Source organism: Labrus mixtus, chromosome 1, assembly GCF_963584025.1.
Source record: "Labrus mixtus chromosome 1, fLabMix1.1, whole genome shotgun sequence".
NCBI lineage: Eukaryota > Metazoa > Chordata > Actinopteri > Labriformes > Labridae > Labrus > Labrus mixtus.
Genome location: NC_083612.1, coordinates 33,193,401 through 33,337,579, shown reverse-complemented (window position 1 = coordinate 33,337,579; position 144,179 = coordinate 33,193,401). Strand labels below are relative to the sequence as shown.

Below are 144,179 nucleotides of genomic sequence, written 5' to 3'. Positions count from 1 at the left end.
ATACATACACTATATATCGAGTGTTATTGGTCATTCTTTTATTTTCTTCTATCGCCCCACCCTTGCACAAAAATCTGAATGTATTTTTATTGCCAAGCACACTTACACTTACAAGGAATTTGACTTGGTGTTTGGAGCAAAACGATTAACAAAGGACTGAGTTTGCCTACATTTTCATGATTTCATTTATTCAACATGGTGTGACAATTATTAATGCTCATTCATTCACCCGTTATTTCATGATCTATTTGTAATGAATATTCACATTAAGCACTTTGTATTTTTGTGAAATGAAGACCCTGAAGACGAACTCTCTGACTTCAGAAATTGAGATTGAAAAAACACCTCTGTAGTTTACGTGTGCTTAGTTTTCATCTAGTATCCCATCGTTGTTAACAACATATATCAACTGGTGCCCCAACTGTAAATACGTGGACCATTCTGGTTAAATCCACAACTGATCAAATGTAAACGCTACAATAGGGAGAGGAAACGGAAAATACAAACAATAAAAATACCAGAGGGATGAAGATGTAGAAGAAGGCCTGTCTATACTGACAGTTTTTCAGAAGGTACTAAAACACTCCTTTGAAGCCAATCTGGTGATGCTACCAGAGGAGAAAACCTTCTTGGATGTCTGCTTCACCTTAGGGAGAATTGGGCTCGAGCCTCATTATTGTCAGGATTTACTCTTGTTTAGCTTTGGTTTTGATTTCCTGTTTTATTTTGTCATTTGTATCCTCGTGTTTCTCTGTGTCTTGTGTACTTTTCTGTTGATAATCATGTATTCAGTGTTTCCTCTTTTATTTTGTAGTTTTTTTCCCTGTGTATCATGTCTAGTCTTCTTCCTGCCTCTTCCTTTGTTTCCCTCCAGTTTTGATTACCTTGATTGTCACCACCTGTGTCATTAGTCTCACCTGTGTCACTTCATATGTCTTACCTCCCCTTAGTGTGTTTCTGCTGTTTTCTCATGGCTTTTATCTGTTTCTCCTGTTGGACTGTCAATTGACTTTATGTTGAACATAAAAAAAGGTAAGCTTTGTTTTGGCCTGTTAAATTCATTCTTTAGTTCCGTATCCTTCACTTGGCTCCTCTCTATCACGCACTTGCTGTGAAGTGTGTTCCCTCTAATACACACAGAAACACACACAGAGGCTCACACACTCACAGGCCCTCACTCAACATAGAGTAAGATTTATCATAGCCTTCAAACACAAATGCCTGGCACTGACGAGCCAGCAGATCTGAATTCAGACAGTCTAGTGTCCATTCCATGCTGTAGAGAAAAACACAATTGATTCCAGCAGCAGAAATGAATAAATGTATGTTCATAGCCTACCTTTGTTTGTGAGCACACAGGAGGTTGGTTTTCATATAATACTGTCGACATGTCTGGTTAATAATGAATGAAGTGATGCTGTTTGCCTCTTGCCTTAACTTGTACAGTGTCTCTGTTAATGTAGAAAAGCACTGATTGTTCTGATGTGGGAATGTTTGAACAAATAAAACTTCAATCTGTGCATACACACATATTACATTCAGTGTCCTGTAGTTGTTCTGTATGTTACAGACACAATGGAAGGAGAAATGCTACATTTGCTTGTTACAGCCTGGTCTATCGAAGAGTGAAAGCTGAATCTGCCATTTATGTAGTAATGCACCTGCCTGCATGCTCAGAACCAAGCTGCAACCTTTGGTCTTGAAAAATGAAGCCAATGTTGAAGTGCAAAATCCTACAGTTCATTGAGTGTCCGCGTGAGGCTGTTCATCAAGAGGCTTAAAAACCACCTCTGAGCCTGTCGTTAGGCAGATTATCAACATGGCGGCTGCTGCTGATGAGCCTCCGGAGCCCCCTGCTGTAACTGATGGCTGACGTCACTCAGGCTTCAGCTCAGAACTTAGACTGATGGGTTTGATTAATTTTACGCAGGAAACAACCCTACGTACTATCAAGGGACTTAATCCAACCACAGATTGTGCGCTGCCTAACCAGAAATATGTATTCTCACACGAGCCACTAGCTGTAGACCATAGGCTTAAAAGGGCCCTTTATCTAATAACACCTAAGAGATGCTGTTCTGTCATGTGTTGCAATGGCACCACCTGTTGGCCTGCAAAAAACTCATACAGGAAGTGTGCACTCTATAAAAGGAACAGGAAGTTGGAGGGTCTTCCTTTTGTCATCGTCAGAGCACACATGTGACAACTCTGAGAGAAGCTCAACAACAAACTGACTTGTGTCGCTTAAGACCGCAACGCCTGTAAGTCATTTATGTATGATTGCGAGGTGGCTAGCCTTTAGTTGTTTTGACAGAATGTGGTTGCAGAATCTGTATTTTTGACTTGCTTATCGTAGCATGTAGCTTACTTTAGCCCATAGCTTAGCATTTAGCTGAGCTTAGCATAATTAGCTTAGCATGAATGTTATAATTGTATTACCAGTGAAATTGATTCTTTAATTATTTGAAGTTATTTATAGCACCTTGCTAATCTGTGCATTTTCTTTGTTATAGTTTTCACTCTGAATTCAACCTTGATGAATAAACTAGATCAACTGAGAACCTGACTCACTCATCATTTGAATCGAGTTTGGCTGACTGTCGAACTGCGTACCCACACACGTAGGGAGGACTGTTACAGATGCCTAACTACAATGTATTGCATGTATGAAATGTTCATTTTGTTGTGTTCACCAAATGCATTTACAAGCTAGTCAGCAAAATACTAAAAAGAGGCTCGAATTGAAAACCCTGTTATTGATAACCTTCTTTGTGCTAGCATTACACTTTCATTTTAAAGCATTATCACATATTTGGGGAGATAAATCTGCCACAGTTTTAAGTGTAAACTGCAATGCACCGTGCAGAAAAATGAGCTAAGTGGGCTTAGCCAGGAAGTGGTTAAGTGGGGGCTTAATTACCAGTTTTATATACTGAAACAAAAGCAGAGTTAAATTAGCATTCTCTCCACTTTGAACAATTCAAGCCTGATTTCTTTCTTCACCTACTCCAGCTTGATGAAACATTAAACTTTTTCGCAATCAGAAGTAAGGCCCTTCTTTGTTTTAACACGCTTTGACTAGAAGGAAAAAATAATGACAAGTTAGGAAGGGTGCTTTGGGAGCAGATAGTGAGAGCCGCATCATTTTAACACTGAGAACATCAGGCGCTTCCTCAAAACTGCCAGAAGCACATAAACGTAAGCTGCCTGTGGCACATCCAGCATGCTATGCTTCAAACTCATTAAAAACAATTACAGGAAAAGAGTGCAATCTTGCAGTTTAAAATGTCTCCTGTGGGATCATGTCAGACACTTAAAACATAGTGCAACATATAGCACTTACAGGAAGGGTTGAATAATGGAAGCAGTGAAATGATTTGTGTTGTTTCTGAGCGAGCAGGTAAACACTGTATGGGAGAGGAGTAGGTGTCTTCAGTATTGAGCTCAGGGCATCTCATTGACCCGAGGGTGTCGAGCCTCACAAACACAGCAGAGCCCAATGCAACCTTCCCAGAGCTGGGCTTATTTCCTACTTATTGCAGTTTGTGTATACATCTCTCTCCTCTGTCAGAATGAATGGAGAACTTCTGCAAAACACAAGGATTCCCATCCAAGACATTTTCTGCCAATTACATCATTTATTTCTCCCAATTCTGAGTTTGAAAGGGAGTTGCCTTTTTTTTTCCTTCCTGATATTCCCTAATGCCTCTCAGACTGAGCATCGAGTCTCAGCCTAAATTTTTCCAACAGACACTGAAATATACATTACAGCTTTGTTTAGGATTTTACCTCCCTGGCAATTACACACATGATGTGCCTCACCACTATGTTTTATTGATGCATCAACCAGGCTTGTTTCCGTTCATTCCTGCTGAGTTTGCAGCACAATTAGAGGTAAAATGTAAAAATGATTTAGACTGACTTGCAGCTAATGATGTATATAAACCACAGGTTTGTTTTTCTAATCTTAGAGTCTGTTTCTGCCGTCCTTGTGGGAGTAACCACCTGCAAATGCAGGAATATAAAGTAGGTTAGAATTGCTGCAGGTTCATCAAATCGTACTCCTTTTGTTGACTTAACACTTGAAATCATTTGCTTGAAGTCAAAGTCTTCACCAGAAACCTTCACAGACCTTTGGCAACAATGGAATATTTTACTTTCACAATTACTTGCCAAAATAGATCAGCCTTTGTTGTGCTCAATTTTCTTCCAACTAAGACTTTTCCCTCCTCAAAGTGAATTTTCTACTCCTCAGTGAGCAGCCCTTTTTGCTATAAAAGTATGATAGAAATTGTCTGTGACAACCGCCACTCAAACTGAGCGGCCCATAACGACAAGAGAGCCAAGAACAGGCTTAATACTATTTATAAATCTCTGAAACGGCAGGGTTTGCAGTAAAGTGTGAAGGAATAAGGGGGTGGAGGGGAAGGAGGTGGTGTCGGTTTTTTTCTCACCCCAAAGCTTCTTATGACCTTATTGGTTCTCTGGTCTAAACATAGTTGCACTCCAAACACAATGGCGCTATCCAACCCAGTTCATCCCCTAAACAAGCATGCATTTTTAATAGCCTTCATGCTTCAACGCTTTATGTTTAATGCGAAGAAGTTCTCTGATACGATTTCAGTGTATTATTAGTCTTGATTTAGTATGTACGCATGAAAGTCCTCTGTTTCTGCAGAGTGTGTTCATTAATTTCCAAATGAAATATTTCTAATCCCAGAAATAGTTTTTATCCTGCACACTATAAATTCAACTCTTGACTCTAAGGCTCTCTACTTTTCCAAGAGCACAGCAAGTGTTCAGCGCTACAACATGCAGTGCTAAGAAGTCCCTAAGGATTAGCCAGATTATTGAATCATGGTTTTAGATAATACCATCAGTTACAGTTTGCTTCTGAGAACAGATGCAAGCAGGGGCAATGTGGCAATGTTGTGCATGTGCTAATGATAGCAACAGACTTTTCCTCCAAAGAAGCAGATGCGGTGAAGTTTGAACAGCTGTCAAACGTGATGAGCGTGACACAAGCGCCTGCAGTGGAAACTGTGGGACTTTTCCTATGATATAGCGGCCTACACACCAGCAGAACATACCAGATGACAAATCGCACTATCTGCAGAACACCTGGCGCGTCTCTTTGTGACGAGATTCAGGGTGCAGAGGAATTATAATTCAATCAAATGCGGCACACGCAGGTAGAGTAAGTCCTTCAACTCAAGGATTACTAAAAATGACAAAGCGATCACACAGAGAGGTTTATGTCGGTTTAGATGTACAGTAGACTAGAAATGCTGTAAAATCCCCAAATGTACAATACAGGCTTAACATGACATGATTTAGTCATGGTGCCCTCAATTGTCACAAATTTAGTCCATTACCGCTTGCAAGAAAAATGTTAATATGAGGTACTGATGTGCAATGAAAGAGCCTTCTCTTACTTCAAGAACAGAAAAGTTGACTCTCTTACCCTTTTGTGTTCTCTCCCTGTGTAGATTATTATGGTTTTGTTTACCTAGGTTTTGTCTCTGACATTTACTCCTCCAACAGCAAACACAACAGAGATCAGGGTGCATCAGTTTTGTTTTGTTGTACTAAAGTAAATTAAAATTACATCTGAAAAAGGCAACAAAAGGTTGTCTTTCAAGACAATGTTCCAGTTACTCTCCACAGAGTTCGCATTCCACAGATTTACTAGAGATGAATTTTTCAAGGAAGAAATGGTACCTTCTACCATCCCATTAGCCTTTAAATTCCATCATCTGCAACCATTTTTGACTCCAGATTAAATATTTTATATAGTATGTACCATAAGTGAATCTTACAAGTATTCTGTTCTGCAGTTGGTTTACAGGAAATCATCATACTGAAGGGTTTTATTCTAACAGGAGGGATATGTAAATGATTTTTAGATTTTAGAAATTCAACTTTGAAATGTCCCTGTCAATCAAACTGAAAAAAACCCAGCTTGTTTTTGTTGAAATACTGTACTTTTTTTACGAGTCCATTTTCCAAAATCTGCTTTGAAGGTACCACACACAGTTACTCTCAATGTTGTCCTGTTGGACAAAAATGCTCACTCAATAGTCGGCATCAAAAACACTGTAAAAATCATTTGATATTATGTTGCTTCATAACTTTTTAAAGATTAATCAATTTGTAATTTGATTATTGTGGAAGATACCCAACACCTTAAGAATTAGGGTGGAGTGTGTTCACAGCAATTTTTTAACCTTAAAAACTGTGGCTGACATATTGCCTTTACGCATAACATGTTTTCAAAGATCTGGTTTCAACAGATGTTGGAAATGATGTCTCAAAATACAGTTTGGTCAGCAAGCAACAGTCAAAGAGCTGGAGCTGAGGCAGGCCTCCTGGTGAAAGGCTAAAACACTATTAGGCCAACACGTTTAGGCATATGGCCTTCATCAGCATCATCCATGGTCACTGGACCCTAATAAAGTTCTTCTTTAAACTACATTCAAGATTCAAGTGTTGCTGGAGCTTTATGACTTCTCCAAGCCTTTTATTCTCCATTCCCCTTGGTAATTGGTGAGGTTCAAGAAGACAGCTACCTTGCATCTACCCATCAGTCAGATCAGCCCCTGACTATAAATAGCTAAAAATATTCATCCCCATACAGTGTGTGCCAATACGGAAATTCAGACCAAATTTTTTTTTTTTTTTAACCAGGTAACCAAGTTTTTTCTGCTCTCAAATTGGGCATTTTAGAATAGGTGTGTATGTGACCTCTGGGGCTTTTGAAGCCAGCCTCAAGTGGAAACCAGAGGAACTGCAGTTTATTGCACTTCCACATTTGCTTCATTATTCAACAGTGGAGGTTGCCATTTGGATTAGAGACATAAATAGTGTAAAATATTGCTTCGGTAATTGTTTTGTTATTTAGCTATCATTGTGATAATCCCTTTATCAGATACAATTCAATGTAGACCCTCAAATTGGCATCTATAAGCACAACTAAAAACATGCTGCTTGTTGAAAGGACAATCCTTTGCACAAACCATCATATCATATTTCATAGCTTTTAAAAAATTACTTGAAATGAAAAGATCTAAATCTTTTGATGAATGTGATATATTAATCTTAAACATGTACAATACGTATCATTCTTTTATTCATCGCCATACAGCAGCAAGTTCAACCTCCAGCTGGTAGCTCATGAAAAACATGTAGCAGAGTAAAGATATATTTTTGACAAACTGCAATTTCCAAGGTCAGAAGTGAACCTTCAACATGCAGCAAGGCTGTTTATCACACTGATTTAAACATGTGCATAAACAGTACACTTTGTATGGTTTTATGTACTGCATACTGAATGGAAGGGGGGATGGGGGGGTAATGAATTAAACATGGTGAAGACCTGTTTTCATCATCTCCATCATGAGAACTTACAGACTCACTATCTTATAAGTGACTCTACATGTTTTAGAGTGGGAAATTAGTAATGGCTGTAAACTCTATGTGCAGCACATCAGTATCATGCCCTGTATTGTAACTATGTTAAAGTTCATCTTCCAACCAAAGCACAATCAGTACTACTAATTTCAAACAGTTATAAGATATTAAAGCATTTTCAACACAGAATATGTCAAAATGGAGGCTTGAATTAGCATCTATAAATGACCTTGGTCTTTTAGAAGTGGTGTCCTGTCACAGTCTTGGACTTAAAGCCAACAACTCTCTGCCTCAAAGTTTGACCTGAGTATTTTCCAACTAAAAGCAGCAGCACAACAACACCTAGCTGTAAAAGACAGAAAAAATACTGTAAAAATATGAAAATCTATTCTCGCATATGGTTTGATTTTAATCTTTTTTTGGATTCAACATTTGGCATTGATTTTTTAAAACATGTTATGAATAATAAAGGCCCCATTTGACATATTTAAAGTCTATTCATGATAAAATGCCAAAAGCGGCAGAGAAGATTTGGAAAGTTTTTCATGGGCGCAACCCACATACTCAGGTCTGCTGCTCATCCCACAAATACATTTTCCTTAAAAATCTGGCACCATAATATTTGTTGCCAAGAAGCATTGTTACAACAAAGAAATAATCTACCAAACACAAATTTCCTTACTTTTTGTTTTAGTTAAATCATTGATGATTAAAGATATGAATTGGTTTAGGCCCCCCTATCAATGTATTACAAAATGTTTATTTATAAACCTAATTTCATTTACTTCTGTGTGTTCCACATAAAAATATAAACTGTGTGGATTAACTCAAACCATTAAAGAAAGCTGTGTGATGACTCGATCTCCTTCACCTCACTCTCCCCACCTGACAAGCTGCCACCATCGACTCTCTGCTGCCTTCTCATACAATTACAAGATTAATGGACAGGGTGGATTTTGGTCCACATCAATTAATTGCGTCTCATTTTACTTCCATGCCCCGACAGATGAAACAATCAGGGCAGTAAACCTGGTGCTGATTCATGTCAACAGGAGAGCAGATGCAAATTAATAGATGCTCAACAGGCCATAACTTCCCACAGCAGAGTGAGCAGGTTCAGGATATAGTGGATATGCATAAAGCTTTGTGAGAGTTACAGCTATTAGTGCTTTGTTGGTTTCTCCTTCACTACTTCTCACACTTAATGGTTGACATGTTGTGTAGAGAGCATGAATCTTAATGTTACTCCAGCTGGACAATGCGTTAGCATGCAAAAGTCCTCCAATTAACACGAGGCACAATTGTCTCCTTATTTTGCTTTTATCAGCAAAACTTAAACATCATAAAGCTAATTAAAATAAGTTAGATAATTGTAACTCTGCATAAGTATAAAGCAAACTGCTACAATTTACAAAGGCAGTTAGGGAACACAGCTAGCTGCTGCTGCTGAAATAGCAAGCAAGCAGAGCTCATGTTTTACCAAAAAATAAAGTTTCAAACAAATTCCAGATCTTCAAAAAGCTAAGTGTTTGATTAACATGGATGTGTTACTTACAAATGTCCAGGCCAGATGAGCATATAAGATATACAGGACATATGGTAGCAGGATTAACCCAGCACTGTCAAGTAAAACAAATGTCATCTTCACTGACTAACTTCCCCTGACCAGTAGATGGAGGCACACAGAAAGAAAGGATGGAAATAATTCAATGTTTGAAATGTCTTATCTGTAACAAATTGAGTAAGTGGCTCTGTCAGAAACCATATACTTTGATACTATTCATACTAAATATGATTTAGTAATTGGTATGTAGCATGTTCCAAAATCATAGCATGTTATTTTGTATATGCAAGAAATGCTTTAGAGTAATGCATGTGAGAAATGCCTGGACGTATTGTTTTGATAGTTAAGCTAGCTTGGTGCTAGCTTATCTAACATAGCTCGGACTGGAAATACATCACATGATCCCTAGTTTGGTATGTTGCTATTGATATACAAACGGTCAGGTTATTAGTCAGTATAACTGTTTGAGTATTTAGTATGCAGTATGTTACTAACAGGTTACAGCCATGTGTAAACTGACTTTAAAGCTCCTGAAGAAACTTCCTGGTTGTGTCACTGGTGACACCTTCTTAGCGCTAAATATCAGCCTGAAAAATCAAGTGATTCACATAATCGAGAGTAAAACAGCCAAAGCAAGATATTTACCCAAGGAATGGGTAGAGACCAAAACAGAGCTTAAAGTAGAGCAAATATTTGACAAACATTCATCACTCAAAATAGATTTCAATGGTTGAAAGTGAAACCTATAACTGGAAAAATTTGAGATCCCTGGCAGCAAAAATGTCACATTCTCAGTCATGATAAATTGTACAATGATTTTTGTTTTATCTTTGCTCAATGCTTTGACTTGAAATACATAGGATTACAGCTTATACAGTTCTTACATCGATTACAAATTCTGAAGAAACAATTACAGAATGTTTTGGATGGAAAATAACAATGTAAACTGACTGAAGTGAAAAGTTGTCATTAAAATAGTTGATATTTTTTTGTTATGTCTTCCATTGCTAGTTTAACAAAGCACAATTAATCTGTAGATAGAATGCAGCTATAGAGGCTACTGTAATAATAAAGTGTATTAGGATAAAAGTTCCTTGTAGTTTTGCTCACATGCTAAAGAAAAAGAGACCTTGGTTACACCTCTGCTAAGAATAGTGTGCAGCTTTAATTCAACGTGGAGTCCAAACATTTCCTCCACAGTCGAATCTTCTAGCTCACCAGCTCCTGCAGTGTTGGGGAATGTCAAGAATCCTCTGAGCCATTTTGAGTTTCCAGCGTTGGATATTGGCAAACAGCTTGCCTCTGTGAGTAAGGATAACCTTCCATTTGATCAATCTTGCACCCGTCTCTAAGACTATACCCTCCAATAAATCAATAGCCTAGATGTGTTTGTCCTGGTGCTTTCTATTCTCCTCCAGCCCTTTCCATTCCGCCTGTCCTCACATACCTTTCTTTCCTCCTGCTACTCTACACACGTCTTCTTCAATATCCATCTCCTTTGTTCCCTACTTTACATCTTGTTTTTTAGCTTGTTTGTGAAACATGATCTAAAAGCTGTTGCAAATTGCGTCCTTTGATTATTCGTCATGATACAGTATTTCAGAGTAATTCCCTGTGTTTGTCATCAAACAGTGCTTCACACTCCGCTGTCTGTTTTGTTTAATTTTGGTAAGAACAAAGGAAACTTTGAGTCTAGAGCATCGAGGGAAAAAACCTTTTTGGACTATGAAAGCTACAAGATATGGAATAACAAACACAGAGGGAATTCGACTGAGAGTCAGGACAAGTGGCAATTTACCATCAAACAATGAAGCAAGTCAAAGAGAACAACAGGACTTAGGGTGTTAGCTTTAATATTTTTCCATTAAGATTATTCCAGCCTGGAGAAGAAAAAAACCTTTTCCCTTTTAATTTCATGTTAGAACAGAGTCATTATTTTGTAATACTCACAGGAACAAGTTTCTAGATGCTGCAATTAAATTTCCTGAACAAAACACTTTTGGTGCGGCTGTGCAATCCCTGCAGGATCCCTGGTCGCCTTCTTTCTTTCTCAGATTCAGTGGATGGGGGTGTTTTCTAATGACTTCAAATAATCTCACAGAGCGTCAGCAGCGTTTACCAATTATTAATTAGAAACCGTAAATCCCTCTGAGATGTTGTCTCGGCGCAAGGAAAAAAAGGGTTTGGTTGTCCCATAGTTGCCAAGCTGCAAGCCATTTCAGGAACATCTTTAAATGCTGAATGCAAATGAATACTTGGCATCCACAAGAAATGAATGGAAAGAAAAATCAAAGAACATTTATTCAGATTATCTTGTGTAGGCTATATATACACAGGGACACAGTCACATGAACACAACTGCTCTGTTGTTGTTGCACATGCTGCCACTAACCTGCTGTCAAGAATCTGATTACATAATTATAGTACATATTGTGTCCAAACTGGATGAAATCACCTTACTCTAAATAAAATGAATTGTTTCCAGTCAGACAGGGACAGTGAAGAGATTATGTTCTTCCAGTGCATGCGTGGGTTCTCCCACTGTTGATTGGTCACTTAGCCCTGTGATTGACTTACGACCGGTCCAGGGTGTACCCGGCCTCTGGCCCAATGACAGATGGGATCGGCTCCAGCACGCCAGGGACCTTGAACGTGATAAGGGGTATAGGTAATAGAAGGAAGGATGTTTCCAGTATGAATCACAGTTTGAAAAGAGCAGAAAATAATCGAAGAGTTAAGCAACAACTGTCATTTTTGACGACTTGATGGCAGAGGAGACAACTTGTAAATACAGTATTAACACATCAACCTAATCTAGCATGATGGAGCATTTATACATCCATCCGTCTTACTGTCGGTCCCAATCCATTGAATATGGCGGCTTAGTCAGTGGCCCATCATGTCAAATATTATACTGCAAGAACCCCTATAGAGTCATTTCTCAATACTGTCCTCTATGTTAGTAGAGTCTAGCAGTAGTCTTGGGTTAGAAACTGGAGGGTTTCAAGCTCCGGTACTGACCCAAAGAAGTATGGAAGTTGGTGTGGTTGCCAGGTCACTTCCCGAGTACTGCTGAGGTGCCCTTGGATAAGGCAGCAAACGCCCATCCTGTTTTTTTCATGTGAATATTTTGGGTCCTATTTGTGAGAGTTGTTATGTAGCATGTCAGATGAGGTATTATGCTGAGTCCAAATGTCCACTGAGTGTTGATCTGGATGTAATGCCACAAACACAGGACTTTCATCGGCGTCACCGAGGGTTAACCCACATGTTAGGGTCATCTTAAGTATCTCACCATGTTTACCAAACTTATGTTACGTTACTTGCCTTGATACAAAGGTGCTTGTTTAAACCAAAACCATGGTACTTTTCTCAACCCAACAAAGTTGTGTGACATTGAGGAAAAACCAAACTGCAGGCTTGAAAGCATGCAAATGAACATGAAATTGCAAAAATAAAATTTCTAGAAATTAGTTTATTGCGCTAATCCAACAAGATGTTACTAACTTATTCCTGCTAATTTAGCAGAGTCATTTTGAAAGTCAGTTGGCATGTTGCATAAGTATTATTGTTAACTTTATTGCAGAGTCATGCACATGCCAAACTAACCAAAGACTGGAACCCAGACTGGCAAATTGTATATCCTAAGAAGTTAGAAGTGAAAATATCTTTCATTGTAATTCATTTGTTGTCAGTTTCAGAACAGCTGGCAAAGGCAAGTCCAGTTTCCGCCGGGCTTATTTTCTATTCTTTTTATTTGTCTTTTTATTTCTCCTGAGGGAAATATCTGTCTCCTGAGCTGCCCAATGCTCCTCTATGTTCAGCAGCTAGTTGAAATATATGAGCAGAGAGTGATCCCATACAGTACAGTTTCTGGAGGAACTTGTTATAAAGCATCGTTAAGTTGAGTGAAGCTGCTGGTACTTTGAGGCTAACCACTGCTGGCAAACTTTTTTTTACATAATTTCTAATGGAAAATACTTATAATAGCTTTTGGGATTAAGGTTTCCTCTTATTTGTGGGAAGACATAGCTCCGAAGCTCCGGCTATGTTTAAAACAAGGAATAAACTAAAACATGTGTGATTTGTTCTAATTTGGGCATAGTTTTCAGAGGCATGCAGTTTTCAAAGGCATGCACACACACAATTTACTTTCACGTTGGGGAAAAATTGTAAAGATCCACCAAAATGTAACTTTCATTTGGCTTGTTAAATTCTGAAAGAGCTGTATTTGATCATACTGATGTTATATTATTGCAATCAAGGAAGCATGGTCAAAATGTGAACAAATAGGGCCTCATTGTACACCATGCGCAAAGTGGCCTTCCCATTGTCCACCTGAGACAGTTTTCACTGTCTAATAGCAGGTGAACTTGCACCCAATTTAGCGCCCATAGGTGTGTCAGTGTTTAAACGAGTTGTGGTCAGACATACATGGTGGTGTGTTCCTGTCTTGAGGAAGCAGACATGCACCTGAGAGACCACCTTAAACCTGGTCAGAAGAGTACAGTCCATTGTAGAGGATTTTCCTGCTTCTTAGAGGAAAAAATGGGCATACATAATTGAGTACACAACAGACTTGTATTCTGGTATTAGACAGTGGAAAGCACAGCAGGGCTCCCACTGCTCATTTAAAAAATATTTTGTATTTGCTGATACAGTCAAATTGAGTGTTAATAGGACCGAGGGCTGAGAGCAAAAAACGTTTGTTTTCCCTCAACATGAGGCAGCTTTGGTTATTTCAGAGTACGAGGAAACATTACCTCTTCAATGCCTGCTTGAGCTGCACATGGCCTTGAACTCCAGTTGAAACAGACACCAAGCTCTTCATGGTGCGCGCTTACTCAAATGCGCGTTCAGTCTACTGCACGCAGAAGCACACACACTCTCATGCAACAGAGGGATGGATTTTTATTCATTCTTATACATGACTTTGAGTGCCACCGACATTTGAGCCTACAGATGTAGATACAGACTGTCCAATGTCAACATGAAGGAGAAGATATACTTTATTAATTGAGCAAGGGAAAATTCAATTTCCTATACTCTGTCATTGAGAATTGCCACACACTGATGGGCTAAATGCACAAACAGGATCCTATGGACATGCATTAAAGGAGAGTTGTCAGAGAAAGGGGGCTGCTCACAGCGGGCGCTTCTGAGGTGATGGGGGAGATTCGGTGCCTTGCTCAAGGGCACCTCAGCAGTGCTCAGGAAGTGATCTGGCACCTCTCCAGCTACCAGACCAAATTTCCACATTTGGTCCAAGCCGGTACTTCAACTGGCGACCCTTCGGTTCCCAACCCAAGTCCTTATAGACGGAGATACTGCCAGCACAATGAAGGAGAGAAATAAAATGAACCGTCCTGAGTTAGGTCTATTCAAGAATATAATGCATAAATAGGGCCATTTATCTATAACTCGGTCTAAGAAACAAGGAGATTTGTTCAGATTGAACTGAAGATGTAATTGCCTCAGTATGTTTCTGCCCTGTTTCCACTGAGGTTGTTTCAGTGTTTCTAAAAGTCTGAATCTGGTAAAAAAGGGAAAAAAATAACTATAACCTTCCACTGACAAAACATTTTGGGGTTACATATTGTTGTGTTTTCTGCAAGAGCAATTTAACGGTTAACATACGTTCATTGCAAACAACCAGCACCTTAAAGGACATCATCAATTTCCAGTTGTGACCTTATTAAAATGTTGAATGGTGCAAAGGACATCGCTGATAGTCGAGATGGCAGAAGAACCTCTTTGCTGCATGCAGCTCCTCACTGAGCTCACTTGTTAGTGCACTGACAGTGCCAATGAGTTACCTATAGAAAACAGAACAAAATGTTAGTAATACTGGTGCTGACAATCAGTTTTGCTCAGTCTTAATGTCTGAGATCACAAGTTAAAGTTGTTTGTTAAATGATTTGAATGCAGAATAAGTAAATACCTAGAATTTAATAAGTTGTTTCTGTTGTCTTTGTCCTGTGCTGATTTAACAATTCAACTATTAATCATAAGGTTAACTGCTCTCTTTATGCAGGGCTTTCATTTGAAAGAAAGTTACTATAATTTTGAGTTTGATGTTGCCCTCCATTCTCTGGAGGTTGCGCTCCAATCTGGTGCCCCATTCAAACATTTCTATAGCCTCTCCAGGTTTACACTTGACTATAAGAACCTTCCGGCTTCTATTATGTTTTATTCCTCATCAGCGAGGAAATTCATACGACCCTTTCTTTATCTCTGGCCTTTCGACAAATGGCAGTGCTCATCTCTCATCCTCGTTAACCAAGTGGCTAGTCTTCTTAATGAGCACTATTAAAGGTAAAGTGTCATTACAGCAGCACTCTGTCTATTCATTACAACCATCAATGTCTATTGATGTCGGTCTTCATCTATTCCTAGAACTCTTCTGTTCACACTTGTCTTCATCTATAACCTCCCTCTCACATTACACGACATCAATGTCAGATTGCTTCCTTTTTGCCACATCCAGTTTTTGCTGTGTATCCCTGATGCTCATAAAGACTCACAGCTGTCGGAGAGGCAGGCAGAGATGAAGAGGTTTTAAGATATAGAGAAAGTCCGTGTGAAGCTTTTTTTTTTAGTGTAACTTTCTTTTGAGTGCCAGTTTCCATAAGGAGCTACTTTAAAAACTCTATGGAGTTTAGAGAAACAGACTCACCTTTAATCAAATCAATGTCTACAAATGGGTTTGTCCATTTCAACCTACAGGGGCTGTCTGGATGTCGACTTTAGCTGTTGAAGTTTGGAGTTGGACACCTGAGTTGGCAATAGAGTATAGAGTATACTGTTATATCAGAACAAATGGGCCTTCTCCAATAAATATTAAGAGCGGAAAATCACAAAATCAGATATAATGTGTTTACTCCCAAAATAAATTCTGGTGCCAGGTTGTTTTTAAAGTTGTCAGAGTAGACTTTTAACCAAAACTGTGTTTTCTCTGCTGAACCTCCAAGGTGACTCAAAGGTCACAAAGTTTAAATAGATCTCAGAGCTCACCAGTCTTTGATGTTACTTGCCAAATATCCACTCCAATCCTGTATCTTATCATGCCTATAAACCCCTCAATTTCTGCCCTGCTCAGAACAGGAGGTTTCTGTGTCTGTACCTTTAAACGCAAATGTGTTTGACCACGTCCCCCTGGAAAGGGATGTGGCTTGGGCTTTCACACTCCATGCCCTATTGTTCCTGCTTGAAAGGCAGACTCAGGACATATCAAGCACATACCTATAGAAGTGTCACCCACCTGCGGGAGGGATTACTACCCTTTGTGATGTCACAAAATCTCCAAATGACCTCTTTGCACGCATTTTCTCAAAAGTAGAGCAGATATAAAGATGGACTTTTCTCATAAATGGGAGGTTTGAAGACAGGTTAGGGACACATATTAGTGTGTATGTGATCACACACACAAATGAAAGCCATTAATTGACCATATCGTCTACTAACCATATCTACTCTAACCACTAATATTGTACCACCGATGTTGTATTCCCATGCAGACCCAACAGAATATCTACATATACATCTTGTAATTCTTAAAGAACTGAAGAAGCTTGTGCACAGTAAAAATGTGATATTCCAGGAGTTTGCAGCGCTAACGCTGTGGCATAGCAGAAAGACTGATGAAGTCCATTTGGGGTTGATGATGATTCAGACAGCACTGGAGGACCTTCATCCAGAGGGACTGGATTAAAGTCCCATGTGAAACAAAAATTTAATTAATTCTTGTTTTAATCTACTTTATGAGGTTTCCTACACACTAAAGTTTGGGGAAACAAAGTTTTTTTTTATTGTAAACTACATATTAGATGGGCAGTCAAACTTTGCATGTAAATGGCACACATGAGTGTGGTAAAGCACCAAAGCTTATTGACCTGGCAAGAGAACACGTTGGGATAGCCAAGCAATTTGGTTTCCGAAATTATTGGTCTTCATCTTATTCTATCATATTATTATATATTTCATATTGATTGGTTTCATTTACTCTGGCTTTTATAGAACTATGTTGTCAAGATGTGATTCATAACAACCCATGGAGCCAATACTGGTCCCACTGGTACATTCCCTGTAGCACTGAAGCAGTTGAATAAATAACTTGGCGGTCTCCTGAGCAACATGTTTTTTTATTATTTGAATAATTTAGGATGTTAAAATTACATGTTTAATCCAAACTAAAAAAAAAACCCAGCTTGTCTAATTCAAAGAATGAATTTTCCAGCCGTCTTACAGTTATTTTACAGCACTGCTTTAATTCTTGCCTCTGAACGTTACATGGAACAGCAGAAAGTTTGAAGATTGCAGCTGCTGTTTTCTGTTCTCAACAGAAGGGAAACATTTCATTTAAATGTTGTTAATAAGTTCAGTCAATCAACGCATCCGATATTTTCACATCTGCTCATCGTTCTTGTTAGCTGTTTTTGTCTCAACATAATAACAACTGCTACCTTCTTGCAGTCGTAGAGCATCAGACAAACTTGTTTTTTATCATCCGTGGGCAGTTTGGGAGTTAAGCCATGTGTGTAACTAGAGATGCGAGTTGAGGCTCCTCATCACACATTTCATTACCCCTACAGTAGACCCGGTATATATATAAATACACGAGTGTTAAGAAAGTCTAATCATGATTTCTGATGCTGTGTGTTGTTTGTGGCTGCAGCTCTTTAACATTGTGTACTCATTTGTCCCTTCATCCCCTCAGCGTCTTATTACACGCCGCCCTAATGAAGCAGGAATGGAATTACTGTTTGTTATATCAGCGGGGGTCTGAGGACTGTCCTGCATAATTGGGCAGTAAGTGGAATAGATATGTGAATGTGAATAAATAAGTCCAATGTAATTAATGAGGACCACTGATTGGACTGGTGATAATTAAATCTGCCGTGTTTTTCAATTTGCATGATTAAGATGTTTAGTTAACGCGATGTTGTGCCCACACGTTACAGGTTGTTCATCCTCAAAATGTCAAACATATCAGAATTCTCAACACTGCACTTAATTATCTTCAGGAGCTTTAAAAACTATCAGCTAAATCAATTAACTTCAATCTGCAAGCAATTAAAGTGTGACTTTTAGGAATGCTAATGCGCCACATGCTGCACTTATACCTCAACCTGCTCCAACACAGACGCGTCCCCAAAAGTTCTCGGCAGCTTAACGCGTAGGTGGGGGGGTGGGGTTCGGTTTGAGCACTTAGCATTTTGTCTGAACAGGAATATTCAAAGTGTTTAAGCAGGTGGAGTTTTTTTTTTTTTTTTCCCCCCCCTCATACTCCGCAAGAATATAACTTTGATTTGATGCTTTGTTTTATGATTCAAAAGAGGTCAGGTGAGATTTGCATATTTTGACATTTTAAACAATTTTTTAGTAACTGGAAAAAGGATTCTGAAATTCTGCCCTAAAATCTGCCGTGTGTGTTTTTTTTTCTTTTTAAGGAGCCAGGTGGAAGGGAACCAGCTGCCTGGGTACTCGATAGTGCTGTTAATATTATGCTGTCAAATTGAGAGGGCAACACTTGACGATGGAGAACAATGAGTATTTCCAAGCCTTTCATGTCCGCATGCCTGTCGAGGAGGGCACTTATACTGATATTCTTTTTTTAAAAAAGGTTTTATTGACTGAGACAAGGCGAGGAGGGAGGGAGAAGACGAGAATTTGGTCAGTTCAAACACAGAGTTATTCACCTCAACTACACTGTAACCTATTGGTATTGCCATTTCAACCTTTCTATTGCACTGATTGTGTTGGCAAGAGCCCAAACATTAGTGAGACACGTTTGTAACCGGAGGGGGAACTACAATAGTTTCACTCTCTGGATCACCAGGGAAATCCTGGCAAGAGAAAGTAAATTAACATTGGTCCCAACAGTCACACTTCCTTTAAAGCTGCAGTGAGATTTTTTTTTTTTTTTACTACAGCAAAGTGCGTACCAGATAATTTAGATTTATTACACAGGTACAGTTGAAATGTGATCAGTTCTTTGTGTTTATGCCCCAAATAAGTCGATAAATAGTTCTCAAATGTGTTTCACTTCCAAATTAACTCATGAAAAGTCATAGCATTAGCAATATTAATTTTCTTTAAAAAGTACATTTCATCACAGTTAAGTTAATCAGCTTTACATTAAAGGTCACATATTTTATATAATACACTTCACCATGTTTTCCTAACACTAATATGTATCTCTAGTCCATCTATAAACCCCCCCAATTATGAGAAAAGGACCTCCTCTTCGCCTTTCGCCTGCTCCACTTTTCAGAAAACATGTGCTAAAACTGGCTGTTTTCATCAATTAATCAATCAATCATTATTTGATATAGCGCCATTTAAAAAAAACAAATGTAATCTCGAGACGCTTTACAAAATAGCAGACACAGCTCATTTGCATATTTAAAGCTACAGACACAAAAACAGTCTGTTCTGAGCAGGGCTGAAATAGAGGGGTTTATAGACACTTCACAGACATGTTGATGGGATCTCTGAGACTTATTTAAACTTGTTGAAAATGAGGATAATATGTGACCCTTTGACCCATTCTGTACAAACATTAACCACACAACTGATCACATATGCACACAAACACACAAAGAGTAAATATCTGTATGCTTCGGAGAATAGAGAATAGGTTTTGATTTTAGCTTAAAAAGTAGAGACAGTTGTGATGGACGTCAGGTCAGCTGGTAGTTTTCTACAGAAGACAGGACCATGGTAACTAAAGGCCCCCTCTCTCAGGACGTGGGGGTACAGATCAAAGACCTCCAACTGATGACCTGAGGGTCATATGACGGATGTCTGATTGTCCATTTTTTAAAGATTGAGAATAATTTCAATTAAGGGTGCATTAAAAGTAGGCTAATCATTTCAAATCATTTCCATGATAACACTGAGAGTCCAAGAAGATTGAAAACCTCGAGATCAGGGTATTTTATGAAAAGAGGTACAATAGGTACAATAACGTTTGAGAAAGAGAAGAAATAAAGATCGAAGAAGGTAAAATAGTAGTTGTCTGAAAAGAGTCATCATAAGCATGACCACAAAGGGGAGCTGTTCAAAAAGCGTAGACATGCAGCTGATGACGGATTTTCCCCTGTGGGCATATTTCCAAAAAGGGAAAACATTTTTGAGCCTCGGCCAGTCTGGAGGCAGGGTATCTATCAGAATGAGGTTGGTGGTCACACAGCGGGGGGTTAAGCAGCAGAGACAGCAGCGAAATCAAAGTTAAGAAAGCAACAGCAGGCTAAAAGCAGACTTTTACAGCTGCTGGTTATCTCCACCTCAGGCTGGATTTCGAGGTAGACGGCTCATCAGGATGAGAGATAATACATGTTGAGTCGGAAACTTTGCCAAATGAATGCACGCGGGGGGGGGGGGGGGGGGGGGGGTAGTGGTGTTTGTGGGGTTATATTTGCAAAGACAAAGTGTCTCTGATGACATTTACACCTTCCTTAACAGGCTCAAACACTCACAACTGAAGGAGCCCCTGCTGTGAATCTACATAAGAGTGGGCAAGTTTGTTCTCCTAACAGATTGGTCAGCACAGGAATAACATAAGAGAAGATCTAAATCTAAAGCAGCAGAACCTTTGTATAGTAACAGGCCCCTTGCGGCTGCGGCTTGTTGTGCAGAGCTTCAGATGTGGGAGTGTGTGGCTCACGCTGCAACAGCTCTGTGATTAATACCTCTGACAAAGCAGTAACTAATGATCGATTGAGGATGCCTGGGTTCTAAAGACCATTTCCCCTTCACTTACTTTGCCTTTTTTCAAAGCCATCTAATATTTTGATCACTGGCAAGGGGCCATGTCGGTGGAATTAATCACTAATTTAAAGCTGGGAACCTTCTCATTTGCGACCAAACTCGACACATAAACAAGGAGATTTTGAATGATTAGTTATTCCCAGGTTCTCTTATAAGTCAATGGAGCCTTTACCCTCTACCTTTAAGAGAGCATGGCATGAATAACATCAGTGTTTCACAGTTTCACAGCGCTCTTTTAGTGTTGTATTTAGCATGAATTAGAGCTGCCGCTTTGAAGTTTGACACTTTTACTGTGTTGTGTCGGGCATTATGTGACAGCTTCTAAAAATAATTACAGCATGCAACAAGGTCCAGATACCGCCTCGTGCTTTCAGGCTGTTTATTCACTTAAACATTGAGTGTAATTTTTTTTAAAACGTTCAGCACCGCCCAGGCAGCCGTCTTCATATATTTAACTCCAGTCCACACATATCTGATGTGCTCCGAGTGTCCGCCTGTGAAAATCTTCATTCACATCGAGTGAGAGAAACATGGCTCAACATTTACAGTCTAATGTATTATGCAGCAGAGGCCTTTAAATAAGATGATTGGAGAATTCCCATCTGAAACACAGCTGCAACATCAAAGTGCGAGTGGGAGGGAAATTAAACGGTACAGAAATAAATAATGGTAGACTTGATGTCTTTGCTAATTGGGATCTCTGGCATGTAGGTCAAAAGGCCTCCAACCGGGCGAGCCTGAGAGGAGCAGCTCTGTTGTGTTGAGGGGGTAAAGAACAATAACATTTTGTTCTTGCAAACTTACTCTTTCACTCTCTCACACGAGCAGAGATTGTAAGTGATGAATTACAAATACTTTGTCACATGAGTGGAGTTTTCAGGTATTTTGTAGCCAACACTGTAGTATTTATGTCACTGACTAGTTTCCTCTTTAGATCTAAATGTTTGGAACAATAACCTGGACTTTTTTTTTTACTCCTAACTGTTATGATAAGGTGTTAGGAGGATTCACTTTAGTGTCTTTAGCAGTAGGTGTGGTTGGTAGGAGGAGAAGCAGGGTCAGTACTGATGACACACCTGAGAGGGGTGTGGTGGCTCTGTCTCTGTAACCTTCATTAGCAGCACCTGCGGAGGAGCCGAGAGGAAATTGGTTTCGAGTGGAAGAGACACCACGAGGGAGACGCGAGGACTGAAGTAACGTTTGTTTTTGTTTCAACACTTCACGGGTTTTTTACACATGAACTAAACTGATATTAAAGAGAGGGCTGGGGAAGGAGATCGTACCCAAGTGGCTCCGTGGATCGGGCTGTCTGAGTGAGCCGGTCACGGCACGTGTGAGGATCTTTGGGGTGAGTCACCCCCACGCACCCCTCAAGTTGCACACACACATTCAGGTAAGGCAGGATACACATTCACATTTATGCAACACGTAAGGAGAGGCATTAAGTTACGGGCTCACTGGCCTTAGAGTCAGGCGCAAGGATAGCATTTAGCTGTGGGTTTGTGTAGCGGCGTAACACTAACATTTTCAAAACAGGTAGTTACTCTTGCTGCATTATGAAGCTGGCCTCATAGGCTGTAAATATTAATGGACGAAGCCCAAGTGACGTCAGCCATCTGTTCCTGCGGGGGGCTCTGGAGGCTCATCAGCAGCAACTAACTAACTAACTAACCTAACTTTCAGTCAACCTAACTGCAGGCTTAGAGCCGGAGCTGAGGCGGGCTTTAAGCATTATGCCAAACCGTTATATTGCACCGACCTGTCAATCATGTCAGCTATGGGCCTAACTATGGATAACAAGTATTGATCATAATATCTAGACAGAGCCATTTAATAAAAAAATCAACCCCCGTACAGTGTGTGCCCTTGATGACTTTTTTTGTCCCAGGATGTAAACATGTTTATTTCTGCTGTAAAAACAAACTTTTTTTTGGCTGTGGTGTGTATGTGACTCCTGGAGCCAGCCTCTAGTGGACACTGTTTCCATATGTTGGTGATTGTTTAATCCAAAGCGGAGGGGTGGGGGTGGGGGGTGGGGGGGATGAGGTATGAGGTATGAGAGGCGACTCTGTAAGTTTAAAGAGATTTCTAAAAAAGCTAAAACAACCTGAGGTGTGATTGTTGATGGGACCGATGACTTGATTACAGCCGATGCTTTGCCCCTCTCCTCGCAGACTGTTCTCCTCTCTGCAGACAAAGCCCCATGACAACACTTGTGAACAATACTTTTAGGACAACAAATTAGAAATTAGAAGCTTCTGACTCCACAAATGTTGTCACTTGCCGACAGATTCTGCATCCATACAGAATCTGTAAATAGAGATAACTTAAGCTGTAGGGGAAATAGAATTGTTTTCAATTTGCATAATTGCACATTGTGGGGAAATAACACATTATGTAGACAATTCCTTGCTGTTTTCATTAGTGTATATCAAACATGACAGACCACTGACAAAAAAACCCAAGGAGAAGACATATCACAGCAGAACAGACAGGAGAGGGAAACTGGATCACAGAAGAAGAAGTGACTCTGGCTTATGACATCTGTGACTGACAGAGGGAAGTTAGAGCAACGTGGATGGAAGTGAAGCAGCCATGATTGCTGATGAACTCAGAGCAGATTGAGAGCAGGAAAATGATCCTCATCAGAATTATTCCTACATGGGGACCACATTGTTTTCTTTATTGAATTTGATGTTCAAACCTTTGTGTTTAATAGTCTCCTTAATTTGATGTGTGTGGTAGAAATGTCCGTTAAGAGGTTTGTGGTTTTCTTTTCTGATGTGAGTTCATTTCAGACCCTATCCTTTTTTTGCTTTTACTAAAGTAAAGCATTTGACTTCTAAAGTCAATTTTTAAGAAAAATAAATGTACTTCTACTTGAGCATAGGATGTGTCAACTTTTAGCAGCCCTGATAATCACTGAATACTTATGCAAACCCTTTGTGCTGAGAAGATGATGTGTGTGGTGTCATTTAGAGAAAGGGTTGCAGTGGAGGTTTCATATGCTACTTCGTGGGCTGAGATGAGTTTCATAAAAATACATTCTGACAGCTATGAAAAAGGCCATGTGTGTCAGACAATATACTCACATCCCTCTCCTGCTGCGCTAATAAAAATCCGCTTCCCCCCCAAAAAAGGCCCCTTGCCTGTCTGCTGCCGGACCAACACTAGAGGGCTCTCTGCGTGGACAGCAGCACGGGCCCCCTCTGCTGCCTGTCACTCACACACACTCTCTGCTGCTCTCACACACAAACATCCAAGCGTGCAATGATGAGCATGACCTTTTCACTAACCGTCTTAATAAGACCTGTGTAACACTCTCTCTGCTCCTTGTCTTTTTAATAGTCTGGACTTTTAGTTTTTTTTTATGCGCAGAATTTATTCCATGTGTCAGGAATATAAAATAATGTGTCAGTGTGCGAAGAAATCCTCTACAGGACCGGAACAATGTGGCTGGCTTATTGTGCCGAAAGGGCCACCATATGTGCGTCCATCTAATTAATGCTTAACCCTATCAGATGTCATTGTAAATGAGCAGCCCCGGTTTCGTTTCACTGATCACCTGACCTGTTTCATTTTACCAACAAGAGTAGAGACGTGAGGGCTAACTCGTGCGTCCTTGCCGCAACTAAAGAGAAGAGTTTTAATATAAAGAAAAATAAAGGGGATGAGAGACTTTATCCTGCACAAACCTACCTGCAGCTACAGCTTGTCATTTGAGAGGCTCACCTTTGCGCGCTCGTGCCTGGGCAAAGCGGCACGCATTCATTTGTGCGCCTGTTGACCCGGCTCCTCATCAGCCCAATGAGCGCCGCGAAGGGGAGGCTCTCTCCGCCAGCGTGCCTTCTCTCCTCCATCTCCTCCTCACTTTTCCAGTCGGCCAGCAAGCCTGTCGGAGCTCTTAACTACACAACACTAACACACTGACTGTCACTCCGTCGAGACAAAAACTGCAGGAAGGATTTGTAGCCTGTCGCCGCTCCGCGTTTCTGCTCATTTTTTTTCCCAGCGCACCTCGAATGAAACGCAGTGGACTTCTTTTGGCTTATTTTTTAAAAACAAAAAGGGGGAAAAAAATGTAAAAATGATGCAGCAACGGAACAGGATTCAAGTGTCACTAGTAAGTACAGCCCGTCACCGTGCTATACAACCTAACAGGTATTTCTCATGTGCAGTGGTGTTTAGCGGGGGGGATTGGATGGGACTTCTCATATCCTCTCTTCCATTGCGGGGAGAAACGGTGCATTTCCCGGCAACATTTTCAGGCGTGAGACGTTTGACAGAGTGACAGGGCAAGTCTGCAGGAAGGTCTGCAACTTAGACTTCTTTCTGTATTTGCCTTTTTTCTGACTAATCCCACTGCGGAATTAGTCACACATATACCGCCTGTTTGCCTTTAAATGTCCGTACATTGGAATGCTTGTGCGCACTGGTGCCACATTTTATGCACCGAGAAGAACCGGCTGGACACGATGTCTGCTTCGAGGTGAAAACTTCAGACGGAGCGAATTTGATTAATAGAGGGGAGAGGGGGGGTTGTGTTGCAGACTACTGCAGGGAAAAAAAATGCGTAAAAACGGCTAAACTTTATTTTTTAAAGCTCGTGGTCAGAAAGAGAGAAAAAAAATGCACTGCTGCTGTGTAAGGAATACCTTGGACAGCTCCTCCGCTGCCACCAGCGCTCGCGTTTTGGCTGAGCTGTCTGGACCGGCTGCTTTTCTGGCGGGGAGCTGTCCTCCCCCCGTGGTGCTGAAATCGCCGGCTTAGTCACTGCGCTAAAAAAAAGGGAAATATATTTATACTCAAATTCTATACAGTCAATAATTTATTTGTATTTTCATAACAGCTTATGGTCTAATTATCTTTATTATTATTATATTATTATTTACTATTAACCTGTACATGTTACTTTTAGTCGCCGGGTTAGTAAGAGAATATTGCTTCACTCTGGTCACTCCTCACTTTCTAATATTGCATGTTGCACCTTTTTGTCCTTGGAAATTGCATCTGCTGGAAACGCAAAGCTATGAGCACAGCCACATAGAGCGTGTGGTAAAAGTTACCAGAACTAACACACTGAGCTGAACGCGAGCCATTCCGTGCCGTGATAGCAGGTCCACCTGCACCCTCAAACTCACAGCCAGTCTTTTGTGTCTGTGCTTTTTTTCCCCTCTTCTCTTGTTTTGCATGCTGGTGCATGCTGGTGCACAATGTGTTGTGCACAGACTCGGTTGAGCGAGTTCATTTGATATTAAAGCTAAAACTGTTTTTGATTAAAGGGCAAAATTTACATTAGGCTGCATCCTTCCCGTCTCCTCTAACACCGGTGTCACTCTGTTGTATTCAATGAGGTCTTTTTTTATTTGATTTCACTTTTTCTGAGTTATGAAGAAAAACTTTACATCAATTTATTATCAGAGGACACAAGTTAGGATGTCATTTTAACGACTGAATGTAATGTAACATGTCTCTGAATGCCATCACAGTTATCTCATCTGGAATACTGTGATATCTGAGAGCTGCAGCGCTGTTGACATTGTAGAGCTCACCTGCAGCCTCTCTATCTATCTAAAGCCAGCACTATCTTCAAGCACGTTTAAATGTGCAGTGAATCTGATCATAGTCTATAGCCGTTTACCTACAGTGTATCGTCAAAGTAATAATCATAAGGAACATGTAATTGCTCAAAATCTTTCCTGGATAATCCCCAGAGCGACTAGATTAAAGCAAGGCAATCGAATGTTGTGGGCTTGAATAGCCTCAGAGTACAGACAACCCGTTTGTTGTTCAATTGGTGCAGGATAATGTGAAAACAAGATAGGAATAAAGGGTCATGGCTGCTACATAAAGATCAGCTGTAAAGATGAAGGGACATTTTGACTTCTTGTGTTAAAATGAGAATTACTCTCTGGTTTGAATCCTTCTTCACCTGTTTGCCCTCTTTGGAATTTGTTTTTTTTTTCTTTTTTCTTTTCTCGTTCTGTCTCTCTCGTGTAATTTGTTCAAATGTTTATTCGACTCTTGCATTCTTTTTTTCTCCCACCCCTCTTCCTTTCCCGCCCCCCTGACGACTTCTTTGCAAGACTAGAAGATAACTAACAAACTGCAATTGCTCCCTTGTAGGTCTCCCCCTCGGAATAGCGCCAAATGGATGCTGTGCAGAGCGCCTCACCCCCTCACCAACTGCTATGGAGGCATGCCAAGCCATGCAAGTGACCTTTATCACACCATGAATGTGAGCTGCAGCGCTCAAAGAGGACACAAGTAACCTTTTCTTGTTATCTAAGAAGGAGCTGTTGATCTGAAGCGAGGAGTTGGAAAAAGGAGAGAGAGCGAAAGGAGAGAAGTAAAATAAACAAACAAACAAACAAACAAACCAAACCACACAACGACAGGATGCCAAGGCGGTCCGAGGAGATGCTCATGGATCTGTGGATGTCCTTGCTGCTGCTGTGGATTACTTGTGTTCCGTGTGTGTCTATGACTCCTATCATAGGCCAGTCCAAAAGTACACAAACTGGTGGGTCTGCGGCGGTGGCGAGCGGTCTTGGCGAAGGACAAAGATTACTGAGCCGCGCCAAGAGAGGATGGGTTTGGAACCAAATGTTTGTGCTGGAGGAATTTTCTGGACCCGATCCAATCCTAGTTGGCAGGGTGAGTGCTGTGATTGTCAGCATTATATTAAGCTTGCTTATCGTGTGGAAACATTAATTCGGCCATTTGAATGCTCCCTCCATTTTTTTTCTCTCCTTCCCATGGGCTGTGGGAGGGTTTTGGTTGTCAAGGGGGAGAAGAGATACGGGGACAAGAGAGAGAGAGAGAGGGAGTGATAGGAAGGAAAGAGAGGGGGTTCTTGAAATGCTTTAGCAAATAATTAAACTCAAATGACATGACGGATGCAACATTTTTTTTTTCCTCTATTGGATGTCCTTGAAAGCTAGGATACTGTATAGCAGTCACACAGATTGTTATGTTACATCTTCACCACAGTAATCTTGTCATTTAAAATACAGATACATGAGAAACAATCTGTTTTTTTTTCCAACTTAACTTCTTCCTATAACATTTTATGCCCTCTAGGCATAGCATGGATTAAAAAAAACTACTATTTTGAGGTGTTTTTTGTTTGTTTTTTCACCGGCTCTGTAACAAACACAACTGCGGGCTAATCCTGCGGCTAAAGGCCACCTGCTCCCTGGCCTGCGTGAAAGTGTCAGGCAGGTTTCAGGGGGAGACAGGGGGGCTGCATGCCAACCCCCGGCCAAAAGCAGCTTGTTCACAGCTCATTGCTGGGATTCACCTGGGGAGAGTCAGCCTGGCAAGCGAGGCTCGCTCTCCTCCCCCCCACAGAATCTCACCCCAGCCGCTCTGGGCAGGAACGCAGGCCATCAAGCACAATATTTGATCGTGTTCAGTAATCGCTTTCGCAAACAGTGTTTCATGCCTAATATTTGATAATTGGTGGGTATGCCTTTCATGTTTCTCACATACTGTCATTGTAGTACATTCACTTATTTTTTTGTTCGAGCTTTCAGAAGTGGCACCTGGCAGAACTCAAGAAGAAGAAAACAAAAAGGGGAGGGTTTTAATTTTTTGTTGCACAAGAAAAAAAAAAAGTCCTTTTAAATAGTTTTCGTTTCACTTACTTTTTTTTTTGCTTTGTTCTTCTATCCAGAGCGTTGTCATATGGCTGCATCAATTAAATATTTGCCACCATGCGGGATTTGCACCTGTGTTTTCTAAATGCCATACGAACACAAAAATGCTGTTCAGTGATGCATTAATTTTTCAAGCGAGTCAATTAGGAAGCCTCTGCTGGATGCAACAATGGCTGCTCATCAGAATGCTGAAACAAACAAACAAACACTCACTGGGGCCTCTGTGACCATACGGGAACTTTGATTTTTTTTTAAAGATCTGATCTCTGCTGTGAGATGTGGTGCGTGTTTTAAGATGTGATGTAAAAGCCTGGAAAATGTATGTATTTATAGGGAATTTATCTGAAGGCGTTTTTGTTTTATAAAGAAAAAAAAAAGAAAGAGCATATCCCTAAATCCAAGCTCTGGCATGAAATACTCTGCCGTGTCTCTCTGTCTCGAGTGTGAAATGCACTTTGGATAGTCAACAGAGGCTCGGTGACACAAAATCAAGTCGTGTTTCCCCGCTCATGGAGGCTGTGATTAAAGCTTTGCCACACAGTTGACTGAAGGATATGTCGGTTATAGATGTAAGAATCTTCTTGTTTTGAAGGACGTGTGAGGATGTGGTCGGTGTACGGGAGGGGGGGCAGATCTGGGTGAAGACTAATGCAGTTTTTTTCCTTTTGCGAGGCGGTGATGATGGGTTGCGTTCACTACAAGGTTAAGTGCTCATGAGTACGCCTGGCAGAGCTAAGATAAGTCCTATGTTAAAACCATGATGGCACTGTATTGGTTTAAGATGATAAATCTCTCTCTCCCTCTCAGTCCCTGTGTGTCCCTTTTCTTCTCCTTTTTCTCGTTCTTAATTAAAAAAAAATGAATCAAACGGTTGGGGAGGTGTGATTCAAATGAGTCGTACAGCTCTCTACAGTTTTTTTTTTTTTTGCACAAATTCCTTCGCTGTGTGTAAGGGTCGCCTGTGTCTGCCTATTATCAAGGAAGGCCAGGCCAAGATCGGTGTTGAATAGTTCTGTATTGCCGCACTCTGAGGGTTAATTACATGTGATTCCCCCCCCCAATCATTGTGCGTGCCCGGGCTCCCCCTCAACTGCACCAAGAACCAGAGTGAGAGATAGTGTTTGTGAGAGGGGACAGAGAGACATTGTACCATCGATTTTTTAGCGGTGTGTCATTCTCAGTGTTCTCTCTCAGCAGCAGAGATGATTAGCATAAACGCAGGAAAGCAAAAAGAGGGTGGTGAAGGGGATGGGGGGTGGGGGGGGTTAAGGGAGGCAAAGGAGCGGAAGAGCGGGAAGGACGGCCACAAGGCGTGACAGCACCCCTTCTCCTTTTTTGCTGTTCTTCTCCTCCAGCGCGTCGTTTTCTTTGACATTGTGATTCACTGAGCGGTGCGTTCGTCAGCCCCCCCCCCCCCATCAGTCCTGTTTGGCGGCGGGGGAAGGCAGGCGTGCAGTACCTGTTAAAGTGAAGCACAGGAGACAGCTGTGAAAGCCTGTTGCTCGGCTGTAGCTTAAAAAGAAACACGGTGTTGGAAGGGATTTTAAGGATTACTCATCATGAGCCAGGGAGCGTTCAGAAATAACCCGTCATTAAGAATAGAAACAAGCAAACGGGAGTGTGGAGGTAGAGACGCCTGAACGTATCGCATCACATGGACTCAGCTTGGAGGACATGCGGGTTGCTCATTGTTGATGACGAGTGGGAGACATCACTTCAAAGAAGAAAGACTCTCATGTAGACCATTACAAGACAAGGAGAAGGTTAATTTAGGCAAAGCAGCTCTTGATTTCACTATTACAGAAGCCTGTTTTTTTTTATTGAATGAGTTTTAAATCAGTCATTCAATATATCAGGACACGTTAAAGACTTTATGTGAGTTTTCACACTTAAATGTAATATAAATCAAGTATATCCTCTGAAAATAACTCTGTGAGTCATGACTGTCTACAATGGGTGTAACACCCGAGTCCCACTGTCTGTGATGTTTTCAGAGTTTTCAGAGTCCTATATTCAGTTTGTTTACATCGCCGGGACGGCCGGCTGACTCCTCCCCTCGCGTATAAAAGTTGTTTAATTGAGGGACTAGAGAAAAGAAGAATAACATACTGTACTCACTGCTTAACTGTGTTTCTAGATCACGCTCATTTCAGGTAAATTTACATGCAGTGTGAAGATACGAGCATAATAAAGATCGCTAGCGTTAGCATGCTAACACAACAATGCACCGCAAGTTGTTTTGGTTTCATGCTGGTGCTCAAGGGCGACATCTGCTGGATCAAAAAATCGCATATTAAGCCTTTAAAAAAGAAAGTTTCGATCTTCCTCATGGTTGTACTATTTACAGAGACCCACATGGATCCTTCCCGAGCTATAACTCAGCAACATCGGCAGGGAGAACTTCTTTTTAACAGGCAGACTCACAGAGCTGAACCAGACTCAGCCACCTGCCTCGACTGGAATACCCTTCATACTGCGTTAGAGACACACACACACATTTGTGCTTACTGTAATAATAATAATAATATATGTCTATTATTAGCAATAAAAACTTTGATAATGATGATGTTGTGATGGGTAATCAAAAGGTCGTTAGAGTTAAACAGCTCCATGATTTAATGTTTGTTGTCGTCTTGATTAAGATTTCATCTTGTCATGAGGCCTATCCAAACCGTCTCTGTCGGCAGCCATGTTTTCCCCACCATGGTTGCCTCTTCAATCACAGCTATTTCAATTATTCAAACGCACAAAGAAGCACAAACTCATTTACATCAGGCCATTAAAGGCAAAACATCGCCTCGGAAAACAAAAAGACAAAAGCGTTTGGACAAATTGCTGTGTTTGCAGCAAAGAGAACTCCGGATGTGTTTTCTTTTGTAGCGTGAGGCAGATTGATGGCGGTTGGCACATGAATATCTCAGAACCCTCAGAACTAACTTTTTCCTGGCTCCTTTACTTCCCAGCGATCGTTTAACATATGGTGTGCGAGGATTGATAATGAAGGGTTCCAGTCTGCTGGATCGTGCTGCAGATGTGGTAAATTGACTGATGCCTCATCCGATTGTCCAAACACTTTTTATCCGCATTGTATGTGTATTTTTGCTCAAAGGGAATTGATAATCAACCATTAATATTCATTAATTCAGACTGAACTGCTGGATTGCGAGGACTGACAGTGATACAGAAAGAAAAAACGGCTTTGATTATTGATTCAGCAAAGAAAATGGATATGTCCGGGAGAGGAAAAAAGGGATTGCTTTTGTCTTTGTGTGTTTCTATGTGCTCGGGGAAAAAGAGAGAACGAGACGCTTCATTCCAGGGAACAAGCTGTTAGACAGGATTCCCAACAAGAAGGGCCACGTTGGTATCAGATTGGCAGTGTGGTGTAATTCTGCACGGTGATTCACTAGAAGCAGAGGCGATAGTTTCTTGTATAAGTGATGTTTGCTGCCAAATTGAAGAACCCGTTTCTAGTCCTGACACGTCCAAAATGGCTCGATTCGTCTTTCTTGTTACTCTCTTTTAGAGGTGCGTTCAGGTGAAACTGATAAAAATATCACAGCTTGGCTTCACTGGAAAAAAGCCCCTGGTGCTTGTTTACTTATTTACTGAATGATGTTTCAGATGAAGTCACATTTTTTACGTCTTAAAATCAAATGATTAAAGTCGGGTTTTTTTTTTTGTTGTCGTTGATGTTTACCACCATGATCTGGACAGTAGGAAACCATCTCTATATTTGGATTTTTTTTTTCTGGATTCAATCCAGACCTTTTTGTTGCTTTTCCGCACTTTGGACTGCTGGTACAAGATGTGGGACATCAGTCTATAAATACGAACGCGAGCTACTTCTGCTCAGCTGGATTGCCTCTCGTCGGTACCCCACCTCCACCTCTGCCGCGTTCTCTCCCTGTGTGTCTTTGAAGGGGGCGATTTATACAGAGAGTGACTCTTGAGCCTGAATAAGCTCGCCTCCAGGTCCGATGGGGTGTGGTACAACCACATCGTTAAGTTCCTGCAAGGGTTTGGGGCTTTGACGTTCTCGAGGCAGTAAGGCAACACAAAGGCCAGATTGGGTTCCTTATTGGGGCTGCTGAGAGACGTCCTGAGTCCTAACAGGGGACCCGACTGCTAGTTTACAACAGATCAAAGGTTGCTCCATCTTCTTGACTGAGTCCTGCAGATGTGGCCTCTGATTAGTGGGAATCCCCCGCCTTAATCTGCATTTTCACTCAGGCTCCGACAATCGAGCAGATTTCTGCCTCTGCTTTTGATTGATGGACGAGGAGTGGGTGTTAACGAGAATATTAGCAGAATTATCGCCTGTGATTGATGGCGGGAATTTGACACATAAATTATAAGCATTGGCTTGAATATAATAAATGCTGAAATATATAGCTCGAATTGGCTACAGGTTTCCAGTGCCACAGTGAGAGAGGACGGACTTGGAAAAGCTGTCGTTAAATCCTAGAAAGGGAAGCCCGTCGATGTTTGTTGGACTTCATTTCATTCCATTCGGTTTCTCACACCCACAACAGCTCCTGGAATACAGCTCTGTAATCTCTCCTCAGGCAGCGGCACAAAGATCCGTATTGAGCTGCAGTCTAGCAGCAGCAGCTCCTCTGTCTCTCAGCTCTTAGATCTCCATTCCCTCCTCTTGTGTGATTTTGAAAAAAAAAAAAAAAGCATACTAACATCCCTTGGTCCTTTTGCTTCCATTTCCTTTGGCTGCTCTGTTAGCGGGCTCCTCTCTCTCCCAGAGGCTCACCTGTACAGTATATCACCAAAGCCGGCCGGGCCATTATATCAACGGGCCATGGTCACAGTCTCCCTCTTCCTTTCCAATCTCTCCCTGTGTCTGTCCCTCCCGGTCTGTAATAAAACACTGGGCCCAGCGGTGGCTCTGATAGAGCTGTGGGATCACATTAGTGCTGCCCTCCAAGAGCTTGACAGGTTGTCTATGGCTTTGTGTTGCCGTCCTGGTACCCATTAACCAGCTGTGTATGTGCATGTGTATGTGCATGTATGTGTGTCATACAGTAGTCCATTCGGGGAGAACGACAGACCAAAATGATATGAGAGGACATAGGCTTGGATGGAGTATATTTAGACATGAGGGTTATGTCTGCAACAGTAAACACAGTGAGTCCATGAAGCTTTAATGGCTGGTGTTTCTTTACAAACGTTTGCTGTGTTGTCAGTTTGGACATATTAATGACAGATTTCTCTCTAAACTGCTCTATATGTGTTTCGAGCAGATATTGCAGTACTGTATTATTTCACATTTACAGGTGACCTCATCAGCGCTGGCATTATTACTTTCCCAGCGAATGTATTTCCATTGCCTCTATCTTAGGCGTTATTGCCCAGTTATTTTTGTTTTCACCTGCCTGTCAGTGAACATTTGAAAGGAAATCTGTTCACTATCATTCCAATATGTGTCATTTCAGAAATGTCACTTGTTTTTTTTTCCCGTCTTTCCAAACACAAGAGGTTTAAACCAAAGACTGTGTAAATATTATTACGACTGTGACCTCATCCATTGGTTTGGTGAATGCCTTTTTGCAGCCTCCAAGTCTCGCACTGTGGCTCCTGCCATGTCATTGTATTGGAGCCCAAAGTGATCATGTCATATGAGAGAAAGGAGATATTGGGAAATACTTCTACATTAGGCTGATATGAATACTGAAGCCTCTTTGTGACCCACAAAAGAAAAAAATCAGCATCAGCAACAAGAGTGATTCAATGCAGGACAGCTGAGGTATCAGTGGAGACTAACGACATTTAAGACACAACTTTTTTTTACATTTTCCAAAACAGAGATTCACAAAGTGATACGTTTGACTGTATAAAATAGCACAACTTGTACTGGACAAAGTTTGTGCATAATGCTTTGTCCACAGGGGGCGCCAAAATCTTCATGAACTCAAAAGTTCTTTGCAGAATCTGTAAAATAATCAGTTTCATAACCACCACAAAAAAATTATTTCATGAGAACTGCGACCAGCTAGCAAGCCAGCGATGGTTACCACAGACAGTAATGTCTGCTTGTTAGTGCTAATTCATACAGAAGATATTCCTAGAATTTTACTTGCTGATAATCCTGGAGACGGCCAGTTTGGACAAAAAAATAGCACAGCACGGCCATATGTCCAATGCTTGTGTGGCAAAATCTCCAAAAAGGCCCCAACAGTTAATTGGCTGAATAAAACTGAGATGGCGCCTTGGACACAGCAAGTGGAAGTCACCCAGTATCATTTAATAGTGCAGCCGAAATGTATTTAAAAAAATGAGTTGAATAAAAATCTAAATATGAATCAGGGACCAATCAACTTTTTTTGTATCAGGTTGTAGACATGTTTTGTTCTGCTGCAAAGTTGGATTTTTGTAATTGAGGACCAAACTTTAGGAGCCAGCTTCAAGTGGCCACTCGAGGAACTGCAATACCTGGCTCTTAGTCTTGGCTCCAGTTCTTTGTCCCAGAAGTCTCCCCCCCCTCCCCCCGACATAGACATTGAAAATGAATAGCTCCCAATTCTCCATCTCTCCTCTAAAAAAGTACACAGTGACAGTTATGCATTGAATCCCAAACTGTATATCCTTCGTGCAAAAAGGGAGAGGAAATCATGTTGCAGTTCAGTATATTGTAAGGAGGCACATGGAGCGTCCCGTCCGTGATCCTTGAAAGCTCTCTTGTGTACATGCATCAGCTGCAATTATGATTTAACAGGAAAGCACATCCATTCACACGGCGTCAGAGTCCCTGAGCAAAATAACAAGCTTGCTGCGATCGCTCACATCTGTGGCTCAGCATGATTAAATCCATGTTGTACAGTGAGCAGCTCGCACGGGGGGCCACTTTCCTGAGCTGCTACATCACTGCTAATTCACAGCGAACGGCTCCTTTTATGGTTTCACCTTGGACTGCGCCGCTGTGATTAGCCGTCTCCCGTGCCTGTGTTTGTCAGTCAACGTGTCATCAAACTTCCAGAGAAATCCAGACAAGGCCTCCTCCTCTGATTAGCTGAAAATCCCCTTCTCACCTCTAGCCCGCTTTTTAACTTCTGTCCTTCCCCTTTTCTCTCATCTCCTCCTGCCTTTCCTCACCGGACTCGTCCTGGGCTGGCTTTTTTTTGCGGAGGTGGAGCGCTAAGCAGGCTAAATCATCTGGCACTCTGCCTTGAACTCTGCTCTAACTAATTTATAAGAATTAAAGCAGTTCACCTCAAACGCTTTGCTCGTGTGCTGCTTATGCTAAATTATTCTTTCAAAATAGGGGATTTTTTTTTTTTTGTCGGCTTTGTTTGGATTGTATCTTTCTCACAACACCAAGAGATGCATTTGTAATTAAACACGCTCAAGCAGCTTGGCCTTTGTGTCTTGTGCTGACATTTAAATGATTGTTGATTTCGCAGGCTAAACACCCGCTCCGTGTGTAATTATATTTTAAACAGGCAGCGATAGATGACAAAAAAAAAAGGAAGCCACATTAAAGAGCCCGATGTTGGACACTCTGCTTACTCGTGATCTGGACTAGTGTTTTCCAGTCACAACACTGGCTAAGCATCAACAGCCGCAAATGAGGTTACAATTATTCAAATCAGATTATTCAAATCAAAAAGATTATGATTATCTGAAACCTGCTAATTGGCCCTCGCCTCGGAGATGCTAGTTGGTAGCAGAAAGCAGCAGCTAAAGATTCCCTTTGCCAGTGTGCTCTTGTGGGCTGGATGTTTGGATCAACTCCCCAGGCGGATCCGCTCCTATGGATAGAGCCCATGCGCATGTGAAATGCTGCAGGCGGCTTATCCCTGTGCCTCTGCTCCCATACACGTCCCATCAGCCAAACTGGGACTGCCGGAGTAATCTTGTTAAGAATGGATGTTATTATTTTGCGACTGGATGTGCATTTGGCTTCACGGTTAGCTTGGGAGCGCACGTGGGCTGGAGCAGGAGAAGACAATGGGGAGGGAGTTTTTTTGGATCGGAAGGTGGTGGGTGAGTGTCTATTTCTGGCACTTTAAAGATGACAGTCCTCCACCTTCCTCCCTACGCCTCCTTACTTCCCCTCCTCTGGTCCTTCCCTAGCTCCTCTCTCTACCTTCCTCGCAACAAACACAACAACAACAAAGTGGCCTCTGCGAACAGTGGATGTGACATTTACTTGAAGATGGGTGTCTTCACCTATAACAGCTATTAAAGATGATGATTATCATCAGCGCTGAGAGGGAGGCAGAGGGGTTGCTCACCTCAATCACTGAGTCGACAATAAAAAAAATAAAAAAAATACACACAGGCACAATCAATGGCTCCCCGCTTTGCTCTCTCTCTCTCTCTCTCCTCTCTCTCTTTCTCTGAACGCAGCCACTCCTAACCCTGGTATCTGGGTGCCAACAGACTGTGGCTCTGACCTTTCTCGCAAATGAATTATTTCAGTTTAATGATCCTTTCTGCAGAAAGAGCAAAAAGATATCTGAAATAATAGCCAAGGGAGGGGGAGGAGGGAACGCAAAAGGGCAGCACCCACACACCCTGTACTTTTCTTCTGCAGCCATACTTTCCACTCTGAGACACCTGTATGCCTTTAATAATGCCTCTTCCTGGTGTTTGTGCTGCCAAGGTGCATGTGCTACATCTCGCTGAGGCTTATAAATGAACCGACTTCCTTCGAGAAAAAGTACCCCTGGATGTCACAAGCAGCTGTTGATGGTAGAAACACACACTCCTCAGTGTGTGTGTGAAAGTGACACTGGTTCTTTTTTTTTCTCTGCCGCTCCAGTGTTTGATTAGTTCTTCTTCTTTTTTTCCTACTCCAGTCGGATCACAAAAAAAAGGAGGGGGGGGCAGGGGGCTGTGGAAGTGGGAGGGAGGGGGTGCATGCATGAAAAATTCAAAACGTTATAATATAAAAATCCAGATGAATCATGAATGCTTAATGGGAATCAGGGCCGAGTATGCAGCACGCTGAAATTGTTCCCAAAGAATCCTGGAGTGTGTGCGCTTTCCTGCCAGCGCGGCGTGCACAACGAGGGACATGGTGTGTTATGTCGCCCCTCTCAGCCGCTCTCTCGCCTCTCTCGAAAGGCAAACGAAATGAGGTGTTGAGGGACACCGAGCAGAGGATGCCAGAAACATGTGAAAAGCTTTTAGGGGGTAGAGGCCGTCTGTTATCAAAGTCTGGCTAATTGCCTTTATCCAAGCCTAAAACTACCCGGTTGTTGTGCTTGTTGGATTTGGACATTCACCGACGGTCTATCTGATGAAATATTAACAAATCTTTGCTAACACCCGGTCGTCTCTATTGTATTTTAATGAAAGGGAGAGTTCCAAGAAAAACTTCTGCTCTTATGAATAATAGAAGATCCAATTAGTGTAACATCATCGCAGACGAGTTTGATGAAGGACCGGACCGACGTGATGTTGGAACAGTGTGAACATTTAGTTGACTTATCGGACTGAACTTGTGCAGTTTGATTGCTTATGACTGGATGCTATCATGGATGTTTTTCCCTTTTAGAAAGATGAACAAGGGTTTTAACCTGAGCTATAAACTAAAGATTTAATAACATTCACCTTCGTCAAAAAAAGACATGATGAAGATGATGCTGAATCGAAGTTTAGAGGGTGACACATTTTTTTTGATAGTTTTTGTGGTGAGACACAAGTCAAGCTCCCATGGCAGCAGCTGAGTGGAACAAAGAGGAATCATTGTAAGGAGTCCTGTCTTACTTTTTTATGAGATGACTGCTGCTGCTGCTTAAGATCAGGGGCCAAAGAAAAGATTTTCACCCAACGCTTGCACCAGTTTCCAGTTACGTACCATTCATGAAAACAACACGGAGTCCAGCTAGCTAGTTTACCCAGCCCTCTTTTACTCTATCCTAAGCTTGTTAATAACGTCCTGTTCCACAACCTGACTCTACAACTACAGAAGATAACTATTTCATCTCCCCTGATTGTGCCTTTTTTCCCTGTTGACTTATTTTAAGCTTCTCTTCTGGAGAGAGTTTAAAAGTCTTTAAATGTGTAATTGGATTCACTTACGAACTACATACACATCTGAGATGGTTAATTGTGCACCCTTAATGTAGTTTGTTGTTTAACTTATCTTAAAAATAAGAAGATTGAGAAAATCTAAAATTGTGGGTCATGGTTATTCAAACAATATTCACAGCTTAGTCTCAGGCGCCTAGGTGAAAAAAAAAGTGCCACTGAATATGACATCTCTTCTTTAGAGCCGGTTTGAATCCAACCTTGTGGCTCCTTTCCACATGTAATTCCCCACTCTCTCTTTCCCTGATTTCTGACTCTATCCACTGTCCTATCTCTACAATAAAGGCACAAAAAGCCCAAAAATGTATCTTTAAAAAAAAAAAAAATAGAAAATATTAATAATCATAAGGCGGTACACTTACAGAGAGAGCTTTCTACATCTAAGCTTCCCCAGTTCAGGGTTACAGGGGCTGGCACCCATCCCAGCATGCACTGGGCAAGAGGCGGAGTTGGATCCACCCTCACTGGCTGCCATGGTCGGCAGCCAATGCTAACCACATTCAGACAACACATTCACACTCATATTCACACCTACAGGCTATTTAGAGTTTCCAGTTCACCAGTTGACCCGCTATGTCTGTGGGCGGACACTCAGGGAGATCATGGAGAGTCCACAGAGCACTGCCGTGCTACCTTTAATAATTGATTATATCATCGAGGATATTTTGAACTTGAAAAAACAATCGAAATAACAGTGCTATTTGTTATTCAGTTGTGCAGTGGAGAATGCCATTTGAGTAATGCATTGAACTGAAAACCCCCAAAATACTACAGTCAACAATATACAGTAGTTCTTAAAAAAAAAATCTCTGAGGGGTACCGAGCTTAGATAGAGATACTTTAAATTTCATAAAAACGAGGAGCCGTGTCTGGGATGGGAAACCCCTGCCGCGTCTCATGAGATGACTCGTCTCGCCTTCTAAGAAGAGGCACGCTGTGCCAAATGGCACTGTGCCCTTTCATGTTACTTCCTGTGCTTTATCTGCGTCACAAAGCCGTGCTGTTAGCTGATGAAGACGAGGAGCAGCTGTGGTGAGACAGCAATATTTTACGGGCTGCACACACACACAGATCTTTGAATGGTTTTGTCGTTGGGGAGGGCGAGCGTACGGGGGGGGTAGGGGGGCTCTGGCTTGTGGGCGACCTGGGCCAACCCCAAAACCATTGTACCCTCAGTCTGGATGGAAGCCGTCACACAGGTCCTCATTTCCCCTCCATCTCAATCTGTGCTGCACTTCCAGTGTTTACAGAAGCCAGCGCCCGCTTGAATCACCACTTGCCAAGATGTGGCATGTTTATCAGTGTGTGTCTGTGCACACAAGTAACACAGCCCATAAACACAGATGCACATGCAAACACACACACACACACACATGCTGTCTGTGTGTCTCATTGAGTGGCCAGATAAGAAAACATGACATTATCTTTTTTTATATTTGTCTGCGCACGCACACACACACACACACCTACACACACACACCTACACACACACACTCACACAGACACGTGAGTGTGTCCGCTTGTTTTGTGCGCTGTCAAAATGCTAATGTCATATCTGCCTTGATGACCTTTTCTTCTTTGTGTATGCCCGGTGTTTTTATAAATACCGCACTGATATCCTGGGATGTGTAATTACGGCACAGCAGCAACACGCTGCCTCTTTATTAGTTTTCTCACAATGGCCTCCCTCGTCACTGCTCAGTTTCTTGTGTGTGTAAACGTTTGAGGTTGTTGTGTTGACCATGTTTTTCACAACTGAATCCTAACAGTACACGGCGTGTCATCATAGCAAGAGACACTTTTTTTACCATGACCTGAATTTCTCATCATCGACACATATTCCATTATTCATTTTGACATTTGAGAGAAGCTTAGGGTCTTGGGTTTGAATGAGTATCCCTTTTAGTCTTTTACCTCGTTCTAAAACAAAATTATTACATCAGCAGATACACTCTTAAACTTTGTGACAACCCATCCCATCGAGGGCAGGTGGTCCATGAAGTCGTCAGTGTGGGTCGCAGCGTATCTAAAGAGAATAGTTTCTAAAAACTGGACATAGACTTTTTGTTTGAAAATTAAAAGAATCACCATCTCTATGAACCCAACGAGACTCTTTGTGTTTTTCTATTTATTCAAACAATGATTATGAAACATCATTTGATTCTATTTATCATTTGTAATGCGAATGGAAAATACAAAAAATCACAGCCTGTGAATCATCGTGGGGCAGTGGTTAGTGCGTGCTCCCCATGTATGGAGGCTGTAGTCCTCCAAGCGGGCGGCCCAGGTTCAAATCCGGCCTGTGGCTCCTTTCTCACATGTCATTCCCTACACTCTCTCTCTCTCCCTGATTTCCCATTCTATCTACTCTCCTGTCTCTCCATTAAAGGCCCAAAAAGCCCCCAAAAAATATTAAAAAAAAAACATCCTAATAAGATTATTTTAAAAACACTGCAATGGGAATACATTAATCTTAATCAAAATTCCATGAATCGGGGGCGCAGACGGCCTAGCAGTTAGGCCGCACCCCATGTACAGAGGCTGTACTCCTCGAAGCAGGCAGCCCTGGTTCAAATCATTCCCCCTCTCTCTCTCCTAGATGTCCTACTCCATCCAAATAAAGGCATACCAAAATAAACCTTAGAATAAAAAATCCCATGAAACTGTCTTTATTAATTAGTTTTACATGCAACAAACAACCTTAAGAGTAGTGAGATGACAAACCCTGAACTCTCTACCAATATTTAAAGCTAGCAACCTCAATGCCTTTCACTCGCGACTTGGAAAGTGAACTAATATCAAAGCTGTTGCCTGGTTTCTTTGTAAGTGTTAGATTGTGAAATGCCAGAACACATAACTGTTGTGAAAGAAACAACACCTACATGAGCCTTTTCAGCATTATTCTTCTCTTTCATGTCAAAAAGTCTGAAGCCAAATGGCCAGACAAAATCAAGCATGAAATCCAGGCAAACATTTGATGACATGGTAAAACAACGGCCCTCAAGTTGAGCTGTAATCACTGTGACAGCCGACCCCTGTCTCCCCTATTTCCTCCTGCTCACACCCCTGATGTAAACGTGGATAGATTATGTTCTGTTGTTTCTTTTTATAAGTCGTTTTAGCTCGACAATAGTCATAATATCCATAAAAATTCCATTTTACTCTCTAGTTCTTCATCTAAAAGGAGCTTCTTAGATATGATCTCAGGGGATTCGTAAATGGATCATATCCAGTACAACGTGTAGATGAAAATAGGATAGAGGGATTTAACTGAGCAGACACCTGAGCATGCTGTATAACTTCAACAAATACCACATCAAATCGAGGCAGAATGTGGATCAGGTATCTCCAACTTGATTTTTTAGCGGCACAATATCTGTGCTAACATTTACAATACAAACATGGGAGCGGTGATTCCTCCCTTTGTTGCATCACCGCGGCGTTGAGGGAAAATGCATGTCAAAAAGGTCTCTGTGCATATGTAATGCGATCTTACTCTGCAGCGGTTCAGCGTTTGTCGATAAGGATCACACATCCCCAGGTTCGACTGCGAGGATTAGGGGCAGAGGCTGTTTGATCTTGGGTGGTTTTGCATAAAAATCAGTCTCCTGAATGGTGTAGCAGAGCAGCTGAGTTAGCTAATTGGGAGGAGGTGGGTGCATGCAGGGGATGGACACACTGGAGCTCCACGTCATGTCCTCAAGATGCCTTTGCCAAGGCTGCAATTACAGTAGAGTCAAAGATTTGTGTTATTGAAGCCTTCAGAGTGGAATGGTGCTGTGAATCAGGCAGATATTGACACACACACACACACATTACTGTGACCATATGTGTGTACAAAAAGCATCGAATCCCAATCAGCAGCAAGAAATCAGACATTAAACCAAACGTATCCATCATCAAACAGGAGCTGTGGTCAGCCTCAGCCTGTGAGAGTGTATACTCAGAAGCTCTCGAGCTGCGTTCAGGGTCCCCTGCGTAAACATCACTTCCACACGCGCCTAAGTAGCAAACGCTGCAAAAGCAGGGAGGGGTGTGCCAGTTACGGAGCATAATTGCTACTAATGACCATTAGGAGTTTGGTTTTCATCCTCCAGGGGCCAAAGAAAAGGCCTTTCGTCTTATCAGTTGATTAGAAGCAAATAGACGGGGCCGGATCCTGCATATTAAGTAAACAAGGGGCTAAAATGGTGTTACTCTATCAAGGGAGGGCCTAATGGAGTGGCGGGGAGCTCATCCTCTGCTAATGCCTGAGCTGCCATCAATGGACAACTCGCTCACAAAACCTCCAAATGTCACATATTTGTGAGCATTTTTTTTTTTTCTCCGGCCAAGTGAAACTGTTAAAAAAACAAAAACAACAAATAAAAATGGTTCCATTAGCTTTGGGGCTTGGACTCAGTTTTACTTTCCTGTTCCTAACAGCAGAGCCGCTAGCTGCTGTAGACCTCTGTGCTGCTCTGTAGTGAAGACACTTATGCTTCTCCAGCAGCGGCGCTGGTATCCAACTGTCAGCGGTGGCAGCAAAGTTGTTTTTTTTTCCCCTCTCAGTGAACTTCATTTGCATTATGCAAATGAACAATTGATATGGATCTTCTCCCCTCCAATGAACATTTTGCACTGCAATTTACCAGACTAGTAATTACTTATTGATAGAATGATATTACACAGGAAATTGTTGTGTAAAATGCCAAACTTGTCTCAATGAAATGGAGGCATGAAAAAACGACAAGAATAACAATAATGAAAATTAGAAATCATCTGTTAAATGGACATGAGTTACGGAGGCTTGCACTCAGCACGCCTGCTCTCACTGTGCTCTCTCCACCGCCACCTGTGGTTGCACTCTGGGCTTGTGGCTTTGCATTTCAATTAATTCCAAACATTATTAAGGATACAAATTCTCTGTCTCACTCCACTGCACCACGCAATGTAGCCGAGCTGCAGGAATATCAGCAGGTATCCATATTGTGAAGGAATATTTATGCTGTGTTTGTGTAAACCTGCATGTCTCATTGTGTCGCAACTAGTGATAACGCCTTTTTAATTTGAGGTGTTAACACGAAAGAGAAAACAATGCATTTCTCCAGTTGTGTTGTTCAATTGCTGCTGCTCTAACTGTGCACCTAAATGGTTGCAGGATGAAGAAAAAAAAGGGACTCTGCAACCCATACTTTATTTAGATGGACATCATGTTGAAAGTTGTATGCTCAGTTTGTTTCAACACAAGATTCCCTCTGCTGAATTATAAATCAAAGGCTGGATTCCAAACAGTGTATGTGCATTAAATGTGTTTTTGGAGATTTCCAAGGCCAGATTTTAACACAGTGCTATTTTAACTCTCAGGCAACATCAAAGCACCCAGAACAAGATGCAGCACTCCGATACATTGACCTCTGACAACCTTCAGAAAAAGAAAAAAAAACATGGTAAAAAACAAAAAGTCACCTCAGTCAATAAAGTAATTAATATCACCCCAGCAGAATCAGCGGTCAGCCGCATTGATTTAACTATGTCATTTATAATGACCTATCTCTGCGATATATTTCATTTTGTGTGTTTTCCACCTTAATTGCACAGAGAAAAGATTTTCCCCACGTGGTTGCTTCCAGCTCTAACATCTCCAGAGCATCCCGAGAGATTGGCACCTGGAGGAAAACAGAGACGGGGAGTAGAAGAAGAGAGGGGCCAGTGTGCAGCTGCATTTTCTTCTTCCTCAGTAATCGAATCCCTCAAAAGGGGGCCATTTTTCTTCATCTCCCCAGGTCCACAGGACCTTTAAACAGAGCGAGGCACCAAAAGAAGGCGCCATAGAACACAATTATAATTCCAATATAGTCTTGTAAAGAAAATGTAAACAGATAGCCGGGCTGCAAAGCTGCCCCCATTTTCCCAGAAGACGTGTAATAAAGTAGAAAAGATGTAATACTGGAAGAGGCTTTTTACCCCCTGTCCTTTTCTCACTCCAGGAATTGAAAAGTGTGGCTCTCTGTGATGACGGCGTTACAAGAAGAAGGGATGCTCAGAGATTTATGAGAGATTTAAGGGAGGGACAGAGGAGGGGGGGGGGGGGGGGGGGGGGGATTCTGCCAGAGGCGTTAATGCGGTTTTGCAAATGAACTCTAATGCACGAGTATTGATAAGAATAAATGGAGCTCTGCAGTGCAGCTGGAGCCTCTCTTTCCAGTACAGTAGCTTGTGCATGTTTGTCCCTGGCTTAATTTCAGAACGCTCCAGACTCTGACGGGGGGGGCGACACAAACAAGCCACCGTCACCCTCCAGAAATGTGAACGAGAGCGAACTGGTGGCTAATTTTGATTAGTTAGAGTGTTGCTGCTTTCATTTGAGCAAGTCTCAAATTCTCCGGGCGAGACATATTTTCCAGCTTTCTCATAGTTTTTCCTCCTCTCTTGAATATTCTGTTTGTTGTGCGTTGTCTTGGGGGGGAGCATTTGTTTAATGCTGGATTTTGTTTTTTTTTCCACAAGTTTATGCTCCAATCATTGGAAGGCAGAGGAAACAGCAATAGGCTGCTTATGTTAATTTGCTGGCAGTGGTTGCAACTGTCCTAACAACAATTTGTGTTACAGTGGGAGCAGCTTGGGCACACAGCTGAAGGGTGCTTGTGCAGACAGGACAGAATGTCTTCTTGTTGCACTCATTCACAGCATCATCTATCATTTATACTCCAGAAAACTGGTGGGACAGTCGCATGAGGTCAACAGTGGAGTTTGCCAGAAAGTGACACAGCTATGATACATTTTATGCTTTTTTTATGAAAATGTGTCTTTTTCAATCAGGACAGACTTCAGCAACAGTTAAGGAAAAGATAAATATGCAATGTCTTCGGCGATTAGACTCCATCATGGTGACTTTAGAGGGGTATAGCGAGGCCGACAGCAGGACAGGATACCCCCCTATGGAGTCTAGACACAGGTGGTGGTGGATTTATATTTAAAGAGTAAACGCCCAAAATCAGCTGATCACCAGAGCAGGGAGACGGAGGGAGTGGTAGAGAGGGAGTGGCTAAGTTGAATGAAGAGAATTGAATGAGTGTGTGAGAGAATAAAGCCAGTCTTTCTGCTTGAATTTACACTGAGCTCCGTTTTATTCATTGCAAAAAATGTCAACGATCTGCAGTCGAGCTCACCACACATTCTTAACCCAAACAGAACTACAAATAAATGGGTTATTGTTGAAAACAGTCTTGTAAAAGACGAAGAAGAAATTAAATGTCTTTGGAATACTAAGTTAAGAAATACATGAAATAATGAATTCACAGTATTAAAGTAAAGGTCTCAGCCTTCTCCTCAAAAGTGAAACAAATCCCCCGATCTGCTGATCTCACACACACCCTGTTACCTGGTCACTTGGGCCAATCAGAGAGGAGCACTGTAATCAGTGCCACACTATCTTGCTTCCCTCACTTGCGTCTTAGTCCCTCCCTCCAGAGATGCATGGAGAGACGCAAGGAAATGAAGCGGAGGAGAGAGGGACGAAGAAGTATGTTTGAAGAGACATCAGACGTCTTTTTCCTCTACAGCTGCACATGAAGCGACGTCCGTTTGTGATGATGACATCAGCTGATCATCGCTCAGCTGTCAGTCGGCTTATTACAAATACGCACTGTGTTATTTCAATAAAGTACACACAGTAGACCCTAACAGTGTTTATATCTGTATGTTACCTGATAATAAACACCCGAAGTACGCTTAAACATACAGAACGATCATTACTGAGACGTCCTTCAACGTGGCGGCCTTCCAACGTCCCTTCTTATGTTTTACGCAGGCATAAATAAATACGTGTTGTAAACATTCCCTCTTCCTTCCCTTTTAAAAAGAAAAAAATATGTAATTCATGAATAAGCTGAATGTATGTTAAAGGCTAAATATGCGACTTTTCACACTTAAATAGAAATCAAGTATATCCTCTGAAAATAACTCTGTGAGTCATGACTGTCTACAATGGGTGTAACACCCGAGTCCCACTGTCTGTGATGTTTTCAGAGTTTTCAGAGTCCTATCTTCACTTTGTTTACATCGTCAGGACGGCCGACTGACTCCTCCCCTCGTGTATAAAAGTTGTTTAATTGAGGGACTAGAGAAAAGAAGAATAACATACTGTACTCACTGCTTAACTGTGTTTCTAGATCACGCTCATTTCAGGTAAATTTACATGCAGTGTGAAGATACGAGCATAATAAAGATCACTAGCATTAGCATGCTAACACAACAATGCAGCGCGAGTTGTTTTGGTTTCATGCTGGTGCTCAAGGGCGACATCTGCTGGATCAAAAAATCGCTTATAAAGCCTTTAAAGTCTGATTGACTAAAGAAACCCTTACAGAAAATACAAATCCAGACATATTTGACTTTGATTTATGAGCGAGAAGAATGTGCAACCTACTCTCTGCCTCGACGAAACACAGTTAAGATCACTTGAAACATCTCTTAAATACACTACTTCTTATTCCTCTTTGTGGATTCTGTTGAACCATGAGGGCTTTGTGGTGAAATCTGGTTGTGTGACCATTAGCATAGCAGTGTGGCTCCAATCTGCTCCACTCACATTCATCCCGAGGAGAGGCTCCTGTCGCTGGTTAGTGGGATGATTGTGAGTGCCGCTCAGTTTCCCACTGAGTTTATAAATCACAGGAAGATGGAGAGGAGGCATGTTTTTGTACTGGGCCTCTGAATATGTGAGTGGCCTACTGGTTGTCTATATGCGAGTGTGTGTGAGAATCTAAGTCGGGGGCCAAGAAAGAAGTGCAGCCCGGCAGGCCAGGAAGGCGGGGGGAGGGGGGGGGGGGGGGGGGGGGGGGTGACAGTTGAGTGTGAGGAGGGGAAATGGCATGGTGCTGCTGAGGCTATAGTCATCCGTCTGCTGTGACACCCAGCGTGCAGGGAAAGATGTCCCCGGGACTCGGCGAAGCTCAGAGGAAGTGTGCTGGTGGAGGAGTGGGCGGCAGAGTGGAAGTGTCACCCTCTTTCTGTAAGTGTCACTGTGGCTCTGCTTCACACTTGCCGTCCCTTGTCCAAATGTTGGATCACACGAACGCACAACGTGAAACCTTTTCTTTTTGACGCCTTGAACTCTGGGCTGCTTTGAAACTTTTTATTTTTTCAAAAACAGCCACCAACACGTTTTAGCTAGGTGTGCGACATATTTTCAACTGTCACGTCTTTCCACACATGACTGAAAATAATACAAAAATGAGTGAAGTGTCTAAAGGCTACAGGTACAGATTCACCGCTTAGAGCCACTGTGCTTTCTCTGCGCTAAAAACACTGAAGATTCAATGTGCAGAAAACATGCACTCTGTTCCATCACCAACAAACCAAAATTTGTAAAATACATTGATGTTATATAAATGCTGAGACATATCACATATAGCAGGACATACACTGTGTTTCTGTTACAAAGCCACAGAAATAAACATGAGCTTCATAACATTTTCTTACGAGGTAAGCATTTTTACTAAAAAGTATTTAAATCAGAAAATCTGACAAAAGAACTCCATCAAGCCCATCTCATTTAACGAGGGAGAGTAACTCTTTTCAGAGACACAGTTAGGGAGTGGCTGTGGCTCAGTTTGTCGAGCTGGTCATCTCTCAGTCTGAAGGTTTGGGGTTTGATCCCCAGCTCCTGCAGCAACATGTCCGATGTGTCCTTGGGCAAGACACTTAACAATATTTTAAGGTGCAGAAAGAAGGATAGGGACACACATTTGGGGTCCATAGCAGCAGGCCGTCCCCACCAACGATCCAGAGGAACCTTACGAGAGCTCGCTTAGGAGCTCCCTGGAATAAATGTGGTTAGTGGGTGTGACCTGCAGTGTTTGAATCAGAAGACTAGAAACAAGCTCAAGTCCATTTAACGTTTGGATTGTCACAGCAGAGTCCAGGGTTCACGTCCACACTCCGGTCTGGGTTTCAGTTTAGGCATTGAGATAAACCAGGTTACGTGAGGTGATGATCAAGGTATTGGTTAGATTTGAACCAATACAAAAACATCAAAAAATGTTCTGTCATAAGTCCCTTAGGCCACTAAACATCAACATACAGATTCATAAAACGCTGTGAATGTTGATTTAGAAATCCCAGTCAGCATTTTTCTCTTCAAAAGATGTTTCAAAGAAGTCTGTGGCCACCGTTGACAATCGATCAAAAATTCAAGTTTTTCACTTTATTTAAAGACGTTGATTAAACATCAGTGTTTAGACCAAAATTTCACTGTCACTGTTGAGACATTAATCGTTCATTCACACACAGCAATTTTCAAGATGTGTCTCTTATTATTAGCGGCTAAAATGATTGCATTAATGTGCTGTGCATCGCAGTCTGCAACAATATACAAAAATGCACGCAGGAGTAGACCTGGAATCCAAAACTGTCTTTAGTCACGCCCAGTGCTCTCCACAATTAACCATAAACATATATGTGTTAAACTGTATTCCTGTCAGGTATCAGATATCTAGATCAGCAGCCAGGGGTCACCTGTGTAGCTTCAGTACCTGCACATGCTCTGTAGAAGATCTTTAAGAGACTCTTTTTACAGTGTCTCGAATCAAATCTCTGCCCTTTGCTGCATGTCACCCCCCCCCCCCCCACTCTCTCCTCCCAACATTTCCTGTCTCTCTTCAGCTGACCTATCCAATAGAGAAAAATGCAAAAAATGTCCGAAAATATAACTCTGTGCGAATACAAGATGGCAGCGCAATGCAGCAAAATTACTTCCTTCAACCTTTCAATGATAGAAATGAACACAAACGTTCAAAATAATCAAAGACAATGATGTTTTCTCACATGTTGATCCTATAACCGTATTTAATCCATTAAAAAAAATGGTTAACATGAAGTCTTAGAGCGATGCATTTCAGCCTGTGGCCTTCATCAGTCGGTCTTCATTTGTTAATAAAATTGATCCTCATACTACAAGTGTTGCTGGAGCTTTTTGACCTCTTCAAGCCTTTCACTCTTCATGCACCTTGATAGTCTGTGAAGTTGTGCCAGAAAATCCCACTCTGCTTTTAACATTACGTCTCAGACATTCAGACATTATTTCGACCAGTTTTCAATGATATGTCAACATTGAAATGGCAGTTTGTGCTTGGGCTATTTCAGATTCAGGAGCATTGCATGGATACTTCAGAAAGAACTGTCTGACATCAATGTGTGGCACTATACACATCCAAAATAATAGAGTACACCTAAACTGCATTTTTTCTACATGTAGGACTTTTTTAAGTGGTTCAATAACGTGTTTCTTGTAACTCCGGTTCACAGTGATTAATAGCTTAGTAGCAACGCCTTCATTCAGACTATTATCTTGTCTATGTACTTATCATTGATAGGAAACTCATACAACCCCACTTCAAAACACCTGAACTGTCCCTTAAATCTACACACGTTCCTATTGTGTCAATAGAAAAGCTACTTCTTTGGCATGAACATTTTCTGCATGTAATATCGGCTATTGAAATCAGTTTTGTATAAATGCTTCACTTGAGACACACCTCTAAATGCAGTGTGTTTCTGATACACCTTTACTTTAGTCAGTAAAGGTAGAAAATGTTTATTTAAAAATTGGGGATTTATTCAGTATCAGAATCAGAATCAGAATCAGAATCTGGGTTTATTGTCAAGTACATTTACACATACAAGGAATTTGACTTGGTGTATTTGTGCTAAACAATTAACAAGGAAATAAAGCAGAACTAGAAACAACTTAAATAATACAGTATAAGAAGATATTACAATATATAAAATAGAATTTAAAAATGTAAAAAATAAAGATAAAAAACACAAAATGTACAAAAGGTGCAATGTAGGAGCTGTGCAGTGGACTATGAGAAAAAATCTTAATGTGTGTAACGACTCACAGAGTGCATGTAAGGAAGATAAATAATCCATCCGTATATGTGCTGGTTCAAACGATTCCTTTCTTTTTGTAAACGTTGTCACGTTTTTATACCAGCTTGCATTCCCAGCACTGGTTTTTGATTGTGCTACCTTCAGTATCAAGTGTCTGGCAGTGGGTGACCCAGTTGGGAGAGCTGGCGATGGCGATGGTGGTGGTGGGGACAAAGAGAGACAGAGAGACTGAGGGGGGAGCCAGAGTTGCTAGATTTTAATGGCTCCTGCTTGCCAAGTGTGGTCATGTGCCTCCGGAGTCACAGTCACGGCCTAATCAAAAAGCCCCCACACGGTGTGAGTGACAGCATCAAAGTGCATCTGCATACTGTGGGGAATTACTCCAACTTTTCTGATTTCTTCACAATTAAAGGGTGTGCAGAAAAGGAAAGGCACACTGTGATGATTTCTTCCCTCTTATTTTTTTCCCCACACCCGTAAATACTGTGTGAGTGCTCACCACATTCTCCCTGTTATGTTTGTGTACATTATTTCCCAAACCCTCAGGAGGCCCAGTGGAGAGGAGAAGAGAGGCAGAATTAGAAAGAGAGAGGAAGAGCTGAGGAGTGGAAATGTAGAAAGGACACTGAGAGATACGCTGCTGAGAGGAAGACAGAGCAGGGGGGAGAGTGTGCGAGGCGAGAGCTGTGTTTTCACACCATTACTGCTTGTCGAGCGTTTTAGCACCCCGGGTAACTACACTATGGAGAAAAAAAAATTTGATGTTGGACCGCTTGAAAACACCGTTGTGGAGGGCGAGCAGTGTGACCTACAGCAAAACAAAAAATGAGTGACCAACAAACTAAAGACATAACTTGAAGGCTGAAACCTTCCCGTAGCTTGTGTTTGCTCAGGGGCGTTAAATCGTTCCTGTTTCTTGCTTCAACTTTTTACATAATTTACCATAAATGTTTCAAACTCATCAAAAACACTTTTAGGAGGTGTACCAAGCAGGAAACCTCCATCAGGATGAAATTTGTTTGTGTGGTTTATACTTTCAATCTGCCTTTCCCACCCTACCTCCCATTAGCGCATTGGCTACTCAAGCGCTGTTTCCTATCAGGGGAACTGTACAAGTCTGCGCCAGCCAGAATGATGGAAATTACTTTTCTGGCTTCTTTTTATGGCACTCGTAGAAGGCCATGAGTGTATTTCAAATGTAAAGTGAGTTTGGTGCGTACACAGAGGCAAAAAAAAGTGTGTTTGTGACCAAAATGACTCATATTATTGTGTTTTTGATAAGACTCCAAATGTGTATCTTGGCTAAATCCTCCCCAAAAAATTATTTGGAGCTAGTTTTTATTGTCATACGGTTGTGTTTTTTGTTCATACCCAGGTCCTTTAGACCTTCTAGTTCTCCCCTTCACTCCTCCCAAAGAGACTCCTAAGCCTCCTCCATGTGGCTTTCATGTCATTCAATGAAAAGAACCCAGGTTGCAGCGAGTGTTGCTGGCACTCACTCACAGCCTCGCACTTGACAGCTGCTTTTTGGGAAACAAACCAAATTAAATTTTCTTTTTTTCCTGCCAGCCTAATGACGATGACGACCTAGCAGAGGTCTGCAAAGTTAAGATTTAGAGATTACTCCTGATCCTGTGACGTCCTTTGTGTTTGTTTTCTTTTTCTTTCACTAACCGCTATACCCACAGCGCAGGTCAATAGGTTTGGCCGCCACATTTTTTTGTGTATGTAAGCATTTTTGCCAGCATCTGGAGCGACTAAATGGATATTGGAAGCTGCTGCCGGAGCCGAAAGAATGTTGGACATCGGTGGAGATTGATGAGTGTTTGGGCGCTTTCCCTGTGACCCCACCGCATCTGGCAGGAACAAAGTCAGGCAGGTGTGACAGCCAGCATCCATCTACTAGTCAGCTGTAATAGGGAGGGGGCATTTGTACAGGGACACACATGCACAGATGCACACAAACGCACACAGCAGCCTGTGTTTTTTCTGTCACACACAAGCCAGTGAGCGAGGCAAAGTATGCACACACACACGCATACACACATACACACTGACTCAGAAAAAAAAAATAAAAAAGCTTTCCTGGCAAGCGTCACTGTGTGTCTTTCCAGGAAGGAGTCGTTTTGCGGTGCTGACTTCCTTCAAACGTCTGCGAGCTCTCATGTCTTATTACAGGAGACAAATGGCATGTCGCACCGACGCCGTGTCCTCACTCGTTAGCTCCAAACACGACAACCAGCGCCGAGCGTCTCACTAAACTGTGTCCTCCTCTGTTGGATGAACATGTGGGACGGTCAGACAGCACACATGCTGAGTTTTGAAAGTGTAATCATCGATCTATCAGGCAGATATGTTAAATAATAGATACAGGCCTGTCAGGGTCTTTGCTGCTGAGATAGAGGTTCCTCTCTGACCTCGACTGCACATTTACACTGTTAGTCATGAATGAAGCTTTTCTGATATGAATAATGAGATGATATTAGTCGTAAAGATGGATAATAATGTCATAATTAAAAAACAAAAACTATTTTATCTCCAGTAAGGCTTTTATGAAGACTGGGATTAATTACAGTTAACAGACAACTCACAGACAAACCTATTTTTGGTTGGTCAGCTTTCTGAAAAACTAAAGTCACTGTGCTCCTTGGATTATTTAAAGTAATGTAGACTTAAGATTTGATGCACAGTATGTAACATTCCGCCACCAGGGGGCTCTCAATCAAAACGATAACAAATCATGGGAGTGATTCTGTCTGCTACTCCACCTCAAGTTGACAGTAGTCATTATGAACAGGTGACATGGACCTGAGAAAGAGAATTATTCTTACTGACGATGTATCCAAATAAAATGTACATGGCGTTTTTATCACCGCAGGACATACTGTACAGTACGCCCTCTTTCAGTTGCAGTTCCCGCTTTGTTATTCAGTGGTCTTTGACATAACATCCGGTGTTTCCATGGCAACGATAAAGATGTCATCTCTGTCATGGCGGCCGCCGCGGAAGACACTATAAAAAGGATTTTCTGTCTTTGATAACTGTTGAAAATATCATTGGGCATGTGGGCTACTCAACAACAACAAGAAATGCATTACATATGTTTAATCCATTTTTAATTAATTGAGATAGTTTAGTGTATAAATTCTACATATTACACCTTTAAGGATTCAAGAACGTTTGTCACTCCAGAACGTGTTTGTTCATGAAAGGGACCAAAATGACTTCCCCAGGTCCTTGTAAAAAAGAAAGTAGTAATAGAACTACAACAGTGATATAAAAAAAAACCCTCTAATAATGAAACAAAAAAACCCTGTAATTATCTAATGAGGACTTAAAGCCAAGTTCTCTCTGCAGAAGAAGTTTATATTCAGAGGCGTCTGTGTGGGAAGAGATGAACATTTAATTTCAAATCAAATCAAATTTCAAAATCAAGGTCAGATCAAAGATAAAAAAATAAATCTGGGCAAATCAAACCGAAATATATAAAATATAAAAACACATGGAAGCCATCAATGTTTGTGCTATCTTCATATTAAAGTATGATGATTTCATGATCAAAGTGGATCATTTGTTAACTGCTGGCACAACAAAGTGACCAAAATCACAAAAAAAATAAAATAAATAACATCGTTAACTCTGATTTAGGTCTCAGTGTAAAAAAAAATTCTGCCAAGTTTTAACAGTTGGGTCAAACATTTTCAAGCATGACAACAGTTCAAATGTTAGTAAAAATATAACATTCATAACAACATATACAGCTATATCCGTATACTGTATATACTGTATATAGTAACACTTTAAATTAAGCTCACAATATTGAACATTAACTGGTTGCTAAACAGCATGTTAGTTAGTAGCATCCTGTCTGCTTATTAGTCTTTATTAAGTACCTTTATTCTACATGACCAAAATCATAAACATCCCTTGGTAACCCATGATGACTGAAACACCTTAGTTAATGCATTAACTACTGTATGAAGATATTGTTGATGCATTACTGATATTTCATCATGAACACATGCATGCAGGCATGATTCATTTAATGTGTGCATGCACTTCATGATTACTCGTGGATCCCTCATCTAAAGCTGTACTGAAATGATTCATCCTTTGTATATCATGCATGACTCATGAAACTGGATAAACAAACACATTGAATTTGTAGTAATCATGACATTTTGTAATGATAGACTAGACCACAAAAAAACCCTGACCTGCTGTTTCTGTATCTGGTCCAAATAAAAGCTAAATACTCCACTCCAGTTCAATTAAAGCTTCTTTATTAGTCCCAGTCAGGTCAAAGGTTTGGAGCGGCTTCTACTTAAAGAGAAGATTAAACACAGACACAAACAGAGAATGATTAAAAAAATACCTAAGAGTTGAATAAGATCTTACATAAGTTCTGCTAATTAAGTAGACACAATTCAAAACAATTAGAGGCTCTGCCATTTCTTTAAGACATGTTATACATATACAGAAATAGGTCAGCTAACAAGCACAGATGCACAAGCTCCTCTTCCAAAATCATCCTGAAATAACTCAGGATGGTGACATTTAAGGAGCAGGGCCTGGATGCACTCATGCAGGGTCTCTTTGCAGTAAAAGCATCTCTCAGCCGGGTGGTCTGTGCCACCATTGTTAGAGTGCCTTACTGCGTCAAGCCCCAGGGTACTAGAGCCCTTCCCACCCACCCCTTTTACCTCCGCCATCACACACTCACCAACTACCAGCAAACCCCCCCCCCCCCCCCCCCCCGTCACAGCTCCCCTCTCCTGTTGCTGGCATGGAAAATCCCCCATGAGCCTCTGCTCTGATGTAAATCACAGGTAGGGGAAATGTGAGCCTGGCTGATGCACCGGCACTGTGCCGTGAAATCTTTGTTGACATTACCGACGGGCGATTCCAGAAAAAGACACAGAGCGAGCGAGAGCCGGAGAGGATGAAGAGAGTGATAAAGAGGGAAAGGGAGCGAGAGAGAGAGAGATGCGAGGAGACGTGTGCATTTCAGGGACTCAGTTTTTGACTTTCTTTCTTCTTTTGGCTCATCGTCTTGTCTTCAATCTCGGGGATGATGGACTGAACTCAGTAGGCCGCACACTTTCATCCCCCAGTCTCTCACTCAGATTTGGCATGTTTTATTATTTTTCTCCTCTTCTATTAAAAACCTATCAAAGAGAATATACCTGTTTTTTTTCTTCCTGGTCTTAAAAAAATCCCCTAAATTCTGAATTTTACAGCTCTAATACCCTCTAGGCCTAACCTGTTTTTTTTTTTGTTTTTTTTACATTTCTTTAGGTAACCTTTTAACAGACAAAGATTGATTTTTCTCCCCGCTCTCGTTTGCTTTGTTTTGCGAAGAAGCAGAAGTAGGAAAGATGAAGATCACTTAGAAATGAAGTGAAGGTAACAAGGGAATCCGGGAAATGGGTTATGAGAGGCAATTTCCAGGCCCACTCCCCCCCTCTCTCTCTCTTCCACACACTGCGAAGAAGAGTAAATGACTTTTAGTTCAGCGTGTGAAAATATTTAGTTGTCTACTCCATCTCGAGTGCAGCAGTGTTCCAGCAGGGCTCTGGTATCCTTTCTCCTGCTGCGTTCTTTGGTTCTGTGCATTGGGATGTAAAAAAAAAAAGTTGCCCGTGTTGAGCTACAGGGTACGATTATGTAAGGGAGAGAGGACTAATGTGGCGGAGGAAAGGCTGCAGGATTGTGTCTCGGGGTAAGGCGATGTTTCGCCCGTGTGTGGGGGTGAAGGAAGGGATAAAAAAAAAAAAGGACCATGTCATCACTTGACTGCTACAGAAGACGACTCTGTCTCCTCTCTCTCACTCTCTCTCTCGTGTCTACTTCTTTTTCTCCACCTTGCTCTCTTCTTCTCCTTCTCTTCTTCTCCACCCTCCAAATGCTCCAGACTCGCTGTGAGACACGTATAGTGGCATCATGACACACAGGAGGAGTGCTTTGTGCTTGTAGCTGCCGTCCACTCCAGAGGTGATGTGACATCTTAAAGCGATGCTCCGCGCAATTGCACACTCACTCAGACAAGCGTGTTGACGTTGCTGCAGACCCCTCCTGCCACCCCCCCCCCCCCCCCGCCCCTTACTAGTCTGAAGCCGGCTGCCAAGTGCTTCCATGAAGAGGACGGCTTAATTGTTTCTGCCACAGCCATGCTTCTTCTTCATTTTTCTCTCTTTTTCCTCCTAATCCCAGGGACGGGGAAAATGGAGCTGTTATTTGCATGTCTAATGATACTCGATATCACAGCCCTCTCTCAAAGGAGAAGGCACAGATGATTATTAATATAGCCAATGACGCCTTCATTTTACGCCGCTTTTTTTTGTTTTTCGGGCCTGAGCAAATAACACCTTCCAATACCTGACTAATAAAACAACAACCCCCATGGTGAGATACAATTTCTTTGAAAGTGGAAAAAAAAACTACAGCGGAGAGTCTTTGTGCGATTGGGCGCTGAAATAAGCTGCTTATGTACCGAATAACGTAATATTGATCCTGCTGGAGATGAGTCAGAGCTCCTATTCTCAGATGTTCTACAAATGCACTATTCTTTTCATGTTGGCAGCGATTGCTCCATCCTTACATGATGGAGCAGATTTCACCAATAAAAGGTACAAAGGTTTGCTGCATGACCTGCGCTCATTGCACATTAACAATTGATATAATACCACTATAGCCTGTAGTGCCATTCTGAGAAGGGCCCCACAGAAGAAACTTTGCTGTAAGACAAACAAAAGTGCTTAGCAGAAGCTGTCAGGGCCCATTATTCAAGTCTCCATACAGAAAACTTAGTGTGTGTACCTGCAGGAGTTTTCAACCCCAGCAATGCATTTCCTCTCCAGCAGTGGCAGTTGCCATTGAAAGTGGCTAATTTGCACGGCTGCTCAGGTTGAGAACAATGACTCTGACAGCTCGAACAGGCACTGTGGAGTACATCTGCATTTTTCCACAGAAATAAGCCCCAAAGAATGGCTCCAGCACTGCATGTCTTCCAATTATGGAAATCTTTGCACGTCTATATATACTATATATGAGTACCTTCTTGATGCATGCTGTTTGTAAAGCAAAGAAAATTAGAATTATAAGTCTTGTCCCCTGCAGGTTTGTTCACTTATTCTTTATATACCTGTCTCCCTCCTATTACATATATATAAGTAGATTAATTCCTCATTAACAGTAGATTACATAACTGTCTGTGTGTGCGTGATTCAACATGTCAAAGATTGAAAATCCACTTTTTAAGGGAGTGAACACTTTTGTTTTAGCAGCACTTTATTATCTGCATTTTATGGTCTCCTAAACGTTCGACTCCATCATAATTAAGAGGGATTTATTGTAGCTTTAAGTGCAACTCATTTGTTTTTGAGTAATGCAACATTTTACAAATTGTACATGAGATTTACATTTACAAAACGTTTCTGAAATATAAAATTAGAGCTGATTCGTAGAATGGAAATGAGTGAACGTTTTCCTCATTTGTAAATGTTTGATTGTCTTTTGACCCGAGATAAATTAAGAATATGTTGTGAGTTAAATCTCTGTCTTTGATTATAACTCATTTTTAATCAATGATTTTTACTTAACGTGACATTGCTGCTTTTATTAACTATTCTGAAAAAACTCCATTTGTCACTTTGTAAAACAGCATGGCACTGTATGAGATTATTCACTAGTAATGTGAACAATCCTGTTGACTCAGAAAAGAAAAAAACCTATCCCAAAATCCATCCAACAACAATCAGGAGAGGCATAACTAAGAGTGAACATTATTTATTTAACAGTTTAGCAAAAGATAAATGTGCAAGAACGGATTTTTAAAATGATGCTGATCACCAAAGCAAGGAGACAGAGGAAGTAACGAAGCTGAATCAAGTATAATGAATGAATGTGAGAGCGAATATAAACAGTCCTGCTGCTTGAACTTAAGCTGAGCTTTGTGAACTCATATTAAACCTTAAAGGATATCTATACTGCTGATCCATATTTACATACATAAATATAATGTCACGATGTTGGATGGCCTTACTAAACCTTTGCAAAGTTTTTTCAACACAAGATACACAGTTGTTGGTGTAATAAAAAAAAGGTTTTGATTTTGAGAATGGCGCTTAGTTAAGAGCGTAGCTGACAATATTGACAGTTGGGCGCGAGGCTTAAAACCCGCCTCAGCTCCGGCTCTGAGTCTGTAGTTAGGATGACTGAAAGTTAGGCAGAGACAGGATTTCCAGCATGGCGGCTGCTGCCGATGAGCTTCCGGAGCCCCCTGTCGTAACAGATGGCTGATGTCACTCAAGCTTCGTCCATTAATATTTACAGTCTATGGACTTGACCCCGAACCCGATGTCAGCTTCTGCGGACGTATTAGAGCAAAGCACTGACCAAAGTCGCAGGTCATGCCCTGTAGCTTTTTCAAGGACACACCCACCCGGAAGCTCAATCAAATTTCCCTGCAACTGCAAACAGAGCAAGCAACACTACTCAATAGGTGTCCCTGCGTGACATCATTCATGGTGAAAGTGAGTACAATAGAGCTCATATAATGTCTAAATGGATGTTTCAATAAACCATGTAAACACTGATGAAAGCTCTGATACAGAGACAGATCTCTACCCTGAATGTAGCAATGAATTATGGGAGAGGTTGCAATGTAATATAAATTAACAGAAACGATTTCCTCTCACTTCCTCTTTAATCCATATATTTTTAGCACAGCTTCTTACATTTTTGACTCTATACTGTTGGACTCTTCACTTTCCCCGAACACGAGCTTCAACATCTCCTTGAAACCCAGCAAGTCGGCATGTGTTGCTTGTGACAGTTAACAAGATCACAGGATCACATGTTTGACAGATGAGTTCGTGATTCTCATAGCCACATCAACACTCATTTACTCATCGCTTAAACTATGAGCAAAAGAAGAAAAAAAAAGAGCTTGCAACAGAGCGAAAGAGAGAAAGAGGGCTGTAGGAAGGGAGTGGGGGGGATGAAAATGTTGAAATATGAATTACAAACCCGAGAGGCACCATCTGGACCGAGAAAACACACATCATAGTGGAGAGCCGGCACATTGAATTAGACTTGCTACGGGATCCGTCTGCACCTCGTGAAATCAATCTCATTCGTTGATTTGATTAGGTCAGACGCACAGAAGAAAGAGAAAACTGTTGTGCTCCTTGATTAAGCTTGTTTTTGTTTAGCACACCTCCACATGCACCCACCTCCAGCATGCTGAGTATACCGATGAGTTTTGGGCCCACAGGTAGGGTAATGACAGTAGTCGAGGTTAATGCTAAAAAATCTCCCTCTATTTAACACTCAGCATGGGCGCCACAGCCCCTGTAGCTCAGCTCATTTACACTTTTCCACGGCTCCGTCTCTCTATTGTTCAGTGCCTTTCTTTCTTTTTCTATTTGCTTTTTTTTTTTTGCTCCTATTAAAGGCTTCGTCTTCTTGGTTTAATTCTGGCTGCAGGGCTCTTCAGAGGTCACATGCGGAGCTGCTATGATTCGGACATACGCTTTAGAACCCGTACTCCTGTTTGTTATTTACCTCTGTTTTCATTGAGGGTTGCATCGGGCACACACTCCATTGAACTGACTGATTGTCTAATGTTTCCTTGTTGTAACAACACCATGTAATGAGCAGGCGGTGCCAATCCATACTGAACATTGCTTGCATACAATAGGTCATTCTTGCAGTGAGAGCCGCTGGAGCCGGCAGCCTGGATGCATTATGCAGAATTGTTTTTTTTTATTTTTCCATTCTCTCTCAGCGGTGACACTGTACCCTGCCATGATTAAAATGCATCCTCCCATGCATCCACACACACAAACAAAAAGGCTTTCATGGGTGGCTAAATCTAATTGCGTCGCTTTCTTTTACTAAAGGTAGCCGCTTTGACTTTGACGCATTCTCCACGAGCGATAAACGCCGACGGCAAGTGAAGGCAACACGTGTGCTATTGCTCAAAGTGTTGCGATGAACACAGGAAAACATTAGCCATGATTGACCTTGGTGCAAATTGCACACAAATCCTGCACACAATGTCCCTTTTTTGTGTTTGTCTCATTAATTCATGATTGTCCAAGAGGAAAATAGAACAGTATGGTGGAAGGAAGAGCGTGCCGATGATGCAGTTCTCTTTTAATGAAAGTAGTAGAATAAAACCGGCTGTGTGGAGGAGGTTCAACAGTGGGAACTCTGTACTGATTGTAATTACTATACCTTTTCTGAGTGGAGCTGGCTTCAATTACAGTCTGTCACCTTTGCTTGTGTGCGGGTCATGACACCATCTCCTTCCCATTGTCTCAATAATGGAAGAGTGTCTGCAGTGATAACAAATGGACAGGAAAACATGCAAGGTACTCGCTCTCCCTTCTTGGCCTCAGTGAATGCTGCATTTGACCTCTCAGAAGAGCAATATTGATTGTTTTTATATTGCAACAGATGCCCACTATTCCCAGGGGTTTTATTTACTTTGTGGCCTGTGCAGAAAAAAAAAAACATGACCCAGCACTTAAACAGTTTTTAGTCCGCAGGAAACCTTCCAAATTCCCAACCGCAATCTTTCTGAATGAAACTTTTCATTTCCAATGTTCCAGTTCTGTGGATCCTCACTATATGGTTTCCTCCAATAAAGTCTGTTGTGGCTCACACCAGAAGGGAACTTTTCTGTCCAATTTGATAAAACGCTATGTGCCATGAGACAGACTGGAGGGAAAATGTTCCCAAGAATAGCTAAGTGTATCATATATCATGCATTGCACCATCTGTTCGCTACATTCAAAATGTTATTGCAATATTTAGAATTAGAGATTATTCATGTAGGTGTAATTAACAGAGTCGAAAATCCAACAAATGGGAGGAAGCTATGATTAATTTGCAGACATGTTTGAACAGAATCTATCTGGAGTAACTATTTAGGCTACAGTTGCCTGAGGCTGTGCAGATGGAATAAAAAAATGGAAGCTCTAATTTTACCAGTTTTGGCAATGATTTAGCTTCTGTTGATCCCTCAGTGCAGTATGAAGCCCTCTTTATGGATTCTTTGGATTCTTTCTGCGAGGCCGGGTCACATTGACCAGCTGAGGGGAACTGGGCCATAATAATTGACTGAACTGAAAAAAAAAAAAAAAAAAAACGTTAACATCTGGTTGTTACAAAAGGTGCTACTAGTCCAAACAGTGCATGCATGGCCTCGGGGTTTCCATACATTTTATATAACAACATGCAATCTACTACATATTTAACGTGACATTTTCTCCCCTCAGTGTGATCTCCTTCTCTGGTCGCGCTGCTTCAGTTAAACAAGCCCGTCATCTTCATTTCAGGAGCACACCTAACATGACATTTAAAGTCAACACGCTGATGCATCATACAGCACATTTTCATGCTGCACTACGTCTGTGGCTGTCTGCATTATTCACTACATGAAACTATCAAATGCCACATTACTACCAGTGATATTAATATACAGTATACATACATATATATATATATATATATATATATATAACAGTAGTGGAACTACTGGGTGCACTTGTGGACAAATTTAAGGAGACAGCTCTCTCCAATGGTTGAATTTGGTCTGCAGTTCCAATTATAAACGCTAGGTGTCAGAGTTACATATTGCTCCTTTAAAGGTCCCATATTATGCTTTTTCTGGTTTTATATGCCCTTTAGTGTGTTTTCCAAGTGTCCTGTGCATGTTTAGGTACATCTATGTGCAAAAATTCAAAGTCCGCAGAAACACGGCTTCTCCTACGTCCTCCTGTTAGCTGTAGCATTAGCTGCATGTAACGCTCGGTTCTAGCCCCCCTCAATAAAAATTTGTCAGTCCGACGTCATTGTCAGTGTGAGTTCACTGATATAAGCCCATTGGCTCGTTGTGGCAAGCGCTGCAGCTCATGTTGAAATTTCCAAGAAGCGTGCTGAGCAACTGACCAATAACGACAGAGCGGATCGGCAGACCAATCAGAGCAGACTTGGCCCACGTGGGGTCTAACAGTGTGGGCTCAGCAGAGCGTAGCTGACGGACTCAGAGCGTAGAGGGAGCAAGGAGGAGCAGTTCATGAAAACAGACACTTTTTTAGAACTTTATCTATTGTGAACGTACAAAAGTAGGTACATAGATTAAATATACGAAGGCCAAAAATGGCATAATATGGGCTCTTTAAGGTTAAACATTTGTGAAAAAAAAAAAAAACACCTGGAAAGAAAGTAAAATACAAATCCAGATAATTTGTTCATTGGTTGTGTTTAGTGATGTGTATTTTTCTTTCTAATCTGATAAAAGATTTCTGATCCACTTAGACGATTTTGTGACCCATTGGAGGGTCAAGACCCTTAGGTGGCCTTGAAGCAGCTACAACACATTGAAAAGTTGTATTTTTAACATACAGAGAAACACAATTTTTGTTAGAAGGCTTCCCACACTTTACAGAGTAAAAAAAATACTTATATGACATTCAACAAAAGAAACCAAAACAATCTTTGACCCCTACCTGAGGCCTGACTGAGGAAGAATCTTGAGCAGGCAGTCTGATGTGCAGTGTGCAGTCTGTTCTAGCAGACAGAAGCTGACAAGCTGCATCACAGTGACAGCATCTCCACCCTCCAGCTCCTCGGCTCCTGTCTCGCTCTCCTTCTCTGGTCCTACTGGTACATACAGAGGAGGAGCACATGTCTTATCTATCATTTGCGCCACCGAGGAGCAAAATCATTACTTCCCTCTGTAGGCCTTCACCTAAGTATGTGACACCCAGGCCTGAGGCGGGGGGGCGGGGGGGGGGATCTGTAGAGTCGTCCTCATTAGGACACAGTGATTGTTCAAGTGAAAGCTATAAAAGCTCATCTTGAGCAGCGAATGACATATTTCCTCCTCTGCTGACGGGAGAAGCAGTCCCATGTGGCCCTGATTGGGAGTTGTGCTGGGAAAATGGAGGTGTGCGTCATGTGTAAGTGGGTAGATGCTTGTGTGGGTGTGTAGCCTATGTGCATAGCAGTACTTCTTCAGTCAACCCGTGCTTCTTCAGAACCTCAGCTTCAAAACGTCTCCCTCTTCAACCACCAGAGTACAGCGGCCAAGGAAAGGTTTAATAACCTTGCCTGTGTGTACACACAGCTGCACTCCCTGATGATGCTTTTATGATGAATTCTGTTTATTTTCATGCAATAACACAAACAAGCTATTTACCATTTTCCTTGATTTTGCTGCTGAGAACAAAACCTGTGCTTAGATTATTGTAGTCTGTGATTTGTGATTTCAGTCTGCTTTGTAGCACATAATTAACATGGTTAAATAATATTTTCATCCAGTATGTATCTTCTTGTTTCTGGAATGTCACAGTCTATGTCAGGCCATTAAGCCCAGACCCCTACCCACCCACACACACACAAACACACACACTCAGTTATTGTGCTCTTGACGACTGTTTGTGCACTCCAGTGTGAAGGCTGCCTAAGAAGTGGGCGACCGAGCCCATGAGAAGAGACATCAGTGTAGAGACCTGCAGCTGCTAACAATCAGCTCAGCTCAACTTTCAGCGAACGCACAGTTTAAGTGGCAGTCTGCAGCAAACTGATGATTGCTTTCATGACCTTTTTTTTTTTTTTTTTAAAGCTCACAGTATGCCCTTTTATGTGAAGTAGAGGAATTATTCATCCACCTGCAATTTTTGTTAACCTGTCAGCCTGAATGTTCCGGCCTGTGCTGCCTGGACAGCTTTTTCAAAGTAGTAACTTAATTAAATGTTAAATGTTAAAACTGTCCACCAGAGAGGGAAAAAAAAACCTTCAAAATATTCAAGGAACAGGCAGGCAGTTCTGCTTTGGTGTAGTGTCATGTAGCCTCGGTAACTGATTGTTGTTGTTGTTGTTGTTACTTCAGCACTGTTAGCAGAGCTTTTGTTTTGTACAAGGCACCCCTCGCATCAACTGTCTGATTTTGTCATCAATAGGAGTTGTGCTAGAAGAGCTTCACAAAGCAATGGCCTTCTGTTTGTCTGTATGAGCCATAGACTGATATAAACATGGACGTAGTCTCAGTTATGTCATCCATTGGTTGCTGAAGCAGAGTTATGAAGCACAATGATGGGCAGCCATTTTGCAAATGCTGTCTTAATTTTGGTAAACCAAGCACCAAGAAAAGAGGGCGGGCCCAACTGTCAGTCAGGTCAACCACACCCCTAACTCTGCAAACTCTTAGCCAAAATATAATAAAACTGCTGTTATCAAAAAACTAAAGGCAATATTAAAGCCATTCCGACCAAATCCATATTTTTACCCATGCTGCAGTCAAAATGAGCGTTTTAACATGCATGTTAATGAAACTTCCAGGGCTTTTGCAGCCAGTTCTTAGTGGACAATTCAGACAATTGCAGTTTTTTTGCACTTCCACATTGACTTAATTTTTTCTGACACCAAAGTTTGACTCTTGGTAAGAACCAAGAATAAGAAGTATCAGTTCCCCTAGCACGAACATTTGAGTTCCAGAGTCCAGGACAAAAACTTTGTAGTTGTAGGAATGGCCTTCTAGAAAATCTGAGTGGTACTTTCTTACTGACTTCTTTCTAGTGATCTTTTATCTTGCTGTCTGTTATCAATTTAAACAATTTTAGTTACCTTGACATGTATATTAAATTCAGGATTAATCTCCAATTACTCCATCTCTTATTGTTTTATTTTAAGTGTGCAGCTTTAAAGTCCTTTTGAATAACACTTCACTTTCAGGTTGGAGTACAAATTCATTTCAAAATTAACAGTCAAAGGATTCAAATCAACCTTAATTATATACGACTATTTATGTATTTGTTTGTTTGGAAGGTGACATGAAAAGATTGGAGAAATGTAAATACTGGGCATTGAACAGAGCCGTTAGAATATTTACCAAAGATGTGTGGTTTGTTTATAACTCTACTGATGGATCTTTATGCCCAGCAAAGAATAGAATGACATCATCAGTATAATGCCAAACGCAGGTCACAAAAAGCCTTGGTTCCGTTACTTTTTACTGTATGTTTTTTATTATAGAATGTTTATTTCTCAATCAGACACGGAGCCAAGAGGATGTGGGTACAGAAAACCATCCCAAGGCAGCAAAACTTCAGGGAATATCATACATTTGGAAAAGGGTCAACAAAAGCAGAGCGCTCGGAACAAAAGACGTTGTGCACTGCGCTATTTCTCCTGGCGATCGCTTTCTGCTGCAAATGTTCTATCCTCATTTTAAACAACTGAAGAAAGACACTGGTGCTCAGAAAAAACAGTAGATGGACAGGGCCTTTGTTAATCAACATTTTTGTGCTTAAAGGTTCATTCTTGAGCTTTAAAAACAGCATCTGGCAAAACATTTGAATGATCGCCAACCTTGCCTCTGCGGGGGCTTTTTCACCGTGTTACATGGTCCTCATCTGTAGATTAAGATGAAAAGCTGCCTTGGGGCTGTAGGTGTTTGAAATATTCCCACATGGACTTAAAATTTGAGCTTGACAGTACATTTTGACCTTGAGCAGCTTAAGGTTTTAAACATATTTCGACCTCATTCTAATACATTTTTTACCTTCATCTGTTTAAGTGGAGAAGAGGAGGACACCCTGTTTAAATCTGTGATGTACTACTAAAATTATGTATGATACATGGAACAATAAAAACCTATATGCAAGCTAAAATAGTCAATTTAACCCCCCTGTGAGGGAAGCACAGACACATGCAGTCATATAGCTGCAGGCTCACACTCAGGAAGTCACACATAGGATAGAGAAACAATGACAGACCATCATTAATTTGAGCTCATTTAAAGAGTTTCTCAGTGTGCAGGATGTTGTGAGGCATTTGTGTTAATGAGCGCCATCATTCATGTGAAATGATGGCACAATTAGGAAAACAAAAGTGCAAGGTGTGACAATTTAAGTGAATGTGCTTTGTCAGTGTCTGCAAACAACACCTCTGAGACAGTATATGCATAAAAGCCGGCTTATAAAAATATTGCAGGGGGTTTAGAGGTCGAGATTTTCACCGGCAGACTTTTTACCTTGCTGTTATGCACCCTGCCACGCTCCCACAGGAATCTCTGCAGAAACTCTGTGGCAGGAAATGAAATGAAAGCTGCTGAATACAGATGTTTTGATGCATGCCCTCGCTCGGTTCTGCACGTGTGGGTGCGTTTGTGTGTGTTTTATAAGCGGCATGCACATTAACAAAAAATACAAACTGAGAAGAATAAGGCTGCCAGCCGTGTCAGAGCAGCACTGAACACTGTTGGATTTGTAAATGTTCTCCTGGTTGCCTCCCCCCCCCTCTGAAAGTCACTCACCTTGGGGATCAAGAGGCTTTATATGAAAGGTGACTTACAGTAAAAGATGCGCTCTTTTCTGTTTATGCTAATAAAAGCAGAGTTCTTTGCTTCCCTTGTGTCAAAGCCGTGGTGTTCCTCTTGTTCTCTGACCTCCTTCTTTCCGCACCGCTGTATTTCCTGCCCTTCCAATTTACCTTTTTAACTTGAAACAGCAGAAGGCTTAGCCCGCTCCTCTATCCACAGATGTTTCAGCAACCCAATGTAGCATTGTCAGACTCATTAGTTATACTCAGCCCGAGCGGCGAGCGGGAGCCGACCACTCAGCCTAGCACGTAATGCCGCTTTAGTGAACTAATGAAACTGTAATTACAAAAATAATGAGGAGCATGCAGTATCGTCCAGTACGTTTTTGGGGGCTAGTTATTTGTGAGCATGAATCATCATCATGTGCAGCAATTCCTATTTACTTTTTTATGCTTTTGGATGCTTTTTTCTGTCCTCTCTGTGTTATTGGATGCACTTTTGGCTTCTGCGTTCTGTGAGTTTCCGACTGCAGGGAGCAATATCCCCGCAATGCTCGCTTGTATGATGTATAACGAGGAACAATGTAGACCAAGGTCTATTTTCTGGGCTACTTAAAAAAGTTATAGTCCCCATTGGACCTAATTTAGCAAAGTGTAGGCTTTGTTGAGCCATGTTCAGTATATCTTTTGCATCTCAGCGCAGCAACAACACAATTCAGTCGTACTGTACACTTATCTGCATTTATACAAGGAGAACATCGAGGATCTGCTGAGCATATCATCTTACATTCATGTCAGTGCCCCCTCATATCTGTTTACTCTGTGGGATTGAACCACAGCTGCAGCACCTTTTAACATCATTCTTCTCTCTTTTGAACGCAGCTACACACAGACTTGGATGTGGGCGGCAAGAACATCAAGTACGTCCTCGCGGGTGAGGGAGCGGGCACCATCTTCGCCATTAACGAGTTAACGGGCGACATCCACGCCATGAAGAGGCTGGACCGCGAGGAGAAAGCAGAGTACACGCTCACAGCCCAGGTTGTTAACGCAGACACCGACGAGCCTTTGGAGCCGCCGTCTGAGTTCATCATCAAAGTCCAGGACATTAACGACAATCCGCCGCAGTTCATCGAAGGCCCATACCGAGCCTCCGTTCCAGAGATGTCGACTGTCGGTGAGTCACAAACAAACAGACATTCTCCCCGGTCTCTTGTCGCAACAAAGCAGCCTAATCAGTGTGTGAGATTCCAGAGATGGCTGGTTTCTAATGGGCTGTTGCATAAAATAATGACTGAATAAGAACAGGAGGAAATGAGAAGGCCTATTTATACGCTTGCTTGCTATGAGTATCTTGGCAAATGAAAACACAAGAATGATGAATCAAATCAAATCACCGGAACTCCAGTCATAGCGCTTATACATAAACTGATGTACTGGCTTCAGTCTCAGGGAATATTGCAGCCCCGTCTCACACAACAGGGGTTCTGGGACAATACCTGATTTGCCTCTCCTGACAATCAGAGGGATCTGCTTTGAGAAGCTCGGTCAGCTTCAGATTTCAGCCCTGTTTATCCGAGAAGGTGATAGCTTTACAGGTCCAATCTTTTCATTCCTGAGCCTCAAGACAATATCGTACATTATTTGATATAAGTAAATATACAGCTTTGGGGGAAAATCAGCACATTTACATGCATGTAAGCGTTTCTCTTCCAGTGTCTGTTCAACACAGGCATGACTCATTCTACCTGATGAGGTACTGACTTGGTGATCACCCAACAGCTTTGTGAAAAACGGGTGAAAAGCATGTCGAGGTGTATGAAAGCTTTATTAACAACTTTATTTTTTTTTGTAAATATATTTTGGGGCCTGTCTGTCTTTATTGGACAGGACAGTTGAAGAGAGACAGAACATGTTGGGAGGAGAGAGTAGGGGGTGACATGCAGTTAAGGGACGAGGAAAAATTATATAAATAATATTTTAGCAGTGGTCTCGTAATATTTTTCAGGAATTTATATATATCCATGATTATACAACAGTTAGTTCCAACCAAGCAATCTGATTGGACAAGAGGCATTCCATGAGTGACGATATAGGGGGAACAACATCACTGGGACTTTTCACAATATGTATCACTCCGCCTTGAATACAAAGCCAGACTACGTTTGAAATTTAAACACACATAAGAGAAAATGCTAGACGGAGACAGAGCCGGTCATGGTGTTTCTTAGCATCAGCAAACAATCCAGCTTTGAGGCTTACTTAAGCTAGCATGCTACCATTTATAGAAACCATACAAGCACATCTGGTTCTTGTTTGAGAAAAGACAACCTCTGTAATGTTTTGTTTTTGTATTGTTTTCTTCGTCAGTTGCCTTCATTTTTTTTTTCTGTATGAGATGAAGTGAGACTGCAAGAGGTGCTGTGTTGTCACTCTGGCATACAAGATAATCCCACAAATATCCTGTGGGGTTTGATTGAACCTTACTTTCAAATCTTGTAGTGAGTACATGATTGAGATAAAAGACAGTAAGATATGTGAGGTGTCTTATTTGTGCAGCGCAAATGGATATTTGGTATGATTTAGACTCAAAACTCCTGTAGTGTGAGCGCTGACCTTATATGCTAATGCTACATGCCTCTACAGTCCTACCCAGTCTGTGTGATGCAATATATGAGCCAAAAAGTCTTACACAGATTAAATTTAAAAGCAGCCTTTGCACGTTTCAGACATACTACAGCAGCATCAGCATATGTAGATGTACAGCTCTTGCCAGATTAAAAAAAAATGCTACGCTCCACTTTGTAAGGGTCAAAGGCCAGGCTATATAATGATCGGGAGCGTTTGAGAATATGTGTTTTTTTTTGTTGCATTCTTTTACATCTTAATGTGTGCAGTCGGTTATGTGATATAAACTGGTGATCACTACGGTTAAATATTTATGAAAAGACTGGAAGGCTCAGAATATAATATCTTTAAGACGACTTAAATTGTGTGAAAAGACGTAAAAAAAAGGAGCTGCTGTGGACTACTGTGAGAGGCATTAAGACATTTGTCATATCATATTTCCCTTCTTTACACCACTCTGAAGGCTTTGCAAACGTCATTGTGGGAAAACAAATATGGATACTTTTGGAAAGTTGAAGACTTGAGTAATTTATTATAATCATAGAGGAAGCTGCAGAAGCTAAGTAAAGTATAATGGATTTGCATTTATACTTACAAACTGCATCTCACTGCTGCTAAGCTTGACAACACTGACTGATGCTAATTGCCACAAGTTACTATTCTTCCATTCCCCTCCAACTGGAACACAAACGCCTTGTGAACACTTTCCATTTCACACTATGCTAATATATTCATATATTCACATCCCTATTCCGTCCATGCATTTAAATGACCACTGTGAGATGATCACATCGTTCAGATGTATTTCTCATCAAGGATCGGCAGAAGAATGTATGGGGATGTGCGTTTTTCTCTTCAGGGGGGGCCTCACCGCTGACCCTGGAGCAGTGGGAGTCTTGTAAAAAATGTTTTTTTTTATCCATGGCAGGAAAGGAGATCAGAGTGTGTCTTTATGCCTTTTTGACATTGGATGAGTTCAGCGGGGTGGCTGAGGTCTGTTGTTGGGTGCTGTTTTGCTCTTGTTGTTGTGTTTTCCTCATCGAACTTCCTCCTGTTACCTGTCATGAAGCTGACACAACATGCTTGGGCAGATGGTGTTAGGCACGTAATGGAGTCTGTTAGGCTTTGGCATCAAATGTAACTGTGATTAAGCTTCAGATTCTTATGATCACTGCAGCTGATTTGTAATTGCAACCACCGCTGCTGCTGCTGCTGCAAACGAGGAACAAAACACATAGCATAAAGAATCCGTGTAAACACAGAACAACAATGAACTCTTGTTGTCTGAACTCTGTTACTCGATCCCTGCTGCGCATTGTTTTGGATCTCGGTTGAAATGTACTGCAGCTCTCTAAGGGTTTTGTCAGTGCGGTGCAGGGACCGCCATAGTGACGGGGTAGAGAGCAAAAGTGGTAGTTGACAGCCACTCTGTGATTTGCCGGTGGGAATAATGCATAAGAAATGGAAATTGCCGTCTCTTTGTTGATTGTTGTTCCCTTTTGTCACTTCTGATTAATTAAACATTCGCGGATGCTCAGTTGTTTGCATGAAAGGCCTTTTTTTCTTTTCAGCGACTAGTTTTCCCTCTTGTTAAGTTTTCATGTGCTGCGGCATTACGGGGAAGAATCAGATGCTCCGGACAAACAAACAATAATAAGTCATTTCATCTCTCTCGCCTTGTGTTCATAAATCACTGGTTTTCTTGAGAGTTGGTGTTTTATCTGTATCATGCAGAAATGAGAATTTATGCAAGGACTGGATTAGTGGAAGAGTACTGAGCGGTGGATTCAGGAAAAGGGGAGTGCAAGATGAACGGATTTCAGTGAAGTCGGCTGCATACGAGCAAATCTTCTCACCTCGACATGAAACCGAGGAGCATTAAATTGTAATCACGGCACATGCTAGGAGACGCTGTGTTACACGTCGAATTGAGCTCAGACAATGCTGAGTGTGCTGATGTATTTCTGCTCAGCGAGAACCCACCTGCGTCGAATAATCAAAAAAATCTAATCCAGACCGTAACAGGCTGGTTCTCCTGATGATGTTATCCACTTACAGAGCCTGTCAGTTCCACTCCAGACTTCATCAATGTCGAACCGTCTTCTCCCTTATCGAGAGTATCAGAAATACCCGGGACAAATATCAACACCCACCTTTTATCTGTCAAGGACTACGCTTAGATAGAAAAACCCCTCTCATTGAATGTCACCATCCCCCCAAAGGAAGCGGTCCCCACAAGCCGGATGAGATATGTGACATGGGCCAGCGAGGTCGCCATGTTTCCTGTGTGCTGGAGGAGCATAGAGGTTAATGGGAAATGAAGGAGGAAGACCTTTTGTTCTTCCTTTTAAAAGAGCCAGTCGGATAAGACGTGTGGCTTTCTGTGACTTTTCTCTGACTTTCATTTTCCTGAATGGCTGAGGATAGTAGGTGACTACCATTTTAATTGTTTGGCGGATCAGCTCTCAGAGTACAATTTAACAAAGAGAGGAAGCGGAGGGTAAAAGGTGGTGATAATGCCGGAGGAGAGACGGCCAGACAGAATAGAGTTTGATCTCATTAGGAAGGAGCCAGGATAACTCTAGAGATCGTGTGACTGCTGTGCTTGAACGGGATCTGCCACATGTTGCTGCTTAAAAAAAAAAGGTGTAATTCTGAATCTAAGAACGTCAACTTTTCTAATAACTTAGGTGACAAATTAACTTTACCTAAAAAAACAACAACTGTGCTTTTCGTCTTAACATGACTTAAAGCTGTTTGTATGTACTTAGAGATCCCTGCTCGTGTTGTACTCGCTCTTTGATGTACGTCGCTTTGGACAAAAGATTTTCTTTGCACCACTTTTCAGTGAATAAAACAAAAAAACTTCTGTTCTGTTAGCTACCTAATGCTGTACGTCTGCTATTTTGAAAACTGCTGCCTGCCCTGCCTGAAGATGAGTTTGTGGCCTAGAAAACAAGACGATGAATGAACAGAAGGTAAAGAGCAGATGCCGGGAGAGCTTAACACTCTGCAACACATACATAAAGGAATGAGCTGCAAAGTTAATTTATAGAAAAGAACAACACACTTGGAATATATGGAGGACACCAGGACTGCTGGATAAGTAGTCTTCTGTGACAAAGTTTTGAAATAAGCTAACAACATTCACTTCTTAACCTGGGATCTTGATATGATCAGCTTTTCTTTAAAGGTCACATATTATGCAAAATACACTTTAGCATGTTTTTCTAACCCTATATGTGTCCCTAGTCTGTCTACAAACCCCCCAATCATGAGAAAAGTCCATCCTCTCCGTCTTTTGCCTGCTCCACTTTTCAGAAAATGTGTGCTCAAACAGGCCGTTAGGAGATTTTCCCTTCATGACATCACAAAGGGCAGTAACCCCTCACGCAGGTGGGTGACACTCCCGCAGCTAGGTGTTTGTTCTTCCCTCTGAGTCTGCCTTCTCACCGTAAACAACTGGGCATGGTGCAAGAATGCCCGGGCCACTCCCCCTTCCAGAGAGGGACGTGGTCAGACAAAGCTGTCTTGGATTTAAAGCTACAGACACAGAAACAGCCTGTTCTGAGCAGGGCTGAAATAGGGGTTTATAGGCATGATCAAATACAAGATGGGAGTGGGTTTTTACCAAGCAACTTCACAGAAATGTTTTGAGGAGCTCTGAGACTTATTTAAAGTGGCCGAAAAGGAGGATAATATGTGACCTTTAATGTGTTTGCTATTGCAAACTTGCACACTGCCAAAACTCAAACCATAGAGGGAACACTTGTCTTATTTCTAGAAATAGCTAATATATTGATATAATCCACATTCACCTGACATGTCTGGATAAACATCGTATTTCAAGGCATAAAAAGCAAAAAAAAAAAGAAGGACTGAATTGCTTTCAAAAAACTAAGAATATCTTCCAATGCAGCATGCTAAGTGTACATGTTAAGTGTCTTAAAATGAGATGTACTAACTCATTAAGAAAGTACATCTCATTTTCTGTTGGTTCATCTTCTAATGAGCAACCTTCTCCCTGCAATGCACACACTAGTTTTATTGGCTGTCAGTCTAGAAATATTAATGAATGCTGTTTTGACTTCATATTGTATTTTGTAGATAATCTCATTGATTTTGTTTTATGCGCTTTACAAGTCACCAGGTTGTGTCATCCCCTCTGCCTCTAATCTTCTGCCAAATGAAGGCAATGTGGCCTTTTCTTTAATTAGAGGATCATATTTAATTTATTATCAATAATATCAGCAAATTAATATTTAATAAACACTACCTCTCCATGGCTCTAATATTGTTAGTTTCATATGTATACATAGTTAATTTTCTTCCAACGTCACTTCAATTACATGTTGTTTTTTTTTCTTATTGATGCAAGCATCGCCATGATTATAATTATCATTCATTTTCACGGATGCACAGATCCCACAGGATTAGTAGATCCTGTTTCTCTGTTAATGGGGTCTTTGACTTTAAGGCCAGTAACACACTGACAAATCCCCCCCATTTGTCCGCGAACCATATGCTAGAATTATCAGGCTGCGCAGCTGACAAGGGGGTTGTGATGTAGTCGGAAATTACAAAGTCTGCTTGAAGTGACGCTTCAGGTAATTAGGAGGAGGTCGCTAGACCGGCCTCCCTGTGCTCACAGGGTGCCAATGACAATAATTGCTACACCGCGAAACAAACTTGCCGAAAGTTGTTTTGCAGGATGGAAGTCATGTGAGAGCATTCCCAGGAGTGTTAAGCTGTGAGCGGGCTTCATTATCAAGGCGATTAATAAAACGGGCGCGTAGACAGATGGCCATCTCCTGTTCGCGAGGGGGGCCACGCTCTCTGAAACCCTGCAAAATGAATACCTGTATGGCAGCGCAGAGCCTCGCCAAATGTGTCAGGATCTGCTAAATTGGAGCGCAGACATAAAATTGAAGTGACATTAATAGATTACCTGGAGTTGATTTGCATTTTGAGAGTTATTATGAGTGTGGGTAACAGGACTAACAGGCACAGCCGTCTATGTAGGGGCCTTAATGATGTTTCTGATTACGCTCTCATCACCAGAGGCAGCTGGGAAAATAAGTAAAGGCTTGTCATCACAGATTTGGACGATAAATGAGCAGACTTGATCAAGGGGAGACGTATGGAAATGAGCAAGATGCAGACCTTTATCAGCGCTGATCGTTACACCCTTACAACATACAGCAGAAAGCTCACTGTGATCACAGACTATTTAATAGCCACATAGTATAGTAAGTGATCCACTGATATATAGTCCTGCATGAAGGATAACATTGTTCAACATTGCTGTATGTTTTATCAAAGCATGTATCTGTGTGTGTGTGTGTGTGTGTGTGTGTGTGTGTGCGGGAGGTTTTCTTTCCCTGTATCTATCTATATATCAAGCTCTCCATCTCCCTACACAATTCTCACTGATTCATGCTGCTCTCCACTTTTTTCTACACATCGGCAACTTTCAGATCAATACCGGGAAAGCTGAGTTATTTTCAGACCATTTCATGCTCCACTTGGGTCAGATGTTCTCTAAAAATCCCCTTCCTGGATACACCTAAAAATATTATTGTACAGCACTGTGCTGATCTTGCATTAAATCTTGAACACACCGAGGTCTGTGGAAGTGTGAGTCTGAAAGCAGTAAATGCAGTTTAACTTGAATAAACCCGAGCAGTATTTCAGGGTCACAGCAACCCACATAAGTAAGAAGAAGCACATTTATAGTGCATCTTTTATCTGGCATTTCTCTGCTGAGCTTTGAGCACAGAGCTAAAAGCGAGGGTGTCTGGTGTTTGTGTCTCTCTCTCTTCTCTGATCCTAGACTCTGGTCTGCAGCTTGGCAGATGGACTGAGTGGCAGGGGGCCCCTGGCCCTTTAACATAGTGGGCAGCTGGGCCAGAGCTGGGGCCGGGAACATCTGACGAGCACGCTCCTGGGCTGGGCAGGGCACGCGGCAGATTGGTGCTGTGGTGATGGTGGTGGGCGGCTCACAGGCCAAGCTGGGGTGAGAGGGGGTCAGAGCAGTGAACCTGGCCAAGGCTGTGACTCTCTGAGGCCTGTCTCACTGCCAGGTGGTGTGCATGCCAGCCTGCCCTTTCTGTGGCCGCTCTAAATGGGGATAGGACAGGCCTCCGAGGCAGGAAGGATTTAACTGACATGCTGGCGTCTCTCTGTAAATAACCATCTACTCCCATCTATCGCACCTCATTTGGCAACAACATCTGCATTTGTTCATCTGTGTGTAAGTGCATGTTCATGTGTCTGTGCAGCCTGCTCTCACTCACAATTGGTTTGATGAAGCAGCTTAGTGTGTTGCCCAAACTGTCAATACATGATGCTGTAGAAACCTCCCTTCTTTTGGTTTGTTTCTGATGTTTGATTGAGTAATATGAAGAGAGCAAAAAGTCTGCAGGAGGAGGGGGATAATCGAAGTGTCAAGAAAACACAGGGCTCTCAATCAGATGGCCTGTGTCTGATTCCTGCGTGACACTATGATAAATGTCGACCTGTTGTGTGACAAGTGTGTGACTTTCTTTTTAAAATACCCAGTGTATGATTGTAATGTAACCTAAATTGCATTTAGGGGAGTAACACCCGAGTCCCACTGTCTGTGATGTTTTCAGAGTCCTATCTTCAGTTTGTTTACTTCGCCGGGACGGCCGGCTGACTCCTCCCCTCACATATAAAAGTTGTTTAATTGAGGGACTAGAGAAAAGAAGAATAACATACTGTACTCACTGCTTAACTGTGTTTCTAGATCACGCTCATTTCAGGTAAATGTACATGCAGTGTGAAGATACGAGCATAATAAAGATCACTAGCATTAGCATGTTAACACAACAATGAAGCGCAAGTTGTTTTGGTTTCATGCTGGTGCTCAATGGCGACATCTGCTGGAATAAAAAAATCGCATATAAAGCCTTTAAACCTATTTAAGACATTTTCAAGCTGAAAAAAAAAATCTAACTGCGACTGTTTAACTTTGTTTTGCATAACTTGGTAACGTAACCATGGATTCCTGCACAAACCAAGCTGATGTTAGCATTGTGCCCAGATTGTCATAATTTGAAGCTTATAGCCATAGAACAAGCAACCGTATTTGATGAGAAGGAGACAAGAATATGTTGGTTTATTGATTTATTTGTGATTAACTGCTTCTTCTTTTTGTACACCCATTCTTCCTCCCTGCACTTGATGCATAGTAACAGCTAATTTGGCATGTCTTTGTTTCACACTTAGCCATGACATATCTAATATAAGAATAAAAAACAGGTGAGTCAGACATTCCCGAGCTATCTTTATGATGTTCAGGAGCAAAAAAAAAAAAACATACACGCACAGTCACAGCTGCTCAATATCACATACAAATGTGTATTACTAATTCATCAAATGTTATTTATTATCTAGTGTACCTCTGAATAATGTATGTTACATCATCAGTCAATGCTCCAGATGCAGTAATATAAGCTCTTTATGGCCTCCTGGGGGCTTCATTTATTTGCAGACAGGCCTATATGCACACACTGTAAATGCATCTACATTGAATGCACGCACACACAGTTTACACATGCATAAGTGCATATAAGTGCACATGTACACTAAGATGCACAGCGTCTCTGTGTTTGGCAAAAAGCCACCATGCAGTCACAAAGATGCTGTTGTTCAGGTGTAATTTGTCCCTGCTCCCCTGAGTCGCCCGCAGAGACTCGCTCTCTTTGTAACTCGTGCAAACACTTTTTTTTCTCCCCTCCTCTGTACTTCGCCCTCCCTTTTTGCTCGGCATTGCTCTCTTTTTGCTAAGCTAATGCTCTCTCTCACCCTTCCCTTGAGGGAGAACAAAAAAGTAGCTGGCTTCTAGGTAATGAAGCCCTTCAATGTGATCTGCATAAGATTGCCTCCCTTGCTGGCCTGGCTGCCTTGCCTCGATGAATAGCAAGAGACTCTCAATGAGACTGGGGACAAAAAGCAGCCTTCTCCTTAGCCACGGTGTCGATTCTCAAACAAAGACGGCCCTTTTCTTTTTCCCTTTTTTTTGCTGTGTCCATGAAGTAGAAAGAGCCCGAAAAATGAAAAGGGGCCGAGGTAAATAACAAACAAGATTCATAAAAGGGAAAGTAAATGAGAGAGCGTGTGCGCATATTTGTGTACTGGAGCATTCGGCAAGCTGTTGTGTGCCTGTTTCTGTAATGATGAGGGAAAGGATGCAAATAGCTGAGGCTGTCAGAAATGCCACCCTCTGTGTTGTCGCGCTGAGTGGATGTGATTAAATGGATTTCCTGCAACAAGGTCAACAATGGCACAATTGGACACGAGGGAAGCAAAAGGTCAAGAACAAAATGTATTTGGCTGAGTGCATTTCTCAAAATGTTTGTGAAGCTCCGTAGCTCTAATTAAAACGTAAAAACCTTCTGTCAGAAACACACAACCTGTCATGTCCAAGGTTACTGTCCTGTTTAATTAATGCTTGTAATGAAAGCTTTTTTTTTTTTTTTTGCAGCGCTGAAATGCATGTAAGACTCATCTTTCGCTGTCAAAGTGTCACACACTGCTGATCAGTGTATCAAGGTCAGCTAATCAATCTGAGAGGGAAAACAAGGACACAGCATCCTCCCATCAGCAGCTCTGTAGGAGGGAGGACAGAGAATGATCCTGGTTCGATTAGAAGAAAAAAGGACACTGTTGTGCCTCTTGATTACCGCTAGCGGGCAGATGACGGATGACTGAGCACCCGACTTTCATCCTTAAAAAAGAAGTCAAAATGTGAACAGTCCAACTGTCTCTCCCAGTCTGGATGTGAGACGGACTTAACCAAGCAAACAAGACGGCTGAGAAATAACGGATTGAATGACAAGATGTTTAGCAGAAAATGAATGGGCTACTGAATGATATTTATTTCCTATTTTAACTGTAATCTTAAACCCAAACATTCCCAAATTTTAAAGATGTGTCACATTTCTTTCCCCTTTTTTGCTTAACCAATCATATAATGAACTAATAACTGGATAATTTGGAATAATTAACAACTCATTAATCATTAATGAAAAAATGAGTTCCTATCCCCGGCTTTCTGCTGAGCCCAAAATTGGTGGTTAAGCCTTTTTTTTTTTTTCACTTGAATCTGTGTGCGACTGAAGTGCCATTGAAGTGAGGCTGTAACAAAGACTGCTTGTGCACAATAAAAAAATTATTTCACACTGCGAGGGAACATTTCTTATGAAGAGTACTTTTCTTTTTTTTTTTTAAAGACTGCTGCTGCACCATTGACGCCCTTTACTTCCATAAAAGTTGAGGACGTGCAGGAGAGATAAAAATAAGAGTGATGAAAATAACTGCAGGCGAGACTGACATATCCTCATTTTAGACCGTTATTTGGTTCCCTGCTGCATAAAACAAAGACTCACAAACAATTCCCACAATTCTACTGGATAGTCTTTTTGTTAAACAATATCCCATTGTAAATGCATAGATCTTAAACATGACCTAAAACACCTGTCTCACAGGTGTCTTGGTTCTCTTCTTGAACAGAAAAATGAACTGAACATGTCAAACAAGTAAAGCAACATTTTAGAGCAGCCCGTTTGTAATAGAGTACTCCTCATTTGTGTTGTTTGATAGAAAGAGCTGTTGGGACTTCCCATGTCAGTGGACACTGAGCAGCAATAAAGAGTTGTTACAAAGACGACCTTTAGTCTTTCAATCAGAAATATTTTATTTAATTTTGTGTGGTTTGAATAACCATTTTCACACTTCCCTTTTTCTTTTCAAATTCTGTCAACAGCAGAAATATCACTAAGACATGAAATATACCATCTCTGGTCTACAGCGGCCGGCCTTCAGCCTGTGACCTTTAACCCCAGCACACCCATACCACACACTTTAGCCTTGAGTATGATATTGCTTTACACAATATGATACACCACAATTCACAGCCACAGATGGGAAACATCTGTGTCCCCATGTATTCTGATGTAACTAATGTATAAATATAATCAAATGCAGCATGAGGATTCTTCACATGCAATACGTTTTTCTTACATACGGTAGATGCACAACAGATGTGAAGTGTTAAAAAAACTCACTCTCACTCCAAGTTTCCAATGGGTGTCAACATGTAGCGTTTAAGGACCCCTTGTAAACATGTTTGTTTTCTGTGTTAAACTAAAAGTCAACGTTGATTTTTACGAGGAATTTCACCTCTTTAAAGATTTACTTTTGTGCCTCTTGACCTCTTTAAAAGGCACAGATTACGTAAATTACTGATTGTTTGTACTTTTCTCTTTTTCAAATGAATGGCGCATTGGCTGTGTAACACGATTTGTTACATTTTAAATGCGGATTTGAATCTATTGAAGCCAAACCATATGTTTCCTTAAAGGCTTTATATGCAATTTTTTGATCCAGCAGATGTCGCCCTTGAGCACCAGCATGAAACCAAAACAACTCGCGCTGCATTGTTGTGTTAGCATGCTAATGCTCGTGATCTTTATTATGCTCGTATCTTCACACTGCATGTAAATTTACCTGAAATGAGCGTGATCTAGAAACACAGTTAAGCAGTGAGTACAGTATGTTATTCTTCTTCTCTCTAGTCCCTCAATTAAACAACTTTTATACGTGAGGGGAGGAGTCAGCCGGCCGTCCAGGCGATGTAAACAAAGTGAAGGTAGGACTCTGAAAACTCTGAAAACATCACAGACAGTGGGACTCGGGTGTTACACCCATTGTAGACAGTCATGACTCACAGAGTTATTTTCAGAGGATATACTTGATTTATATTATATTTAAGTGTGAAAAATCACATAGAAAGACTTTAAACTCACCACATAGACTTGGTGTCAAAGCAAATCAAAACTGATGGATCCCAAAACTCATCCAGTGTTACGACTCTTCCTCATAGTAAGTTGTCAAATGTGAAAGCTTAACTTTGAAAATGAAACTGGATGTTACTCATTGATTCCTGCTAACTTGGACATCACATTTTTGTTGCTAATTTTACTTCAGAACCAACTGACTTACGCTGAGCTCCATTTGTTTTGCGGTCAATGCATTTTTATTTTTTTTAAATGTAGATGACAACAACATTAATTAGAAATGTATTTGACAAAGTAGCTCAAGTGTTGTGTAGTCGACAGTAACAAACAAATAATCCATGTTTCATTAAAAACAGTCTCTCTACCACCCGCTTCCATTCAGCCTGGTACATATCACACCTCGCTGGAGAAAGATGGTGGTGTAAGCTCGGCAAAGACAGTCATTTTCTTACTCACTCACTCATACACTTCCACACTAATTACCCATCAGCCCCCTTTTCTACAGAGTACACTGAGCGGACACTCTTCACTGCACTTATTCTAAGAAAAAATACTGATCTGTATTCATGGAGGACTGTTGATGTGTCCTAGTTTGTTTAAATAGTCATAACATACTGTAGATCTGTGATTTTAACATGATAAGGTTAAGGAAAGTACTCCAATAACTTTCCAGTGTGTGTGTGTGTGTGTGTGTGTGTGTCCTCATCAGCAGTGTTAAATATCAGCCACAAGTGACTGTTTGAAGTCACGCTGGTGAGTGGGAGGTTTCTCTCTGCATCATCGCTATAACAGGAGAAAGTAGGAGGTTCTCTGCTTCTCACCTCCAACTATGCCGACTCATATCTGCTAAGATGCCAGGATGCTTTTCTCGTACGCACTCTTCAGTACACTTACCTATTAATTATTCAAGAAGACAGTTGTGGATATTTAATGTGGTTGTTGTTGGCTCTTTATTCTGCTCTGTTTTCAAACCCTTTATTATGCTCCTTCATGCTCTATCTTGTATTGTGCACTCTCCCAGGTCTTTTTTTTTACACATACTTTTTCTTTTTCACATAAAAGCGAGGAACTTTGGTTGTGTGTTTATGCAGCCAAAATGTCAACAGGAAAGTGTGTGTATATTGGCGTCCGCGCTTCCTTTTTCATGCTTCAGGTGATTTTACAGTGTTGAGCTGCGAGAACAGAGAACAGGATCCCCCTGTACTCTCATCCCTCTGTGTCTGCATTATTAATTGTCTGAGGTACTAACCATAGCTGTTTGGACCCTGCAGGCACCCAGCACTCAGTAACTAAAATTAAAAGCAGCGATTGCATCCCATTGAAAGACATAATGACTCTCTTTAATATTACATTCTGCTCCCACAAAAGAGACTGTGTAGACTTAATTGAACTGTAAGAGAAACAAAGCAAAAAATGTCTTCACTAGAGAAGAAAGAGAAGCTTAGCATCTTTAATAGCCACTTTTTTATATGCTCTTATGTGCGTGTGTGTGTGTGTGTGTGTGTGTGTGTGTGTGTGTGTGTGCATGTGGGGGTTAGTCCATCCTCAAGTGTCCGCGGCCAAGATTCATGCCTCACTCTGTGGCTGGTAGTGGATGGGGATTGGTCAATGTAACATAAATGGGGGAGGAACACATTCATCAAGGTGGCAGAGATTTGAGACCAGGAGAAGCCCATCCAATCACCGGCAGAGAATAAAGGGGGGAGAGGCATAAAAGTCCGTTACAGCAAGGTCATTTGAAAAAAAGAAGCTGATAAGAAGAAAGGATCAAATCTCCAGTAGGGGCGAGGCCCTCTCTTCTTCATGTCTCTCCCCATTAACTAAAGCCCTCGCCGACTCTCACCGGCACTGCCACGCCTCGGCTGTCTGATACAATGAGCGGAGGGTAAAAAAAAAAAAAGAACAGAATAAAGAGAAGAAGACTCCTCTGCTGTGCTTTTACAGCTTTTTTGGTCATCAAAATTTATGGACCTGGCTGTAATTTTTTTTTCTAACCTTTCTTTTTTTTCCTTCGTTTTTTCATACCTGAAATGTTCTGTTTTTATGGCAGACTTCTAACAAACTCAAGCTTGGTTACTATGTGTCTGCACCCTCCCGTCTCTGCTGTCATGCAGGTGTCTGATTTGTGGCATCACACGGGCCGTCTCCTTCTCCGGCTGATTTTTGTATTGGAGCATTGGCAGCTGTACTGCTCTTAGCACTGCAGTATGGATTTAGTCAGTTTGTGGTTTTACCACAGTCACTGTCTGCTGTCCGCACACACACACGCACACACACACACACTTACACACACACGCGCGCACAAAGCCCTACGAATAAACACACACAGTCAATTGTACAGCAGGTTTACTATGTCACACTGGGGGCTGCTGTGTAATTGGGTGAATCTGCTCTCCAGCACGCTACAGAGATAGCCCTTTAAAATTTCACTTCACTTCTGGGAGTGTAAACAAACCATGGGATTACTTGGGGTGTGAATCCACATTCTTCAATTTTTACCGCTCTCCCGCTCTGTCATTTTTTTTTCCTCTTTCTTTTCATTGGCCACCTTTTTTTTGAGAGTTTTGGGGGGTAGTTAGGTGTTTGTTTGTGCATCTGGATGTCTCCTTTTGTTGTATGACTGTCAGCATGTTAACAAGTGCATGAGTGTGTACCTGTCTCTGCATGCGTGTGTGTGTGTGTGTGTGTGTGTGCGTTCCGTAGGTGTGTGTATTTTAGCATGTCTGTCATGCGGACATTTATGTGGCGGCGTGCAGCTTTCTGTCTGTGTGTTCTCGGTGATGGATTGCTTGTCAGACGGCGGCGTAGCACCGCTCTCACCGGCTGACGAGGACATTGAGTCACCACTCACGTATTGCGTTTTTGACATTCCTCAGGGAAAACGCTTTAACCCTTGTCTCTCCAGGACTGCTGTCAGTGTATTACTTAGGAGATGCTGTGCTGAAGCAAAATAAAAAGAGGCGTTTGGGTCTCTTAATTCAGCTGTGTCGGAGGTGGGGACTGTCTGTCTCTGCTGGGGTTATAGGTCACATAATGACCACTCCAACTGTCACTAAGCCGTGTTGCTTATTTTGACTATTATTGTGTATTGAGTGTGCCTCTGCAGTCTGTTGGAATAGATAGTAATTGACTGAGAACATCTCCTTGTTCTGCTGCAGCCTGGGGGAGTCGTTACTGAGGTGGGAGAGGCAACGCTTCCCTCCAACTCTGTCTTTTGTTTTGTTTTTTTTCCTCCGCGACGTCATCCTCTGTGCTGCTCGCTGCCTCCAGAATATGGAAATAGCACACTTGAATGTTCCCACCGGCACCTGAAGAAAATTTACTTTTTCAGTTAAAGCTGAAAAACACCCCAGAGTGATAAAAAAAACTAAAAAAAAAAACTCTTGAGTGTTCTTTAAAGCATTTAAGTTAAAGTGGGTATTCCATTATTACAATGCATTTTTAATGCAGTTTACACCTAATCACATACTTTACATACATTATTAGGTCATACTGTTTCATGTCAGATATTGCGTTATCTATTCTCATCATGTTAGTGATCTGACACATACGCTTTCCACAATAACGTTAAAAATGATATATTATAATTAACTATAATTTATCGGCAATAACTCTTTTTTTCAGGGTCCCTAAAGCTAATCTCAAGCCAACCTTTAATTGAACTGATTTATATGACTGCAAAAAATATCTTCATCCTCTTTCTGATCATCGGGTGTGTTGGAACCTGTGTGATCGGTGTCATCTTGTCTAGATTTTTTCAGACGGCTTCTGTTCTTTTTTAATTTCATTTTACTGATGTGGCTTCATGGTTTGCAAAAGGATTAAGTACTGAGAACATTTGCAGCTAGCTTTCTGTGAGAAGCCTGAACAGAATACTCAAATCAGAGAGTTTAAAGCTCCTGTGAGGAGATTATTACTGGTTTTAAAAAACTGACTGGAATTCATACTGATGCTGCTTTAAGGCATACAGAAGCCAACCAGACCTTCAGGAAAACGTTGATTCTCTGTAGTTATTTTTAATGTCCAAAACAGCTTGCACGGGGTAGGTGTGAGACCAAGGGATTAACAGCCTTTACATTTTTCAAGGCATACAATCACAATTATGATACATTTAACTCTTAATCAGAGCATGATGATATTTATTTTGTTAATAATACTTTATTGCTGCTTTGTCCACAAAGGGTGCCATGTTTGACACAAACTGAAAGTTCCTCAGAGGAGCTTCTAGTTAAGAGGACATGGTACTTTTGTGACATTTTGTCAGTCTTGTTGTACTCAAAATCGGTCTTAGTCTCATTACCGCTCTTTGAAGGTCTCTGTCTCGTCTTGGAATCAAAAGCATTTTTACTCGGTCTTGTTTCGCACTCCGGAGTTTAAATCGAGACCGGTCAAGACCACAACTGGAAGGCGATTTTTTACAACATATAAAATAAGTCATTTGTAGTTTAATTTATTGCGTCCGCAACCGTCCCAGTTTTACAATCTAAGTGAGTAACACGCCTGCTGCACAAGATGATGATTTTTCAGTGACATTTGTTGTCACAGTCTTGTCTCGTTCTCGACCTGTGTTGGGTGGGGGTTGGTGCTGCTGTATAAATTCAATGATGGAATCGCGAAACAGACTGTGGATTATAACGCGGTTTAATCGGCCAAGGTCAGACAGTTACAACACAACACAAATTGTTAACAATCACGAACTGACAAAGTACTGACAAAGTTTCTATGTTGACAGACTTGCTTATATTCTGCTTGAAGGTACATCCTACAGAGTCTTGGCTACTTTGGTACATCTCTATAAGGCAAGAAAGAAGACATCAGCTTACATTTCATTCTTAGCAAACCTTTGCTTACAACAGACAGTTATCTCCAAACCAAATATAACTCTGCTGCTATGAGATGTTTTATATAGATATGGTTACAGCTTCAACCTAAGAGAAGAGTTACTCTTAGATGGTAGACAGATTTAAATGGTTCATTCACAAAGTTATCAACCTGCCTTGGTCTTGGTCTTGACTCGGTCTTGATCCCTAAATGTCTTGGCCCAAGTAAGTGTGGTCTTGACTACAACATTACATTTTGTAACATAGATCTGTGTATATTAATAAACTTATCCTTGTTGTATATTTTATATGATGAACAGAATGGTTGGCTTTCCAACAGAAACACACACTTTGGAGTTGTGTACTGGTGGCCTCTCAGCTGGAACAACACCAGTCTACACGCTCCAGTAAAGACATTTTGACAGCAGTGTATACATGAGTTATTCATTTTCAATATTAAGTTATAACTCTGATCTCTGGTAAACCACTCTCAGGAACCGGCAAAAAAAATTAACCACAAGTTGAACTCCCTGCTCACTTTAGCGTTATGCTGAGACTTGTTTTTTTTCCTACTTTTTTTCCCCTTTTTTTAATTGAGGACGCATAATTCACATTAAACACCCCTGCCCCTGTGGCAGAGTTCTCAAATTAAGCAACATTTTGTTCATTTAGCCGTGATAAAGTTGTTCATTAGACAATAGACTTTGCCTTATTCTTTGTTATTACCTTGCCATTGTAAATGCCTTGGGAGCAATTAAACATGTGAAGTGCCCAATTTTCCGTCCTCGACTCCCAGGCCTGAACTCTATCTGGATGTTGCACACATTTTCTATGAACTAATTAAAGTGAATCAATGACACAACCCTTTAAAATGGCAGCATATGTCACGGCCATCAGTGGGGAACAAAGGACCCTCTTAATTATTTTGTTCCCGCCGTTGCTGTAAACGGCTCGTCAAGGCGGCAGACTCTGTAGCTGAATCCTTGAAACATGAATGTCAGACCCACACAAACAAGTGCGCTAACACACACATACTGTTCCAAACACTGTTTCCCTGTGACAGCTCCCTCTCTGTCTTATAAAAGTGTAGTAATTGTTCTACAACAATGACAATGTAAGTGCTTAAGTGTGACGGTCCCCTTCCTCTTCAGAAACCCAGCGTCCCGTATCCATCATTGGCTCTTGGGAGCCATTTTTTTATAGGATCCTGACAACCATGTCTTATGTTCAGGATATTTTCCTCTTGTTGTTAGCCCTTCTCTAACCCTGTTGTATTTGGCCTACCTTATTTTGAAAAGTGTGTTACCACCTGTAATAAACATACATCTCTGCCTTTTTTTTCGGCCTCCTCATGGTGTTTCCTAATTTATTTGTTCCTCCGCTGCGTTCTGCAGGCCCTGCTGAAACAAGCAGTCTGGCATGAGTATGCATTAGTCCTGTTATAAAGACTGATTTGCTCAGGGAAAGTATGTTTTCTCCTGCTTGCACTTATTTACCATGAAATACTTACATCCTCCTGATAAAGCTATAAAACAAACAAACAAAAAAAGTCGTCTAGAGCCTGTACATCAGGGGACGGTTGGTGGAAATGGAGACAAATGGAAGCGTGTGAGGTCTGCTTTGGCAAATGACAAAAAGTTCACTCATGCCAGTTGTTTATGAGCATGCTTATTTGTTTGAGGGTTTCCCTTAATGCCCATCTGCAGCGTTGCCATAAACACCCCATCTGCAGCCCAGGAATCTGAAACTGGCTTCGACTACAGTCAGAAAAAATCAACTGGCGACGCTCCAAGTATGTCATCTTCTCCTCTGAGAGAATATACAGCCGGGGATGGATGGATGGATGAAAGGATGCCTCGACACGTTTGTTTTCTCCACCTCGTTACAAGCGTTTTCTGTGTTATCAAGAGCTTTGGCCCGCTACACTACAGCACAGCCACACTTTGTATTTGACAATACTCTGCCTCACAGAGCTAATCGCCTCCTAATTCTTGCGTCAGACCTCATCCGTGCACATGCATTTCAATCAAAAACACTCGCTAACTTGTCCAGAAAGAGTGCTGTTGGCTCTGCCTGTAGAGATGGCCTTGTCAGTCTGATCATGAGCTATATTATCCTCTCTGGCCACAGACAGGAGAGGGAGAGAGCCACACCGGTGTCTATGTGATCATGATCAATACATAATCACTTTCCTGTCACCGCCGTGGCGCTATCAGGGGACTGACCAGCTCCGCAGACCAGACATTTCAGAAGAGAGAGCGAGAAAAAAAAAAGGGTTTGGCACACCATCTTTCTGACCTAGAAAAGTGTGAGTGGTGGAGGGTGGCTAAGTGAAAGGCTGGACTCATTTAAACAGTCATTGCCATGGGAGGCATTATTACATTTTTCACCATTACATTAGTTTGCAATCCATTGCTGTATGAGTGACAGTTGTGATGGCTGAACAGACGGACTGAAGGCTGCCCTGATCTAAACGACAGCTACAGGAAGCAAACAGAAAGAAAAAAAAAGAATTTCATGACATGAATTTGGCCAATGACTGTACAGTATTCTGAAGTTTGCAATTTCTAAACAATAGACTTCCTTTTACTTGATTCTACGACAGAAGAACTGTCAGTTATGTAGTGATCAAATTATACTTCAGAGCATGCAAAAAGAGACCAATCAGCTGTGTAGATTTTCCCAATATACAATTAACCAAAGTGAATGAAACATTTGAATGCTAGTTACATTCCTAACAGCCTTTTTGCAACAGTTTCTCAAAAAAGGGGGGGGGGTTTGATACATTGAGTATACAGAGCTAAGAAGGGCTCACAGTATTTCTGAAACCTACAGACATTTAGAAATGTTGTTATGTATGTTAGGGAGAAAAAAGAGCTATATAATCCCATAGCGTCTAACACATGGGTGCAGCATAATTTCACATTTTACACAAGCTGCACGGTCTAGATTGCATGCATGTTTTGTATTGAGCAATTTGTGGTCTGAAGTAAATGCTACATGGATTGTGATGTGACCTTGCTAACTGCGTTCGACAGCTGTAGAGCCTAAGGGTTGAGTGAGCAAGGCAAAGCCAATCTTAACATTAAAGCAGTTAAAGTAATGATGTCACTTTCTGTCTAAACTCTCATTCTTCTGTCTCTATGGAAAAAATGATGATGCTGAAGCTAACTCTCCATTTACAAAATACAATCTGTACCACTATAGTGCGATGCTGTAAGAGATTAAAATCTTAACCATTTTAAACAAAGTTGTTCGAAATTAGAAGCATGCCCCTGTGAGTTCGCTACTGATGCGATCGTAACTCATCTGTAATTCTACACTAACTGTGTTCTGAAAGTTTTTTTTTTTTTCCAGCTGAAAAAACGACTTACCTCATCTTTGTCAGATATAAAGTGAGACATGCCTCTTGTGGCTTCTCACCCGTAGACAGGTCTATTTTGTCCAGTTAACGTTTAGCCTTCTGAGGTCCCGGGCTTATGGGACAAAGTGCTTATCAAAGGTGTAAAAATAAACAGAAATATAAAAGTAAACAATGGTATTAGATCATTAAAAAAAAAACATAATTTGGACAAAATAAGTATAACTTTGAGAAAAGCTCTGTTCAAAGGCAAGACTTTCAGATATACATTTTTTTTTTTATTCTGATTTTACACAAACTTTTACTGAAACGTTCTGATGTAACTGATTTTACTTTATAGCTTTTTGCTTTGAGCAGTGTGTGAGGACTAAGTGTTAATATGTTTTGTAGAATGAGATAAACTAACCCTAAGTGTAAAGGCATTGACTAACGTAGCAATCTTAGTTTATATCTTGTGAGAGAGCAGCATGTAACTTTTCAAGCTGTTAGTGTTAGCGGTTGGTTGTTACATAAAGCACCGGACCCTCGGAACAGCTGCAAGGATTTTCCCTGACAACCAACTCTTTAAAGACAACGTTGTTAGATCTAATATTTATTTCACCTGTACCTCAGAGCTGCAATAAAACCTCTAAAAACACTGTGCTGTATGTGCACTACTGCCGCTCTTCCCTCATATTTCCCCGTGTTTCTGCCTCTCTCTTTCAACCCCCGCAGTGTAAAGCCAGTCAGACATAAACAGTATTGTTTTACCCGGGTAGGGCTCACAGCAGGGCACTGTTAGCCCTGTGCCTCATGCAGCCCACAGCTCTCCCCATGCCTCAGTGATATCCCTCCTCCATGGCTCAGTGCCTGCATACATATGAATGCCCCCTGTCTTCTACCCTTCATGCCTCTGAGCCGGTCCGAGGCGAGCCGAGCTGAGATGTTTCACAGCTGCCATGCTTGTTCTGATGGAAGGATACGGTGGAGAAGTCTAGCAACCCGAGCCACAGTAAATGAACTATAATGACACATTTATTTTATTTTTTTGGAATGATTATAGGTATGATGGTACTCGAGCTGAAAGAGCCTCCCTGTGGTGTGCTTTGCTTAGTTGAACTATGCATGCTGAGGGGGAATTCTGGGAAATAGAAAAAGAAAAAGCTGCTCATGTTCGTGTTAGATCGGCTGGAAAATACAACCTCTGTGCATATCAACACTGTACTCAAGAGTCAATGCAGGGTTTGCACTTTCTCATAAAGTATGTTGTATCTTTTTGTAAAGTATTGTAATGTTTCACTTTAAGGAGCACATCACACGGTGTTTCACAAGAAGTCCTTATTTTCATTTTCTCACCCAGCAGCACTTTTTGAATCTTGGGACGGGGATGCCTTAAAGTTTATCAATTTCCATACTTATGTCATATGTAATAGTTTTTTCTGGATGTCTCAACTTTGGTGTTTTAGTCTTAGAAATTATGAGTCCTGGCTTGTAAAAAAAAACAAAAAAACAAATCTATATGTGCAGCTACAGCTGCTCCCAGTTTTTCAGTTTAATTTTCTGATTAATTTCCTTTCCTTCCTGCTGTGTACATTTAGTGTCTGCAAATGAGCGTCTTGCGATGACTCAAAGCTACATCGTTATGACCTTCCACTGTCTGATTATTCTTGCAATACATCCAAGGAAATAAGCAGCCTATAGAAATGAAGCTGCCTTTTGGGATAATGCGTTACAGAAATAAGCTGCAGTGTCCTTCCACAGCGTGTTTGTGTGTGTGTGTGTGTGTGTGTGTGTGTGTGTGTGTGTGTGTGTGTGTGTGTGTGTGTGTGTGTGTGTGTGTGTGTGTGTGTGTGTGTGTGTCACATCGGGCTGCATCCACCAATTTATCCCCCTCTCTGGTTCAAGGAAGATTCCTATTGATTTGCTATCACTGAGCCAGAGTACAGAGTAAATAGGAAGTGGGTGCCCTATTATTTCTGTCAGTTGATAAAACAGAAAGGCTAGACCCCCATGTCTTTATTCCGGGACCCCTTCAGAAACCACAGGCCCTCAACCAAGAAAAAACAACAGCTGTAAACGGGTCATAAATGCCTTGTGGACAGTAATGGAATCCTGTGGAAATGCTGTGTGTTTAAATTATTAGTATGGTATTAAATCCCCTGAACTTCAGGATGTGAATAATGAGATTACACTTAGCGTGGGAAAACAACCATAAATGCAGGCTGTATTTTCATGCATGCTTAATGCGTGTCACTCTGTGGGCTACTGCCCAAACCAACAGAGCTTCCCGGGAAAAAGGTTATACGCAATCGTTTAGTGTCTGGGCATCTGCTCGACAGCGAGAGTAAAGTGACACTAATCCATTTAGACGGGAAATAGCATGATTGCACATCTCTAATAGGTCCGACCAAGAACGCTGTGTTAGTTTCACTCAGGTTAAAAGAGGTAGATTGCACAGGACATTGGTGGCATCACCAGTAAACATTTTCCATTTCCCCGTCGCAGGATTTGTCATACCTAATTCTCCCTGCATGGTATCTGTTTTTAGCAACCATTCAGCCGTTTCATCCCTGGAAGTTTATAGGTGTTGTGTTGCTATTATTGTAATCGCCACAATGCTACAGGCTTCAAATAAAAAGCCAGAGACAATATTCCTCCTACAATCCAGTTTCTTCAGCGCCCCATCGCCCGGCCTGACTGCTGCATCTATTTCTGCAGCGTCCCTGAAAAATTTCTGCGCATTATCAAGGGGAAGGACAAGCTAATCTGCACTGATTTGAAACAGGACCAAAACACTAGCTTTCCTAATCCCCCATTTTTTTTTTTTTTTTATCAGGGGTGGTGAGGAGCATTTTGCCCCAGTGGGAGGGAAAGAAAGAAGGAGCTATTTCATGCTTCAGCGGTTCCACTGTTTTTATGAAAATTCCCCCCCCCCACCCTTCAATTCCCCCACTTCAATCCATAGTTTAACTGAATTTATAAAGCCTGTTTGCAACAGTCAGACACCTTTTAGGAGTACGAACGTACTTTTCATAATTAAGGATGTGTAGATGGCTGCCTCCTCTCTGTGAAGCCGTAGTAATTTAACTTTAAGGCAGATAAGACTCTGTATCTCCAGAAAGAGAAGGTGCAATTTCCTTAGCTGTCTCTCATTTTTGTTCATTTGACAATTGGCAAACACCTATGGCACACAGGGCGGGATTCGCTTCTCAGCGTGACTGCACGAGTGCACCAATTTGGATTATTGTGCACATCTTTCCGATATAATTCATATAATTATGTGTTCTTACATCCTGTCAACCAATTTATTTGATAATTCACTCACCTAGCTATGTTTGTGGGACATTTCCACATAATGCCAGGGCTTTCAGGCAGAGCTGTGCATAGTGCACGTGGATAACATGAGGTGTCATGATGTGTAGATACCAAAAATATGAGATATACAACCACACACACACACACACACACACACACACACACACACACACACACACACACAAATGGACAATTAAATGGAATATCAGTCTCACAATTTAGTTTGCATAAATTTAGAGTATAGGTATAACTTGAGTGGCAGTTCAGTAAATTCAAGGAGAGAAAACTCCAACTCTATCAGCAGCCGACATCAACTTATAACATGCAGTTTTTTGTTTTTTTTTGCCGGTGCTATCGCAGCGAGCAGAAACACAGAAAGAAAGTGAGCTCATTGATCTGCTGTGATCTAAGCACTGCAAAAGGCACGGGGTGTAACAAGCACTATGGAATTTACAAGGTAAGCTTTGGCAACACAACAGCGTGGGTCATCATAAGACGATGAATTACTCGAACACCTCGGTCCCAGAGGAGCACTTGAGGCTCTCTCGCTGTGAAATAATTGGGTTGCAACAGTGAAACTGCTTCTCCAGTTAGAGTGCAAAGGTGGCTTTTGCTTTGTTTTGCTGTTACAAGACCACAGACACGGCAGCGACTATTAATCAATGGCTGACACGTGTACCTGACGTCAGAAAAGACAAGGAAAAGCTCCAAAGCAAGGATCTGAAGAAGGTGCAGAGCATTATGAAAGGCCCTTTCTTTTCTGCAGTAGTTATACTACAATAGTTTTCTTTGAAGATAAAATATTTGTCTCCAAAGTTTGTTTAGATTCATTTTTTTATGTAAAAAGCATCATAAGTCACCCCCTGGGCTGCACACATATCAGTAAACAAGTTCTTTGTAAATCACAAATTCTTACTTTTTAAACCCCAGTGCAATTCAATAAATCAATATTTTAGTGCTTGGTCTATTCTTCTTTTTTTCTATGTTTCATGTGTGAATTGATGTTAATAGTTTAAACGAGTCAATAATGAGGCATTGCTTTGAAAACATTAGGCTGGACAAACTGGGATTATAATGCCCATTCATACAAAATCGTATGAACTTTGACTGTGTGTATTCCTCAACATGTAAGCCAGGGAGCACGCCCATTAACTTCTGTAGCACGCCCACGATATGCCGTAGCCTGCGGTAGCACAGTAGTGCTAAGGTGCTAATGTTTTTGCTCCCCTCGGGAGTGGCTGCATTCCCAATATGGTAAAAGGGGCGTGACATTTCCGAGAACCGTGCTGAGCGACTGACCAATTACAGCAGAGCCGACAGGCCGACCAATCAGATCAGACTTGGCACACGTGGGACTCTGAAAGTGGGCACTTCAGAGCCTTAGAGAGAGAGTCAGAAGTGAGCCGGTGCATGGAGCGGCAGAACATGAAAACATGAGAACTTTATCTATTGTGAATATACTTTAGTAGGTACATAGATTAAATATACGAACCCCAAAAAGTTCATAATATAACCTCTTTAAAACATGATTGAATCAAATTATGGTCATAACCACAGCTGATACCCACTACAAGCCCCTTTCCTCTGCAGTGGACAGATTGAGGTCTCCGTGGCAGGACCTGAGCCGTCTGCGACCAGGGACATCGCTCTTTGATGTCAGAACACCTCTAAACATCTTCCACAGAGACAATTACCATACCATCTGTAGCTTCCTGTCAGCATGTCAGCCTCTCTTTTCTTTTTCTTTCTCACACACACACACACACACACACACACACACACACACACACACACACACACACACACAGGCTCACACTGAGGACTGTTAAGATGCTAGGTCACTGTGAATTAAAAGGGATGAGTTTAATTGCAGTAATAGTTTCTTTATGTTCAGTTTTTCAGTGCATTCTCCCCCGCTGATGCGGTATAATAGAGCCGTGAATGGTGGACTAAATTGTGGCTCCTCTTTTTTAGCGATTCGCCTTGAGCGTTTAGCTTTGAGTCTGCATTTGCATGAGAGTCCTTGCACAGGTTTTTTGTAAACTCTTCATAGTGCTGGTTTAATAAAGAGGCTCATTGTTTGTGTGAAGGTAAGGGCTAATTACTTCAGTGTTAAAGGAATGGAGATATTCGTTAAGCAATGTAAGAATACAAACATGTATTCATGCTAACTACCAGCTTCACTGAAGACATCCAACTTTTAATTGGACAAACACCTGACAGGATGAAAAGGTGTTTTTTTCTTCGTAAGTGATGATGTTTGCTCTTAATGAAAAGGCTCAAGACAAATCGGATCATCTTCTGACCTTCTTCAGAGTGCAGTTAGACAACACAGCACACCTTTTTGTAGCCCACATTAGTGCTCTTAGAGACTAATAGCTGTTAAAAGCATGTAGAGGTTTGCTATGGTTTAAATGAGGGTGAGACACATCCATCACTGCCATGTTCATATGTACACTGGCTAACGTAACATGACGATTGCTAGCTTTACAAGGAGCTAAATGCTAATCAAAGCTGACATGTCTGGTTTGGCCTGTTAGTCCAAACAACAATTATACAGTATTTGATCTGAAGTCATTTCACATACAGTATACGTCAAGTAATTGACACTTTGACGGCAGAACTGTTGGACACACAACTGGAAGAAGAATTAAGGGCATGTGGGGAGGGTAGTGGTAAATGAAGATCAAATCTATTGGTTGGTACACAGGCTGGTTGAAATACAGGACAGAAAAGAGCAAAACTATATTTCATTATTATTTTTGATTTGGGGATGTTCCATAATTTTGGGTAGAGAAAGAATATCGAAATTTCCAATCCCACTCCAAATATTTGAAATGTTGAAAAGCACATCATCTAAATATCTGAATGGACTTGGTGAATGGTGAATGGACTTGAGCTTGTATGGCACTCTCCTTGTCTTCTGACTACTCAAAGCACTTTTAATACCACAAGTCACACCTACACATTCACACAGTGATGGCAGAGGTTGCCATGCAAAGTGTCCATCAGTATTAACTCATCCTTTCATAAACATTCACACGCCGCTGAAGAAGCAATAGGAGCGATTTAGGGTCAAGTGTCTTGCCCAAGCATACTTTTTAACTACGGCATGTGGTGCAGCTGGGGATCGAACCCCTGACCTACCGCTTGAGAAACAGCCAAGAATACCAATGATCAACAGCCGCTGCTTCTTAGTATTAGAAGGTCTCTTAGTATTTGTGTTTTATTTACATTAGTTGTACCCATTTAAGAAACAGCATTTTATTTTCAAATGTGAGGCCTTGCAATTTGTTTTTCAACCCCATCTCCAAAAGAGGTTGGGACGTTGTAAATTAAAAAAAATATATCATTGATTATAAGAAGAATACAAATAATAATAATAACTTTAATTATAAAACACTTTAACACACAAATAATGAAGAAAAAATAGTAAATAAAGCTGGACCAGTCATGTTTTAGGAACCACTTGTAGGGCCCTGCTGGAGGATCTCAGTCAGCAGTCAGGCTCATAGGGAGTCAGCTTATCACAGATGCAGGGTGGGACCTTAACGGTTTAAGGCTTTAAAAACAAGCAACACAATCTTAAAATCAATTCTCAAACTCACAGGTAGCCAGTGAAGGGAAAGCAAGGACAGGTGTAATGTGGTCACTTGTCTTGGTACTCGTTTAAAGCCTGACAGCAGCGTTGAGAATGATGGCAGCCTTTGGATGTCACGCCCGCTCATGCCAGAATGAAGAGCATTACAATAGTCGAGTCCGGAAGAAATAAATGCATGCATGACTTTGTCTAAGTCGCCAGGGGAAAGGAATGAGCTGATTGTGCTTAGTTGGCTCAGTGGAGTAAAGAAGGACTCTGCATTACTTTGGTCACCATGACATATCAATGTGTTGAAACTGAGACGTTTTTAATGTTAATGATGTGGCCATTTTGAATTTAATGCAAGCAACAAATTAAAAAAAAAAAAGTTGGGACAGAAGCAAGAAAAGACTGGATGGCATTTTAGACCAACAACAGTGATAACTTTTCAGGTTAACTGGAAAACAGGTTAGTAGCATGTTAGGGTATAAAAGAGCCTCACAGAGAGGCTGAGGCATTCTGAGGTGTAGGTGTGGAGGGGGTTTACCTCTGAGAAAGACTGCAATGAAAACTACTGTGGTGCAACACTTTGAGTAATAATGTTTTTTTAACATGAAATTGCAAAGAATCTGGGGATTTCATCGTCTATATCATATATCAAGGATGTCACAGCTTTTTGAGGAAACTGAGTTGTATATCAAAGGGAGGTTCCATTCCCATTCATATTTATTGAAATTATCATACTGTCCAGAAAATTAAGCACAAGGTTCAGCTGCCCTACATCTCAATCATTCTCTTTCTGTTCCTTATTACTAAAGTAAAAATGTGCCGGCTAAATCCGCTCCTGTCCTCAACGCTGCTGATCCTTCAGAGTAAAACTATTGGTATGCTTTACAAGTTTCAAGCACGTCTGACACAGATGAGACAGGAGACAAATCAACCCCACAGTGAGCTGAATCGTCTCATCCTGATTGGCTCGGCACTTCTGAATCTCAGTTCACAGCGACGTAGAGATGATTGCCTATAGAGTTACAATTCATAACTTTGCCCGTCTGCCCCGCAGGTACCCCTGTTACCCGGGTAACAGCCACAGATGCTGATGATCCAGTGTACGGGAACAGCGCTAAACTCGTCTACAGCATTCTGGAGGGACAACCGTATTTCTCCATAGACTCAAACTCAGGTAAGTGCTGTTATGTGGTTGCTGGTGTTTTTGAATTGAAAGCTTTATTGCACAGACATTGTGAGGGTTTGTGTTTTTTTTTATCCATCTTTAATGTGATAAGAAGACAGAGCAGACACTGAAGGTCATTTTGAGCCTGAGAAACACATTGAATTAACATACACTACAGCAACCATCCAATGTGTTATGCTTAATAAAGAATACTAAATGCTGCACACAGAAATAAAGAGATCCAATGTGATCACTACGATTTTAAAAAACACAAAGGAAGGACACCTCTGATGACAGGAAAAGCTCTTTATGCTCTTACTCATTGTTTGCCTGTCAAAGCCGGGCGAAGATCGCTGAGAGGTCGAAGCGGTGCTTCATTAAATTTAATGGGAGCTATTAATATAGCGCGCAAATCCTTTGTCTGACTCTAACCAATGGAGCTTAATGTATTCCAAAATGTAATGAATGAACGCCACGCCCATAATGGGACAAAAAGGAGAGAAATAGGCTTTACAGTGAGTCAGTGATTAGATCTAAGGATTACTCCAGTACAGTCTTTTTCTTAAAGACAGGATGAGGTACATCAGGCCAGAACCTTTCAGTATTCAAACATCCGTCTCTTGTTCATTACCTCCTTCGATGTAGATAAATGAGCTTAAAAAGTCACCCCAGGTCAAGCAGGTAAGTATGTCAGAAGGTGTCAAAAGTTCACACATTCTTTGGTGAAGTAGTAACAAAAATACTGTGAATGTATGAACAACATTTTGGTAAGAAAAAAAAAACTATCCTGTTTCTACTTTTTATGAAAGTAAAAATGGAAAAGGACATTCCTCCAGTGAATGTTTTTCTGTTTTTTTGTCGTGGTTGAATGTAAAAACTAACACCAAATGATTTGAATGGAACCGAAGGCCTTTTGGATAGCAGCAAACACTCATTCATCTATTGAACCTATAGTCTGCCTTAAATGACCGAAAAACAGCACAAACCTGTTCTAATATTTAGATGAGTGTTGTGTTTTTTCGACACGGATGTCTAGACTAGCTACATGTCAGACTGTGAAATCCAAACATGAGATGAAACATCAACAAGACATCCATATCCTGATTACATGAATATGCATGAAGGCTCCGCTGTATGCCGACAGTCGCTCCTCTAAGCTGGTGTTTAGGATGGAAGGTTCTTCATCTTGCAGTATCTGTTATATATTGTGAATTAGTTCATGTACAGCACAGCTCAGTTACAGCTTAATTAGTTTATGAGCGTTTGTGCTGCAGATACTGTGGATGTAATAAAACATTTAAAAAGGGGAAGTTACCAAGTGGTTAGGCCCCATGTTCAGAGGCTGTAGTCCTTGAAGTGGGCGGTCTGGGTTCCAATCTGACCTGTGGCTCCTTTCCCTGCATGACATTCCCCACTCTCTCTGTGCCTGATTTCAGCTTCTTCCACGGTCCTGCCTCTACAATAAAGGCAAAAAAAGCACTCTAAAAATCAATCAAACTTTATTTATATAGCACCTTTCAGACTAATTAAATTGCAGTTCAAAGTGCATTACAAGAGTGCAGAAAAGTTATTGATGACAAAGTAGTTTATAAAATCATTGAGAGACTAATGCACACCAATAAGAATTAAAAAATATATATATAGAAAAATGAAAAAATAAAATATGACACATAAAAGAAACAAGATATTAAAATGAATACATAGGAGGAGAATATTTAAAATTGTGGTAGGATAAAAAAGACAATACAATAATGTTAAGATTTGAATTTATAGAAAGCACTATATAAAAGCCAGACTGAATAAATGAGTTTTAAGACTGCGTTTAAAAATCCCCATATTCTCAGCTCCTCTCAGACCTCAGGATGGGGTAGCAGAGAGAGCAAAGGTGTGTTTTGAATGGAGGTGTGCAGTGACAGCAGGTAGCTCATGTTGTACAGCTTCCAGGCTGAAGCTTCAACAGCTTCCCCACCTGCTGGCCCATATGAGGTTAACTTACCCCGTGCATTAGCCTAAACATGCATACATTTGCTTGAGGGGGGGCAATAGGATTTCTAGCGGGGAAAAAAAAACACTTATCAGACAACCACGTTTACGATGAGTGTGTTTTTCACCACTTTGTAAATGTCTACATCATTATGTAACCTCACCTCTTTTCAGCGAGCCCAAAAGGGACCACATTAGCAAATGCATGCTAAAAGGGAGCTGACAATGTTGGTTATTGCTTCAAAAAAGTTGTGTAACAACAGCAGGACTGCAGGTAACTCAGCCCATCTGTTTTTGGAAAATGCTTGTAGATTATCGCTGCGTGAGGCTGCTGTTAACTCTGACTCCCAGGCTCGCTCCGTTTCTCTACTTCCTCCCTTCCACAGCTGCACACTTATAAAAACACTACACCGGGGTAACAACTGTGTAGCACTGGGGGCACTGCAACTTAAAATGATGATTTATGTTAAGCTTGATGCAAAACAGGTAAGATTTTTATTTCATGCATTGGCACTTAAACTACAGGAATTCCTTAGCTATTAGCCATAACAGTCACTCTGAATGCTACTAAATGCTAAATGGACTTGTACAGCACTTTTCTAGTCTTCTAAACCACTCAAAGCTTAATTTTTTTAAGCTACAGGTTGCATTCACACCACATTCAATCGCTGATGGCAGAGGCTATGTAAAGATTAAGATTAAGATTAACCTTTATTGATCCCCGCAAGGGGAAGTTTCAGTTTTTACACTCTGTAGTCATGCAACACACACATAGGCTGAAATATATACACACATGCAGAAACAGGATCCTATGGACATGAACTAACGGAGAGATGTCAGAGTGACGGAGCTGCCCATAGCGGGCGCTCCTGAGGGGGTTTGGTGCCTTGCTCAAGGGTACCTCGACAGTGCTCAGGCACCTCTCCAGCTACCAGACCAACTTCCATATTTGGTCTGCACCAGGACTTGAACCGGCGACCCTTCGGTTCCCAACCCAAGTCCCTACAGACTGAGCTACTAGCCATTAGCATTAATTTGTCTCAATCATCTACATTCACACACCACTGGTGTAGCGGCAGGATCTCGGGGCTGAGTGTCTTGCCCAAGGACTCTGTGACGTGTGTACAGGAGGTGGGATTCAAACCCCTGACCTTCTGGCTGACCGACTCTACCACTGCTCCACAGCCTCCTCACTACAATCCAGACATTTAATCTTTCATCCATGTGAAAATGAATTCATCAATCAACAACCAAAAAGCTGCAGATATGAGATCAAACAGATTTCACCTAACATTTTCTTTGTAAAATAAAGCTTTTCTATTTCTTATTAAGATCTAAGGAAGCAACATCTTAAAAAACATAATCAGTATGACATTTAATGCATATTAACAACCCTTTATGGATAAGTATGGAATGCATTTACCTCCAAATGGCCAAAATATCAAACCTGCAATCAGAGACGGATATGGGACACATTAGATTAGATTATTTATTTGTACCCGTAGATATAATTTTTAATTTTGTTTAAATCTTTTGGGCCTTTTTGCCTTTATGAGATAAGATAGCTGAAGAGCGGCTGCGGCTCAGTTGGTAGACTCATCAACTTACAACCGGAAGGTCGAGGGTTCGTTCCCCATGCTCCTGCAGCAACATGTCCGATGTGTCCTTGGGCAAGACACCTAACCCGGAATTGCTCCCGCTGCTTTGTTGGCGCAGTAGTCAGAAGACTAGAAAAGAAATATACAAGCTCAAGTCCATTTACCATTTACCAAGAGAGACAGGACACGTTGGGAGGAGAGAGTGTGGGGACGACATGCAGCAAAGGGCAGAGGTCAGATTCAAACCCACGTTTAATGCAGTAAGCATAACATTCTGAAAATGTATGAAAAATCATGCCTCAATGTCAAACAATGTACGCTCACTTTAACGCTGCATTGGGTATTTTCTTGTTTTGTTTCAGCTGAAAGTTTAAGCCAGGTAAAAGCTTTGCTATAGAATTTAATAACTATTAGAACAGATTCTTGCTAGGCAACAGTGATGCAGAAACTCTCGTGAACATACATTATAGTCATTATGATAATTGAGGTCATTTAAGGTAAAACTACTCAGAGCTCTTTTGTGTTTTGTGACTTTAATAAGAGAACACAGTCAGAATAAATGAGACTCACTTTCTATTCAGCCTTTCAAAGTCAGCCTTCTATTTTTACATGAGTTTTAAGTCCATTACGATATTTTTTTGTTGCAAAATTTCAAAACTTTCAAATAAACTTGTTTTTCTAGTGTTGAAAGTACGTGAGGCAAACAATGGTGTGCTGAAACAGAGCTACGACCTTCACACTGTGCACAAAAACAGAGATTAACTTATACTTACTACTTATAAATTAAGTGTGATCCCAAAGAAAACAGTTACAGTTACATAAAATATGTAAAGTATGATAACTTTGTATGAGTCTGTTCCTATAGGGAAGCAGTTGGAACAGCTGTTTTCTTTCTGTTTTTATGAAACACTGTGAGAATTACCATGAGCAGAACAAATATAATGACATAAAAGATTGATAGAGAAGGGAGTGTGGGCTGCACATGAGACTGGACGAGGACAAAAGCATGTCTGTTTCAATAAGATGCATCAATGGTTGTCCTGGTTTTGCCAGTTCAAAGCATTATCAGTGATACAGTGTACAGGTTAACAATGAGCTCATGGAAATACATGATTAAATCCTCAAAGTTATACAACTCATAAGAGCAGAGCAATCCCGGAGTCTCGTGTTTTCCCTCAGCTGATTGGCCGTCCTAAATGCTAAATGGACCAGTTACTCATATGTTGCTGTGTAGCATCACTGCCTTATGAATTCAAGACGATAACAACCATAATAATGACTTGTTCCCTTCACAAGGCAAACTCGTCAGCAGCATCGTCATGCATAAAGTTATCTCCGCACAGATTCCAGATTGGATCTTTAATTGCTTTTCCAGCTGACTTTTTAACACGTGTCTGTAAGCAATATGATTAAATAATGGTGAAATTACATTAATAAGAAATGAGATGGAAATCGACTGCTCACAATTTGGGAAAACAGCAACACAATAAACAAGCTTCCGGAGAGGGAGCCTCCAAATGAATGTGCATAATTAGGACCAAGTTCAACAAATAGAACTGCGGCTCGTCCTCACTTCTATAGGCATCGCCATCACGAGGCATGTGCGGTCCCAAACGTGGCTTTAGAAAAAACCCATTGAACGGACAATTTAAGGATTAGCATTCATGCTTTGTGTGGTTGCGGAGCACATGCAGATGGCTCATTCAAGTGAGCCAGATGTTTTAATGAATGTTAATGAAAAATAAAAAGGTGAGGGGAAAACAACCATTAGAATGCGTTTGACACTTACGACGCCGCGTTGGAAATGAAAAGCATTCAATAAATAAATAAACATCCTGCCCCAATTCATCACTTGGTTAATGGTCGGTGAAAAGAAAAAAGTTGAGGCAAATATCTATGGAAATGAGTGTTTGTCTATCCTCCCTTTTCAGTGATTAGGAATTAATTTGAATAATTAACGATGATCAACAGAGATGAGTGTTGCTCTTCGCTGGCTGACTGAAGCGTGTTTGTGTGCATGCGTGAAAGAGGAAGTACGAGCAACTTGTTTGTGTTGCTCTTCTATTTATGGACCCGTTTGTTTGTGTGACTCCAGGAGAGGTGGGCCCACCTGGTTGATGCTCACACTGAAATCAAACTCGTTATGAGACTTCACTGCTTGGACCACCGATACATAACAGCTTGTGGAGTTAGAAAAAAAACTTTAGCAAACATGAGAACTAGAGGGCAGGGTGTTGTATAAAACCACTTATTCAATTGGCTGTGTGTGCATGGTTTAGAAATGGAATCCAGTATCTTGTTGTAATGATACACTTATGTTCACAAAATATGTCCTTCAGATGTCCAAGGACAAATGAGATGATTCTCCACGTTTCTCAATGCCTTAAGAATTGTCCTATAATGAAATCTACTTCAGAATAAATACTTTCCCACTCCTGCTGACTCACCCTTAGAGTACTAGAGTATGTTTTTCTAGGACTGCCTTATTTGATTAATGCTTTAAATCTTTGATTATATTGATAACATTGTCATTACCTTAAAACTTAAATTAAGAGCCCGGGCTTTTATGTAATTTGGTCTATGAAATTACCCTACCTTTTTTTGTGACAGGCATCAATATGAGACAGGCTTGTAATTATTTTCAAACTAATCTTATTCACAGCAAAGATGGGAAGAACTGAAGAACTCTAAATCTACATTACAACGTATGATTGACAGTGCTCACAGTTATGATATCGATAAACAAATTAAAGGTCACATATTATCCACCTTTTGGACAAATTTAAATAAGTCTCAGAGCTCCATGGATGGATTTCCTTCATAATCAGGGGGTTTATAGACAGACTAAGGACACATTCATTTTAGAAAAACATGCTAAAGTGTATTTTGCATCATATGTGACCTTTAAGTCATAAATCACTCATTTGATTTTGCTTTTTGAGACAGCAGGCCGACCTGCCGCAGGCTGGTACACATACCAGCATTTTTCTGTCTTTATTGCACAGAAGTTTGAGTATTTCTGCTTTTCCTTCATTTTTTTATCTGCTACCTAATCAACACCAAATGGCCGAAATAATGACACCTACCTTTACTTGTAAAAACATGCAGAGACACCAGGCTACTAAAAGGGACTGGGCCTTAAATTAGGATGGGCTTTTATTTGAAGTTTTAAGGTATGGTCTGGTTACTATTATTACTAGTAGAAGCAGTAGACCCAGTAAGTAAAGTAAAATAAAAATGTACTCACCAGTCCATGTTTTCACAAGTATCTGACACATTTACATGTAAGACATTCATTTATTCAGTGTTTCCAGGCTAAATGGGTCACTGGGTTGTAGAATCACTTATATATTACAGAACTCATAATGGAATGCCACTGGCCCGACTTTCTATTTATGAGTGTAACATTCAAACATAATCTGGTTTTCACTAATTGGGCATCTTGTTACGGAAAATCCTATATTTAAAAAAATCCTCTTATTGGATTTGTGTTTGTGACATCCCAGCCCTCTCATAGCTGAAACAGCACATAGGTTTGTTTTATCACCGCGGTTAAAGCTCCAGTGAGGAGTTTTATGTTGGATATGAAACAGACTGAAATTAATACCGATGCCTCTTTATGAGCAACACAAGCAAACAAGACCATCAGCGACATCATTGATCATTTCTATTAAGTAGTTTTTAATGCTTGTAACTGCTGCCCGGGGACGTTTCACAGGCAATGTGAGTAACAGCACGCTGCTCTAACCGACTGTCCACAGTTTCTACTGCAAAGATTCACTGTTATTTTTTAAGTTTGACTGCTAGTACATAGATGGTGTTAACTAACTGTCAGAAAACACTTCCTGCAAATGTACAGGAAAAGATCTACATACCGCTTTGTCCACTGGGGGAACCAAAGTCCGCACAGACCACAAGAGCCTCGTAGGAGCTTTAAAGATATTCACTAAATTATTGATTACTTGAAACACGTGCCTTCGATTGATTTTAGGAGTCAGAAGCATCCATGTGTTAAAATAGAAAACATGAGTGTAATGTTGTGCAGTGGGCAATGTTTTTTATCAATCCCCAATATGTCTATGAAGACTTCTGTTATGGGACATTCAAACAGTTTGTTCCTAAGAAGACAGACATGAAGTAAGACCACTGTGGACTCTAATTTACCCCACACTTTAAAAGCACCACAATGTAGGATCATATACATTTCTTGTCAGTAGATGACAAACTAATTGAATATTTTTTTGATATAGAGCACATATTAAACAATAAATGTTAAATATGTCCTCATTCAACTCTCTTCTAATTGGTTTGAAATCTGAGCATTTGAAAAGACTGTACAAACAGTCATGTAACTTGGTGGGTGTAATGGTTCATAAAACACAAGGTCAAAACATAATGTGTAAAAAAAGAAAAGTCTTGGCCGGTGAAGTACTGCTCTATTATGACCATCTGTTACATATCGTTTTGTTGTGCTGATCTCATGGTCATCATATGCACCATTTCTTTGTCAAGAGTTGCATGAATTGTAGTTCCCGAGAAAACGTTTGACAAAATAATGCCTCAAACCAAATTAAAGAGCAGGGTAGAAGATACTTATTTATTGAATTATCTAAAGTATGGGGCTACAGTACAGCTCCTTCCTCTACCTTAGTCTCGCTGACGAGATGAGGTAGCTTTTTTGCTTAAAATACCAATTTTTTTTCCTTCACACCCTCTAGTTGCTTAGATCATCGATGCTGCGCGTGACCTCCAAAAGAAAAACTGACCCTGATATTGAGCTGCATCTCGAAGGAAAATCTATCTGAAGGAAAGAAAATGCAGGCACAGACAACATCCTAACCCCTCCCACATTTTTCATCATAGCCAAGCATATTCTCATTGTCTGAGGCAGCTCAGGACCAAGGCAGGGTGTCATGCCAAAGCCTGGCTTTTATGAGGGGTTTTATATTCATTTGATGATCCTGCAGGGCTCTGTTTCCTGAGTGGATTATCCGTATATGCCTGTGCTGAGCCCTTTTTATATTCAGCGCCGTGGCAGAGTCAATAAGGTCCATTCTGCATACAATATTCAAGATTATACAAGACAGACAGCATAATTCACACTCAATCAGAATACAAATGACTGCAGACGGCGGAGCAACACATTGGAAAACAAACACAGCTGATTCTCAGAGCCGGGGCTGGCTCAGGCATGGCCACCTCGCTGTACTCACACAGACTGTGCTTTCTCAGAGACTTAACCTGCAGGGAAATCTATACCTTGGCTTGCTTTGGGATCCTTATTTTCCAAAGTTTTCTTCCAAAATAACATTCATTGCAAGCGGGGAGTGGGTGTAAGGCTTGAAGGTTACAGCACGCCTTCATCGTGCATATTCATACGAGGATCATTAAAGTGATGTGCAGGGATATCACTCGTGTTTTTATAATTGCATTAATGTGTTATGAACTGTTTCCATCTCCAGCGACCATAAAAGTTGCCCTCCACGGGATGGACCGGGAGATAAGGGAGGAGTACCTGGTGGTCATTCAGGCGAAGGACATGGGCGGCCACATGGGCGGCTTATCCGGAACGACGACTGTCACGGTCACGCTAACGGACATCAACGACAATCCACCAAAATTCTCTAAGAGTGAGTTTCTTCAAAAACGTTAAAGCTCCCAAATCATATTAAGATGAAAACCAAAGCATGCTGCTTGAAGTATATTTCTCTGATTGGTCTTAATGAGGAAAATAAATATGATTTTTTCATCAAAAGGCTCATCAGAAGCTAATTCCTCTAACTGCTGTAATGTCTAATCATGATGTACTGCTGTAACATGCTGTTAAATGTGATCAACCAAAGAGCTGTGTCTGTCCCCCCACAGGTTTGTACGAGTTTGTCATCCCTGAAGATCTGCCGATAGGGAAAATGGGCGGCAAGGTGAAAGCAAACGATAGGGACATCGGCGAGAATTCTAAGTCAACATACAACATTGTGGAGGGAGATGAAGGGGGCATGTTTGAGATTGTTACCGACGGCCAGACACAAGAAGGGATTCTTCGACTGAAAAGGGTAAGGCTGACTGTAGAACCATGCTGGAAAATGGCTTCAGTTAACTATTCTTGCTCTGCCTGTCTCTTGTGTGTACGAAGCCCAGCAAAGTCCAAGTAAGACAAAATAAAAAAACATTTGTAAATCCATCCCCATGGTGTGCCCACAGATTGCAAATTGATGTGGTCAAATTTGTTAAAGACGGATATGTAGTTGGCTTTTTATGTTTTTCTCACCTGAGCCTTTGGGTAGGGGCTTAGTATGTACATCACAGGCTGATGGTCAAACCCAACAGGACCATGCAACCCAGAGTGTAGAACTGGATAGGAATGGTTGGTACGTGTCCCAGCAAAAATATCAAATTTGTCCCAATAATTGTGTCAAAAACTGTACCAAAAAAAAACACACATCAACCTCCGCACTTTGAAGCTGTAAAAATAATCATTAAACTTCATGAAAGAAAAGCTTAGATGATATTATTATTTTGGAATTATTATTATTATTTTTTATTGGTGATAAGGTGAACAAAATGAAACAAGAAGACATGACAACTAAAGTGAGAAAAAACAAACAAAGACAAAAAAAATAAAAATAAAAATAGATACAAAATAGCAAAACATAACCAAAGATACAGAGCAACAATACAGACAAAATACATTTAAATGAGATGAAAGTCAAGCAATGATTTTTATGTTCAGGTAGTGTGTTAGAAAGGTGTGAAATGTGTTCGTGGCAGCGTAATGAATTAGAGTACGGAACTTAGTGGGGAGTAGCGAGTGGAATTATTTTTGACTTATACATAATAAGCGGTTGCAACAGATCACATATGCACGGTTTAGATTGGGTTAAAGACACGGATCGGATCTGTTTTCGGTGTTGGAGAAGAAATGTATTTTGCATTAGGTATGGGGGCACAGGCCCCACCCCCTGGCCACCTCTGAATCTGCCCCAGCCAACTAAGTTCTTCTACATTATAAACACTAAACCAAAATCCATCTGTGAATAACAGTTTTCTTTGATCAACCAAAGCAAGATCTTGTATGAGCTTTGACAAACACCTAAGCATTCTGTTTATTGAGCAGATGTGTGAGTGGATCTTTGCACTAGCTGCTCCTATTCCGTGGGTTGTGTGAGTTAAATCAATCAACAAATGAGAAGCATTTTTTAGGGACTATATCTTCAGTTTTTGAACCAAACAAAGCACTGTGTGAGTCTGTGTGGATACGATTACAGCGATAGATTAAAGCAGGTTGGGGGATGATGTTACGAAAGTGAAGTTATTGCTGTCAAACGCAACCACAAGCATGTACCTGCATGATAAATGCAGACATGGTGGGAGTGAGAGACGAAAAGATAGAGATAGATAAATACTTTAATGATCCCGAGGGAACTTCAAAGCAACCATTTGCAGCTTACAAGACACACATGACATAATACATTGTTACACCAAACACCCACTGCCCACCCCCTCCCATATGTACAGTTTATATTAATGTGAACCAAGATTTAAAGAAACCCCTACATACTTAATAGATCAAAATGAAACCCAATACAATTCAAAATTAGACCCATGCCAAAATGTACATAACCGGTGCAGGAATAAGAATAGAAACCAATGTACAATTAAAAACACCTGTAGTTCAAATGAAACCTGGTCCAATCACAGTGGACCTATATCTGCATGGCATCATTTGTGTTGCAAGGTGCAGCATTGTCTGAAAGGAGGTAGTGCCATTTTTAAAAGAGTTCATGCATACTTTAAAGGCTTTATATGCAATTTTTTGATCCAGTAGATGTCGCCCTTGAGCACCAGCATGGAACCAAAACAACTCGCGGTGCATTGTTGTGTTAGCATGCTAATGCTAGTGATCTTTATTATGCTCGTATCTTCACACTGCATGTAAATTTACCTGAAATGAGTGTGATCTAGAAACACAGTTAAGCAGTGAGTACAGTATGTTATTCTTCTTTTCTCTAGTCCCTCAATTAAACAACTTTTATACACGAGGGGAGGAGTCAGCCGGCCGTCCCGGCGATGTAAACAAAGTGAAGATAGGACTCTGAAAACTCTGAAAACATCACAGACAGTGGGACTCGGGTGTTACACCCATTGTAGACAGTCATGACTCACAGAGTTATTTTCAGGGGATATACTTGATTTATATTACATTTAAGTGTAAAATGTATATAAAGCCTCTAATTTGCAATTTTGCGAACATATTATATGTCAAAATGATTATACAGTACGTACAACTGGAGGCTATCTCTTTAAGACAGCTGGGCAAAATGCTTTCGGTCCGGGAGTCATTGTGTGCTTCCCCCTGCCATAACAGTGAGGTGTTGAACAATCCTATGGCCAGCAGTACAAAAGAGTTCTTTAGTCTGTCTGTGGAGCAGGGTTGTGACAGCAGTCTGCCACTGAACAAACAAACCATTGGATACAAATCATCCATGAAAACCATGAATGAAATATCAACACTTTACGACCCTGTTTGTGTGTGAAAGTTCATCAGACTGTCTTTAAATTTGATCTCTGTGGTGTCTACCCTCACTACTTCAGAACTGATGTTTTTCACTAAGACGGAACAGGCGATTATTGGCAGAGAATGTATTTCAGAATCATGATGATACATTTTCATCAATCTGCAGATCACATACAGTCCGAACCATTGGGATCAATGTGTTTGGATCATGGATCAACTGTGATCTGTTGCACCTGATAATATGTATAGTTACTATGCGTTCCCCCGAAGCGTCCTCGATCCCCAACTTACATCTTAAATCTTGAGTTCTATTACTGACTTTACAGTTTCATATAGAGGATTAAAATAGCACTCCAGACGGGGATGAGCTCCGTATATGCATTCTTTAAATGATTGCTTTATTTTTTTAATTAGTTTTCTATACACTCACTGGCCACTTGTAGTTTAAATGGTGTTTAACTGGACTGCATTATGCTAAGAGGTGTTTATAATGTTTTAATCACTTCATTAACAGACATCATGGGGGAGGAAATTAAAACCAATGTCATTAGAATACAGTGAAGTGCAGCACAGGCACTAAGCACTGCATCTGTGATCAACACATGGTTAAATCATAAGCTCTCTGACAGTTTCAATGAAAACTAATCATTATAATCGTCCTCAGATCCCATGTATAGGATTGCTATCAATCATATATGAAAGGGGAGTGTTTGCTAACTGAGGTGAGATGTGGATTTTGACAGTTAACAGTGGGTTTTAAGTGATCATCATCAAAATAAATAATAATAATTGTTTATTGATATAGCAGTTAAGCAAACTTCAATATTTATTGATCGGCACATGACCTCAGGTTCACTCAGAGATCTCTGGGTTTAACTCTGGATCTCCCTAGAGGAGCCTCATGCATCAAGCTGCTTGTGGCGGCATGAAGCTTAGAGGAAGAATTTGTGACTTTTTGATCCAGTTGACGTCGCCCTTGAGCACCAGCATGAAACCATAACAATCTCTTGTTTGGCAACACATTCCCCCATACTGAAGCCTCCGCTGTCCTCCAGCGACACACCCTAGCGTTCGCATGAAAGGGTTATCAAATGGAACACGACATAATTAAGCACAGTTAATCGCAATCTGGGGCCAAAACTGTCCTAGGCTCGAGCTGCAATTGCCTGTGTCCTGCATTGTTGTGTTAGCAGGCTAATGTTAGCAAACGTCTAGTTAGCTCGTAGCTTCACATTGCATGTCAATTGACACAGGATGACCGGGAACTAAAACGCTTATGTGACATCCAAATAGGCAGTCAGTAGACTATTCTTCTTTTCTCTAGTCCTTGACTGTGCATCACCTTTTGAGAAGTGAAACATTAAAATACTCAGACAGATTTTTTTTATATTTTCAAAATATATTTCCCTTCTATATAGAATCATTGAAAAACTCTCCCATTACTGTTTTGCCTGAAGAAGAAACTACTACTATCTGGACGTTATGTGTGTGTGGAAATCGAGGTAAACAATTTCAATCTGTGAAAACAGGTCTGAAATCCTTTTTTTTTTTTTTCAAACATCATAATCTTATTTTCACATTACCGTCTTGCTGTTTAGCTCTAGCTCAAGGCAAACTGTTACAATATTGTAAATTGCTTCAGCCCTCGTTCTAACTTTAGTCGAATTCACTTTTGCTGACACCCACATCCCCATCAGCGTGAGAGCAGATGGACTAAACATGCAGTCGCTTGTTGTTCTTAGTGAATGCTAACACATCCACCATGTAAGAGCTGCAGTTTTTCCTACCACGGGCCCCAGAGCTACTTTAGCTGAGCAGTTGCTGGTTAATTGCCTTGCTCAAGGGAGAGCAAGCTCACCGCTAGTCCTGTCACAAATCCTGAATCTCTAACCTTGAGGCGAAGACATCTGCGGATCACTGCGAAGTACAAGGAAATGTTGCAGGAGCAAGTGTTTAAATCAAGAGCATTTTATTCATCGGTTAATTTGGAGGTGAAGCAGAGGCTGAGACACGTGCTGTGCTGCTGAAATTAAGATCTCAGTGATTTTTTTGATTCCTTGCAGTCTGGATATTTCCTGAAAGGTAAAAAGCTAGACGTTTGGGCCTGCATATCATTGCTTGCCTGTAGCCATTAAAAGCACTCAATCCCATATTTCCTCAACATGGAAGTGTTCACTCAAAAACAGCATTGCATTTTAATAACCATGTGACCTGTGAGCATGTTTAGACACATCCCTGTAGCTCAAGGACATCCCACCAAATCAACGTGAGATCAGAAGACACGGCATCAAAGATAGCAGAGCACATGCTGCTTATGCATGTATGTATTCTATACTCTTAAGTCTGTAAATGCTCTGCTTGGTGAGGGATGTTTGCATAGATAGAATTAAACACATGACTGATGGATGGGCGCTCTAAAGTCTCCAGTCATGGTTGGTTCAGCGTCTGTGGAGAGACGCTATAAATCACTCAAATGTGGAATGTCGTTGTGTTGTGATGTAAAATGACATTACCCCAAGGACGTGCGGTGTGACTTTGTCAGAGTGTGAACAATGAAGTGAGTGGGAGGTGGAATGTATAAGAGCTAACACGGTTCTGCAGGGACCACAATTCACTGCCACTAAAGAAAACATCAGTGCTTGAGAACAAACTCGACACAAAGTCATAAAATCTCCAACTGTTGACAAAGCAAATGTCACATGTGTTGGTCTTTTAGGGAACCTCCACCCCTCCCATATCCTGCAGAGAGTATCGCTCTCCTCTCCTCTCCTCTCCCCTCCTCTCCTCTCCTCTCCCCTCCTCTCCTCTCCTCTCCTCTCCTCTCCTCCTCTCCCCTCCTCTCCTCTCCTCTCCTCTCCTCTCCTCTCCTCTCCCCTCCTCTCCTCCTCTCCCCTCCTCTCCCCTCCTCTCCCCTCCTCTCCTCTCCCCTCCTCTCCTCTCCTCTCCTCTCCTCCTCTCCCCTCCCCTCCTCTCCTCTCCCCTCCTCTCCTCTCCTCTCCTCTCCTCCCCTCCTCTCCTCTCACCTCCTCTCCTCTCCTCCTCCTCTCCTCCTCTCCTCTCCCCTCCTCTCCTCTCCCCTCCTCTCCTCTCCTCCTCTCCTCTCCTCTCCCCTCCTCTCCTCTCCTCTCCTCCTCTCCCCTCCTCTCCCCTCCTCTCCTCTCCTCTCCCCTCCTCTCCTCTCCTCTCCTCCTCTCCCCTCCTCTCCTCTCCTCTCCTCTCCCCTCCTCTCCTCTCCTCTCCCCTCCTCTCCCCTCCTCTCCTCTCCGAGGCCATGAATAAAGCAAGATAAATGGTAATGTGTTGGGAAAGATGCGATGCATTTGCACAGTGTTGTTGCGTCTCTCCAGATAGTAGAGTCTAAAGTTTAGATGAGTGGAAAGAAGCAGTTGTTTTGCTTGTGCTCTTCTGTTCCTGTGAACTCGTCTTTTCACAGAACTCATAGCGCTGTGACTCCTCTCTGTACCTAGCATCACTTTTGATTTTACAACGCAGATTAAGCCATCTTCAGACCTATACATTTGTCTATGAAATTCCAATAAAATGATATCATATAAGCATGCTAAGCAAACATTTCCCACAGTATCATAGAAGCTAATAATAGAAAAATATAGATATATATATAGCGGATAGAAAAAATCATACATTTTCCAAAAGTATTTGAAGTCATTTGCAAGCAATATGCAAGAAATAAAAAATACTGTATTGTAAAAATGAATATAACCAGTTGTATTGATGATTAAAACATTGGATACATCAAGTATTTCCATCTTAGTTGTGCATGCAATGGAGGAAAAAGGGCAATCACATATGGCGGTATCAACCCCCATTCCAGGAGGCAGTAATACTCCAGCAGCCAAGCAGCCAAAACAAAAGACATGGGAAAAAAAGAGTAATATATGAAAACATTTAAAAAAAAAAGCCTCTGGATATGGAAGCTGAGAGGGTGGACAACATTACCAAAGCGAATACATTTTTTAAGACTATGCACGTAAATGTTGTAGTAGTTTGAAATGTGTTTAGTTGCATCGAAGTGAATGTTAGTAAGATGAAATGTTGCTGGATCGTATTCAACAGAAACTTTTAAGGGGTGTTTTTAGGATTTAATTAGACTTTGTATTAATTTACAAAATACAAGAAAATACTCTGTCCTCCCTTTTCCTTAAAGACGATGATGAGAAACAACACATTACTTTTCTGTTCACTTAGTTGTCCTCCAATCAGACTGACAAAAGAAAAGTGTAACTCTTTCACCAATACCCCCTGTCCATGTCAAACAGTTGCACAGGTCTATAAACCGCCATCTGACGTGGAATTCAGATTTTTTTAAAGATCCTTTGCGGCAAGGTTAAAAACACATTGATCTGACTGAGGCTGGAGAGGCACGAACCTTAGGGGAGAGATTTCGTTGCTGTTTGGCTTTTTGAGCCTTTTTTTTTTTTTTATCTGTAGGCCGCCAGGCTTGTCGAGGGATGTTAGTGGGATGCTGAGCTTTCACCCCTGCAGCCAACGCTGAACTTTGAAGTCTGTAAAAAGGCCTGTGTGTACATACTGATTCGATGCTAATGATGGAGAGGGACAGAAAAATGACACAGCAGAGTTGTGGGGTGAAAGAAGATGACGGAAATATCTCTTCTTTTTTTTTGTGAAATCTGCCGTCGCCCATTTTGACTTTTAAGTTCATTCAGTCAAGCCGTGTAAGAATGTAAACCAGCTATGCAACCTTGACGCCAAAATGTCTGGTACATAGCTCTGCTGTTTTCTTTTTGCACTCATGAATTTCTTAATAATCAACTGGAGCTGCACAATAGTAGCACCGTGCATACTAATTCAAATCAAAGACACTCTCCCTGGATTACTCAGTCAAAGCGCTATGTGCGTTTATTGAATTAATCATTTGAATGCTTCAACACATGACATGTATTCTGGTTTCATTGGCAGGATATTATCAAGTAAAAGCTGCTTTTATAACCTAAACCACCTAAACCATACAAGCATTTCTTTGTAATTTTACATGCAAGCAGCAGTACTTTCTCCCTCTGTGTTAGGACACTGGAAGCAAATCTAATGAGTCATTTCTGCAGGCTGTCAAGTGGGAATCATAAGGAAACATTTTGATAAGGGAGTGAAGCAAGCTGAGCCAATTTCCCCTGGATGAATTAAACGACAGTAGATGTGCTTAATTCTTCTGTAAAGGTCAAAGGCAGCTCACCAAAGACAGACTACATCTCTTAAAGCAACATTTCACATTTTTTATAAAAATCATTGTGATACTTTTTACACCTTCCCTTAAAATGTCATCTGAATCTAGATATGTCATATGGATGTAATATCAAGGTGTAAATGTATTATGATGTATTATGAAGATCTGCCTGACCACATGTGGAGGAAGTCAGGCACACATCGTGTTCGGATCATACAAAAAAGAGCATCTAAACACATTTCATACAATATGAAGGTGGCCAGCGAGCAGCATCTGTTTGCTTGTTTTGATAAAAACATCTGGAGTCACATCTTCATCACTGAAATGCTGGTTACAGTGCAACTCACTGTGTAGACGTCTGGTTTTGACCAGTGAAGAAGAATTGACTCCTGGTGAAACAAGTTGTTTTTTATCAGATTATAGTACTGGGTCTTTGCATGGAGTGGAGTGCTTGTTGATATCATTTTGTGTTCTTGTCAATATATTGTCAGTTTCTTGAAAATGTGATTTAATACAATTTAAATGTTGATATTTGCGTAATCATGCTTTTTAAAAAGGTTTGTTTAATACTACAGTAAAGTGCCCGTGCCTTCATCGCTCCGGGACACCAGCCAGTTAAATCCAATGTTTGTACCAGTTAATGATTCTCCAGTTCTAATTCACTTTAAAAAGTTCGGCCTCTCTCTATTTCCATATAATCATTTGGACTATCCAGCCACAATCTCATACAGCTCTTACACTCCGCTACTCTCTGAATTAAAGAGTAATCCATTGGCTCCACGTCCGGCCACACCGTGCACTTTCTCGGCACAGACGGCAGGATCAGAGAGAGAGAGAGAGAGGATGAGAAAAGGAAGAAGCGGAGGGGGTGTGTGTGTGTGTGGGGGGGGGGGGGGTGTGTGTGGGAGGGGGGGGAGGGGGGGGGGGTGTCAGGAGTGAGGAGGATGAGGAGAAGAAGGGGGAAGTTAATAATGAAAGTGTTTCAAATAGCTTCTCCGAGCGTAGAGGAGTGGGGTTTGGAGAGGCTTCAGGGGCTTCGGTCTGTCTACTCGTGCCCTGATGCCAGGAGTGTGGGAGTGTGGGGGGAAGTCAAAGCCCTTGGTTACCCCCCCCCCCCCCCCCCCCCCTTTATTCCATCCCACTGTCCCCACACTGCTGCTACTCCCTCCCAGCAGGACCTCCCTCCACCCACCTTGCCTCTCTCTCAGCACCAGCCCTGTCTGACCTGAGGGACACGTCCTCTCACTCGCTCCAACCGAATACATTTCTCGTTTTGTTCATATCCCTTGCCTTAGTCCTCCTCCCTTCCCCGAGCCAGCTTCCCTCAAGCGGCAAGGCCCAGTTTTGATTTCCCTATAAATCCTGGTTATGGAGCGTGGAAGTGACTTGATCCCATTATTCTAGTAGTATGAGAGCGACCAGAGGTGATTCAGAATGAAATTGTGACAGTCTGGGATGTCCTCTGAGATGCCAAGTGAGTAAAAATGTGACTCCCCTCTTCCTTTTAAATATTAATGATGAGCCATCTGTAAAAGAAATACTGTATAGCAATCTGAAAAGGCAATTAAACAGATATATCAGTCACACCATGACATGTCCATGTGCTAAATGTTTTTACTTCTCTTTGAGAAATTGAATAAAGCACCTGGTCTCGTTTAATTCATGTGATTTGGTTGTGATAGAAGTATGAGTGCTCTATAATCTACTGGCACTTCCAGCATTAGTGGAGAGATTTGTGTTATTTCATGTTGATAAGGATCGAAAGATAGATTTCAGGTTGTTGCAAAAACTGGAAATTACACCTGTAATGATTTAAATCAAAATGAATTGTATAAGTTCTGCCTGCTAAAAAAGATGGACCCCATAGACCTTATTGCAGTCGCTCAAAAATCAAGTTTATTTAGAACAAAGGCCCCTGTGTGTCTGATTTTTGTGTGATTACAGCTCACCTTTAAATGGTTACGACATCACTACTTTTAGCTAAAATAAATTAGCTTATTCTCCCCCTCAGCTTCACGACCGGTTTGCATCTGTGTGGCCATATGGAAGCTCCAGCAGCATGCATTAATGCCTGTGACATTTGTTACCATTAGGGGCACCAATGCTAGACGTTTTTTTATTTAAGGTTTATTTTTGGGGCTTTGTTGTATGCCTTTATTTTAGAGTCAGGACAGTGGATGAGAGGATAGAGACATACATCAGGGAGAGAGAGAGAGTGGGGCATGACATGTAGGGAAGGAGCTACAAGTTGGATTTGAACCTGGGGTCGCCCTCTTTGGGGACTATAGCCTCTGTACATGGGGTCGAGCGCACTAACCACTAGGCTACCGGCGCCCCCCATGTTAGACATTTTTGATCTTATACTTATGGTTTTAAAGTCTCCATGAAATCAAAAATACATTCTCCCAGTTTTAATCCAACATTACTGTGGTAAATGTTAATGTAGCTGCCACTATATATTTCAAACAAGCATTTTTTATTATAAATACAAACAGAGTATTTTTTAATAACCATATTTTTTCTTTCTGTAAAATGTTTCAAATGTCTGATGTCTCATCCTGCACTCAACGGTGTTTACTTATTTTAGACCAATTAAAAAGCTTTGTCAAAGCTAACAATCCAATCAAATTCATCCCAACGTTAAGTCCCGCCTTTATCTTGGTTCTATCCCGTTCAGATGGAAATGCGTCACTAAACGGCAGTTGGATACTTTCGAAGTTTAGATATAAGAAAGAACTCTGCAAGTACAGATCATTCCTCGAGACATTAACGATTATGATTTGTAGTAATACAGGAACAAGACAAGTTCTTCTGTTACACAATGCAACAGTCCTTGATCACTTCCCCCCTTTCCCCCCCTCACAGCCTTTAGACTTCGAGAGCAAGAGAGCCTTCACCCTGAAAGTGGAAGCCACCAACCTCCGCTCGGAGCCCAGCAGTGGTGGGCCCTTCAAGGACACGGCTACGGTGAAGATTGTTGTCGAAGACTCAGATGAACCTCCTGTTTTCTCCAAACCAGTGTACCAACTAGAAGTGAATGAGAACGCTCCCATCAACACCGTCATAGGGACTGTCACTGCCAGGGATCCGGATTCTTCTGTGAGCCTCGTCAGGTAAGAGCCAAAGACAAACTCTGGGTCAGAGAAATGAATTCCAAAGACTGCAGTTCCTTGTGTGGCCACTTGAGGCTGGCTCCTAAAGCGAGTCAATCCCAACTGACTTATGTGACTCATATGATAACAAGATTTAAGATTGATCGTAATCAGGGGGCGTGGCTGCTTGAAGGAGCAGACGGCCGGTGCTAACTGTCTTCTAGGTGTCAACTCAGCTAATTCAGTGACTCATGACAACCTCTTTGTCCTGTCGTGGTTGTCGTTCTCCTTCTCCTGTGGACATTTTAATACAAGATCATGAAACATTCTTATGGCAAGATGTGCCATTTACTGTACAAACAGACAGGCAGTCTTTTGGTGTGTGTTAGCTGAGGAGATATAATATTCTGTTACAACTTAAAATCAAGTATCTGAGCATCCACAAGTGTTCTAGCTGGCTTGTTAGTTTTTTTGTGTGTGTGTTTATCTTTTATGTATCACCACAAATAGTATCTTATTCTGTGGGAAAGACGATGGTGAAGTAACTCTTCTGCAAGCTATAGCGGCAGACTTTTAAGCTTTGTTTACTTTACCAAGCCGTCCTCTCCAGCTCCAACCTTGCAACTAAATGTTGTAATTTTGTCTTATTAGAGATTTAGAGATTTGTACATCTGGTACCTTTTACAGTCAATAAGAGGGAAGGCGCTGTAAGTAGCTAATGGCTGACAAATCTCCGTTTGTTACTATTTATCCTTTTTGCTTTTGATTAAACAGAGCAACATGGTAACTAAACATGAAACAGAAAAGCTCTTTTGTGCAACTTGAAGAAGTGTTGGAGAGAATAGTTTACCGAATGAGTCTTTTCAGGCTGTAATGAGTTGTTTTAATAAAAGGGTTGACACAGAGGCATGCAATTAAATCTCTTCATGCCTCTGACCTTTCCAGTCTCCGGTCACAGCCTGCGCAGTGAGGAAGCCATCCAATGATCGCTCTCATTTCCACAGATGTACAAAAAAAAAGAAAGTAGATTATGAGTTGAAGGCAGCACAAGTTTGTCTTTCAATGTGTGACCGGAGCTGCTATATTCTCCTCTTGTCTGACTTATTCTTGAAAATACCACAAGGGCACCTTGAGGATAGGTTATACAGGCAATTTCTCTCCCTCCATCTTGGCATTTCATTAATTCTCCAGTGACTTGCTGACCGCATTCCCGGGACAACACTCAACAGGTTGTGTGTAATTGCATGGCGGGCAGAGAGCGAGCTGGCTCTCGTAGATTGGACGAGGCTATAGAGCAGGGCCAGTTCATTTTCTTTTTCTTTTTTTTTTTTAAATTTCTTTTCTGGTGGCATCCTCATGTTTAGTGATGAGATTGCCAGGGGGAATTGAGCCCTGAGGTTGCATGATGTCCCTCCGCTGGTAAGAATAAAAAAAAGCAAAGTATTTCATGTATAATGACATCTCTGGCCTCTCTCTCTCTGTCCTTATTCCTTATTCTTATTCTCAGGTCTGTGTTTTCTTTTCTGTTACACAGGGGATCAGATAGAGAGGCAAAGTTAGTGTGTTTTGGATTGTCACTTCCAAGGCAATTTATCGGACCGATTTTGAATTTGGCTACGTGATAACTTTGGTGAAATAAATGCCATGCGACTCTCACTGACGCTTCCTAAATATGGATATATTCGATTGCAACACTGATATTTTATTTAAACTATTAAACTCAGACAATGACTCAACATTTTCTACCATGAATGGCCGTGAGTTCACATTGAAGACATTGCATCGCTCCTTCTTCCTGCTCTTTTAGATCCTCATCACCATGCCAAGCAGCTTTTTTCTATTTGTTTTTTTTTTTCTAAATCCTTTTGCAAATCTTAATGTAGCTTAAGTTTTTAGGAAAAAGATGCAGACTTGCCATCTAAACAAACCGATGTGTTGGTGCGACGGCAACTCTCTCATTGAAATTGGATTGAATTTTTCTGGAATGTTTAACAGTAAGATTGACTGTTTTGGCCAATTTTGGGTTGATAAGCTTCATATGTGTCCATATACGTAGGTTCAAAATGTGTAGATTAATTTAAAAGTAATGTACAAACATGATAGTAGAAATGATTTTGTCTCTTGTCTGCCGGTTCAGGAGTTGTTGATTGGTTAGTTTTTAGTTCATTAGATCATATATTGTTGTTCCTCTTTGAGGTCATTGCATCACTTACACCAACATAACAGATGTTTTTACTTTACATTCAGTAATGTACGGACTCTCAGGATGGATTCTGTGGCCATTCGAAATAGTTGACAAATTTCAGTATCATTTTCAATAATCTAATCATCTTTAAATAGCACCCCCCTCTGAGTCATGAGCAGTATTTATAGCACTTCTGTTGCATACTGTTCCTGTTATTCTTTCAGAGCGCTGTTATTGAGAGAACAAGTGTCTAAATAATGAATGAGTGTTCATGCAAATCGCAGCACCCTGCTGGCAGGATTGCTTCACACATTCACTTCTGTAAAACTGTTCGGGTATCAACATCCTGTCTTCTCGTGTAAAGTTTTGATTACGACGCAGTGCGAGTCATAGGCTGCCATCATAATACACCAGGGTCACTTGTCTATCTGCCTTCACTTCTTCCTTTCTTTCTCTCTGTCTTTTGTATTGTTCCTGAGGTCATTCACAGACACTCACCGTGTTCATTATGCTTTGAATCACCAATTTTACAACTTTGTGGAGAAGTTGTGATTTTCACAATGGATTGATGCTGGAAGGCTTTGTGTGACTGTCAGGCAAACAAAACAAACAAAAAAAGATTTTTTAATAATAAAGAGATTTTCCTCTCAAACTCTCAATTTGATTCCCAGAGAGAAAAAAACGATAAGAAAGTGGCTAAAAGCACGCTGCATTAATCGTCTGCCAATTCCTGTAAAACCACTGATCATCAGGAACGGGGAGGGGGCGGTGCACTGTGCTAACATTGCACACACACACATAAACCAGACTTGTTCCAGCGCAGTTTGTCACAATGCATCCCCGCACCTCATCATGAGATTTTCTTTGAAGTCCGAGCATACATCTGCACCCTCCTCTCTGCAAACCTTCAGGATGAGCATGATCTATCACAGATGTCCAGTGTTTCCTTTGTGGCGGATGAGATGAAACAAACTATTGTCATAGACGGCTTAATACGATGCATTGCCCCCCCCGCCAAAGACCATTTGATTTTTACTCCAAGCCAGGGTCTGTATTAGCCAGTAACTCTGAGCTTTAGGCTGATAACATGATTACAGCGTGGAGGATTTTAATCCTTCCAGAAAAACTGGATGACAGAAGGCAGTAGCTGGAATAATGCCTTTTACAAGATCAGAAGCATGTTCTAAATAATGAAAAACACAGACAAAAGCCCGACTGAACAATAAGCCAAATAATGACGCTTTGAAAGTAGTTTGAGATGCAGAAAGGGTTGCATTTATACATTAGTTTTCCAACAGTGATAAATCAATTTGTCCATCATTCTTTAAAAGGAATTGATTGATCATTGGGTCTGTTTCACATTTCAAAGTCCAAGATGGTGCAATAAAAGGTTACATACAGCTTTAAAGGCAAGTGAGCTGTTTCGACCACACCCCTCACTATAAGGGCATGGGGTGGCCCGGGGCTTGCTTGCATTATGCCCTTTTTGTTTACGATGAGAAGGCAGACTCAGAGGGCAGAACCAAGGGACACCCACCCAGTGTCACCCACCAGGGGAAGGGGTTACTTCCCTTTGTGATGTCATGAAGGGAAAATCTCCAAACGTCCTGTTTGCGCACATGTTTTCTGTAAAGTGGAGGAGGCGAAAGACGATGGGGATGGGGACTTTTCTCATAACTGGGGGTTTGTAGACAGGCTAGGGATGCAGTATGAGTGTTAGAAAAACATGCTAAAGTGTATTTTGCATAATATGTGACCTTTAAATGTTGTGTTTAAGTAGTACTAGTACAGCAGGAGTTCTTAAAGAGTTTAAAATCCATTTGAAGTTTATAACAGACCTGACTGGAACATGTTCAAGTGGAGCGAGAACTGAAGTCTGATTTATTTTATAGACCTGGTAACCAATATGACTACCAAAAAAAATCTCTTTCAATTGTCAGAAGAGTTCACCATGTTGGATACAATGTACTGATTTACTCATCCATTTAACTACATGATTTTCAATGCATTTTGTTTCGTTGTGTGATGTGCGCCGCTGGAGTGTCCTCATTTATCCTGACATGGTCTTGCAAAATTACCACCTCCGATGTTATTAACAAAAAGTGCTTATTTTCTTGTCAACTCTGTCTGCAATTTTCATGAAGAGGCCAAAACAAGAGAGGTGCAACTGAGCTGAGGCTGACCTCTCATTATTTTTGTTTTACTTTAGTTTCCTTTTTATCATCTCTGAAGGAAGTATCCGCGATTCCTCTGCTGCCTCTAAATGGACAGTTCTGCTGCCCAGAGTTTTGTTTTTATTCCATCTTACTATAGCTCCTTTCTTCTGATTGTATCATAATGTGAAACAATCGATATTCAGGTATTTTACAAACACAGTATTAGAACGGGGCTTCAACTTGTCTTGCCGCTGAGCTAGGCCGTTGTCTGGTTGGAGCGGGTCATCACGTTCAATAGATTCATGAGGATCTCTTGTTTAGTGGTTCACCAAATGTTCCTAGCTCACAACCCTCACGATTAAGGTGCCAGAGACTGGGGACCCTCCTTCTCCCTGTCGCTCTTCAAGCATACAATGTAGCGCACAGCCACGAACATGCACTAATGGAAACACAGGTTACACAAAAGAACATCACTTAAGAACACACAGTCTAAAACAACAATATGAATTTAGAGTAATTTAGTAATTTACAATATGGCTAGAAGCTATATGCAAGTAAAGACTTTATCACTAAGTGGACATAGAAAGAACAACTTAATAGCTCATACAGGAGTGTTCATCTTTACTTGTAAATAGCAGCAGACACCTACATTGTTATTGTCGTGTGCAAACTTACTTCATTAAGTTTTTTGTTTTTTTTTGTCTTTCTCTGTTAGGGTAGCTGAAGTTAGACGGGGTATATTGGAAGAGAAAGTGGGGGATCAGGAATGGAACCTGTGACCAGTGTGACAGACTGTAGCCTCTGTTCATGGGGCACCTGCTCTATACCACCTGAGCTTAACCAGCAGTTGCAAAAACCAACATTTTAGGGATTTAAAAAAAACATAACTTTAATTTCACCATAAATTGAACTACTTTTTGTACACATTTGTACAGAAGTTGGTAAAAAAAAAAAAAAAAAAAATTTAAATCTATAATCCAAATTTTAATCGTTTTTTTTGGAAGTCATATCGGGACCCCTCTCTTAGTGTCTCGCGACCCCCCGGGGGTCTCTAGCCCCACTTTGGGAACCACCAAAGACGTTCAAGACAAAAGAAAAGCTGGAGGAATTTACTGGAGGTATCTGGAGGTGTTACTTGATAGAATACTTATGTGATGATTCAATTGTCTAAATCTCTGCTGGTTGATTCATCTCATGCGACTTATTTTGCGCCTTTAGATGCATAACTATAGTGTTTAGACCTTTATTTAAGAATGTAACTGGATGATGAGTAGAGCTGACTTAGACAAGGCTATCAATGTCTGAAACATAGATTCTGCAGCCTCTATGCAACCCCTATTCTTGTGAAAACACAATTGAACATGTCAGTTGTAACACAGGCAGCCTGTTGATCTTTACACTCAAATTACGTGTAAATTATACTTGGCAGCCTACAATTTTCCTCCTCCATCCCAGCCTTTGATTCTTTATCTTTCTGTTTTCAAAAGTACAAAGACAAGAAGCTTCCTGTAACAGAGCTGTGGTTGGATCTGTCCTATATAGCGCGAGGAGTGGCAGCAGTAATAGCAGCATTAGTGTGGTCCCTCTCCTGACCAACATCTGAATGAGCTCTCGAGTCGACCTCTTTGATTAGAATCGCTCTCCTCCTCAATCCCCCCCTCCAGCCGGACCAGACTAAACCGGTCGGAGTCGAAAAACCACTCGGGGGGCGAGTGCTCTGGTGGGCTGCCATGTCCTCTGCACTCAGGAGACAAACAACCCCTTAGCTGTACTTAATGCATCCAACCAACATCATTTCAGGTGCACTCCATGAAATAGTGCCTCTCTCTCTGGAGCCCGTGCTCTGTCGTTTTCTACCTGACTGATCACAAATAAAACGCAATGTGACATCTGGCAGTCACTATATGGCTGTATGTCACCCACTGCTGCATTTCACATCGACGCTGTGACTGTAGTTTGTTCCAAAGTATTAGTGTGTTGACAAGCATTGCCAAAAACAGGTCTCATTTGAAAACAAGCTTGGTTAACATCTTTGCTTTTTTTTTCGCTATTCAGTTCTTTTTTAAAGGAGATTGTGGTGCTTAATAGAAATCTGTCGAGCTTGTTTCTTTCTGCACGTTTGCTCTTGTTGTTTTAGCACAGCTGGCATTTGACATGCGGCATATTGTAATACAAAGAGTCATGTAAAGGAGGCGCTTTGGAAATAAATGGACATTAAATGTCAGGACAGCAAATTCCACAGGACCCTTTTTTTGGGGGGGTTATTTATGATGTGCTCTGAACTTTCCAGGAAAATCACCTTCTTTGTAAAGCGGCCTGGGATCCAACCTGAATAAAAAATGTAGCTTTAAAAAACTCCACTGGTCAGCATTCAGAGGACGGCAAAAATTAGTTCTACATCTGTGATCCTCCCGGTGGAATTACTGACCTAATAACAAGCAGGAATGTCACCGAGGCATTTTGTTCTCTGTTGGAGGAAAAAAAAAAAAAACACAACACATTTGTTCTCGATCTGTTCACCTCGTCTCACTCTGACTGATAACAGGCACTCAGTCACACAGATGCACACACTCGCTCACATTCACACTCTGAAGGTGATAAAACCCAGCAGCTACTGTGTTTAAACACAAACACACTGATGCGCAGAAGCCTTTAGGCCTTTAATTTATAAATGGTGCTTACCCAGCACTAGTGCCGGCTACAGCCCCACTGATATGTTTGCATGGCCTGTACTGTATCAAATATTTATTAGGTTTTTTTTTTACGACAGATACTGTTTATAAGAGAGAGGCTCATAATTAATGGAAATAAAGTAAGGAGAAAAATACGCACTGGGGATGCTACATTAATTATTTTCAATATGTATCCAATGATTAATGAATTAAATCGGTCACATTTTTTGAGAACCATTTTGAAAGTGAAACTATTGGTTCTTACACACTGCCATTATAAGGCAGAATACTCACATCCCTGTTATGTCTCTCCTGTAATGTGTATAGAAGTGGAAAGTTATCTCCTCCACTCCTCTGAGGTATAACAAAGGGGTAGTGGCAGAACTGCGCAGTGTGTGTGTGTGTGTGTGTGTGTGTACATGTCTCAAGTGTGTGTGTGTATGTGGAGCTCCCACTGTGTGTTCACTTGTCATGCCTCTCCTGCTTCCCTCAACGGAGTTATGCAATGTGAAATCACACCCATGTGCAAGTACAATGGTGTAATGACAGTGGAGGTTAATTACAATGCTATTCCTGTACTGCAATCCTTAAATGTCATTTCTGAAAGAAAAAATAAATCTGTTAAATTAATTCAAATTGAGTTCACAAGCAGAAATAAAAAAAAATAATCAATCCATGCACATTTAGCCTTGCTTGGTCTGGTATGACCTGTATGCTCATAGTGACCAATGTTCTCAGCTCTCTTCTTTACTTATTCTGATTTTACAAAATATAACACGTTTAAAGATCGAAGGAAGTTGTCTCTTTGTGGCTGCAGTTTCAGATGACGGTCAGTCATAACAATGTGTCACTTAAAGCTCCTGTTAGTAACTTTTGGTTTTTGATGTTTTTTGTACACCTTATCTCTTTGCTGATCTTGTCCTTGTGTATTTATTATTGGTCTGAAACATTCAGCATTGATGAAGCTCTAGTGTTCAGAATCATCGATGACTGAATCATCGATGTATGGGTGCAGAGCGCCTCTGCACCCATACATCGATGATTCAGTACCAAATAACCGTGATGATGTCATGAGGCTTATTTTCTCAGACTTCAGAGTTTCCTCCAGAGTCATGGTGCTTCTTGATGATTAATATTTGGAATCTCACGTGAAAAATGCTCCGTGCTTTTTTGCTAAATTGCCTTCATGACCCTAACATACAATAAATACAATATGGAACTTGTAACTATTAACAGAAAATAAGAAACTCTGTAGTATTTATTTACATGAGGTCACAGAGTTGACATCAGTGGTGCCCAAACTTTATTCCTTGGCACCCGTCGTCCTCTTTGTATCTAAAAGTTAAAATGGTAAATGGACTTGAGCTTGTAGAGTGCTTTTCTAGTCTTCTGACTACTCAAAGTATTTTTACACCGCATGTCACACCTACACATTCACACCCATTCATAGGAGAGGCTTCTAAGTGACCATCAGAAGTAACTAACCCATTCATACACATTCACACACCGCCAAACAAAGCAGCAGGAGCAACTTGGGGTTAAGTGTCTTGCCCAGGGACACACTGAAAATGTAGCTGGAGAAGCTGGGGATCGAACCCCCAACCTTCCGGTTGAGAGACTGACTACCAACTGAGCCACAGCCCCCACTGGAACCACACAGAAAATATTGAAAGATTGCTTTAAAGAATTAACATAAATACATTCCTTTGATCAAATCTATCAGAATCTGCCATACACACTTGTTCTTACCAAAAGACCATTCTAGGAATACATAGCCCCCCTCGCAAACCCCAGTTTGGCACAGAGTGTGTGTTGTTATGTTCTATGTTTTATTTTATTGATATTACCGCTGAAGTTAAAACGAAAGACTATTTTTATTATAACAGATGTCTTGCTGTGTCATGATAAGCAGTAAATATGTGATTGTACATTTATTTGATGAACGCATGCACACTTCCTGCAGCATAGTACACAGTAAAAATGGTTGGACTCGCACTGTGTGAAAGGACAGAGGAGTCACCAGGTAGTCAGCATGCGCTATGGTCGACCATCATGGCTAAAGAGACAGAAGATGGCCACCCACAGAAAAGGCTCACAGAGAACATGCCCCGGCCCTGCTGTTTGATTGACAGGTGAGCTGTGAGTAATGCAGCACAGAAGCGCTACATCAATGCACCAAAGGAGCGTAAATGAATGGAGAAAAAAAATAAAAATAATGATCTCACTGATTAGAGCTTCCCGTTATCTTTTTCATGCACACAACCGCTTCTGTCACGCTGATGCTTTCTGATTAGCGTATTATGTGTGATTTTGTTATATTTATATATATATATTTTTTTTTCTTTCTGGATGTCTGTTGCGTCAGCTCAAAGAATGCTCCGCTGTTTCTAAACGTTTGCCACCGACAGCCTCCACGTGATGACTGAGGTCAGTTAGTGAGGCCGTTTAGAGGTCTGTGGAAGTAAAAGCAAAGCTGAAACGAGACGATAATATGCACAGAGAGAGAGAGAGACACACGCGTGCATTCCCCGATCACACTCAGGGACACCCCGCGCACGTAGAAACGCCCGGATATCATTTTTTTTATTTGCTTTTAATTCTTTTCACATCACGTTTGTCAGTTTGAGTGACAGGTGGCAGAACATTTCAGGGTCTGTCTCCTCGCTTCCACGTGAGGCTGTCAAGAGTTTGACTGGGATCCACTCAGTCTGCAGGAGAGAGAGGCTGCTCCCAGGTGGCTCGCTAGCTGTCTGCCTGTCTTGAAAGTGCTCTGCGTCTGCGGGGCAACACAGAAAGAGAGAGAGAGAGAGGGAGGGGTGGGGGAGAGAGAGAGAGAGAGAGGGAAGGGAAGGGGGCTGTGGGGGTCCTTATGGACCTCTCCCAGCCCGGCGTCTAGAGGATTTTACACCATTTCATCTCAAAAATGGAAATGTCACGGCTCGGTACATCTCCCCAACAATTGGAATCTGGGCCAGTGGTTTATTTATTTCATTTCCTGCCATTCTTGTATAAGCAGCATCCTCCTTCATATAAATTGTTGTTGTTGTGCTCCTTCTGTATTCTCTTTCCATCCTCCCTCCCTGCATCCACTTTCCCCCTACCCCTCTTTCTCTCGTATAGACACTGTAGGGTTCCTCGCAAACAGGTCTGGACTGATAGGGATGAGAGGTTCCTCATGGAGATGGTACAAGACTCAGGGTGAGGAGGGGAGGGAGACAGAGTGAGGAGGGGAGGATAGACAGGGTGAGCGGGGCGCCTGGTGGCCGAGGGATGCCTGAGCGGGGGAAAGGGTCTGCAAAGAATTGGATAGGGGGATTGGATTAGAAATAGCTTGGAACCCAGCTGGATGGAGGAGAAGAAAAAAACGTTCTGACTGTAAAGTGAGTAAGAGACTGTGAGAGAAGATGTGACAGGAAACAGGAACAGTCTGTCCCGCGGAAAACACTTGTGCAGAGCACGGCATGATTTTTGCTCACGTGAGTCACTGCTGTCCTTTGTTTTGGGTGAGTAGGATGTTTGTGACAGTCACACATAATGGGCGAATGAAAACCAAAAGATGACCCGCGATGACAGATTCTTTTTTTAGTCCATTTTGTGTGGGCTTGTCCCAGGGAATTGGAGATGCTTGCGTTGCAACATGAGAGAGCGATTTCACAGATTGGAGTGGCGTCAGAAAATTGTCTTTTATGTGCTTTCCAATTTCATGCCTGCTGCTGGAGTTTTTTTTTTTTTTTTTGGGTGGGGGGGGGGAGTTTTTTTATGTCTTGCAAGTGTACTTCTAAGAATGTATAAAGTCAGTGTGTCACAGGCAGGGTCAAAGAGAGGAAGAAAAATCATTGTAAAAGATAAGGACAATATTCAGAATGAAAATTTTTTTCATCCTCAAGGGATTTTATTGTGAGATATCGCTCCAATTCAACAAGATTGGAACCTAGTTTATCCCTGATGTGGATGTCCAGCCAAGAATGATATATATATATACGTCGTCGCTAAAATAATGGCTTACGTCAAGTTTTTCAGAAAACACAAAAAGCTGATCCATATATTGAATATATGATATTAATTCATTCTTTCACTCAAAAAGGTTATAACAATAGATGGCTATTGATATACTAATAACAATTTCTGTCAATTATATAACATCAGAGTAATAAATGACTTTAACATGCCTTTGTGACTTAGACAATTTTAAACATTCAACAATAAAGCATAGCTAACACACTAACTAAACATAGTGTAATGCTGAGGAGGGGGCACGAGCCCCGAATCATGGAAATAACTTCAGTGATAGAGTGGTATGTTGTCGTTCTTCTTGAAGCAGCTTCTTGAAAAGCTTGTAAAATTGCCTAAGTCACATTGACTTTTGAGTTAGGTTAAAATAAAACGGCCTAAGTCACACTCTTGACATAGGCCATTATACTACGGGGGGTGGGGGGAATCGCATGATCTGTTTAACTGAGGATGTAGGCGACTTTACCAGAGGTGGCAAGCATCATGAGGTGATGATTTATGAAAAAAAAAAACATTTTTGTCAAAAAATGACTTAGGCCATTATTTATAGTAAGGTGATGATATATATCATATCTAAAGGTTTCTGATCTTTATACGGTATACATGCCGTCAATTTGAGGAAAGGCCTACCTAAACTTGCATTCTTGTATTTGCTACAGTTTAGGCTATGGAGAAATACATGATCTCAGCATCTCTGACAAACCAGTTACAGGTTTTCCCTTCCCTTAAATATCTGTGTCATACCTTAGATCTTTTCACATAAGGTCCTGCTGAGTAAGCGTTGCAGATAAGGGAAAGCAATGTAATCCTTTTTTTTTGTATCCCTCACTATATGCAGTTTGCTGAAAATTGGGTGATGCCCTTTGCCAGATCTGCAGTCTTTGTAATACATCTGGTATTCTGAGGTCTATTTAACCGTCTGTGATGGATCACATCTCAATGTCTCCGCTTTGTAAAAGCTACAGACAAGTAATGGATCTATAGACGTGTACACTATAACGGGCTTGTTTTCCTTTGAAAACCGAGTTTGATTAATTTATAAGTGTGCTGCTTTATTAACCTAAAAACAGCTTGTGGGTTTTAAAAAGCAAACACAATCATTCTGCCTAAGATCAGACAAGGTCACACATAACAGGCTCATGGATGCTTCATCTCCATTACACTCATTATCCCCCCTCCCTGTGCTGTTAGAGCTCATGTGTGACACAAAGCGGTCCTAACTCATTAATGCAAAGCCTTTGGGGGCAATTGAGTGTTGAAAGATCCCAAACAGGGGTTAACAAAACCCCATCTCTCACCCTGACATAACATGGTCGGTTTTTTTTGCAAGTCGCCATGACCGGGGGGAGGGGTGTGCTTCTCGGACATTAGCAGGCCTCATGTGGAAATCTGTAATTATTCCTCAGATGATAATTGATTTCTTATTGTTTTGAATGTGTATTCATATTCAGGTTCCTGGTGGATTAGGTGTCGTTAGCCACGGCACCCAAAAGGGCCGCAAAGAGTTTGAGCTCAGATTTCTGATGACTGATTGTCCCTGCAGGTATTTCATCGACCGGCACACGGACCTGGAGAGGCAGTTCAACATCAACGTGGACGACGGGAAGATCACATTGGCCAAACCTTTGGACAGGGAGGCAGACATGTGGCACAACATCACAGTCACGGCCACGGAAGTCAGTAAGTGACCTTTTTCTGACTCTGCCCCCCCAGTGCTGTGAAGATAATTCCACATGAGTTGTAATGCCCTATTTTCAAATCAATTTCTCACTATTAGACATTCATTGGCATGCCGGTTTGACAAAGTGAGAGCTGTAGGAGGACACGTACAAAAGAGCCACTTTTTTTCAGTCAAAAGGAATTACTGACCTGCTCCGCGCAATCCTCAGTCGAAGATTAGAAACCGACGCCGTTTAATCGCTCGCGGAATATGCCACAAACAATTAACATTGGAGTCCACAGAGGCATTAAATACGTTGATTTGCTGAGTTTTGATTGAATTAAACAGCTCAGTAGTCAATTTGTGGAAGTGCAAGAACATTAAGACGTATCAAATAAACAGTTTTAAAGGCATGCTCCGGAGTGGATCGCTCCAACGGCAGCATCCATTACAGATTAAAGAACATCTGCGAACCGCAAAACTCACTGACTACGAAGAAAAAATCTTGCCGGCAGAGCTACAAACAGCTCAAACCATATGTAAGGCTTTATTTGCATACAGATTGTTTCAGGGGGGCTGTACGTTGTGATAAAGCTTAATGTACCCCTTAAAGCTATTGGAATAGAAATTGACACAGCTTGTAAGTTTTTTTTTTCCTCCCCCTGTCCTCTTCCGCTCTATCTCTCTGTCCTTCCCTCTCTCTCTGTCTCATCCTCTATCTCTCCCTTTCTTTCCTTAATCAAAGGAAACACACATTAATTGTCAGAGCAAATGAAAAGCACAAGCGCTGTCATAATGTTTTGGATGCACAGCGCAGACAAATCCCGCCATCAAAAGCAGCCCCGTTGGAGGAATTGAATGCGTCTCATTTGATAAGCTGGCTGCCTTGTCATTTTTTCCTTTGCACCCGTACATTTAAAGCACGTCTTCATGTCTCTTGGCGAAGTAACTGTGGCTCGAGAGATAGTGGCATCTCAGAGAACACCTAATAGGAATTTGCCAAAATAAATACAGCAGTTTTGCTATTCTTCACGGCTGGGGAGGGGGAAGCCGGTGTGTTCTCTGGCGTGAAGAGGAATAGATGTGTTCCCAGTTCTATCCCGATGCCATTTGCCACCCAAACGGGAGGCGCGTTCTGCCGCTCCGCACCAGTTGACATCTGACTAATCAGATTCCATTCCCTGTCTGCTGCTGCTGGGGGAAAGTCACTTTTGCAGGGAGGGGGCTATGTATCCCTCTGCCCTAATCCATCTATCACTGTCTATCACTCTGTCAATTTCCACTCCCTTCACTGCTTACCTCTATTTCAACTCAAACGCTTGTCTGTGGCCTTCAGGTTTCTCAGGCGCAATGTCCTCTGCGACATCTTTCACTTTTATTATTTCAAAAAAAGTTTTTTTAATTTATCCCATGACATTTTTTCAATGACATAAGTCTGCCTGTGGAATTTGTTTAATTTTTACAATGCCATTTAAAGGGCCAGTACATACGGGAGATGTACCGTATTGGCAGAAATGGAATAACATCATCTGACTTGTGTTTTCATTGATATACGATCAGATAAAAAAACTAATTATTATATTTTTTGTCACCTACCATGTACAGAGGGAGCATCTCTATGACATGGTCCACCCTCCTGTTTCTACAGTAGCCCACAATAGACAAATTAAGCACCGCTTATAGGGAGTCTTACTTAAAACAAAACAAGAAAAAGGCCCTTTTGACATTTCAGGAAGGAAATTCAAGATCATCCTTTTTGAAAATCTGAGTTTAGCCAAAGTAATAAAATGCAGCAAAGCATCATACAGGTATGCTTCAACCGTCTTTTATGACCAGTAGCTTAATATGTTAGCTAACTTTAGCTTATGTTTGCAGACTTTAGATCAATGCTTGTAAGGCAACAGTAACAGTAATTAATAAACACAATTGCTGACTTCATGTGTGTTTTTCTGATTGTGCTTTTGTCAAAAGCTTTTTTTTAGGATGCAATAATAACCACATTTATGTCTTGTGTTAGTTGGCCCAGGAGAATCTAAGAAAAAAAAGGCCATTACAGTAGCCACTGCTTATTTAAAGTTATGTAGTGTCCATTTAAACACAGTTTAAGACCTTTTAAAAAGTCAAAACTGTCAAGATTAAAACCATTTAAAAACTCTTCTCAAACGTTCTTAATCACTTTGAGGTGATTGTAGTGACAAACTGGATGACAAAGAATCAATTATTATTAACACAAACATAAATCCAAGCGTGTATCGCTGGTCAAAGAGACACAGCCGTCTTCTGGCCACATGAATACATCCTTCTTTTAAGAGTTGACATTTTCATGACAGATTAATAAAAAAAACAACTGCTTACGGGACTCTTGAAAGGGGCTGTCAATTACCCGCGATGCATAATTCCAATCAAATCTAATCTAATTAAACAGCCTTTATTGTCTTTTTTAGACTTCAGTGTCCAACGGCTCATTAATATGCATGCTGTAACCCTCATGTTTAAAACATCACAGTGTACATGGGGATTTTTTAAAAAAGCACTTTGAATGGGGTTGTTATTTCTCATTTGTGGTTGCCTTAGAATCCCGCTTTGCATGGCTGATAGCAGCTGAAATGTGGATTGATGTGGTTTCTCATCTGTCCTTCCCATCAGCTCAGGAAATGAAGGGAAGAATAAAGATGGAAAATAAAGGAAATTAAAACTAGGTCACAGAAATTACCTGGGATTTCATGCGTAACCCTGTTTTTGTTTTCCATGTTTTCAATTCTAGCTCACATGGATTCTTATTTATCTGCTTTTCTCTCCCGATTTTCTCTATCTATCTATCTATCAGGAAACCACAGTCAGATATCGAGGGCGATTGTGGCGATCAGAGTAATGGACATTAATGACAATGCCCCTGAATTCGCCACCGAATATGAGGCCTTTCTGTGTGAAAATGGAAAACCTGGACAGGTAAGAAAAAGAAGTGTCTCATTCATCAAAGCAGTGATCCATCTCTCTCTCTCTCTTCTCTCTCTCTCTCCACTCCCCTGTAATGATTGGCCACAATGAATTATAGCCTATTTATTTCACTGTGAAACGACAGAGGTGGGAGTGCGGTCTCTTTCCCTCCCTTGACACAGTGTGTGCCGAGCGAAGGGGGGAAATGAGAGCAGTCAGGATTGATCAGAATGGATCATAATTCAAGACTGTCTTTCATGTCCTCCTCCAGATGGCACACTGCTTCCCCCAGCCAAAAATCCTGGACAAGTACTTAGCATTCTCCTTCTCATCAATCGACCCTATTCAGGAGGCCCGTGTGCGTACAATGAGAGGCTTTATTGAAAGGAGAAAAAAGGAGGGGGAAAAGGGAAACTGTCCTGCAGGGCCTGAATTCTAATTTCCAATCAATCATAAAGACGTACAGCACGATAAGACCTGTGGTGACAGATTAACAGATAGAGCCAGGGGGCCAGGAAAGTGTGCCAGACGAGACAGGACCTCATTGATAATGATCTCAAAACCTAGGAATGAATAGGGCATATATTTCATCAGGTGTGATCCTAGCCAGAATAAGACTGAGCAATCAGGCAAAAACAGAGTTCTGAATAGGCGGCCTCCTCTGAACGGCTCCGAGCGCTCCTCTCCACATCGTCACCTCTCTCTGTTTTTCAACACAGGTGATTCAGACAGTCAGCGCGGTGGACAAAGACGACCCCATCCAAGGCCACTACTTTGACTATCGCCTCGTTCCCGAGATGCTCAACAACCCCAATTTCACCATCAAAAACAACCAAGGTGAGTACGAGAAAGAGACTCGCAGAGGAGGGAGTACCTGTTCTAGTGGCAGGGTGATTGAAGTTTCTGTAAATTTCTCCAATGGCTTTCCGGTCTAATCTCTAACCGGCGGCATGTTATTCAAACTGGAGATGAAATCTGGTGGATCAGTGTAGCTCACAATTAGCAGATGTGAAATTGTCTGGACACCAGCTTCTCTTTTACTCCCCAGTGCATTTTGAGGGAAGCTAAATGACTGGGATCCAAATGGCTTCTCCTAGTAGTCTTGCAGCTCAATGTAGGGTGACTTCTCAGGAGCTGTTGCCGCGTGGCAGATGGTGCTACATTTATTTGCTAAATACTCAACTGATTGGTTTATTTGCCGTTTTTCCCCATCTTTATTCCATTCCCAGTCTCCTGCCTCCCTTGCAAAGCTGCCTCCGAACAGGCTGTGTTCATGATGACATTGTGTAATGTCTTCAGCTCGGGGCAGAAAATCCTCATATGGTACTAGCCGTCTGTTGCTTGGCAGCGGCTGCGGGCTAACGTACTGCATCCTCTCTTTCTGAAGGAGGAAAGAGCCCATAGAAATCAGGTCATCAAAAGGCCTTGCTATCTTTTGAGAAAATATATTTTAAAATTCTTCTGAAACAGGTGCATTGTCAAGAAGGAATATGAGATGCTAGGGTAGTCACAGGAACTGCAATAAAAGCCTTGACGGTGTAGATTTATGTCCTATTCATGCATTAAGCAATATGTAAAGAAAATAAAATCATCAATCAAGAAATTTGAATTGAAATATGAACGGTAACTTAAAGGTGTAATATGTAGATTTTACAGTGAAATATCTAAATCACTTAAAAACTGAATGAACCTACAGTATATCAAATATATTTTTTGTTGAGTACTTACATTAACTCTAATATTTCCAACAGTTCCAACAAAGCCACATAAATCCTCAATTTTATAGTTTAAATGCCCCATTTCTTTAGTGGAGCCGCCATGACAGACAGACATGTCTTTGTTATGTCAAAGACAGCTGCATAAGGATAGTGATAACTGCCTCTAAAAGCTGTGGAACATCAAGTAAATTATACTTGTGTACATCTTTTTTCAGGTCTGTTTCGTCCGTTCGTCTTGACGACGGTCAACTCAGAGTTTGTTTTCATCGGGGGTTTGGGTACAGGAACAGAGAGAATCACTCCCATGATTCCCCTGCCAGCCTCGACGTCATATTTGGTTATTGTTTTGATTGAGAGCCCCCCTGGCGGCAGAATTCACATGCTATGCATTTGACAGGCTTTAATGTATAAGTCTTAATTGTGGATCAACCTCAAAGTGCATTCAATACGCAGGTCCTTTTTTGGATACATTTAGATGTTTCTTAAGCTGCTGTAACAGATAAAACCCTCACAACAATGGTTTCACCACTAAAAGGACAGCTCTGCACTACTACAAACCACAGAAAACATTTTGTTTTTTCCTCCCTCACCTAAAAGTAAACATGTGTTGTGGCTCTGCATTTTAGACTACACACCACACCGACCACTTGTGTGTGGTGCTGAAAATACCGAGCAGAGAAACGAAGCCCATCGCAGCGTATCCCCCAGCACTTACAGCAGCTATTTCTATCTGAATCGGCAGCTGTGGGAGACACTTCAGTGAAGAGCGTCAGGCTCCTGTGAGCCTCTGTGTGCAGCTTTTGTTTGCGATGATGGGTCTAATTGTAGGGATTAAATAGTGAAGAGGTTAGGGGTTGTCCATGCTGTGGAAAATGGCCAAGGCATTGACCAAGCAGTCTGACAGCTCTGTGTTTAGAGGCAGGGTTACAGCAGAGCTTCCTTTTCTCACTAATCGAGACAACATACACTTGCCAAACTGGCAAAAGTAAACTCTGCAGAGATTTTTATAGATTCCACATAATTCTATTATCAAATAAGACCACGTCCCTTTCTTACATAATGTCTTTACGTCATCTCAATGCAAAACAGGCTACGACTGATCAAAATTGAGGTTAGCTTATATCTTCTTCCCCAGCAATCTCGGAGACCTGTTTTGTGATGCTAGTTAGCTAGCACACTGAGCAGCAGTCAAACTTGGAAAATGTCAGTGCCCTTCAGTTTAGCTGTTAATCTCTGTATCCTTTTACCTTTGATTCCCAACAACACAAGTGGGTTTAGTTTGTTAGCTCAATGTCTGGTGCAGGTTTGCTTGAACTCTAAAATACACACTGAATTGAATATTAATGCATGGAGACCCGGTTGGATGTTTATTAAAAGGAAGCAGGAACCAATGATGCCAGAGTTGCATGTAATACTTGTTATATTTGCCCAGTAAGGCTGCACAAACTAAGAACAGATCTAATCTGTACAAACACAGAACCACTTTACATGGTTAGCGTCGGGAGAGTTTTTTTGCTATCATCGGTTCAGAAAAGTGAGAGCACTGAAAGGAAATGGACCCTGTCACATCTCCTCCATTGCTTCCTCCAATCCTTTGGTATTGTGTTTCTCCTCTAAAGCACTCCATTCCTGCCTGTTCAGAACTTCATGAGAGTAGTGTGCGTAGTAGAGAACACAGAAACACAGAACGTTTCAGACTGTTTATCACACTTGCTGTCATCGCTGTCATTTGGAACCCTTCACATATTAATGCTATTTATAACTTAGCATGAATTCAAATGGACACATGCTCTTGTTCTGATGATGATTGATGTGTCAATGTACACAGTTTATTTCATCAGAAACTGTCAGATGGCTGTGCATCCTTATATATATATACATATATATATATTTATATATATGCATTTAAAAAAGACCACTTTTTGTACCTCAGTGGTTCATTCTATTTGCAGGTTATCAACACAGCTGTCTTTCTCTTTCAATCTGCAGTCTTTTTCTGAGAATGTGCTGATGGGCAGGATATGTGTAATTCTATTTTTACCATCAATAGTTGCCAAGAAAATGGAAATGACCTGTTTACGAGGACACGCCCTGCCGGTTTACTTCAGCACTGTATACTTACACACTCTCTTATGTGCTCCTGAGTGATCTAAATCAAGACGGACATGTTGGTGCTCACAAAGCTCAGCGTTCCACATTGCAGCAGCACTCTTAAGAAAATAAATCTGAGCATACGTTCACATCAATTACGGATTGCGCAAAGCAAATAATTCTATCATGAAGCCTTCCATCTTTTGATTAAGTTTGCTCTGTCAACGGGAATGTTTTAGCATGGCCCTGAAGCGTTCACCACCAGTTCTAGTTTCTCTCTCTGTCTCTCTTCAGTGCTCCAAGAAGCAGAAAAGGCAAAGGTTAGACTATCAGAAATTCTTGTACATTTTCCATAACATCAGCAGGAGTAGTTTCATATGGGACTGCGAGTGTTTGATTATGTGAGCGGGGTAAGGAGAGCCAGCTAATGAGCAGGCGGCTTCACAGAAGTGTCATCAAAGAGCAGCTGGCACCTTTCTGGGTCGACATGTGCCATCTTCTAGTCAGTGTCGCCTGCCATGGTCCCTTCATTTTTTCAGCTTTCAAAGGGGGCAACGAACTCGAGCTTGCCTTCCATCAGAATTCCAAAATTGGACTGTTGAGAGAAGAAAAAAACGTCTGAAATCTATCAACAACATTAGAATTTGATAGGGCTAGAAGGCCTAGTGACAATTGATGTGAAATTAGTTTACCCTCATGCTGCACTTATCTTCACACGATTTAATAATAGAACTGAATTCTGTTACCAGCATGAATAATAATAATGGGTTTTTCACACATCTTCCAAATATTCATCTCTGGTTTTACCACTCTCTCTGACAGACAATTCAATCAGCGTTCTGGCAAAGCACGATACCTTCCGACGACAGAAACAGGAGGTGTACTTCCTGCCAATCATTGTGGCTGACAACGGGAACCCACCGATGAGCAGCACCAACACCTTGACTATACGAGTGTGCGGGTGCAGCAAGGAAGGGATTGTCCAATCATGCAACGTGGAGGCATATGTCTTACCCATTGGTCTCAGCATGGGAGCTCTCATCGCCATCCTGGCCTGCATTATACTACTGCTAGGTGAGGTGTTCCTTTTTATTATTACCAATGTGTTGTGTCTAAATGGATATAGACAATAACTCTATGAGTAATCTACAATAGCAATGAACTGCAACAAACCAAAATCTATCTATCAGGAGAAACCTGCTAAAAAAATCCAAGCAAAAGTGCAAAACATGCCACTAAAAAAAAATATTGCAGCAAAATTCTGCAAAGACATAAATGAAGCAAAATCAAAACACACAACACAAAGCCTTGTAGGCAAATTAATATTATAAAGACTGCAAATTCATTGATCTCAAAAAAGTGCTCTGTAGGTAGAGCTAAGCTGTACTAGATCTCAGTAAATTGCAAAGAACATCTTAAAGGTATATGCAGAATGTTTGATCCATTTCTAAAACGGTATGTTTTTAGCCATTGCTGCATGTCTTTTAATAAGACAGTTTTTTCTTACCACTGTAACTTTTGCTGCTTTGCTAAAGTGCTCATGATGGATAGGCCGGGTCTTTGCTGCTTTTTGTAACATAACAATGAGTAAGGTCTTTTACCTGCTTTTTGTAACATAACAGTGAGTAAGGTCTTTTTACCTGCTCTTTTGTAAAGTGTCTCCAGATAACACTTGTTATGAGTTGACGCTATACAAATAAAAATTGATTGATTGATGTTTGCCATTGTCTGCCACTCAAATGATCTACTCATACTGAAAGAAACCCACTATCCAAAACTTGACCTCGACTTCTTCTTTTTGTCTTGGTTTCTCTCCGTTTTTCTTTCTGACAGTAATAGTAGTACTATTTGTGACCCTGAGGAGACACAAGAATGAGCCCCTCATCATAAAGGACGACGAGGACGTGAGGGAGAATATCATCCGCTACGACGACGAAGGAGGTGGTGAGGAGGACACCGAGGCGTTCGACATCGCAACGCTGCAGAACCCCGACGGCATCAACGGTTACCTGCCGCGCAAGGACATCAAACCTGACCTGCAGTTCATGCCCCGGGCAGGGCAGCACTCGGGCCCGAACGGCGTGGACGTGGACGAGTTCATCAACGTGCGACTCCACGAGGCAGACAATGATCCCACCGCACCGCCTTACGACTCCATCCAGATCTACGGGTACGAGGGCCGGGGATCCATTGCGGGATCCCTCAGCTCACTGGAGACGGCGTCGTCAGACTCGGACCAGAACTATGACTATCTCAGAGAGTGGGGCCCACGCTTCAGAAGACTTGGGGAGCTCTACTCTGTGGGTGAGAGCGACCGCGAGACCTGACCTTTGATACCTTAAAAAAAAAAAACGAGACTTTTCAGATTTTTTTTTCTGTCCACATACTTGTGTATTAAACGCTAGGGGGTTTGCTGGCTTTTAGAAACTGGTGTTTAAAAGATAAAAACAGTTAATAACAAGGAGGCCACCTTTTTGTATTCTTCTTAGAGTGAGGTATAGCAGTCGTCATCCACTACTTCAAGCGCATTGTAATTGTTGAGCCAAACAATGTCTTTCTTAGGAGATCTATGATTCTTGTGGAGTGTGACTTAGATTACGTCGTGGAGTGTCTAGCAGTATTTTGGGTGTTAGTCATTTGCTGTGACTGCCAGTAGCAGAAAAAACCCTGGGATTGCTGGTGGTGGCCAGATGAAAGGAAACAGTAACAAACAGTCGGATTATCTGAAGCTTGAGCGGACGTCGTACTCCATGGACACCAAGCCGGACCTCAAAAGCTGCAGAGGAACTGTCGTTTCACAAATCTGAAAGCCACCAAGCTGTGCGGACGCTCTGAAGCAGAATGACAATGAAAAAGCAATATACGGTCTACATTACAATGATGAATGTATGTATGATTAGAAAAAAAAAGGTAAAAAGATAAACCAGTATTGGCTTTAAGTGAATTTGTTATCATTTGATATCTTTCTGGTGGCCACATTTATAAACTCTCTGAAGCCCGGAAAGGCTTGCTTTATACAACTCTTTGTATTTACACGCTACAGGTGTGGGTCTGCAAGTGTTACTAGCCTATAAAAGACTGAAGTGAAGACAAAAAAGAGAAATGTAGAAACTCTGAGGCCTTCTTTTTACAGAAGCAACATTAAATACACTTGTAATCTAATGATTTTTGACAAGAGTGTTGGTTCTTCATTATTATGAGTTTTTGTATTCTTCGGTTCTTTGATCATTCTTTTTGTGCTGACAATTTGAAGTGAGTGTGTTTAGATTATTTCACATTATGCTGTTTTTTCAATCACTTGATCACTGTTTCATAACAGCCAAACCATATCGCGAATTTATCGCAGTGGATGATTATAGACTAGATGTAAGCAGGCAAACAAGTTACTGTTACAGAACAGATGATCGGAAAATGAATTAGGACCGCAGGTATGGGACATTTCTGACACTTGCTAATCTGTGTAAAATAAATCTCAGTATATTTTGAGGTACTGACAGCTAGTCTCTGAGCACAATAGTCAAATTGTTAACTGAGTATACCAAACATCAAATCTCATTTAGGAATCAAAGATTACATCAAAATTGAGACACAAACGCAGGCCATGTGCATAGTCCGCTTACACTGTATGATATCAATAAAAAAGACTTGTACTGTACATAGAGTTACTGCTAACGTCATTAGCTTTCAATGAGGTGGTAGGTTTTGTCTCTGCACGTTAGCTCTTGCACATAATGATAATTTCAATGGCACTACAGCTGCGTGCATACTCAGTTTGTACTGATACCGTATTATGGCAGTTCTCGGTAGACTAAACAATATATATGGCATAGTCCGACATGCAGATCATATTTTCTACTGTGCTTTAATGCTTATAAATGTGTATGTTCAATTATTTACTCCCCGTACTGTAATCTAAGATACCCTGTATTGTTTCCTACTTTGTGAAATATATTTTTATAAATATTGCTGAATGGTGTGGTTTTTCCTTTGTTTCTTACACGTCACACTCAATGATTCCTTGCAGGTGTAGCATTCATGCTGTTAAAGGGACAGCTCTAACCATTATATATGTTAAATGTGGGGGTTGCTAGTCAAGAGCAGCTCTAATGAACCCATGAAAATGGTTTAATAATGTCTACAATGTTACTTAAGCTTAAGAAGCCACCCCGATGATGTCCTTGTAAAGTGATCCGAGTTACCACCATGCACTGCATAAAAAGATGGATGGCATAACGGCTCCTGAAAGCCAAAATATTTGCAGCTCCCTCTGCTGATTGGCTCCAGTGTGGGTCATGAACTCTGTCATTTCCATGTTAACAAATGGGACATGGGTCATATTCTGAAATGAAAATATTTGTAAAGTATTCTTTTTTTTTACAAACATGGTTTCTGTCATCATAGTTAGTTATCATTCTGATTTACGAACAAGTGTAATTAATTTTTAATCAGTTATTTGATGCTTAAAGAGCAGATATATTGTCATGATTTACAGCACTTTTGGCAATTGTGATTCCTGCAGCATTAATACCAGATTAGCAGAGTAGAGAAGGTTTAACACTAACACAAGAGACATTCGACTATACATTACCACAAGTAGGCCAATCTATTTTAAATCGTCCCAAGAATCCATATTTACATACATTCAACAGTTACCACGGTTTAGGCTTAGAGACTACAATTGTATACAGGAAAGTCTACTTCTTTTTTTAACTACGACAGATGCCTGTTTTTTTTTACAAAGCAGTAGAGCTCCTGGCATTTAACCAGGAATAAGGTTCATTAGTGTTAGATTTACACGCCCTTCCATCTCTGTATTTGTAATTGGCAGGCTGTTATGAAGACCTTGTTTAGTTTGACCCTGGTTTTCACAGTTGGGGGATATTATTTTGTGTTAGAGCAGGTGGAACACATGCTAGAGCAGTTGGAAAGTGTTTATTTAAAGCTTGAAAGTTCTGCTACTCATATTTAAACTAACAGCCATACTGCTGTGTAGCTACTACTTGCTAGTTAGCTGTAAGCTTGAATAGTTAAGTTGCTATTTTACTTGTGAATTTAAGTTAAAACATACCAATTTTTCCAGTGTTAATCCTAAGAAACAGAAAAATAATATTATTAAGGAGCAATTCTTCATTACAGCTGTGCTGTAAACTTGAGTCATGGAATGTGAAAGACAAGGGAGGTAACAAGGAATGGGGAAACTAAATATGATGGAACAAAATATGATGTTTATTGCATTATCGGAAATGTAGGAACAATCACTGTGGGGGTTGAGATAACTTCAGCAAGGAAATACAGTAATACTGTTATTTGCAAGTACCCCTTTTAACAACGCTGTTTTTCTTGGGTTCATTTTAGAGTTAGGTTGGGGGTGCAGTCTCATTGAAAAGTGAAAGCAGCTTACTAATGTGGGTATACATATTCTCAGGAAATTGCAACATTTTATCACACAATAGCTCCTGGAACATCACCTACTGATACAAGATACATTTAGGTAACAGAGTACAGGAATATAAATCAGGAAGCACAACTGGACCCCTCGCAAAATGTTTCTCTAAAAGCGTTCCTTGCAGATCTGTGCGTCATCGAACAGTGTGCTGAAAACAAAAGCAGCCCTGCATTGTATATCACCGCCTGTTTTTCTGTTAGTACCTCTCTTATAATGGCCCTGCTCTCCTTGACTTTAAACCCACTTGCCATAACATTCTTTTATTAAACCTTTAGGCTGAACCTGAAACCCCGAAACAGCAGGAAGATAGGAAAACGCATCAACAAGAAGGGAAAAAATGTCAACTGCTTATCATGTCCCCCTTCCAGCATGCTTCCTCGCCTTGGAAATGTTTGTGATGTTGAAGGCGACCTTTCATCCCTAAAAGTTGCCATTTTGCTTGTTTATAAAATCCACTGTCTTAAGGATTTGCTTTAATCGGTTTGACATTATGCAGTTGGAACAATGCGACTTTTAGAAGGATACACCAAAGTAATGTTCAAATGACTTACAGGGAAGATGCTTTTCAGCTCTGTAAAACTCATTCGAAAAGCTGCACACTTCTCTAAAACAGTGTCACAAAAGAGAGGCTCAAGGATAAAACTGACAAGCACTTTAAATGGGGGGATTTGTCTTGACACATAGGCTATGTCCTTAACCAAATACTACATACTGCCTTCTACATACTCATAATATGTATACTGCTTACTGCATACTAACTTGAGCGCTAGTATGCCGTTAGCAACTTACTAAAGTTCAGGTGACGTACTTCCGGTCCAAGGGCCGTTCGATGAGCTAGCATCAAGCTAGCAATATGCAAACGTTCATTACTAATACAGCAACCTAGTCATTTTAATATTATTTGGCAACATTAAAAATGTATTTCTGCACGGAACTTTTATTTTCAGCTGTTATAGTTGGCTGGCTGGGAAGGGCCGATATTGGACAGTCTGAGAGCCACAGTGCATTGTGGGGCGGATTAGTATGACCAGTAGGATCCCATTTTACATTTAAAGATTCTGGTGGATCTAGCATACATGCGGGCTATTCTCGCCTACACAAACTTGCATACTATGATTTCAGATCATCCTACATACTCGCCGTACTCGTCCCCATGCATCCCAGAAAATGAGCTGTTTTCCTCGACATTCTTTATTGTACTGTATGTATAATTACATAAATACAACCGCTCTAGTGTCTCTTATTATCAATGTCTGTCTCTCTCAAACCATTGTGTACTAATTCAGGTAGAACATAACCAGGAAGTAGTTTTTGCAAGAGAAAGGCCTTTATTATAATAATACGTCTGGGATGAAATTGTGTTGCTGTGTTACAGTAATAATCATCTCCCCCTGTTTTTTTATTTATTTTAAGAGCAAAGGCGATCAAGTGATAATGCAATTTCCCATCTTGGTTTTTTTCATATTAGTATTTCTCTGTGAACATTGTATTCTCTTTGCTAATCTTGTTGAAAGATTAGACTTTTGTTTGGCTTTATCTGATACTGAAGCTTCTTATAAATAACAAAAGCTTTTGATCGTATCAATTAACGGCTGTGCTTCACTGAACTCAAAGGCACAAAATCACACAAATCCACTCACACATATGCCTATATATAGTGCCTTTAGCACACGCACACACACACACACACACACACACACACACACACACACACACACACACACACACACTGCTGTAGTTGATAACATTCCAGTTGACACTATGGGTAGCAGCCTAGATGAGATAGAGACAGTATACTTGATGTCAAAATCTGATTCCAAATTACAACAAACATCTTCGTCTCTGAACCTGTGTTAGTGTTGTTGGTGTGTCAGATGCCTTTGCCCTCCGGGATTGAAGGTGATGTTAGACCTGGAGGCTGCTATCTGCACATACCTGATCCATTAGTCAAAAAATCGGCCATGGAACACATTTTACCTACTGATATCTCACGCTAAATGATAGCTCAAATTGTTTTCAGGGGAATGTGCCACCCTGGCAGGTCAGCAAACTCATTTGTAGTCAATCTTCATGCAGCCCCACTGCTGTGTATGGCTGCAGGTCTGACAGGGGGTTGCCTAACTAAACAGTAAATCAAATTATCTTCTCACTTTTGTCACGTAATGGAAGTGTCCCTCGGGTGACAACCTTGCACTTGTTGTTCCCCACTGATATGTGGCAGATTTTATAAGGCAGGCCTGTGGCTTGCAGCTCGTGTGGTGCAGAAACTGTAATTACTGTTGCCTGCCAGAGATGCCCTCAATTACAAACAAACTTTGGTGCATACAAATTAAGATGCCGCTTTCTGTTCTGGATTTTGAGATATGGATACCGTGGTTTGCCTGTGCCCTCCCCACTCCATTTTTTACTTGGTTTTTACAGATTTCTGGATGAAGCCCTATGGAGCCTCCAGTTCTTCAGATCTGTGTATGCTCAGAATGAACTGAACCTCGAATGTCACTGATACAGCTGATTTATGGACGGGTAACCTGCTCCGGATTACCATATTGAAGTATAGATTAATACA

General features: G+C 41.2%; 1 protein-coding gene across 2 annotated transcripts; it reads left to right on the top strand.

Moving 5' to 3' along the window:
* The first annotated feature begins 24,563 nt into the window (after positions 1 to 24,563).
* cdh8 (cadherin 8) lies at positions 24,564 to 140,133 on the top strand. Of its 2 annotated transcripts, none has more exons than XM_061042619.1 (12): positions 24,564 to 24,869; positions 26,873 to 27,403; positions 67,552 to 67,846; positions 96,239 to 96,358; positions 105,393 to 105,560; positions 105,796 to 105,983; positions 116,511 to 116,758; positions 129,305 to 129,441; positions 132,249 to 132,370; positions 133,078 to 133,195; positions 136,990 to 137,241; positions 138,001 to 140,133. In XM_061042619.1, the coding sequence occupies exons 2-12, from the start codon at positions 27,146 to 27,148 to the stop codon at positions 138,492 to 138,494; spliced, it is 2,400 nt and encodes a 799-aa protein (XP_060898602.1). In that variant the 5' UTR covers positions 24,564 to 24,869; positions 26,873 to 27,145; the 3' UTR covers positions 138,495 to 140,133. The 2 variants fall into 2 exon arrangements, with proteins under 2 accessions (XP_060898602.1, XP_060898612.1); XM_061042629.1 differs by having other exon boundaries at positions 24,567 to 24,869; positions 138,007 to 140,133.
* The last annotated feature ends 4,046 nt before the right edge of the window (positions 140,134 to 144,179 follow it).

What these genes read in the sequence shown, in the direction of transcription:
- cdh8 (XM_061042619.1), top strand. Translation starts at nt 27,146, where the DNA reads ATGCCAAGGCGGTCCGAGGAGATGCTCATGGATCTGTGGATGTCCTTG. An exon ending in CTCCATAGACTCAAACTCAG is followed by an intron (nt 96,359 to 105,392) that starts GTAAGTGCTGTT and finishes TTCCATCTCCAG; the next exon opens with CGACCATAAAAGTTGCCCTC. An exon ending in TCCACCAAAATTCTCTAAGA is followed by an intron (nt 105,561 to 105,795) that starts GTGAGTTTCTTC and finishes GTCCCCCCACAG; the next exon opens with GTTTGTACGAGTTTGTCATC.